Source organism: Haliotis rubra, unplaced genomic scaffold (genome assembly GCF_003918875.1).
Source record: "Haliotis rubra isolate DU_JTF1 unplaced genomic scaffold, ASM391887v1 Scf277, whole genome shotgun sequence".
Taxonomy (NCBI): domain Eukaryota; kingdom Metazoa; phylum Mollusca; class Gastropoda; order Lepetellida; family Haliotidae; genus Haliotis; species Haliotis rubra.
Window position 1 is genome coordinate 459053 of NW_025766858.1, and position 144179 is coordinate 603231.

Below are 144179 nucleotides of genomic sequence, written 5' to 3' on the forward strand. Positions count from 1 at the left end.
GCGTTGGCAACAGCATTGTATGTCGACCCCATCTGCACCATCTCAATGGCTCTTTCTCTCTCTTCAGCTGTTAATCGTGGCATATTTCTCGTGTATCATATGATCTTTTCTAGGCTCTCTTCATACCCTATAGAATCAATCTACATGTGAAATGGATGCAAATACTACTTGAATATTGCTGCGTTTTGGCGATTGATATTGCTATGTGTAAACAGAAAATGGACAAATGTTACTTTGCAAGTAAAAATGTTAACAAAGAATATTGTAGATGTTCCTAAACATTTTTTCACAACATCAAAGACACGTTTTACTTGTTTCCACTAATACCAATCAGCAGAAAATGTTTTAAAAGACTGAAATCATAGGAATGATTATTTTACAATTTTACACACTCTACAACAGTTGTTTCTTGTTTTAATAGTTGAAAAATGGGGACTTTAAATGGTTTATCTTTCTCCCAAAGCAGAATTATATTTCAACCTTTCTATGGACATCTAAATCACTGTTGGGTTTTTTCGGCATGGACGAAAATAGGACAATTTAACCCTTCTGAAAAAAGATGCATTGCACTTAAATTTGAATGCATCTGTGAATGTTTTTCGTGATATCAATAAAACTGTGTTGTTGAGCTTTCTTGTAAGCTAATCCCTTCTAACATATCTTTGATAGTTTTTAAGTAATTCATAAAGGTAGGAGGGTAACGTTTCTTTTGGCGTGTAGTGTATATATAGTTTATGACGTTAGGGTAACACTGACTGACTGAGTTTGGTTTTACGCCGCTTTTAGCAATATTCCAGCAACATCACGGCGGGGGACACAAGAAATGGGCTTCACACATTGTGCCCATGTGGGGATTCGAACCCCGGTCTTCGGCGTGACGAGCCAACGCTTTAACCATTAGACTACCCCACCGCCCCGTTAGGGTAACAAAGAGGATTCTTCCTTGTTTGTTGTTTATCGCCGGCTATATGGAAATTCAAAGTCTGAAATTTGCTGAAACATCTGGCTTAGTGAATTTTAGAATGTGATTTTACCTCATATATTTCATTATTATTCCCATTTGTTATGGGTGAAATAATAACCGCCAAGCGAGTGGTTCGCTGTGATAACCACCTGGAGGAAACCGATAGGTGGTTATCGAAGCGAATCACGAGCTTAAGGTTGTTATTTCACATATACCACAAGGTCAAAAACATTCTTATTCTAGTTGTAATATTATTAGCTGCAATGTGCAGATATAATAAAATAAAAAAAATGAATGGTATTGTATTTATTTATGGAAGATGTTTCCAATAAAACCATTGACGTAGAGGCATCGGGCTGTCAACCCCGATCTGCCAAGGGAAAAGTTCTTCTCGAGGTGCGATACCGGGAATAAGGTGAGGCGAAGCCGAGCCTTGTTCCCGGTATGGAACAGAGAGTTGGTCAGATAACAGACACGCACACGTTCAGGTGCAACGCAGCACAGCCAGGTGAGATGACCCTAGCTGGTCAGGCGCTGTTCCATCAGCCGTTTGTCATCCCCCGGTGTGAAGCGGGAAAATAGCACAGTATTACATGATGGTTTCTTACTAAACAACTCTTTCCTTGATCGATAATAAAACGTCCGATTTCAGACCCTGTTGGGTACAGAGGTTTCAGGACCACGTGTCTTACTTATGTTTTGTGCACTTACCCAATTTCGAGTTATTTAATCATTTGTGGTTCTCATTTGAACCCAAACGGACTATAAGTGTGCGAAATACGTTCCTGCACCAGAATCTCGTGCAAGTCGAGCTCTAAACAATCACGTGCAATGTAAAACCACGTGATTTAAACTGCCATTACAGCAAATGAATTGCGACAAGGAGATGCTCTTGGCTTCTCAGCGAGCTGCGACGATTATGTTCCAGGCCGGGGTGGATTTTGAAGCAAACTGGCCATCTGGTTAGTATCGTGCTCTACATAGCATTTGTCTATATCTGTATTTGTACTCAGAAAAGCTATACTCATTACCGCCTATCTAGCGGTTCCTTTTTCGAAAATATTAGGATATTTGTAGTCATATTAAGCAAGTTAAATTCACAGATTATGAAGTAATGTAAATTAAATTGAATTGCTTGTAATGTATTGATGTGTCTCATATGTAGATGACTACCTCGCGATCGTACCACTGTCCTATTCTTCTGATTAACGCTGAGGGAGCCTTCATAATTTGTGGGTGTGGGTGTGGGTGTGGGTGTGGGTGTGGGTGAGGGTTGGGGGTTATGGGGGTGCATGTAAAATGTGAATGCTCCCCCCTAAACTATATGGGAAAGACATCCTCCCGTAACACCCGTATTCTTTTTTAATCATTCTATGCCTAAGAATATAGGCCTATGTTTTTTATGAAAAGAAACCTACCCTAAACCCTAAACCCTAACCTAAACCCTACCCGTCGAAATAATCCTAATTGAATACATTTCAAGCGTGGGTTACGGGTTAAAAAGATAACACTTTATATATAAAGTGGCCACTCACCACCCCCCCCCACCCCCCCCCCCGCCTGCTTTTCATGTACAAAATTGCTGACCACGCCCACCCACCCCAACCCGTAGTGTATGTGTACAAAGATGACGCACGCACGCACGCACACGCACACGCACACACACACAAAACAAACCTCCCCAGAACAAAACAGGTGGGACCCCCAATAAAAATAAAATCATCACCACACACACACACACACACACACACACACACCTACTTTGGGAATTTATCCGATTGTTCAATAGTACCATTGATTTTATACAACTGTTGCAGGTGTACGGGCGTACAAGAGAGTAAATGAGAACCAATTAAGATGGTCAGCAGCATTCTCACCAGTAAGAAGGAACACAAGGCTTCAACTCCAGAAGGTATGTTTTCTTTCTCCCAGTGGAAACAAAATTTTAGGGAAAAATTTAAAACGTTCTCATTACTGACTCTTCTAATGAAATTTAACGTTATTGGTCAGGGGAAAATGCACTGCTCATAGGCCAGTGGCCCACCGACCGAACTGTCATTCCATTGGTCAAAAGTTTGTACTAACCCCAAGTGTATTGGTATTTGAGATTTTCATGAAAACTATACTCGATATTGATGAATGTAATTTGTTGATAAACGTCATGTTCACGTTCTAGGAATGTATCATCAAATTAATCAGTGTTGTAACTCAAATTATTCATTACAAAACTATCTGTTTCATTTTTCAGATGATTCAAGTGACCCTGAGGAGAATGGGAAGGGGGGAAGGAGATCTCGCCGGTTCCAATTTATTAACTGCAGTGTGCAGATATTGTAAAAAAAATACATCATTTTGAATGGTTCTGTATTTGTTTATTTATTGAAGATGTTTCCAACAAAAACATTGAGGTAGAGACATAGGGTTGTCAGACCCGATCTGCCAAGGGAAAAGTTCTTCTCAGGTGCGATACCGGGAAGAAGGTGAGGCGAAGCCGAGCCTTGTTCCCGGTATCGCACCGCGAGTTGGTCAGATAACCGCCCATGGGAGTTATATGGTAACCAACCTCTGGGGAAGGTTGGTTATCTGATACTCAACCCCCTGAGAGGTCGTTCACAAAAATTAATAACAACAGATATTGACCCGATAATCAACCCACGTGGTATATTTATTGAGAATATCATCAATGGCAGTGTTTGTTGTTGTATAACGTGAAACTCGGCAATATCCAAGCTAGTTGGCAACGGTCTGCAAATAATCGAGTGTGGGCGAGATAATCCAGCGATATCCAGCATACATCAAGCGCAATAGGTGTACCCATCATAGAGCAAATGAATGAATTATGCAACAGAACGACGTTAAAGACCACCAGCGTTCAGGTTGATCGCGAGTGACACCTGTTAGGTATGGGATACAGGCCTTCTCAGAATAACATGACTTCTTTCCAAGTTCCGTATGATACACGTAGTAGCTTCCACAGCGTCGTTTGTCCAATAGAAAGGACATCGCCTAAAAGCGGCAGGCTATCGACCATACGACCTATCAGACGTCAGGGTTTATCCCCAGGGCCCAGGTGTCAAACTCGACATTATGGCTCGCAGAATACGCCCGAGAGATCCTCCAGTGGACAATCTTGATGAACTGGACCTAGTACTAAAGTACTGTCGGAAATGCTAGAAAAATGCTTTTTAGCCTTAATATCTTTATAAAGGTGATAAATGTACTATGTTGTCAATATATCAACTCGCCTATTGTCTACCTAATTTTTATTTCAATCGATTTAACATTCCCATGCATTTAAAGGGCAGTTTACAGGAGATAGTCTTTACATTTATGCTAATAATACAGGTGGTGTAAAAATATGAATTAACGTTTTTCCTAAACAAATAAATATTCAATGTTTGTGTTACTTTACTTAATTATCGTTTCTTTATTGAAGAAATATAATTATAAATGTTAAGTCTTGATAAAAAAAGTTTCCCGTCATGCATGCACATCTTTATCACAGCGTCCACTATGGCCAACGATTTGCAGTCGATTGTTGCAAAGGTTTATAGGTATTTTCTGCTTAAAAAAGACAGGTAAACCTTTCATTAGTTTAGAAAAGGTTTATTACAGAACTTGTAGAGCTGTTGGCATGTCTTACCAACAAGTTTACAATATTGTAAACAAATCAGACAAGACAGGGACCGTCTTAAATGCAAAACCGGGACGTAAAACCATCCTTGACAACTTTGACAAGGGAGTGCTTAGACGGGCGGTCTACAAACTTTAAGAGAAGAAAAATATACATATTCTAAAGAAGCTACACCAGGGACTTCGTTAAATCTTTGGCCAATGTTCAAAACTAGATTAAACTGACCGAATTACATCCATATGTTTTTTAATGAAATATACTGTTGACATGCAAAACATTTATTAAAACGTTGCACATTTCTACAATCAATCGATAAGATAACCCAAGTGATTGGACTCTTTCCAATGTACAGTAATTCGTATGTTTATTTCAAAACAAACACACATACACAAATGATCCCTTACATAACCGATACGTATACTATACGTACACATATTCAACATTTTGGAGAAAACATCTATTGAGATGACCCCTCGCCCGAGCGTGTGCTCAGGTGTCAATTTCACCTGTCGATACCGTGGATGCTGATGACGTAACACAGGCAATTAATGTTTGTATCAAATAACGTCCCACTACCCCTTATTTTTCTAAGTTTTTGATATTTTCATCAGTAAAAACACATTTTAGGGCATGTCTCAAAGTTTATTCTCTCGGTCTACATTAGGTAGATGTTTCTTGAAGTGATATTTGTTATTTAAGTAACTGTAATACCTCTGAATTTTAAATATAAGTCAAAAAGCATTTTTCTAGCATTTCCGACAGTACTTTAGTACAGAGTCAAGAATAGAACGCATGGCTCAACGTCAAATTCAGCGTCTGGTACAGTCAATTGCAGTTGGTGGAGGTTACACCAGATATTGACAATGTGATCGGTTATTCTTACTAATGTGATTTCCTGAGGATTGTATGCAAACATCTTGGGAAATAACCTCACGTGTTAAAGTCACACGACCATCGGTATCAGCGTTACATAACGAGTCAATTAATCTTCCACGTTTGCTATCTTGAATAAAATACACCTTTAGATTTGCGACTAAATGATTCCTTGAGGATCAAATTATCCAGACAGTAAGTTTAACTGAGGTTTGGATCAGTTCCTTTGGTAACGTATTGACACTATTTTCCATGTGAATACATGACATTGTCTGAGACTCTTGTGTTGTCTTGAAAGAGACCCATCTTCGTTCTTGCATCCAGGCATTTAAAAGATGCAGGAATTCTGTTTCAAAATAAGTATCCAAAATTGAGCTTACTCCTGTTATGAATAATTCAAAGAGTGTCATATGAGTTGTTTGAGTTTCGCCAACATGTTCAATGACTTCGCTTTCAAAGGCCTTAGCTTCCAAAACCTTTTATAAAAGACTTGTAGGTGACAAGATCTATGGACAATGCGATTAATGACAAATACTCCTGAAGTTTCTCCTGTGGGATAATGGTTGCAAAGTTGAAAAATCAAACCAGTAAGGCAATTAAATTTTATTCCTCTCTTCTTCTGACGTGCAACACAATAAAGAACTTGTCCTCTCAGTAAGTACAATGACTAGTCAGAATCAGAAGTTCTTTCACATGGGTTTTTTCATTGACAATCTTATAGAACTTAAAGATTTCAGCCAGAGAAAGGATAAAAATCGTCGCAGAAACGCAACCAAGTACGAAATTTGCAAGAAGCATGACAAATTCGAGAAAAATTCAATGTTCAATTTAAAAAGTCCGAAAACCAGACGCTTATCATCTCCACTCAATGCTGTCTAAAGTAAAGCAGAAGTCAGAAATAACATCTATAATAAGGACGTCAGTGATTGTAATTGAGGGCGAGGTTGGGGAGAGATGGGGAAGAGAGATTGGTTGGTTTAAAATACAAATGTGTAACTGTTCACCAAACTTGGCACGTAGATAGGTCTTGCAATATAGTCACCGTCTTGGTTGAACTAATATCATTGTATCCCAATTTTGTAGATCGATGCTCATGCTGTTGATCACTGGATTGTCTGGTCACATTCTATTATTTACAGACTGCTGGCATATAACAGGAATATTGCTGAGTGGCATAAACCTAAGCTCACTCACTCACTGCTATAAACACGCCAAAACATTTGACATAGTCGTAACTGACATATTTATGAAGAGTATTGTGGGAGATATTGATGACTTCGTCTTCTTGTTATATATCATTTCGTCTCGTTTTGGTAACACATGTTGTTTGCATTTTAAATGTACCCGATTTAACAATGCTCTTGTCACAATTCCATTTCCCTACTTTGAAGAGGACCATAAGATCCCGTGTATTCACTTGTCTTTGCATGTGTTTGTGACCTGTGATACTACCTTTTCGCATGTGATGTCATCACTATTGGATTGTGATTTTTATTGTAATTCGTGCAATTAAATCTCACATTTGTTAAAAAAATGTGAATGCCTTGAAAATTGAACTGCCAACCCCCTTTAATGCTACGAATATAATAGAAACAAATTCTACGACAACATGATGTATCATAGTTCAAGCATTCAAATTATTCATAATTTGATTTTATACACATAGAATGACACATTGTTGACAGCGTATTACATTTATTTCGTATTTACAGGCACATGTTATGCGATCATCACAAACAATACAGCAACTGTTAAGACTAGAGAAACTCATTTTTAACATAAAGCAATGTAAGGCATGCATATTTGGTGTATTAAATGGCTGAATGGATTACGGTACAGATCCTTTGAATCAATGCTATTACCTGACAGTGATCATAAATCACTTCACATCTACGAATACATATGACCAGAGTACTATCACTACTGCTAAAATAATACCGATAGGTGTACGAATAATTCGCACTTTGATCGCAATGCGGAGTACTTTTGTGTTGCCAAGAAGCATAAAACAAAAGTGCCCCATCGCAACCTTAACGCGACCGATTCGCGCGTCGTTCGCAATCAAGAAACACACCTGCAACTGAGGCGAACGTGCAACGACGCGGTCGCGTTCAAGATGAAAGTTTATTTCAAAAAGTTGTGTATACCATTATTATTGGGTTCAACTGAAAAAGAGAAAATGAGTTCTCAATTTGAATGAATATCTGTTTTGAATGCAAGACTATTTACAATGGGACCAAAGCACTACTGTTCTTGAAGCAGACAATGTAAGCACAATTGTATGAGCACACACATGGAGAAAAAATGTAAACAAGTTAAAATGACAAATGTTTATTGAGCTCAATAAATTATCAACCATAAATACTTTGTACTTCATATAAGGAGTAAAAATAAAATATGCAATATATATTTCTCATTTCAAGCTTTTTTTTTGTAACTCAACACCACTAATAAAACACAAACAGTACATTTTCCTTTTCTCCGTCATTAAAACTTCATCAGGATGTTTGTTTCTGTTTTATTAACCATTGCTCAGCAATTTATCGCCAAATAACTTTCGGTTGGGAGTGACCACTTTAGTAATTAAAAATGGCAGCCATCAACACAAACGGAAGTGTTGCCATGGACACGTAAGCGGAAGTTGCACCACCTTCGGGCCTTTTGTCTCGATTGAAGTTGTCGACATGGCATATCTTGTCGACGGTGCTCTTCAGACTCTCTTTGCACACATCAGGGAGGAGATTGCACTCCAGCTCCGTCCTCAGGCCCAACACAGCTGGACTGCACGACTTGTGTTTCTTCATACCCCACGCGTCAAGGTCACAGCCAACGTGATCCACACGAATCCTGAAATTAGTGATCATGGGTAATGATGCATGATAAAGTGCACCTACTAATCTGGATTTATTGTTATTTGGTCATGTTAAACTATCACTATATGAAAATGAATTATTATTTGAACATGTACATATAAAGCATGATATATTAAGCTCTCTGAAAGTTTTTTGTAGTTTTATTCTTGCATATACTATACATATCATCTTTAAAGATCTTGTAAATTCACTCAACAAATCCCTGTTGTCAATATTTTTATACTTTAAATATGAAATATGTAACTTCTGGGAGAGGTCGTTCCTAAGTTGGATAACTTGTGCCCAATCCATTTCATTTTTGAATAAAATATGTATAAAATAAAGTACGTCTGCAATAAGTAACACGCAATATAATGTCTCAATGCATTACCTTCATTGCACCGAGTAGATGATGTGGTGGCTGGGTAGCCTTATGGTTAAAGCATTCGCTCGTCACGCCGAATTTAGTTATATCCCAGCTAACCCACACGGTTTTACAACGTTGTGGGAAGGTTGTAGATTGGTATCGTCATGACTCAACGATGTCACAACGTTAGTATTACGTCAATTTATAACGTTATGTCACAACGTAATAACAACGTTGCAAATTAACGTTGAGGAAACGTTATGCTTTGTGCTCCTCACAACGTTAAACCAACGTTTCTTATTACTTGGTGTCACGATAGTTTTCTGTAAAACGTTTTACTTTGAGATTCTTTCTTCGCTTTTCAGCTACAGCTTCAGAAAACACACGGTCCAAACAACATGCAAAATTGACGAAAAAACACTGAAGTTAAATTCTGCTTTCTGCTTTCTGCTTTCTAATATACTGTTCACTACTGGGAAAACTATTCAACTATTAACGTTAAATAGAACTTAAGACAACGTAAAATACGTTAACTATTAACGTTAAATAGAACGTTAAGACAACGTAAAATACGTTAACTATTAACGTTAAATAGAACGTTAAGACAACGAAAAATACGTTAACTATTAACGTTAAATAGAACGTTAAGACAACGTAAAATACGTTAACTATTAACGTTAAATAGAACGTTAAGACAACGAAAAATACGTTAACTATTAACGTTAAATAGAACGTTAAGACAACGTAAAATACGTTAACTATTAACGTTAAATAGAACGTTTAGACAACGAAAAATACGTTAACTATTAACGTTAAATAGCACGTTAAGACAACGTAAAATACGTTAACTATTAACGTTAAATAGAACGTTAAGACAACGTAAAATACGTTAACTATTAACGTTAAATAGAACGTTAAGACAACGAAAAATACGTTAGCATCAAATAACTTTAACATTGTGGCGACGTAAAAATGACGTATCACAACGTCAGGCCACAACGTTGTGACAACGTAAATGGGAGTCCACAAAATAAGGTTGTCACGACGAAAGTATTAACGTTGTGACAACGTAAATAATTGATAGCTGGGATTCCATATTGTACCAATGTGGGGAATAGAACCCGGGTCTTCGGCGTGACGAGCGAACGCTTTAACCAGTAGGCTACCCCGTCGCCCCATGTGTGCATGTACGTTCAGTGTGTGAAAGTGATTGTGTGCATTCGTAGGTACATTTGCACTTGTGTATGCAATTGTGTGCCTATTTGCATTTATATTTATTTATATATTTATGTTTATATTGTATGTGCATGTGCATGTAAACGACTTACTGGCAGAACCTGTCCATGAACTGCTGCTCATCTAGCCTCTCTTGCTGGGAGGCCACCATCAGCTGCACAGTGTCCTGGATCTGTGACTGCTGACATTGCAAAACTGAGTCTGTCTGCGCCGCAAAGCAATCGATACCGATAAGGTACACTGAAAAACAATACAGAGAACACTCAAATTAAGAACAGTGAGTGGGAGAGTATGGTTGTACGCCGCTTTCAGCAATATTCCAGCAACATCACGCCTTGGGACACCAGAAATGGGCTTCACACATTGTACCCTTCGGCGTGACGAGCGAACGCTTTAACCACTGGGCTACCCAACCGTCCCTATTAAGAACAGTAACTTGTCTTGTTGAAAATATTCTCGTTCACAACACTGAAATACGTGTGAACTCATTCCTTGTTGATTCATGCTAATAATACGTTATATTACGGTCAGCGTGCACACAGGCATACTAGTATATGAAATGTGAAAGAAGTACGCATCAAGACTAACATTTAGGTTTCATTGAATGAGTGTACATAGTTACTCTACTAACTCAAAAGGAATTTGATCTGATGACAGTGAATACCGGGTATTTTTTGCACAGTATGTTGATATTTAATTTTACCACTGGCAAATAATGGATTCCCGAGGGTTTGTAACGTGGCCAGTCAAGGATGCAAGGATATACTTACGGTCAGTATGTTTGCATAAAACCCCTACGCCTTTCTCCATGGAATCGATGTCCAGGCCAATAGCTCTCAGTACAATGGGCGACTCCGGACAGTCGTCTCGCCTCTGTTTCATACACTTGACGAGAGCGTCCTTGTTTCTGAAATGAGCCTCATGATAAAAATCTTCGTACCCTAAAACCTCTTTCAGTACTTTCAACCAAGATCAAATCTTGATATGCCAGCCGTTTTCATGTGGCGTCACCGGGTGGTCCAAACGTTTGTGAATTTACGTAAATTTGGTGTGCTGATCATGGGTTCAAATGTTCAAGCGAGCCCTAATTGGGATCCTTGTCAGCGCTATAACCGTGCTCGTAGGTTCTACAAGGTTTTGTTTTGCTTGTTTGTTGTTTAACGCCACTTTCACAATATTCCACAATATGGCGGCGGTGTGTAAATAATCGAGTCTGGACCAGACAATCCAGTGATCAACATCATGAACATCGATCTACACAATTTGGATACAATGGCATGTGTCAACCAAGTCAGAGAGCCTGACCACCCAATACCGTTAGTCGCCTCTCACGACAAGCATATGTTGCTGAAGACCAATTCTAACCCAGATCTTCATGGATAGTTTGTACGAGAGCCACCGGTGGAGCCGTCTACACTGATTATCCCCATTTGATATTAATTTATGGATGTATGCTCATGATAGAGTGGGAATCACATACGGAGTCTCACGTGAGATTTCTCATGATGATAGAAACGTGTTTGTCGCATTATTATGATTGTCATTATTGTCATAATTATTTTAGTAAATGTTTCCGAAAAAAAGTAAAATGTCTGTGATGTAAATAACCTTTGTATGTTTGTGGTTAGTCTCTGAAATAAGCAGAAACTCCATTATGTACCTTGAAGAATTTTCAGTCGCATGTAACAAAATTCCAAACAAGAAAATGATTGAATATTGATAACCCCTTCATCAAGAGACGCGTAAGTGACAGAATCACTGTATGTATTTTGACCTTGTAACTTGCATTTCTGGCAAGTTCCTGTATCCCTATAGAAGGAATACATGTTGGAAAACAATTGGACAATAATAGTTATCAATGTACTTCCGTTGTCATTACTCCCTGACACCTAGATTCAAGGACCCACTCCGTGGTGTAGTGGTTAGAGCGTCCGCCTGGAGAGCGGAAGGTCGCGGGTTCGATCCCCGACCGCGTCATTCCAAAAGACGTTAAAATATGGTACTTGTTGGTCCCTGCCTGGCGCTCGGCATCAATGGGTACAACAAGGACTGGTCGGCTCGGAGTCAGTATAATTTGTTTGAGTGGGGTATTCATGCTTCACTGCGGCATGGTATCTCAGTGGGCTAGCACTATAAAACCAGCTAGTACAAGCAGCCGCACATACACATACACACGCATGCACGTCGTCATATGAGCGAAACATTCTCAAGTACGACGTTAAACCCAATTTCGCCTCGCCTCACCTCACCTCACCTCACCTCACCTCACCTCACCTCACCTAGATTCAAGCTACAATCCAACTCAATCAGTCCTTACAACAGAAAGGTAGACTATGGATGGTGACACATTAAAATGTATCATCATCAGCACCATCATTAGAAGTAGAAGGAGTTACTCACTTGCAGAATGTCTCAGCTTGACTATCTGTCGTCCCGATAACCGCGCCACGCCCCATTGTGGAATTGGACAGGAATAAATCTGGGTCAAGGTTGGATTCACTGTAGCAGTTACGTAAGTCTGTAGTCAGCGTTTGACGACAAGCTGTCAAGAAACACATGAGACATACTGTGAATAAAATACATTTCGTAGTTTGCAGAATTGCTTCCATAGTTTGCAAAAATACTTCCAAAGTTTGCAGGAATACGTCCATAGTTTCAGAAATACTTCCAGAGTTTGCAAAAATACATCCGTAGTTTACAGAAATAATTCCACAGTTTGCAGGAATACTTCCACAGTTTGCAGAAATCCTTCCATAATTTGCAGAAATGTTTCCATTCACGTAAACTATTGTCCAAAAGAACTATTGCCGTGATATATGTGCATATATGGAATTAAGACAAGTTCACTGAAGATGTGAAATACAGTCAGTGAGTGTGTAAGGTTTTACACGGGGTTTTTTCCTTTCATTATTCCAGCTATTTCAGGTGGATGAGAGAGAGAGAGAGAGAGAGAGAGAGAGAGAGAGAGAGAGAGAGAGAGAGAGAGAGAGGAGAGAGAGAGAGAGAGAGAGAGAGAGAGAGAGAGAGAGAGAGAGAGAGAGAGAATCACATTTCTCATGATGATAGAAACGTGTTTGTCGCATTATTGTCATAATTATTTTAGTAAATGTTTCCGAAAAAAAGTAAAATGTCTGTGATGTAAATAACCTTTGTATGTTTGTGGTTAGTCTCTGAAATAAGCAGAAACTCCATTATGTACCTTGAAGAATTTTCAAAAGAACGTAACAAAATTCAAAACAACAAAATGATTGAATATTGATAGCAAAATCATCAAGAGACGCGTCAAGAGACGCGTAAGTGACAGAATCACTGTATGTATTTTGACCTTGTAACTTGCATTTCTGGCAAGTTCCTGTATCCCTAGAGAGAGAGAGAGAGAGAGAGAGAGAGAGAGAGAGAGAGAGAGAGAGAGAGAGAGAGAGAGAGAGAGAGAGAGAGAGAGAGAGAGAGAGAGAGAGAGAGAGAGAGAGAGAGAGAGAGAGAGAGAGAGAGAGAAGTATGGCACGTAGATAGGTCTTGAAGCACCCCTACCCCCCACCCTCCTTTGAAAATTCCTGGTTCCGCCTATGCGATGCATGCTGTGGTCGTCACAGTTCATCCAGCCATGATGCTACTTGTTCAGATGAATTCTGTAATGCAATGGTGAAGAACTAACAATGACATGGTACTTACGATGTGCACAGATTTGATCAAAAGATCCAAACAAAGCCCGGAACTGTCGGTCTATGAGGGGACGCTGGTCCTCGGTCTGGGTCTGACTGGGACTGCACATTGTTGAATTGATCAGCTCCCTCATGAACTCAATGCTGCACTTGACAAGGTCTTCTTCTCGACTGAAATTAATATCATCCATTCAGATTGTGCGACACAAGGGCTAGGCGTGAATGGTCGTCGGTGTTTTACACATTATTTCAATCAAACGTTTCATACTATCTGTGGCTTTGACTGAACTGCGAGCATTGAGCTCTCAACTCCAGATCTTCCTCAGTCTTTATCTGTTTTCTGTTCCAGATGTGTCTTTAATATAGACAGTCTGTTGTTTGTCTCCAACTTGCATCCCTAAGTACGCATTGACCTGACCATTCACAAGAACTGTCCAAAGTAAACTGACTAATCCTCCCTCTTCTACCTCAACTTTATAGAAGAAGAATGTTGCATTTGTTGAGCTCCAAGGACATGCCAAAGGACTCAACAAAGAGAATCTTGATTTATCAGTGTGGAATCTTCCTTGGCAAGATGTTGAAGGTCATCCGTGTAAAGGAGGTCAGTAAGAGGTGATGGGGATCTGTGCTGAGGACATCGGGGATAATAACCATCATCTTTGTTAAGAACAGATCTAAACGCATTTAGTGACTAACACAAACAGGAACTATAAATGCATTGTGAAGTACACCCGCTGTATCCTAAAGACAATTTAAACGGTTATGTTATTATGTTTGAACACAGTGGAACAGCTTCCGAACAGCCTCAAGACCTGATGCCGTATTACTTTTGGATATTTTAATTATTATCTCAGGCTAATCAAGTGTTATGAAACAACTATGGCGACCTCAATGTAACAAGAAAATTATTATTGTAATCGTCTAACCAAGGTGGCAAGTGGTTGCAGGTGCCGGCTGCGGACTACAACTGTTTCCTAAACCTTTCACTGAAATCCATGACGGTTCCTTTACCCGTGCTTTTTAATTGCATGTAAATTGTTTGACATCATTTGTGGAACAGTCCATTTTGTTTTACGATCTTTCCCTGTCCAGTCTATGTCCCATTCTGTTGAAATATTGACGAAACCAGGAATGTAATTTGGACTATTTTATGTATTTTTGTCCCATATTTTGTTTATATTTTTAAAATTGATTCTTAACTTTTGGCCTGAGGAAATTAGGTTCCAGCAATGTTCTGTCAATGATATAATTTTTCCTTATTTTATTCTTAACAGTTATAATGCTGAAGATGACCGTTATGGTGACTGTGTTGATAATGATGTAGTTCCTTGTACTCACCCACAAGCCTGTGTTTTAAATGTGTTTGGATCGGTGTTGTTAGGAGCTTGACCATTGGTTCTGTTAGTGACCAACCAGAGGAAGTTGTTCACGTCCATGTTGCTGTTTCCAACACAGGTGTACAACCGCTGCAGGAAGGTTTGCTGACACGTGGTCATTCCAGTGGACTGCGCAGTTGCCATGGAGATGAGTGTCATGACAACACAACCTAAGTGGCGATTATGAAATTAAGAAAGTTATGTTGGTGCATGATTATTTGAAACAAATGCAATATAAAATGATATTCACGTTGCAAGTCTTATCTCCTGCGAGGACTACTCAAGTGGTGGAAACACGTGACGGGACGCCATGTTTACAAATTCCGTTCCCGCGCTTCTGGGAATACGAGTGAGACTAGTGACCTCAGTGAAATATACTATATCTAAACCAACTTCTGTAGTAATGATAATGAACGTGACCTCATAATGTGATAATCCAACAACAACGTAAAATTATATTATATTGAGTTTTCTCAATCTAGTGGTTCCTCGGTTGTAAAGTGGAAAATACATTTCTAATTGTGCAAATATGTGTGTTAAGCAGATATTCTCTGAGTAAATAGATGTAAGATGTAATGCCATTCACATGTGAATATGCTGGCATTCACACGTGAGTAACATTAGTTGCATTTGGAAAAATGGTGCGTGCAAATTTATATGTTTTGAGTGGATGCATAAACTTGTAGCATTCATATGCAAGAAATAACAAAATGCAAATTAGAGAATAGCGCACTGTAAGGTTTTGGCGAAATGGTAGAAATGTCCTCGTTACCGATGACAACAGCCAGTCACAATATTCACATTTAAAGCAAGTGGGAAAGGTCAAGCAGGGCTCACCGGTTATAAGTTTTGCCAACATCTTGGTGTATCCTGGGGTATGTTGGTGTTCCTAACCCGAGTGAAAACACTGAACAAAAAGACTTTCATGTAAAGATTTTAACATGTTATACCATAGCCTGTGACGTCACTGAATGAAAACGGAGGCAACCAATCAGGGAAATGCATAACATGCCGTCACTGATACTGTGCGTGGATCGTGAGAGACGGTTGACAGGTGATGAGTGTAATTGATTACTTCTGGGTGCCGCGGATGACTTCAGGGATATCGACACTTTGTTGTGATAAGATCTGAATATGATAAGTTGTGTAACGTTGCTGGTTTTATAAATCACACTAATAAATGTATTTGAACGTTACATGAAATATATTTCAGACAATACTGGGGGCATCGAACTTAGCAACTCTATAATACAATGCATAACGTGAGCCATACAATACTCTGCAAAAAAAATATGGGGCCTTATAAGGTGTGAGTGAGTGGGTATGGTTTTACGCCGCTTTTAGCAATATTCCAGCAGTATCACGGTGGGGGACACCAGAAATGGGCTTCACACATCGTACCAATGTGGGGAATCGAACCCGGTCCTTCGGCGTGGCGAGCGGACGCTTTAACCAATAGGCTACCCCACCGCCCCCCATTGTAAGGAGCGATGTCATATTACTATATATTAACTATTGCTTTTCGTATTATTATTCCAACATATTTTTTTGCACATTCAGCATAAGCCATTCAACCCCAAAAGGTCACCCTTTGTAAAACACGACCAATTCCGTCCGAATACAGGTTTCAAACAATATCAGTTGGTAAAATATGACAATCTGCTTTTTGTGACCAAAACTTAAAAAAACCCACAATGACATAAAATTGAACAAATATACCAAAAATATCAAGCGTAGCATCTGAAAAGATGTTATGTGAAAACGACAATAGATTAGATTTGTTTTAATTTCCATGCCAGTTAATTTGCTCCGATTCATATAATGAAGTGTTTACGAAACATATAAATAAATCCCCACCCTTTACATTATATATTTCTAGATATTATAATAATAAAGAATTCAATTATTTCCGTTGCCTAACATATCTAACTTTTCATATGAGTACTCTGTGATAAAGGCAAATTGGCAATATAACGATCTCAACGTATTTCTAACACCTTGTTGTTTTCATGGTAGCTTTGGTGGTAAGTGTTTTAGTAAAGTAAGTCATATCGCCTACAGGTCACGGATGTACATGGAACGACACTCCTTGCTGTAGCCTGGGGATCGTCCACAGATTCTGGTACACATCTCAAAATTTCCCACGATACATTTAGGATCTAAGCTATAAATACGGAATCAAATCATCCTGGTCGAAGAGAGCTTGGCATGTTTGAATATATAATGACGTCTGTTTATAACTGTTCCATGGGTATTGGACACGGAATTACTGGAGAACCAGCTGAAAGATTCAGTTTTGGAACACACACTTGTGAATGAAAGATCCTTGTCTGGCGAACTTTGATGAGTCTTCTCAAAGTAAATGATCCCTGCTCATTTCTCATTTAGTCATCACGTTACGGTTCTGCGGGATCTCGCGAGATCGTATACGCGATCACCATTTACGTAGATCACTTCATCAGCAACACAATGGTGCCAGACTGATTCTAATAATATGTTTCTTATATTCTTCAGTGCATTAGCAACTATTTGCAATATGTATGAGATGTATGAAGATTTCAGTGGATCAGAGTAATTTACACTCACTATCAAGACTGACAGATACCGTCAGTATGACGTGAATTTGCATCAGCTCTTTTGAGAACCACCGTTGGCATTTAACTATGGAATTCTATATAATACCACTGGCTCCTTTAAATGTTTCCCATGTGTGTTGACACTAACTATACCACAACATAGAAAGGAAATTCAGACAGTATTTTAATGGTGTTATTTGCGAATAGCCTTTAACGGCCATGGCAATACCAGTTCATAGTTAACGAGATCTACCTAATTCGAGTGGTGATTGTTAATGTTACTTTTAGAAGTAAACAATATGAGCAAATGGCGTTTTAATTGTTCTATAATTGTCACTATTCCGAAAAGGTAGTCGAGTAGTCCTGTTCGATTCTCCATATGGGGACAATGTGTGACCTCAAGAAAGAATCGGTTTTGAATTAGTCTTCAACACATGCTCGTCGTTAAATGTTCCCTGACTGGGTTAATGCGAGTGAGCGCATACCATTCGTCTAGATCGATACTCATGATCATAATCACTTGATGTTCAGGTCCAGACTCGATCATTTACAGACCGTCGTCACAATGCTAGAATGTTGCTGGGAGCACTGAGTTCCGTTTAGGTTTACGCCGCTTTTAGCAATATTCCAGCAAAATCAGGACGTCGAACACCAGGAATGGGCTTCACACATTGTACCCATGTGGGGAAGCGAACGCTTAGCAAAGTTAAACAACAAACAAAAAAACGGGTGCGATATTGCGTGAACCGGTGTAAAACGCTCCACACTCACTCACTCAATATTATGACGGTGAGGATGACAGGAAAATGGATTCAGATCACAGGTAAAATAAAAAAAAATAGAAAATTTGTAAACTTGATCTGATACGTCACGGAGACCTTTAATGATCCAGTGATTTAACTGCAGCTAATGATCTCTACGATGGTTAAAGCAAATAGGGGGCGGTGGGGTAGTCTAGTGGTTAAAGCGTTGGCTCGTCACGCCGAAGACCCGGGTTCGAATCCCCACATGGGTACAATAAGTGAAGCCCATTTCTGGTGTCCCCCGCTGTGATATTGCTGGAATATTGCTAAAAGCGGCGTAAAACCAAACTCAGTCAGTCAGTCAGTTAAAGCAAATAGCGTTAACCCAACACAAGCAGGTCGTGTGAGTATAAAGGTTCGCAATCTGTCTTTAGACTTTCACTCCAAACTGTCAATATGGTCTAAACGCGTTGTGTATAGGCTATGAACATGAAATTAGGTGACAATTTAACCTTTCGTGTTTCTGAATTCTGTGTTAACTGAGGAACAGCGACGTCTTCAATGATAAGCGGCAAAACGCTTGGTGCTCTGACCCAGACCTCACGTGACACCCACAACGTAAATGCCCCAAGGTCATTGCGGTTTGGAGTGAAAAGAGAATGTGTGACACATCACCTGGTCAGTCCACGCTGACACTGATGGCCTCACGCCCATAATCTGTCTCCGTCCCTTGAAACAGGAAGTCAACACTTGCACACCTTCACTGATGGGACGTTCCTCTTCCTAGAGTGAGTGAGTGAGTGAGCATGGTTTTTCGCCTCCTTTAGCAATATTCCAGCAATATCACGGCGGGGGACACTAGAAGTGGGCTTCACATATTGGGAATTGAACCCGGGTCTTCGGTGTGACGAGCTAACGCTTTAACCACTAGGCTACCCCACCGCCCCAAGCCACGTGTGTCACAAACACCTGTAAAGGCACGTGTTCTCCTCAACATTAAAATCAAAGCAAACGCCAACCATTTTGGATTGTTATACGTATTACAAACCTTGCGGAAAGTGTAAACTATGACACCATATGTTCGCGAATATTCAGTTGATATTTACGGTATTCAGTTACTCCTTTTATGTGAAATTCATCTGAAGGTTGATATTATTTCACATTTCACATAGAATGCATTTAATTATACTTAATGCGTTTTTCTCCACTTGATGAAATGGCAGTAGCTGGTTTGGTAGTCATCGCAGTATTCGTATCACTGATAGGTTCAACTATATGAAATAAATGCCCAGTCAGCATATCAGGCAGACGTCATCATTTAACATAAGCTGCTACAGTTGACCTCTATACCTTTTTTTTATAAGTGAGGAATGCTTAAACATTCCGTACAATTTATCAATGTGACTTCACTCTCAGCTCCTTTTGGAAAATAAAATATGAACTGGACCAGCCTCTTACGCATTATGAGGATAAACTTGTTTATAACCATCTTGTTCTACCAAGTAAATTACGTAGACTTAAGACAATACAAAATGGATTGCCTTTGTATGTCGGTAACTGTATAAAAGAATAAAAGCCTCAAACCCTTTCCACATCTATAAGCTGATTCGTCTGTGTAAAATTCAGACTATATCATATATTCCGACTGATAAACTGATGTTATTTTATAATTCGAAGTGTCGAGACAAATAGGGAATATGTATTGTTTTTAAAACACATTTAATTTTCTTAGTTTTTGCTGAGAGTCGAAGTGAGACCCATACTAATGTTATTGCTGATTTTCTTCTGATTGACTTGAGTGAATAAGATAGAAGAGCTTATATTTGGAGAGTGAATGAGTGAGTGAGTAGGTGATCGTAAACCATCATCATCAGAACGATATGTGGTCAAGACGACTGCATCATCCTTTTCCCATTAGGTACAGAAGATCACGTAATATACATTTTTGTTGTTTCAGTCAATTTTCGGAAACACTACACTGTTTCTGATGTTTCCTTAGCTTATGGAGATGTGTGCATCAGTATCTACGAAAGTAATCATTTGTTTCGTTGAAACTACATGAATAAAAATTCACAATTCATTTATAAGCAAATATTTTTTTATTCAAAAATAGTTCAACACTAACGAAATCATATTTACATGTATTGCATATGCGCGGCATCAATTCAAATAGGATTTGGGAATGTACAGGAATATTTCGTTTTCTCGATTTACGAAAACAAGTGAAGTCTTGGGAGAGCAATGAGACATGAACCTATGTACAACAATGGAAAAGCCGATCCTGGATTGCAGTAAAATGTTGTGATAATGCCGAATAAAGGGAGAATTAAATTCTTCATGGCCGTCATACTCCACTTGTCTTTCAACGATGATCAACGATGATCAACGATGATCAACTTCATCAGATTTCGGGCCAGACTGGGTGGATTTTCTTGAACTTGAAATAATTTACTCGGTTGAGAAAATGGCGGCCATGATCAAGATGGCGAGGGTCGACCACGTGACCATTACGACTCCAGCGCTTGAGTACCGCTCACGTTCGTTAAGATGGAAGTTCATTGGGTTGCAGAGTCTCTGGTATTGTTGTGGGTGTGTCTGCATGCAGAGACTAGGGAGGATCTTGCACTCTAATTCGTTCCTCAGTCCAATGACGGCTTTATCACACCTGTCGTGCTGACGGCGGGCCCAGGCGCCCAACTCACAATCAACCTGCTGGAGACGAACGCTGGAAAAGGCAAACCATATTGTTAGTGTCTTCATCAATGGACCTACCAAATGATGGCTATCAGATGACAAAGTTTTCCCGATAAGGCCCGTGTAAATAAATGACCTTAGTTCAGAAATAATACAAAACTGCTTCGTCGTTGATTCTAGAAACAATACAAAACTGCTTCGTGAAGAGGATGATGTATAACATCATATCGAAGGCTAACTTCCTTGCTTTATTACAAAGTAATGTTATTTCACAGCATCTGAATTTACAAATGTGTCGTGTTTGTATTCAGAACACTTGACAAGGTTGCATTACCCCCTGCCCATTTGATATGAAAATTGGGACATGATAATCTGTTAACAAGCCAGTGAAATGGTCATTTGTTCGGGTGAATATTTTGGATATATACTACCGTGTCAGATTAATGTGGGCGTCAGATTAATTTCTTAGCCGTTTAGAAAAGAAACACAAGAGCACAGGAATACTGCTGCCAAATCTAAGAACATGATCGTTTAAGATCTTGGAGTCGAGCCCACGATCAGAGCATTCAGGAAGGCGTAAGGTGCACAACGCTGCACAGTGAATTACGATGCCTCTAAAGACTGTAACCCCAATTTAGTTAAAGGCTACGACTCTTAGAACCATATGATTCATAGAGGTACATCTGTGGACATGGACGCACCTGCAGGTCTGCAGCTTGAACTGTTGCTCAGCCATGGTCTGTTGCAGGAGCAGCTTCATGTTCTGCATCTTCATGTTTCCGTCCTGGAGACACATCTTCACCTCGGGGGTGGGGCTGGTGAAGCACCCGATGCCGGCCAGGTAAACTGAAAGGGAACGTTTCAGATGAATAATCCAGGAAAGTGAGTGATTGGGTGAATCGAACCCGGGTCTTCGGCGTTACCAGTGAATGCCTTAACCACTAGGTTACCCTACCACCCCTCAACATGAGAGGATGTGTGTGCAGTGTTTATGCTTTATGATTTAGAGACCATAATGACATACATGATACATGACTAGCACAGCTCACACAGTCCTTTCAGAGAAATCATTACCACTGCTTTGTCAAAGAAGCCGTAGACCGTTGTCAAGACATTTATGAGCTATTGGCATTTGAAATTGTCCTAAACTTGTTTGATACAATTTACCAGATCGGTCGAAGTTTGATTCATATATATATAATTACAGTTTGTTTTTTAAATGTTTTCACTGTGAGCAAAGTATCGAATGAGACAAAACTAATGTTACCTCTTGGTGCCTGGCAGAGCGTCTCAATTCCCTTCTCCATTGACAGGATGTCCATTCCTATTCTGTAGAATACGGTAGCGGCATCAGGGCACATCTGGGACTTCTGACGAATGCACTGCATCAGCATCTGTCGGTTGCTGCAAGATGAAGGAAAAGGTAAACGCATTGACGGTTTAACTACTGGCGGCTTTTTAAAATCCAAATCAGGATTTACAGTGATACTTTTTGCCAGAAAGCTTTTCGGCTGAGTTAAAAAGAGAATTTTCGACACTTAGTACGAGTAGGCCAGATAATTCTTCCCCGGAATAAAGATTTAATACTTTTTGGAACATCATGTTTTGTATTGAAAAGCATAAACTGACCTAATCCAATCAAAATGTGCAGTGATATGTGTATTGTACATACTTGCAAAATTTGAAGACTTGATCTTCATTTGTACCAATAACTGCTCCCTGCCCCCATGCACCATCAATGAAGGTCCTGGGGTCAAGGTTATTGTAACTGAAGCACTGACGGAGTTCATCCAGAAGGGTGTATCTACAGGCTGAAATGGATAAAATGTTTTTACATTTTAGTTAAAATTTCGAATGAAGATGAGTTCAATCATATATATATTTTTGATGCATTGAAATGTTTTGATTCATGTTGAATCGAGCTCATAAACATAAATAAGCCAGTTAAAACGGAACCGAGTTTGGCTTTGGAGTCTCAAGAGAAACAAATATTTGCAGTTACTTTTCATTGTTATGAAGGAAATTCTTCAATTACTGAGGGGAACAGACTTTTGAGAAAGGAGTTACAGTTTCAACACTGAACGTGTTTTAATGGTGATATAAAGTATTTTGTAAGACTCACGATGGGCACAAATCCTGTCGTATTCCCCAAAGATATTCTTAGCCTTGAGCATCAGCTGTTGTTTGTCCACGGCGTTCATACAGAGTGAACTGTTGACAAGTCTTGACGAAACCAACTGACCACACTGGTCAATCTGTAGACGGAGGCTGCGGGGAAAAAATATTGTTTAATGAGTGAGTGAGTGGTAAGATATGATACTCTGGCATTATTCCAGTCATATTACCGCAGGGAAAGAAAGAGACTCGAACTCGGATCACAAGCGTGACGAGTGAACGCGTTAACCACTACGCTACCCATCGCCCTGTTTGTTGCCAGTAACACTTAGATTGTCTTGCATTGCATTGTTACAGTGTTTTAGCCTTATTTGAGTGATTGTCTTCTGGAATTAGAATCCGTTTTATAGAATCAGGATAATGGAATATGGGACAATGATATTCCCCTTGACAGGTGTTACCAATTGGTGGGTTCCTATCAGTTTTATAAGGGGTACAACAGGATCTCATGTTGTTCACAATTTAAGCAAGGACAAATTTTATTGATGTTTTCCAGCACCGTGAATTCCAGACACGTTAGTACGGCCGACAACTGGGACGAACAATTCGTAGATACAATAGGCATTAAACTGTTACACAGGTTTGGTAATCCGAAGATTCCTTATTTGGACAATTATATTGGAATTGGTTCCGTGGAGAAACGGAGTTCCTGGACGACCGAGACATACGCGGGTTCTAACAGCAGATGAGGCATCGATACACGTAAGAGTGAGTGAGTTTTGTTTTACGCCGCTTTTAGCAATATTCCAGCAATATCACGGCGGGGACACCAGAAATGGGCTTCACACATTGTACCCATGTGGGGAATCGAACCCGGGCTTTCGGTGTGGGGAGCGGACGCTTTAACCATTAGGCTACCCCAACGCCCCAAATTGTAAGGAGCGATTTCATATTACTATATATTAACTATTGCTTTTCGTATTATTATTCCAGCATATTTTTTTCACACATTCAGGAATAGAACCCGGGTCTTCAGCGTGACGAGCGAACGCTTTAACCACTAGGCTACCCCACCTCCCGGCTACACGTAAGAGATAAGGTCAAAGCACACATACTTGCAGGCTCTGAGCTGGAATTGTTGGATCCCTTCTGGTGGCATCTGGCCGGTGGTGCCATTGCTGGTGATGTACGTCAGGTGGTTGAAGTTGATGGACCCGTTCTGGACACAACTCATCGCGCTGGCCAAGAAGGTTCTCTGGCATTGAGTGGCCTGTTGGTTTTGTTGGCCCCGGACTTGTGTCGTGACGGCCAGGAGAACCACGGCTGGAAGTGCAAGCGGGCAATTAGTCAGAGAATAGATGGGTTCGAATATTGATAAAAGTGGGTAAAAAGTGATAAAAGTGAGTGAACGAGTATTGTTGTTTCTATACATTAGAGCAACATGATGATTGAAAGTTCAAACATGGGAATACGTCTGGTATGTCGTTGTACCGTATTTAGCAATGTGAGTCAGTGAGTTTAGTGTTACGCCGCTTTTTGCAATATTCCAGCAATATCACGGCGGGGGACACCAGAAATGGGCTTCACACATTGAACCCATGCGGGGAATCCAACCCAGGTCTTCGGCATGAAGAGCGGACGCTTTAACTACTGGGTTACCCCAACGCCCCTATTTAGCAATGTACTAAGCAGGGAGTTGAAACGGTATTCCCACAGTGACACCAAACTAGGATGGTTATCTTCTACTACATTTTTTACCAAATATAGGTATTAAATTTGAAGAGCGTCCGAGTATTTTAAGAAATTTATCATACTCTTTCTTCCAAAGTGTGTTTGTAATGAAAATACACTTCACCAGTTTCAAGGTATGATATATGTAAGCATTAAAGGTTGATATAAAATATACAATCTAACATTGAAAGACTGTTTAGTAAAAGAGTTTTATCCTTATATATTCAAAACTCTTCTATGCACTAGATACTTTAAGACCTCGTGGTGCTTTATCACTCGTCCATGCTAGAAGACGAATAAAACTCAAGCAAGTCAATTTCACTCACCAAGTGCGAATCTGTAATCCATTTCACTGTTGTTGTACAAGAGACCACGAAGTTGGAATGGTCATGTTCAGGTCAAAGTGTATCTTATATACCCCAGTGTTAAATGTGCGGAATGTTAATCATGTGTGAGGTATTCCTATTGATCTATATGCATCATTAACGAAACAGACACGTGTGTCATCGGAACAGAATTAATCGGGTGAAATATGACTGTGTTAATTAATGACTGACGCGTGCTCATTACCACTAAATACTTTACCATGGATGTAGATAACACCAGGAGCGTGTCCATTACAGTCCGCCATTGTGACGCAACATTAAGTGTGTCCCTGTGTCCAGCGGCAATGTTTTGGGCAATGATCACTTCCATAAGAAAGAACGTGTGTTACTGTTTCTTTTGTTTTCATACTTTGAACGAAGTGTTTATTCTTAGAGTATTTTGATTCTACGTGTAGAGTGTTAAATATTATATAACATCAGATATATATTCTTTTCTCTTCGAAATTAAATATTTTTATTAAGATCGTCATCAGTTAATATGTTGATGTATCAGACTTTAAGACACAATGGTACTTATATGATGTGTTGTTATATAGCAAATGATATTATGATAATGTTTTCAACTCAAACATAACGAAATATGAGATTTTTACTATTCCCCATTAGAAATGTACAAAGCGACAAAACCCTGTCAACATCAGTAAGAAATCTCTGCTAAAAACAAAGTCAATTTTAAAAGGAATAAACTTTAAACTGATATATTTAATCCATGTCATCATTATTGCTCTAAAGCTTGCCAATTACTCACGATATAAATATAAAATCTAATAAGATACAAAATAGCGTCCAGACATTCATGCTGGTAAAACACAAATGTTTGATCAGATCAAATATCTGGACTCTATTTTTTATATATATCAGGCTTACGCACCCGAAGATATGATAGTTTTCATTTCATAGTTTTAATTATATATTCAAATATATAGGTATGTGCATATTTTGCTGGTCCAAATAACTGCTTCACGGGTTAGGTGGATGAGTGAGTGAGTTTAGTTTTACGCCGCTTTTAGCAATATTCCAGCGATATCACGGCGGGGGGACACCACAAATGGGCTTCACACATTGTACCCATGTGGGGAATCGAACCCGGATCTTCGACGTGACGAGCGGATGCTTTAACCACTGTTTTACCCCCCTGAGCTACCCCCTGCCCCCACGGGTGAAGTGAAATGTTGTACCAATACAAAAGAAACAACCTAACATTTGTGTGGAGGGTTATTAACCAAAATACAACCCTTGACATATCTGTGTAGTGCATCATTTCTAAACTATTTCAAATTGCAAATATTGATTTATAATGTGTCACAAGTGATGATTAATATTCAACGGGGCGGCAGGGTAGACCACAGGGGTACAATGTGTAAAGCCCATTTCTGGTGTCCCCCGCCACGATATTGCTGGAATATTGTTACTGTGCAAATAGGTATACAGTGTGTGAGTGAGTTTGGCTTTACGCTGCTTTCAGCATTATTGCAGGAATATCAAGAAACTGCACTAATGTGGGGAAATCGAACGCCGGCTTAGGGGTGACGAGAGACCATTTTACCCACTAGCCTATCTCAGTACCCCAGTCGGGATTCAGCTTTTGGAGAAATGAGGGTTGTGTTTTATGATTGCACGAAGCTATATGTGTTATGTTGTTGTGTTTTATTAGTGTAAAACATCAGCAGCAAAATTTCCAAATGTATAAATATGTTCTCTCCCAACCCATGTTCTCCCTTTGTTCATCCCTCCAATCCTTCTTCATACCCCTAAACCCCTCACCCTATATCTCCCAACCGTCCTCCAGAGGAAGAGAGGAAGAGAAGAAACAACACAGATGCACAAAACGAAGAACTAGCCAGCTACAACTAAACTAATCTGATTATTGTGATTATCATCTGTCTGATTAGTAACATAATATATATATATATATTCTTGTGGGTATTCCATTATAATGACAAAGGTAACAAGTAGGGGATTAGGTGTACATTCAACTGTGAACTTTGTTGTTATAAACTGCAGGTGTTTTTGCATGTCGGCGTTTTGGGAGGACACCCCTACCCCCTATCCCTACCCCTCAACGCCTACACCTGCTCTCCCCTCCCCAAGGGATCCGCGGTTGTGGGGGTTTCATGTTGCAGAATCTCCGAGTCAACTTTCCGAGTCAGCTATCGGAGTCAGGGCCCCGCTCTCCATAACGGTGTATGGTCACTGATGCTGTTAATGTAAGTTCTATTATACACAAGATAAGATTTTATCATAAGTCGTTGACTTCCTTTGTGGTATTGTCTAATGCGGCTTAATCACCCAGACACACACCAACCCGGGGGCAAGAGCATGAGGCTGTCACGCTCCCAGGGGGTGTCATGATCCAATTACAGGCACGTGACTATGATGTCCCCCAGGGGAACATTTTCAGAAGTTAGAAAAGTTTAGTCACGTCAAGAAAAGCGTGTGCATTCACTGATGCTGACGTGGCATAAGTCATTATAAAAGAGCTCTTCCAGTCAACAGTACATCAGTGGCGCCTCCAACCGGAATGGTTCCTAACTGCTCTCCTGAGGAACATTCAGATTCTGAACAAAATATGAAGTATCAAACTATTTTATACTACAAACAAAACATAAGGAAACACCCTAAAATTTGATAGTCGTATATAAACTGAAACGTGGTGAGGTCATTAATACTCTAAGGTAAATGCAACTTTTTTGTGTGCTTAATGGGCACTTTAAACGACATGTTGGAACATGCAGTGAAGCAACTGATTCAATATTCGTTGAGTTTGAGTGAAATGAAACATTGAAAAAAACAGCGAAAAACAAGGGTGCTGAAACACACCAGCACCATGTTTGATTCAAACGCCCAAACACAACAGCCTAGTGCATGTGGAGACAGACTTTCCATGCAGCTTGTGGCAACGTTTCCTTTAAAAGAAGCTTCAGGCAGTGTTGAAGCCTCACATTTTCTTCACCATGCCACAACGCAAACCGTTAAGCGCCCGCAACAGAAGCAGGACCATTGCATGGTTACAGGAGGTGAGGTGAGGTGAAATTGGGTTTAACGTCGTGCTTGAAAATATTTCGCTCATATGACGACGTGCATGGTTACAGGATGGTGAATCCATAAGAAGTGTTGCGCTCCGTCTTCAGGTGTCTCCTTCTGTCATTCACAGACTGAGGGACAGGTTCCAGGGCTCTGGTAGAGTAAAGGACAGACCTAGCTCTGGAATACCCAGAAAAGCACCAAGGGCAGATGACCGGTATGTTATGCTCCAAGCCCTTCGGAACCGTTTCACAACTGCCTGTGCCCAGTTGCCACAAGCTGCATGGGATGTCTGTCTTCCACATGCACTAGGCTGTTGTGTTTGGGCGTTAGAATCAAACATTTTAGCATATTATAACTATTATTTGGGATGGGGGAACGGGAGGAACTCTTGCCGAGATGTGTTTCATGGGGACTATCATTGATCTGTTTTGGACCTTACGCTTGCAGTGTTTTGCTAAATAACATTTTCATAACGTGTGTAATTATTTGTCAAATCGAATTTTCAAGTGAACACTTTTTAATTCAAATCTAACTTACTAATATATGGGTGAACATATATATTAAACTGCAAGAAGAACAAACCGTCGACTTACTTTTAATTCAATCGTATCAATCCCGTATCTATGAGTATGTAATTGAGTTTCATTTATTCTGTGTGCAGATGAAAAACATAATTCTGTCAAAATTGTTCAAAGGTTCATGTTGTGATTCGTCCTGTCCAACAAGCGCGGACACATAACATCTGTACATATAACGGTCACCTGACGAATGTCCAGTGCATGTAAATGTATATAGACATAACGGTCACATAAAGATATTGTTTATTTCTCAAATAGGTTTGCTGTTCTATTCAGATATTTATGATAGGAATGACGTTATAAAAAAAGCTTATTATTTATTTATATTGTGTATGTGATCTCACCGTGCAGTATAACTGAATTTTTGAAAAGCAATAAGGAAAAGCTTCATTGTATATTTGTAAAATTTAAAATTCATTTGATAATGTATACAAATTAGGATTGTGTGGAAAATTATTGAAGGATAAATGGAAATTACTTTCAGACGATAAACTAACTGGAAACGTAACTGTTCTTCATATACGGTTCAGTAAATATGAATGTTTTAATACAAACTTCAGTACATATTCATAAATATATCTCTTTAGTTCACGATCGTGATTCACAATTTGCACGTGCATGCTTATGCACGGCTCATATTTGGACGTTTGTGCGTTTGTTTGGTCCTTGGCACTCACACATTTGGGTTTTTTAAATAACAGAACACAATGATAGGTTAGATATCAGATGGTTTTTAAATTGTTTGGACATAAATATCGCTTATGAAGTGCCATGGCTTGTTGAAAGTCAACTTCTTTAAGCGGTGGGGATGCTGCAAACAGGGCTGACGCAAAATTAATATTATATCATAACACCCCCACCAACACCCCCCACACCCCCACCACAATATTATCACTTTAGAGACGTTATGTACAGCAGGGCAAACTCATGGCTTGCCAACCATATTCTGTTGGTACATCTACCGAATCTAAACAAATCTGTTGCAATAAGAGCTCGGACAATTTTTTGAGAAAAAATGTGTGGCTCCGAGGTCAGGCGATACGCCCGTTCGTTCGTCTAGGTCAGGCACTCATAGCTTGGTATATACAGCATCTGAGGTATACCGTTACTGGGACTGTATACTGTTAACAGATGAGCCCAGAGTTTCATGCTCTGATAGTCATGCATAGTGCTACAGGCGTCAAGGAGAACGTTTGAACGACGTTGCTTTATTCAACGTCAAGTTTCATTTGGCAGTGTACTCATATGGAGTGGCATCACAACTGGGAGAAGAACACGGCTCATTAGTGTTAATAGCAGTTTGTCGAACGCTAGCGGGCCGTCACCATTCCAGATTATGTTCTAGCCTTTGTGCAAAAGTAATGTCTCAATGCAACGTTGTTGCTGTAAACTGATCCCCCACATGTTGCTTGTGTTGCAACAGACGTTTTGCGGCAGCATGATGTTGCTGCAATACCATGATCGACTGTTTTTCGAGATCTCTTCCCCTATAAAACATGTCTGGGATGAGATGATTCGACACCAACGACAAGACCAGAACTCTGCCAGTAGCGATTGCTCTTGTTGACATGTATAATAGGCTGTGTCAACGGAAATGGTGGTCACACCTGAAATTGACGTTGTTGATTGAATTGTCCTACCATCCCCCTTTTAGTGCGACGACTGAAGATCCGGTTTAGAATTGGTCTTCAGCAACCCATTCTTGTCGAAAGCCGCTCGGGTGGTCAGGCTCGCTGACTTGGTTGGCAAATGGCATCGTATCCAAAGATCGATGCTCGTGCTGTTGAGCACTTGATTGTCTGGTCCAGACTCCGTGGTGTAGTGGTTAGAGCGTCCGCCCGGAGATCGGAAGGTCGCGGGTTCGATCCCCAACCGCGTCATACCAAAAGACGTTAAAATATGGTACTTGTTGGTCCCTGCCTGGCGCTCGGCATTAATGGGTACAACAAGGACTGGTCGGCTCGGAGTCAGTATAATGTGTCTGAGTAGGGTATTCATGCTTCACTGCGGCATGGTATCTCAGTGGGCTAGCACTATAAAACCAGCTTCAGTCTGGGCTAGTACAAGCAGCCGCACATACACATACACACGCATGCACGTCGTCATATGAGCGAAATATTGTCAAGCACGACTTTAAACCCAATTTCACCTCACCTCCAGACTCGGTTATTTACAGACCGCCACCATATTGGTGGAATATTGCTGGGAGCTGAGATTATCTGAAATGTTTGAATCATTAAAGGCTGTAACACATACAATACTTAAATCTTAACTTCTTGTCAAACAATATTTTGATAAATTATGCAGAAACCAAAGGTTCTAAATAATTCAGTTTAATTCAAATATGCCAAATGTGTTGAAATTCCAGTTTGTTTCATGGTATACCGATCAATGTGTTACACAAGGTCTCTAGGTTTTATTAAATAAATATGCAAACGCATAATATTATGGACGCAGGGCTATATGCTGAACATGTATTGACATAAGGGTCATCCGACGTATATGCAGAACATTTGCCACGTTTGTCAAGCCTATGTACAGAACATTATTGACATAAAAGTCATCTGACGTATGTAGAAAACATCATCAGATCACGTCCATCAGGCATATACAGAATAAATCTAACGTATACACAATACAGATATATAAAACATAAACAGAACATCCGTATAATATAACGGACATCCAGTGTAAATTCGGTATTAGACATATAAATTAACATGTAAAGATGAACGTTTTGTCGTTTATATTTCGGTAGACGGTTATTAGCATAAAGTTCAAGGTACATGCAGTAAATAGGAATAATCATATTTTCTCAAGTAGCAAAGAAGGATTTAATGCATTTTGTTGGCTATGTCCCTTGACGCATATGAGCAAAAAGTGCATATATCCTCAGGGTATTACAAGAACGTATATAGAATAACGCCCTAATCAATTAGCATTACAGCCAAATTAACGCTTAGATCATACTACCCCTTAAGGTAGGTGCATGCGTCACGAGACATACAGCTAATGCCTCTTTGACCTTTGACTTAGTTTCTGCATCCTTTGACACCCGCGAAAACAGGTGACATTGATTTACCACTTCGTCAGAAATAGTGAACTTAGGTCAAAGATGTCCAGTCTTGTATAATGAATACTATTTTTATAATTATGGGAACAACCTTGAAACTCGTTCATGTATTTGGACATGTGGATATGCACATGAGGATCAGTGCAGGTGTCACGTTGATGGCACGTATATGAAGTCGATGAAACACATTCGTATGATGAAAGAAAATGTGAAACTGTCAGGACAAGAAACCTTTCTTTTCATTTATGCTCAAGAACAATATAGAAATATCTATCTATATAAATTTGGCTTTTTATCTAATTGATTATGTTATTGTTGATATTACTATATAGAAACTAGTGGTAGTGTTTATGGGATCTTATTTACAGGAAGTATTTGTCACAATGTTGTTGTAACATTTCTCTAAGGAAAATATTTGTCTCGGTGTTATTCAATATTGGTAGTGCCTTGCAGCCATTTTGTCTCAGGATGTTACTCCATAATACCAATTTGTGTATTTGTGATATGTCTGTGTGGGAACTATGAATCATGATGTATTCTTGTGTGGCATTTCTCGAAACCAAGTAATTGGTATGATGTTTTTGTGATATTCCCCTGAAAGAACTATTTATCATGGTGGGGATTGTTGTTGTTGTTGTTTTGTGGCATTGTTCTAAAGTAACAACTTGGTATGGTGTTGTTGTGGTATGTCTGTGTGGGAACTAATTATCATGGTGTTTATTTGTGTGACATTGCTCTAAAGTAACAACTTCGTGTGGAGGTTTTGTGATAGTTCTCCGATGGTCCTGTTTGTCGTGGTTTAATAATGTTAACCTCTTCCAGTCCATATGTTTCGTCTCATGTAAAATATAACAGCAGATTTGCTTTTCTCCTATTAAGATAAAGAAAATACAAGAATATACCTAAAGAATATACACTGGAGTTTGTTCTAAGAAGATCCAAAAGAGCATCACCCGACTCTGTTGAATCAGGCAGATTATTTTACATAAATTCTTTTCATATTCGGCAAAGTCGTCGTCGACGGGTAAAGTGTTAGTGAGTTTAGCTTTACGTCGCAATATCCCAGCTATATGGCGGCGGTCAGCAATATTCCAGCTATTTGGCGGCGGTCTGTAATTAATCGAGTCTTGACCACACAATCCAGTGATCAACAGCATGAGCAGCGATCTACGCAATTGGGATACGATGACATGTGTCAACCAAGTCAGAGAGCCTGACCTCCCCCCGATCCCGTTAGTCGCCTCTTAAGACAAGCATGGGTTGCTGAAGATCAGTTCTAACCCGGATCTTCATGGGTTGCTGCAGACGGTTAAAAACAGGAGCAGACACTGTAGATGGAGATGTATATCTGTTTAATTTTCTTGCAGATTGTGAAAATATAAAATGAAAAACAAGCATGTTGAATAAGATACCATTTGAGTAGTATTATATCATATGTTTTACACAAACATAGCAGAGAAAATACTTCCCACCCAACAAAAATGATTAAATGTGCAATGAAACAAGTGTTAACTTTTTCCTCTCGACGTGTCCTGTAACTAATTTCAGCGAAAAGTAAAACACATGGACTTGTTTGTGTTGATAAAAAACATTCTTTTAGTTCACATATTATCATTTTACAAGACGAACACTCCCTTTAAAAAGAAAATTATCCTAGAACAAATCTGTAAATATTATGTTATTTTGTATTTCGATAATTACCATTGGGCGTTTCCGAAAATTCCGTAAGGACAGTAATTACAAATGAGGTCATAAACTGATACTGGTGTATAAAAAAATTGACAAAACTCTCCCTATTGCAACATAAAAATCTCATTTATAATGTTACGTTCCGACGGTATCATGAGCTTGCGTTATCCATATTGTCACCTAATGATGATGAGGATGTCACCGGTGTTCTGGCAAAGCTGACCGTGTCCTGTCTTTTTTTTAAAAAAACAATACAACAAAACAAACTGGTTTGGTCTTTTCTCGAACACCTGCTGTCGACACTGATTTCAGTAACCCACGTACTTTTGCCGCAATTTTGTTCTTTCCACTCAATGGAATCATTTTCGAAGGATAAAACAAGACTGGTTATTCTATGGCTTTAACGTATATATTAACAATAAATCATGAAAAAATAAATTGGGTTCTGAAGAAACATAAATGATACAGGGACTCTAACAAGGAGTGTCGTCTCTAGGCACAACACATGAATGTATGACTCTGCTACTCGAGCAGATGACACAGAAACCGTGGCCATTAGTACTCGCGAACTCTATTCCCACCTGAAATCCCATGCAGCGCAACGAAAAATTACGATGTTAGAAACTTTTTCGCTGATGTTTTTCTTTCTTTTTGACGGAATCCTGAAATCAACACAGTTTAAATATCGTTCATTTTCATTTTATACGTTCGTCTCTTCCCCTATTTTTATGGTTTAGCGAAAAGAGCAAAAATATTATATGTGATTTTGTTATAACATTAAAAACCTTTCCGTTTCTGTTTATTACATTACTCACCCCATCCGGGATTCAAACCTTGTAAAAAAGCATTGTGTATTCCCCTAAAGATCTTGTAATAATGATTAAACGTATATGCTTGTATACAAAGAAGGTGTGTCATCGGTAGTGATGAGACAAATGGATATACTCATAAAGCTTACCTTGAATTCAGTAAATATGTCTAATGAATCAGTGTAAATTTCAGTAAATATACATAATCCCTGACGGAATCAGTAAAACATCGGGAAAAATTCAGTAAATAAACATACAAATATATATATATATATATACATATTTACTAATTATACATAGTTACTGTAACATACACGCATACAACGAAAGTATATTGGTAGTAATAGTCAAATATATGTATACATATACAACTAAGATACATGTCTACTAATGGCCAAATATATGTACATACACATACAACGATAGTACATATCTGCTAATAGTCAAACATGGGTATACACATACAACAAAGTCCTTCTCTAGTAATAGTCAAACATATGTATACACATACAACGAAAAGTACACCTCAAGCAATGGTCAAACATATGTACACACACATACAAAGCAAATACATCTCTTGTAATAGGCAAACATGTGTAACACTGTATACACATACAACGAAAGTACATCTCTGGTAATAGTCAAACATGGGTATACACATACAACGAAAGTACATCTCAGGTAATAGTCAAACATGGGTATACACACACAACTAAAGTACAGTCAAACATGGGTATACACATACAACGAAAGTACATCTCTTGTAATAGTCAACCATGTTTATATATATACAACGAAAGTACATCTCTGGTAATAGTCAAACATGGGTATACACATACAACGAAAGTACATCTCTGGTAATAGTCAAACATGGGTATACACATACAACGAAAGTACATCTCTGGTAATAGTCAACATGTGTATACACATAAAACGAAAGTACATCTAAGTAGTAGTCAAAACTATTTACACACACATACAACGGAAAGTACATCTCAAGTAATGGTCAAACATATGTACACACACATACAACGGAAAGTACATCTCACGTAATGGTGAAACATATGTACACACACATACAACGGAAAGTACATCTCACGTAATGGTGAAACATATGTACACACACATACAACGAAAAGTACATCTCAAGTAATGGTGAAACATATGTACACACACATACAACGGAAAGTACATCTCACGTAATGGTCAAACATATGTACACACACATACAACGGAAAGTACATCTCAAGTAATGGTCAAACATATGTACACACACATACAACGAAAAGTACATCTCAAGTAATGGTCAAACATATGTACACACACATACAACGTATGTACATCTCTAGTAATGGTCAAACATATATGTATATGGGGGAAAGTCGGTACAGTCTACACGTTACCGACGGCAGTTGTCGTTACGGAGAGGTCGTAACGGTGTATATCACCATGCAACTTAACCCATTGATGGTTGCTAGTGCTGGTGTGGGGTTCCGTTTTGTGTGGTCACAAGTGGGATCTCATTACAGTACCTGATTTTCAAAGCATATGCAACAACATGTAGTATTTTCGTACTTCACATAAGAGAGGGGTTTGCTTGATTATGCTTATGTGTATATCAACAGGCTGAATAAAAAATACTTCCACATTTCTGATTTGTCAGTAATACAAAATCGTCTAAGCTTGCATGGTAACATTGTTGGAATCACCCATGTGCATTACGATCAGCTGATGATTAGGAAATCATCCGCTTCAGATAGTTCCTTTCACTGAGTTTTGCCCCCTCAGGACAGCTAAAATTTCTGGATCAAAATTCTTCGCTCTTGCAAATTTCTTTTTGGCATCTTTCATTTACACATCTTTGTGATTGTTCACAGCTGAGGATCTCAACCTTCGATCCACATACAATGCATTCATACTTTTTCAAAGCCTTTACATTGAAAGCCTCATATCCATTGAAGAAGCTGAATCGAAGATGAAATTCTACACGAACCCCAGCGTTAATGGGGCCTTCAAATTTGGTACGCAGTGGAACAAAGAACACTGAAACTGGAACATAGTTGTTGCCCAGATCAAGTTCGATAAACCCTGCTACTTTGTTCTTGTTTGGCGGACGGATAGTACCCCGACATACACAGAGAGAACGCCTTGCATTTGATAATTTCATAACCTCTCCTTCAGAGTTACCAGCATAAATTTTGTTGGAAATCAAACATTTGATTCCTCTTCCATTGTTTCCCAACCACTCTCGGGGATATCGAGACCTTGTTACCCAACGTCCATATTTCCGCAGTTCCTCTTTCAAATTCTGGGCCTCAGACAGGCATTCGGGGTTGCCATTCCCCATTTCTGAGCCAAATCCAATAATGCTTGTGAGAACAAAGAGATAAAACTTTGACATAGGGGTACTGAGCATTGAATGCCACTTTCTGACCTGACTGAGGACAGTTTCTAGACTGTAGACCTCAGAAAGGCTCTCATGTCTGATTACATGAAGCCATTCCTGAAAATCAATCTCAAGAGTCCTCTTGTCTTCCACGCCTCTGTAGAATGCATCTTCAAAGATCTCTTGAAGGGAAGCAACAATTTCTTTAATATCTGCTTCGCATCGAATGCTGTCAAAATGGGCATGTCCACCATGTTTTAACTTCTTAGCAGCAATTTTGAACCTTTTACTGCTAATAGTATCAGGTAAGTTTAATGCTTCTAATCCTTGACCATATTTTCCAAGCAAATTTTGATGCCACGTTACAGCATTACTGAAAGAGCTGTCAATGTCAGCAGGGTCTGCAACTGTCGAACATTCTCTGATTAGGTCATCAATGGCTGTGACACTTTTCTCTATGAAGATGGCTATTTGGGAACCATTTTCTGATTCTTTTTCTTCAGCAATGAAATCAACTATGTTTTTGTAACCACTATTCTGACATACAAAGTCACACATGTGTAGCCTGACATTAATCTCCCCGACATATCCAAAACTATCTTCATGCCCAGGTGGCTTTGCCTCTCTGCATTTGACAAACAGATTACAAGCTAACTCTGCTAGTTGCAATATATCTGAAGCAATCTCATCAAAGCTCATGCTTGAAGAATGCTTGCTTTTGAATCTGTTTACCTTCTGTACATATATCATGCCATACATGTGATAAATTTGGGAAAGTGTAATTGTCAATCTTTCATTTTGTTCTTCTGGGATTTTTCCTTCCATTTTTTTCTCACAAAGTTTCAAAGCTGTTTCGAAGGCACATATTGCTTCATCCTCTTCATTTGACCTAAACATAGCATAAAATCGTCCCAAGTGTGCATGGAAATTTGGTTCGTTGGGAAATGCTTTGCACAGCTTTTGCAACACCTGAAGTCGTTCCGTGTATGGCGGTTTAGATGTCATGTCCACCAGCAATTTTGCCAATGGAGGACGTTTCTTGGACTGCGTTTCACTTTCCCCCATGCCTTTGCTGTCTCGGGAGATAAAGGTTTGCACAAGCATATTCATTACTGCCTGCGGGGATGCAGCTGATTTCCCTTTTTTTAGGCTTGCATCATCAATGAAGGAGACTGCCAACCAGCGCAAATTGTTACATGCCTTTGGGGAAAGTGACTCACTCCGATCGCTTCTGCTGGCATGTCCCCTTGTAAGCAGTTGCTCTAATATCTCTTTTGCAATGATGAAGTGGCATGCCCTCATCCCATTTGATTTGCCTTTCGTCGCATCAATGACAACGAACTGTCTTACTTCAAATGGAAAATCGTCAATAGACACAACATAGTTGGCTGGCTTTCCAAGCATACGAGAAAAGAACTGGCATGGAATTGAGGTTTGTCCATAGTAATAGACAAGGGAAATGTACCCCAACAATTTTTGCCATGGAAGAAGTTCGTTTGAGGTGTTCTTGTCCAAACGGAGATATCCATCCACATAGGACCGAATGCCATTAAACTCATGCAGATATGCAGTGAGTCCAAACTCGTATAACTGATGCTCAAACCCTTTCTTCACATCCTTGCTTAGTGATTTAAGTGCATCAACTTTCTGTTCATCTTTGCAAAAACTTCCAAATTTTGTGGCAAGATTTCTTGCTTCTCTTTTGCTGACATGTCCCTGAAGCCAGAAATCCATAGATGTATTTGGTTTTTCAGACATGCTGTATGGATATCTCTTCACATAGAGCACAACCAGACAAATCTGCCGAACACTTTGCCTCAGATAGCGTACGTTGTGCTCATCCTCGCCATCAATCAGTGCGATGATAGGTAGGTGTGTTCTTTCGTACAGATACTCAAGGCGGCTTACTATGTCCCCAACAGATGCACCCAAGTGGAAGTGTATTTGTACACAAGGTGATATATCCCGTAATTCCCATAGAACACGTTGTGCCAAAGTCGATCCACCTGATCCAGGTGCATGATGAAGAGTATAGAGTCCAGATTTAAATGACAGGACCAAGCTTTTGATTTTCTCAACGATTTGATCCATTGCATCTCTTTCAACATCCAAGTATTCTGACCCACAAAGAAACCTGGTGGCCCATTTAAGTGTTCCACCTTTAAAGAAAACATGCGCTTCTTCCTCAATGACTTCAACGTCTGATGAAGAGTCCTCGAGAATCTTCAAGTAGATTACGTCTATGTATTCATGTAGCCATGCAAACCCTTGCTTGTCAACTGTACTTCCACTATCATTTGCAGTTGGTATTTTCAACAAGTCATAGTTTCTCTTTGAACTGGCACTTTTGTGAATATGATCAAATATACCAAGAAAGAGATTCAGTGCTGATATATTGATAACAGTTAAGTTTTCTTCAACTTGACCACACATGTGTATAAAATCATTTTGGGATCTCGAGTCGCTTAAACAACCATCTCTGCAGACGATGATTTGTATACCATGTTGTATGTTTTCATCTAACTTGCAAACAATGTAGTCAAGGTACTTAGAAATGTTCTCATTCCAAATCACTACAACCTTCAGGACTGTTGTGTCTTGGACAAAACTGGATATGTCTTCAGCAAGAGTTGTAACATAAGAATTCACTTGTTTGAACCAATCCCGGTATCCCTTTTCAAATCTTGTTTCTGGAATTTCTCGGTAACCGCGAACAAAATACCAAGTTGCTGCCATTTCAGATATCCTCACATGTTCTTTCCAGCTGCAGATATGCAAGGATCGTGCAGTTTTAAGCGGTTCCTCTACCCTTCCAAGTAGACCTTGATCTCGACTGTTTTCATCCAAGTCAAATACCAATATCCATGGGATTGCTGTAAGAACTTCAGCTGATTTAGAAAGAGCGTCGCCAGGCAGATCCCCTGTCATCAGAACAAAGTGACCTTTTTTGAAATTGTCTACCACTTTCATGAATGATTCAAAAGCTGACTGTGTATGCTCTACCTGCTGTGTGTCTACTGATTGTACAAATGGAGAAGAGGGTACGAGCATTTCATGACCTTTAGTTTCAATTGGTTTCACTGAAACCCTTTCTGTTCTCTTGCTTCCTTGTTTAGGTGGACCTGCCAGAATACTTGCATATGATTTTCTTTGTGATCCTATTTTATTTCCAGGTTTCCTTTTGGTTTCAGAAGGTACACGTTTTGCCTTACTTCCCTTTCCCTTCTTCCTCTCAACAACTGTCCAATCATCATCTGTTTTCTCTTCACTTGTGTCATCAGAGCTAGGTACCGAAGACGCAGCTGGTTCGAGTGTCTTTGTGCTTCTCTGTTGAATAGTTTCTTCTCCTTCATTTTCAGACACACTTGATTGTTGTTGTCCTTTAATCACTTTGGTGTTGACGGTGAGAGGGACCGACTGTACGAACCAATTCGATTCTTTCAAAGTTAGAATGAACTTCTCAGGTTTAAGTTTCAGGAATGGCAGTAAATTCAAACCTGCGATTTCCTTGAATCTCCGTTTACGTCCAACATTTCCATAAAGTTTATTAAAGGAGTCTTCCAGCTTTTGCAGACCAACCGGCGGTGCATCTGCACTATGGGTTGGGTTGAGGATGCTATTCAACATTGCCACAACTACCTGATCAGTTGTGAATCCGTGAGTGTCTGCCTCTGAAGTGAACAAATAAAACTGTCACCAATATTACCTGACCTTAAAACAAGTCAAACATGATGTTTTGTGAATTGTGTTCTGGCATAATGTGAGGCGTGTTAACAGGGCAGAATTATTACCCTTCAAGATGCAGGCATCCCTATGGGCACCAATTATGCCCTCCTTGCGGGTCTGTTTTTTAATGCATATGAATCAGAATTTCTGTTTGGGTTGATTTAATATCGTTCACTAACTATCAAATAGCCAGTTGCCTTCAACTGATTTGAACTTGCCTGAATTTGAAATTAAAGGGAGACAAGTGACACTGCCTCAACTGTTTCATATTTAGATCAGAGATTCAGATTGACAAAATAATCTCCACAGACAAAGGGATGATTTCAACTTTCCCTTGTCAAATTGCCTTTCATGTCACAATTACTGGATTGTCTGGTTCAGACTAGTGTTGGGAATTGGTTGAAATCTCACAATTGATGATTGGTTCAATACCAACGACCAATCATCGAAAAAAATTGGTTAGCGTCATTTTCAGATTTTCCTATTCAGGTTAGTATAAGTATAAAGAAAAAAACATTTGGTTCTCTGTTGTTGTTTTTAGAAACTGCACAAAATACATTTTCAGATTTCACATCCAGTGTAAAATGATTCAGTTCCAGTGTAACATTAACTTCCCAGATTCTTCAAGAAAAATTCAGTCATGACTTTACAGAAAGTGAAGTGAGTTTTCTTAGACATGTTTTCAGGCCCTGACAACGTCCTAGATATGTTCCATCATCAGAGTATTTCAAACTCTATTACAGCAGCTCCAAAATCGTTTGTGTTTGATTTATGAGAAAATGTGATCATTTGCTTGGTCGTTTGGCCACTGCGACACTCTTCATTTATTTCAATTAATCGGACCACCACTGGTTCGAGACTCGATCTGTTTACCAAAAACATCACACTGCTGTAATACTGCTGCAACAAATATATATTCATGATATAGTCACATTTGTACAATGGACTCTGGCTTTTGGCCCCAGTTGCGCAGATCGATGCTAATGCTGTTGATCACTGGATTGTCTGGTCCAAATTCGATTATTTACAGACCACCGCCATATAGCTGGAATATTGCTGAGTGCGGCGTAAAACTAAACTCACTCACTCACTCCTGCTTTTGGCAGAGATTTCTTGTGAATGTGGAAAGGGTTTTGTCGCTTCTATCTCTATTATAAGCAACATTCTTTGAGTGATATATGTATATAAAGGTATATTTACCGAGTGGTTTCTCTAGCAGCTGAACGCCATCGTCAAATACGCCAACCTGCTGATTCCGATTTCCAATTTGAACCCCGGAGCAGTCATTCAAGTAATACTGGTGGACGATCGTGTACTTCTGGCCTGTTAATGAAGCATTCATAAAATCTTAATATAAAAGGTAACTATAAATTCAATAAAAAATACATGGAAAATTATATCGCAGCAACACCCACATTTTTTCAAAGTATCAAATTTATTACCATTGGCCATAGCAAGGGAAATTATTCAAACCTCAATTTCACTGACGCTCTAGGAAATGTATACGACAAAAAAACGCCTAACAATCTGAACGACAGAATATTCAGAAAAGCAAACGTGGCAACGATTTGACTCATTTTGTAGTGCTTTTACCAATGGTCATATGACAGTAACAATGCAGTAGAGTTGCGCAATATAACAAGTTTTCCGATATTTACAAGTTCAGACATGAAATTATGCATTCGTGACTAACTCGTCTTATTCCGGGACAAGCCGAATAGTGACTCGTGCCCCTCTGGAAGGATTTCATATTGGCGCATGAACATCATAACTACTTGAAACAGGAACGATAACTCTATTCTTTGTTTGATTCCAATGGTACTTATATCACCGAAGTAATCATACATTGTATTGCTGTTTATGTTTTTAAAGAACTAAACCTTTTTGATACAACTAAAAGAAGGAGAAAAACGTATTTGTTACAGACTTATTCTGACGTAATTATTACCAGATTTTCACCTTATGTTTCCAATTATATTTCTAAATAGGGTTTGATAATCACTATTGGGATTTGTTTTATTAAATATGTAAATAACATTTATTAAAGCTACATTAAATCCCAAAGCAGAAACTCAAAAATGACTTTAAAATATTTCTCAAACTGAACATTCGTGTAACCTTGCTGTCATACCCCAAGTGGAATTTTGAATGAATTCGCTGAAAAATATATGAATGACCAAAAAAAAGAGTCAGACTAAAATATTCCCAAAGATGTGAAATATATGCCCAATGTTAAAGATTAAAGTTGATTACTTACGTGCAGAAATACATGTGTAATATTATTGTTTTGAAACTCGTAGCGATTTATAATTACATTTCCTAAAATTGTTTGAAGCGCACGTACAATCTCCATAGCAAGCCCGCAAGATCGTCAGAAATACCCTCAGTTGGAAACATGAGAGCCGTAATGTCAACAAACGCACGTGCGTGTATTTGAATCTCTCACCGTCAATCGCATGATTCTTATCGAAAACTTCATACCAGGCAGCGAAAATCCTGTTAGCTAAATTCTTTGTACTTTCAATATAACGATATATATTTTTCATGAATTTTTAAACAATGACATAATGCCATAAACGATTTAAGTACTCGGGATTATTTTTACCAAAGCACCGCAGTCATTTACGCGCGTTCTGATTGGTTTGTCGTATTTTCGCACATAACAAGTATCGAGTGGGGGACGAGTCTTCTTGGAGGTTACGGAAAGGGTCGAGTGGTGACGAATGGAAATCGATACGTATTGCGATACGCTGATCGAAAACCGGCATTTCGACATGCATTCGGAAAACTTCGTAACACTCGACATCTTCGGATATGTCTGTGTTTCACACCGGGAGTCAAGTTAAGTTCGGTTTGAAGTTGTGTTCTTAAGTTTTGTTCAAGTGTTTCGCAGTGTTTTGTATCTGAATGTTTTAAATGTTTTACTCATTAATGACCAATGATGTGATATATCCTGATCAGGTCAAGTTGCTGTCTTGAGAGTGAAGAAACTAGGTCAAACTAGTTACCACTGTGTTGGTGTTACTTTATCCTTTGTTTGCCAGTAAGTTCTTTTCCTTGTTTCATGTGTGCTTGATATTATTTACTTTGTCATGATTAAAGGTTTTATTTAAAGCTTAACGAAATCATGCATAGTGATTTTGCTGTGTTTAAAGCTTTCGAAATCAAGCATTAACTCGATTATAAGTATTTTTTCGTTCAAAACAATTCTAGCAATATATTGCAATACATATCGCAATATTTGCTTTCGCATCGCAATATATTGCAGTATGAAAATACTCTGCAATACCCACCCTACAAGGCAGTGCGTTCAATTTCAAGAATCTGGCACACAACCCTCCAGAAATCCCGTTAGTATCAATAACTGACCACAATGTCGCTATCTGCTGTAACCTCTCCCAACTGCAATAACATTCCTGACCTTCTTGGCGTAAGAAATCACCAAAGGTAAGTGCACAATGTGGCCCTGGCTTTGTCGTCCACGAGTTGTCTTTGTGTTCAGAGGGTGGTCATCGAAATGTTGTTCAAGAACCCTGGGCAGGATGTCATTGATGTACCGTTTATCACATCACCTTATCACATCAACCAAATGATACTTGCGCCTAGATTTTCCGTTGTACATATGCAGAATTTCTGTGAAGCCAAACACGAGAGCTTGGCTCATGAACAAAACGAAATCGACTTGCGTCCGAGGACCAGTGGCCCTTTCTCAATGGCCTCAAATTCCACTGACGTCGAGCTTGAAACCAAACAATTCGTGCTGCTTTTTATGTAGGGATTACAACGGACGTCTGGTCGTTTTCTTCAGCAACCCATGCTTGTCGTAAGACCGGGATTGGATTGACACGTGTCATCGTATCCCAATTGCATAGATCGATGCTCATGCTCTCAATCACTGGATTGTCCTGTCCATAATTGTTTATATAGAGACCGGAGTCATATAGCTGGAAGATTGGTGAGCATGGCGTTAAACAACAAGCAAAATACAAGTTGTCTTTATGGAAGTAGGGGCGGAGGGGTAGCCAAGTGTTTGAAGTTTTCTCATCGATTCTCCACATGGGTACAATGTGAAACCCATTTATGGTGTCCCCGCCGTGATATTGCAGGAATATTGCTAAAAACGTCGTAAAACTAAATCTCATCCACTCCGCTAACTCACTCACTTGTCATGGATATGTATTGCAAATTGCCTTATGCAATACTAAATAAATACATTTTGTTGACCTGTATATGAAGCACACTTTTCCCGGCAGTATTTATCCATAAATGTTACTGTGATGGTTTTTTACGTATCACAATAAAGACATTGAAAAACTAAGACAGTTTTAGTGTTCACGTGTATACCTTTATCTGCTGTACTATTGTCAGTTTGCTTCCGTCTTCTTTCCCGGATGACGCCATATTGGTGTCCCGCGTCACCAGTTGCTACAATCGTAAGAATCCTGAAACACAACACGGACAACATGCAAAGAAAATGCCACCAAATATCATTGGTATGACATATATCACGTTACCTTGAAATCAGTTTTCTAGAATACATTTAAGGTATGAAGTTGTGTATTTAAAATGATCAGGAAGCAGTCATGGTTCATTCTCAGCCCCTTAGAAACATACAACTACAGTTTCTTTGTCAGGTGTTGGAAGGTTAAATGCCACGTTGATATCTCGCCTGACTGAATTCACACATTTAGTATCATAATGCCTTCACACTTCAGTGGTGTACACAAGTACAACTGCAAACATTTCTGCTCTTACTATTGTAAGTGCTGCTGTTGCAATCTGCTACTGGTAGTGGTCGTGGTGGTGGTATGATGGTGGTGGTGTGGTTGTCGTGATAGTGATAGCAGTAGTGGTAGTGATAGTGATAGTGGTGGTAGATGTAGTGGTAATGATAGTGGAAATGGCGGTGGTAGTGGGTAGTGATAATGGTAGTGGTAGTGGTGGTAGTGATAGTGCTAGTGATAATGGTAGTGGTAGTAGAAGTGGTGGTAGTGGTAGTAATAGTGGTGGTAGTGATAGTGGTGGTGGTGGTGATAGTATTGATAGTGGTGGTAGTGATATTGATGAGTGGTTGCTGTGGTATTGATAGTGGTGGTAGTGGTAGTGATAGTGGTGGCTGTGGTAATTGGTAATGATAGTGTGGTAGTGGTAGAGTGGTGGTAGTGATAGTGGTGGTTGTGGTGAGGTGGTAGTGATAGTGGTTGTAGTGGTGGTAGCGTTAGTGGTAGTGGTGGTGATGTGTGATAGTGGTGGTAGTGGTGATGGTGATGGTGTGGTAGTGATGGTAGTGGTAGTGGTAGTGGTGGTGGTGGTAATAGTGGTGGTAGTGGTGTGGTGGTAATGGTAGTGGTGGTGGCGGCGGCGGTAGTAAGTGTGATAGATCGCGGAAGTGATAGTGGTGGTGGGAGCGCTAGCGCTAGTGGTAGTGGGGCGCTAGCGATAGTGGTAGTGGGAGTGCTAGCGATAGTGGTGAGTGGGAGTGCTAGCGATAGTGGTGGTGGGAGACTTGGACCAGACATAAGGTTAGTTTTTTCTTTCAAAGTAAAGCAGACTGCAGTGTATGCCGAGATTGCAGGCGGGTCCATAAAGGGGAGATAACTGTCATTGTGGAAGGAATGCGCATTCCGTCACACACTCTTCCAGCGTGCACTGTAACAATGCCATCACAAAGCTCCACAAAACTGTTAACGAGAAAGTCATTGATATTACAGCTTTTTTGGTTCATTGGCTACATGGTAGTATTGCTGCATGTACAATTAAACAAAACACCAAGCTGTTACAGTTTGTTGTGTTAAACGGTTGTCACGGAACATGTGCATTACGATACTAAAGATTGTGAAATATTGTGTATGGTCGAGATTCAATTACATGGAAATAATTTCAACAAATTTGACACAGAAATCTTGAGCAAGCGGGATCTATTTAATTTGATGTTACATAACATAACATAATTTGTTCAAAATAAAATTCTGACATGTCAGCGAGATTTCTACGTGTCAACATAATTATTAGTATTTTACAGTATAAATTACCATCAATGACCATTCTCGGCATTACATTATCATATTCTATTACAGGTATAAAGTACATACCTTAATCTACAATCTCAACTACAGATGAACATTTCAAACCAGGAAGCAAGTTGCACACCGATGCACCCAGACCGCCAATTTGTCGTTCACTGATAAGCTATTAATAAACACATATGTCATGGATTTTCCAAGTAAGCTGCTCTAAAGAAACTTTCTGTATCAAGTGGATTAAAACCTGTTCTATCTGGTCTAGCTCCACACAAACACATTGATTTACTGAATACAGAACATAAACGGAATACATTGTATTGGAATTAAAGTGTTACCTATGGAAACACATATATGTAATCATAGGCTTTTACATAATACAGAGAGAAACACACACACACACACACACACACACACACACAGAACACCCCACACACACACACCCACACACACACACACGTGTATTCGCTCAGGGATTCAGGATGAAACCAGACCCCAAGCTTTAAGAGTCGATGGCCTGCCATATTGAGTCGAATCAATTTCACGTAAATAATGTCATCTTTTTAATTTGACATAGTCGACGCGAGCAGCGTGATCTATTAAATCGGTGACATAAATGAACTATTCAGTGTTATGCAAAAGAATTTGTTCAAGGTAACATTCTGACATGTCATCGAGATTCCTACGTGTCAGCATAATTATTCGTATTTTACAGTAAAAATTACCATTAATAATCATTCTCTCCACTGAAATGGATGAATATTTCCACCCAGGAAGCGAGTAGCATTACAGGTGCACCCGCCATTTGTCAATCACTGATAAACTATTAATAGGCACAAATGTCCTGGGTTTTCCAATTATATTTAGCTCGCTCGTGGATTCCGGAAGAAACACGGATGGGGCATTATTTATTCTATCACAAAATGTTTTATATCGTACATAAACTTTTGTGATAGAATAATAATAATCATTAATAATCATTCTCTCCACTGAATTATCATATTGAATTACAGGTATAAAATACATGTACCTTTACTCACACAATACACAGGTGAGGTGGGAGGTGAAATTGGGTTAAACGTCGTGCTTGAGAATATTTCGCTCATATGACGATGCATGAATACACAATTCAATGTATGTGTATGTGCGGCCAAAGAGACTATATAAGGTGTTGTAGAGCATCCCTGGTGCGGCTGCATTGGCTTGTACTAGCCCAGACTTAAGATGGTTTTATAGTAGCCCACTGAGATACCATGCCGAAGTGAAGCATGAATACCCCACTCAGACACACTATTTACATGCACTCCGAGCCGACCAGTCCTTGTTGTACCCATTAATGCCGAGCGCCAGGCAGGGACCAACAAAGTACCATATTTTAACGTCTTTTGGTATGACGCGGTCGGGGATCGAATCAGCGACCTTCCGCTCTTAAGTTGGTTTTACAGTGCTAGCCCACTGAGATACCATGCCGCAGTGAAGCATGAATACCCCACTCAGACACATTATACTGACTCCGAGCCGACCAGTCCTTGTTGTACCCAATAATGCCGAGCGCCAGGCAGGGACCAACAAGTACCATATTTTAACGTCTTTTGGTATGACGCGGTCGGGGATCGAACCCGCGACCTTCCGCTCTCCGGGCGGACGCTCTAACCACTACGCCACGAAAGCGGTCCCACAATACACAGAGTTAGGTCTTTCTTCATGTGCTACTTCTAAATTATGTTCAGGGCGCTGTTTCGTTAGTAATCAATGCTTAAACATGTCACCACTCACCAATCATATGAAATATATTTCTGATACTTGGGGTATTTTTGCTCAAAGTTACGTCTCCGATATTTATCGATAATCAATCGATATTAAGATCTCTATGATCTACATCGATAGCAAGCCCTAATTACAAATAGGCAGACCCGTGAAGATCTGGGGTAGAATAGGTCTTCAGCAACCCATGCTTGCCTCAAAAGGCGACTATGCTTGTCGTAAGAGGCGACTAACGGGATCGGGTGGTCAGGCTCGCTGACTTGGTTGACACATGTCATCGGTTCCCAAATTGCGCAGATCGATGCTCATGCTGTGGATCACTAGATTGTCTGGTCCAGACTCGATTATTTACAAACCGCCGCCATATAGCTGGAATATTGCTGGAGTGTGGCGTAAAACTAAACTCACTCACTCACTACAAGTAGGCAAAAGCGTAACTATCATGTTATGCACCTGGAAAACATGCAGACCGCGCTTGCCTAATATTTTGATCTAAAATGCCATTTGAAAATGTCCGATCCAGCATTTGCTGACTTAAGAAGAAGAAGAAGCGAAGATGGTTTCGGTTATAAAATGAAATACTTCTTTTGCAACAAAAGAAACCAAACCTGATGATCTAATAACGGATTAATTTAACTGTTCCATGGCAATAGGTTTTGGACTGCTCTTCCAGATGCTCACTTTAATCATTAATCCAGTACGTGTGGCGGTATCCTGGAAACGAAGTCAATGTAACATCGGCCAAAGATACAAGGCAGTTAAGGACATATGAAAACAATAATTATAAAAGCTGCGGTTTATTTTCAGGTAAATAGTTTTGAGCAATTCGTTGCAGATTTATTTGTACGTCTTTCTTTAGTGTAGTGTAGATTTAGTGTTTGTAGATTTAGGTTATAATGTTTGACAGACATCAGTTTTCAGAGATTTTGAGAGGCATTTAGAAGTTGGTGTATATATTAGACAAGCGCATTGATGGCAGCTTCTTGTCTATTGTATAACACAACGTTCCTGGGCTACTTCTTGTCCCTTTTCAATCAACTGAAGATGGGGCAAGAAGTAGTCCAGAAAAATAAGAAGTTGCCACACATATACTTGTCTTATAAATCAGTTTTCAGGTGAATCACACGCCATGGACATCGTCGTCGTTCAGTGTAAATGTTTTGCGATGAAATACCTGTCTACTCCACCGAGCTTCATTCATAGCCCACATCCCAGACAGTTTTAATCGATCTGATTCCTTAAGAAATCCACATTAGACGGAGATTCCGTCATTGTTATGAGTGAGTGAGTTTAGTTTTACGCCGCACTCAGCAATATTCCAGCTATATGGCGGCGGTCTGTAAACAATCGAGTCTAGACCAGACAATCGAGTGATCAACGGCAGGAACATCGATCTGCGCAATTGGGAACCGATGACACGTGTCAACCAAGCCAGCGAGTCTGACCACCCGATCCCAACTTAGCAACTCCCTCTCCCAATTGTTTTCTCCTCTCACAGAATTTGTATTTAGATTAATAGTGTAAAAGGTAAAACAACCATGCAACACGAAAACAAAAATTAGATTACAATTAACACTGGGAATATTATGATGAAAATACATGCATTTCACTTCTGAGCGTGGCAACAGTTCACAATTACATGACACACAGCCACATTTTGCGGTAGCACTTAAGTGTCCGTCGAATGTTTTAGATAGTAACAGAACAGAAGAAAACCACAACTTGTAAAACGAAAAAAAATCAGATTACTATAAGTGAGTGAGTGAGTTTAGTTTTACGCTGCAGATTACTATACTCAGCAGCATAAAAACGTCAGTACGAATTCAAAATTAGATAGCAGACATAATAAGCGGATTAAAACATGTTTGTGTACAATATCTTGACACATCAATAAATAACTCAGCACATTTCCAAGACATTACGTGAACGTTTGTAGTTCATTCAGACTCTTGACTGCAGTATCTAGTGTGACCACCACGAGCGGCAATAACTGCAGCATGGAGTGCACCAATCTATTGATGAAGGTCATTGGCACCTTGAACCACACTCTGAGAAAGGCCTGGCGCAATAAATCGGCTGTGTTCGGCCTTGGTATGACATTATTCAGTCTCCTCTGAATTTCATCCCAAAGATGTTCAATTGGGTTTAAATCAGGACTAAGGGCTGGCCACTGCATAATGTTGACACCGTTCTGCTGTAGGAAGTCCCGTGTAGCTCTGGCAGTATGGGCCCGGGCGTTATCATGCTGGAAAATGTTGTTCCTGTGACGTGCGAAATGTGGTATGACGTGGGGTCTGAGAGCTTGGTCGATGTAGCGCACCGCTGTGATGCCGCCTCCTCTCCCTGGACCAAGGTTCTGGAACACCACAGGACCCACTCTCTGGTTCAGGCCTATTCCGCCCCATACCATGATGCTTGCACCTCCCCATGAGTCTCTTTCCAAAACACATTGGTCTGAGTAACGCTGGTAACGTCGTCGCCATATTCTTGTTCTGCCATTTGCAGTTGATACGCAGTACCGACTCTCATCTGTGAACAGAACAGTTCTCCATTGCGTGTATCGCCAGTTTTGGTGTTGTACGGCAAACTGTAGACGTTCACGCCGATGACGAGGGGTGAGGATAGGTCCACGGTAAGGCCTACGGCAATGGAGGTTCCTGCTGTAAAGACGTCGGCGTACTGTATCAGTGACGAGATCGAGTTTCCATTCATTACCATTTTAAGTCCAAGGTCCAAAAGGGTTATAATATTAATAAAAGGGATTAATATATTACATGTTTTTTAAAAACAGAACATGTCAGAGCACAAAAATACAAAAGCAAGCAATTCGTTGTTCTCTTTACAAAGTTACAATTTATGATACAGGTCAACTTCCCTACAGGTAGTTAACAATGAGGATGTCCGCTCACGCGGGAAAATAGATCTTTTAGATTTCTCGCATCATAATGTGAATCCCTTTGCAGTCGAAAAGTCCACACAGTCAAGTAGAATATGCTTGATGGTGAACATTTCATCGCAAGAGACACACATGGGAGGTCCTATTTTTCCGTTTTCAGCAGATAGTCATGAGTAAACCGACTGTGGACAATACGACATCGTCGTAAAATCACCTCATCACGTCTTGACTGACAACCCAAGTAGGTATAACCAATTGTTGGTTTCCATGAAGTTTATTTTCCTGCATGAGGTCCTTTTTGTATAGTCCCGAATATAGCTTTTGATAGTGGGTCTGAAATCACTGTATAGGATCAGCAGTGGAGTTAAGGGTTTGTCAAGAGCTGTTTTAGCTTCAGCATCGGCCTTTGTGTTACCTGCTATGCCGACATGACCAGGCAACCGGCAGAGGACGATGTCGCATTGGCCAGTGGAAAGATCATTGTAAAGTTCCAAGATGTTCAGGATGATAGGGTGACTTGAAGTAACATTTTGAAGTGCTTGAAGGCAAGACAATGAATCTGTAAAAATGATGAAGTTTTTGGAATGGTTCTGTTGTTTAATATAGGTCAAAGCTGTGAAGATAGCTTTGGCCTCAGCAGTGAAAATGGAACTATTGTCAGGAATTCTAGAGGAGACAGTCTTGGATCCAATGACTGTAGCACTGGCAACTTGGCCATCATCCTTGGATCCGTCTGTGAAAATGGATCTATGGGTGTTATACTTGGAGCGTAACTGGTTGTATTCCTGTTGGAACACCAAAGGATTTGTTTCTGACTTTTTGAGTTTGGTGAGGGTAAGATCCACCTGTGGTTTCACCATCTGCCACGGTGGCGAAGACAGAAGCCGGAAAGGTGCTATGATATTGAGATCAATTTTAGCTGCAGATATGTGTGGTTGAATTCTGATTCCAAGTGGTTGGACCAGGCTTGACATTTTAGGAAACAGGTTTTGTAGAGAGGGTTAAAACACAATTGTATGCTGGATTGGACTCATTTGAACGCAATTTTGTGATATACTGCAGTGAAAGTTTAATGCGGCGTTGTTCAAGGGAGGGTTCGTTAGCCTCCGCATATAGACTATCTACCGGAGAGTTCCTAAAGGCTCCCAGGCAGAGCCTCAGGCCTTCGTGGTGGATAGAGTCTATTTTTCTAAATTGCTTTTGCAGGCTCCACCATAGACAGTGAAGCCGTAATCTAGTTTAGAGCGCACCAAAGATCTGTACAAGTGAAGTAGGGTAGTCTGATCCCTCCCCACTCTGTATTTGAAACGACTTTTAGCAAGTCAAGATCTAGAGCCTTCAAACACTTTGTCTTCAAATATTTTATGTGTGGTAAGAATGTCAAGTGGCGGTCGAATATGAGTCCCAGGAATTTGGCCTCTTCTACTACCTTGATAGGGGTACCATCTAAGGATAGGTCTGGATCCTTGTGTGGTTTGTATTTACGACAAAAGTGAATACAATTTGTTTTGGATTTTGAAAACTGAAAGCCATTTTCGTTGGACCATTTTGGATTTTGTTAAGGCAGAGTTGAAGCTGCCTTTCTATTGCGTGCATGTCCTTACCACGACATGAAATATTGAATTCATCCACGAAAAGGGACCCATCAACACAGCTGTTCAAAACGTTAGCGAGGCTGTTAATTTTGATGCTAAAAAGTGTGACAGACAGGATGCTGCCTTGAGGGACGCCCTGATTTGGATGGAAATAATCAGACAATGTGGAACCCACCCGTACTTGAAATTGTCTGTTGCTTAAAACGGAGATATGAACTGAGGTAATCTGCCCCTCAATCCAAATTCATGTAAATCTTTTAAGATACCATGTTTCCACGTTGTATCATATGCTTTTCCAAGTCGAAAAAGATAGATACAGTATGTTGTTTGTTGACAATGGAATTTTTGATAAATGATTCCAGATGGTCAATGGTCAATGGTACTTTGGTTCTTTCGGAAGTCACTAAGGGGTCACTAAGGAGGTTATTGGCCTCCAAGTACCAGATTAATCGGTCTTCCGTGTGTTCCCACCTGTCTGGCGTGATGATGCCTACATGAAGGAGTCGGTACATGCTGTCGCACAACATGGCGGTCTTGTCGTCTTGTGGTCACCCTTGGTCTGCCAGGACGGGGGCGCTCGTTTGTGGTGTTGGTGGCCCGGAAACGTTGCTGCAGTCTGTAGATGGTCCGAACGTGACCTGAAAGTGATTGGCAACGGCTTGTGCAGTGTGGCCAGCTTCAAGTCTTCCTAGCGCCTGGCTCCTCTGAGCTGTCGTGAGAAGGGGCATCCTGCTGACGTTGTAATGTGAATGTTTCAACCAGGTTTGGGGCATTCGTCACCACTCGCCCCTTTCCGTAAACTCCAAGAAGACGCGTCCCCTCTCGATGCTTGTTATGTGCGAAAATACGACAAACCAATCAAAACGCGCGTAAATGAAAGCGGTGCTTTGATAAAAATAATCATGAAAAATATATATCGTCATATTGAAAGTACAAAGAACGTAGCTAATAGGATTTTGCTGCCTATTATAAAGTTTTTTAATACGAATTATGCGATTGACGGTGAGAGATTCAAATACACGCACGTGCGTTTGTTGAAATAACTGCTCTCATGGGTCCAACTAAGTGTATTTCTGACGATCTTGCGGGCTTGTTATGGAGATTGTACGTGCGCTTCGACCAATTTTAGGAAATGTAATTATAATCGCTACGAGTTTCAAAACAATAATATCGTATTTGTATGTAACTAAGCAACCTTAATCTTTAACATTGGGCTTATAGTTCATAGCTCTGGGGATATTATAGTCTGAGTGTTTTTGGGTCATTCATATTTTTTCAGCGAATCCATTTGAAATTCCAACCAGAGGTGTGGACAGCAAAGTTACATGAATGTTCAGTCTGAGAAATATTTTAAAGTCATTTTTTGAGTATCTGCTTTTGGATTTAATGTAGCTGAAATTTTGTGTGTGTATATTCAATAAAACAATTCCCATTTGTGATGATTAAACCCTATTAAGAAAATTAACATAATTGGAAATATAAGGTGAACCGCTGGTAATAATAACATTAGAATATGTCTTTAACAAATATGTTTTCTCTTTCTTTTAGTTGTATCAAAAAAGTTTAATTCTATAAAATAAATAAGTAAAAAAGCCCCAAAACAACAACCTAGCAATGTACATGTGCTTCCGTTATATTAAAAACATTAGAATCAAACAGTGTTAGAGTTATCGTTCTTGTTTAAAGTAGTTCTGCTGATGTTCATGCGCCAATATGAAATCCTTCCAGAGGGGCACGAGTCGCTATTCGGCTTGTCCCGGAATAACACGAGTGCGTCACGCTATTCGGCTTGTCCCGGAATAACACGAGTGCGTCACGAATGGGTTCGGGGGTGTATTTTATAGGGCTGGTACTTGGGAACTGCACGTGCAGCATGAGCTGCATGAAAACATGGAGAACACCGTACCATCTCCGAGATCAGGTTGCGTTTTCGAGACCATTTCCTGGGTTCAATTCTGTGTTTGGGAAGGAATGTCTTTGCTCAGGTAAAGTTGGAGATGTTGTCAAAAATATACAATCAAAACATAAAATGAGTTTACATTTATCCGTTTCTGCGAAGGAAAATTCCAAACTGACGTTTCTTTGCTGCTTAGTATATTAACGCAGAACAGTTGCTATTATGATGAAAATGAATTTATTTCCGTTTTGAGCTTCTACAGTTCATTTCCATAACTTTGATTTTAGGATAATAGATAAACAGTAAAATAATGTGAACATATTGTTGCATATTACAGTATCACTCAGGTGTCTGTGTATGGAAGGCGTTTCAGGTCGAAACCTGCTTTCACACGTTTACGAAAAGTGACTACCAGATTACGAACACTGATGGTTGGAAACACTGAAGTATTGCCGGTTTGAATGCTAAGAGAAACAGGGTGGATATTTCTTAGTTGCTGTCTTGAACCCAGGATCAAGTACTCTGTTTTCTTCATTGACTTTCCAGTAATTGAACTCATCCAGCGCCGTATGTCGTCAGTGCAATGCTTTCAATCTTGTAAGGTTGAGGGAGAGGTCAGTTATTTTGAATGAGATATAAAGCTGGTTGTCATCAGCATACAGATGAAATGCCATTGAGTGTTTTCTTTATAATGTCTCCTATGGTCAAAATGTACACAGAGCAAAGAAGGAGGAAAAACCGCACCCTAATGCACACCCCACTATTTGCCTGCTTGTCACAGAGTACATATTGAATTTTCTCCCACAGTGAACAATCAGAGAGATATGATTTGATCCACTGAAGTGCAGTGAATGAGTGAGTGAGTATATTTATTCGCCACCTTTTGCAATATTCCCGCCATTACCGACAGGGGACAATAGAAATAGGATTCACACATTGTATAATATATGGAATCCGACCACGACTAACCCATCGCGCCGATTGATTGGTGGATTAATTAATGGATAGAAATTAATTGATGATGAATAGGTGGATCAATGATGGATATATATATGGACGGATGGATGAATACTGAATGAAAAAATGGATGATGATAAAAATGAATGGATGATGAATGTGAATGAATGAATGAATGAATGGATGGGATGATGAATGGCTGAATGAATGAATGAATGGATGGATAAATGAATATATGAACTTATGGCTAAATGAAAGGATGGATGGATGCTTTCTTAAGAAATATGCCTGGATACACAGTATAAAACGCTCGGTAACTCACATTGTGTTTTCAAGCCTAAGCGTTCGATTTTCTTCTGATTGATATTTCAACACATGCGTGTGAACGATACAATATAGTGTCAGAAAAGTGTTTGATTTCTGTGTAAACCAATGAAACCGCATGCATTGTATTCAAACTTCCCATCTTCGATCTGCAGATCCTTCTTATCGAATGTGAATATTTGAAGTGGGCAACCTGTTGCCGCCAGTCTGGAGCAGCAGTCACAAGCCGTGACTTGAGGCTCTGTATGGGGGAGGAAACATGTCGGCTCGGACAGTGTTGCTTGAACATAGATACACACATAGTAATGATTGGGGGTATCTATAATGCATACCTATTTAGGTATCAGTAGATATCTATTATATGTATTACATGTACTCATTTAGGTATCAATAGATAATTCCGCCTTTTTATTCCAAATATGGGCTTGTATTACATGTACTCAGTTTGACGAGACCACTAGGCTACCCCGACCCCGAATCTTCTTCTTTCTGCATTATAAAAAACAGTAGAGTGAGTCTGGGTTTTACGCCGTTTTCCTTTCCTTTTTGACACGTGGGCAATATTCCAAGCAACATTACATCCGGACAGGATGAGTGTAGATGATTTATTCAAAATCAGTTTCAGCCAATGTAGGCAGACAGGGCTAGAACTATGAAGGCACCTATCCAGTCAGATATATGTTAATGAAGTTTCCTCTGAGTTATGTACCCTTGTGTTGAACGAAAATGTTCAGAAAACAGAAACGCCACACTGCTGGAATATAAATGATAATCGACCGAGGAGCAGTTGTGCAGTCATGTACATTTTATTCTGGTGTTTATATGAGCCGAATCACAACTACAGGTAAATATACACACCATCTTTTTAATGTATAAATGGGCTGTGGGGTAGCCTAGTTGTTGCACGTCTCACCGAAGACCGGGTTCGATTCCCTTCATAGGTGCAATGTGTGAAGCCCATTTCTGGCGTCCCCCGCCGTGATATTGCGGGGATATTGCTAAACGCGACGCAAAGCTTAACCCACTCACTCACTAACTAAATGCATGACACACAAAATACCCAATTAGGAATGGAGCACACATCTGTTAAGACCCTCACATTATTTTACATTTGTCGTTTATCATCACGAACGTGAGTCCACCGAGCCACCTCACCCTGGGACATCTGCAAAATGCACGTGGAAGCATGTGCAGTCATAGTGCTCACCCTCTTGGCCCGAGGGGGGTCCGACGTTGCTGATGATGCGTTTGCAAACCAAGACTGCCGCGTCGATGCGTTTCCAACACAATCGGACTTCAGCCCGGACGCGTACCAAGGGCATTGGTACACGGTGGCAATCAACCGTTACTGGATGGAAATTCCCTTCCTGACAAGCAGGTTCCCTCCCACAGACGTCCAGGCTGTCTACACTCTGGACGACGACGGCAACATCGGCATACAAACAGGTGAGGAAGACTGACTGTCGTGTTCAGAGGCGTGCATGTACCTAGCCTTGCAAAAGCTGTTGTGTATTATATCGTGTGACTCGTGTTAGGGTGTTAATACAGTGGTACTAGCAGTGGTAGTTGAAGCCCTGTAAGTCGTGGTCGCTATAGTAGGAGAATATGATAGTCTTTATAGTAGTTGCAGCTGCGAGAATAGTAGTACTACTAGTAGTAGTAGTAGTAGTGGTGGTACTAGTAGATGTCGTAGTAGTAGTTTTAGTAGCAGTAGTATTGGTAGTGGTAGTAGTTGTAGAAGTCGTAGTATCAGTAGTAGTTTTAGTAGTAGTAGAAGTAGTAGTAGTAGTAGTAGTAGTAGTAGTAGCAGTAGTAGAAGTAGTAGTAGTAGTAGTAGTAGTAGTAGCAGTAGTAGTAGTAGCAGTAGCAGAAGTAGTAGTAGTGGTAGTAGTAGTTGCAGTAGTAGTAGTAGTATAGTAGTAGTAGTAGTAGTAGTAGTAGTTTGCGGACCTCGTCTATGAATGTCTCGCTTGTATCCCACTAAATTCAGGGTAATGCCGCAGGCTGCAGTGTTGTGGTCTCTACATATTCTCCGGAAAGTTCTTGGTCGGTTCGATTACTCAGCTCGTCCTGGTAAAAGTCCCATTCGCTGTCTGGGCTACGTGTAAGAGGGTAAATGATTATCCGAACCCTCTCTGCTGCAATCATCTATTTTAATCTGTTAAACACGGGATTAGTGCTAGTAGTAGTAGTAGTAGTAGTAGTAATAGTAGTAGTAGGTGGAGGAGGCGATATAGTAGTTGTAGTAGTAGTAGGTGGTGGAGGCGGTGTAGTAGTAGTATAGTAGCAGTAGTGAGGTGGGGTGAAATTGGGTTTTACGTCGTGCTTGAGAATATGTCGCTCATATGACGACGTGCATGCATGTGTATATGTCTGTGCGGTTGCTTGTACTAGCCCAGACTTAAGCTGGTTTTATAGTGCTAGCCCACTGAAATACCATGACGCAGTTAAGCATGAATACCCCACTCAGACATATTATACTGACTCCGAGCCGACCAGTCCTTGTTGTACCCATTAATGCCGAGCGCCAGGCAGGGACCAACAAGTACCATATTTTAACGTCTTTTGGTATGACGCGGTCGGGGATCGAACCCGCGACATTCCGCTCTCCGGGCGGACGCTCTAACTACTACACCACGGTGGCGGTGTAGTATAGTAGTAGCGGTAGGAGGAGCAGCAGCAGCAGCACAAGAAGCAGCAGACACAGCCTAGCCCTGATAGTAGAAGTACCAATGACTGAATGTCTTGTGTTTTACTGTTTATTGGACAACAATAGGTTTTTTATCAAATTCGTACCGGAAGAAGCCCGTATCCCTTGAAATGGGTCATATTATTAGCTCATAGTCACAGTCACAGGGGTAATTCCATGAGGAGCTCAAAGGTTTATTTGGACCTCAAACGTTTATTTGGCTCTTAGCGCAGACACCATGTTCTGTTAGGGTGTGGCCCAGTTGGTCTAGAAGTGTAAAGGTTTGTTGATAGTTAAATATCACTGAAAATCTTGATTTGGGCGCAAATTTAATTGGCTCGTTATTTTGGTGGTACCGTTGTGTTTTGGTTATAAATACGGTCGAAAGCAAATTCAAATTTCAAATAGCTTTCACTTCATATCTATAGCACATTGTATGGTTTAGAAAAGGGGGTCACGTACACCCACCCACACCCACACCCTGCCCCAATGCATGATGATTGGTAATTACTGTTGAGTGAGTTTAGTTTTACGCCACTTTTAGCAATACTCCAGCAATATCACGTCGAGGGATACCAGAAATGGGCTTCACACATTGTCCCAATGTGGAAAAAAGAACCCGAGTCTTCAGCGTGACAAGCGAACGCTTTTTATTTTTTTTATAGGCTACCCCACCTCAGGATATATATACATATGGGATTTTTTACAGGCAGTTCGGGTGTCCTCGGATTTGGATGTTCGGGCATAAACGGACTGGCTGTAGCTCCGAACAAGGATTTCCCACAGAAGAACATTGTGACATTTCCTGGGACTCTGTTTGGGTGGTTCGTCGGCGCCAAACCTTACTGGGTTCTCCGCACAGACTACACAGGATTCGCTGTGGTGTATGCGTGTTGGGTAAAGTTGGACGACGGGACGTGCAAACCGGGTAAGGAGTTTGTGTGGACTCTGAACCGGAAACCGGAAGGACACACTCCCGAACAATGGCAGCAGATCAACGCCGTCATTAGAGACGTGTGTATTGACCCGCTGACGATGAAATCAATCGAACAGACTGGAAAATGTAATGTTCAACATAAGAACTTGCCCAAGGACGAAATCTAGTTTTGATAAAAGCAAGGGCCTGCTAGATTGACAGTGATTATTGCTAAGCCATGTGAGTCCAGGGCCCCGTTCCTCAAAGCGATCGTAGCGCTAAGGTGATCGTAACTCCCATACTTTAACATAGACTTACGACTGTCGTAGCGCTACGATCGCTTTGAGGAAAGGGGCCCAGGAACGTCCCTTTCGGAATATTTTATAAGCTATGTCAAAAACATATGAGGTAATGTTATTTGTGGAGACAGGATAATTATTTTCTTTGACTTTTGTGATGGGGAGGGTCTGAGGGGGGACAGCTGACGTCCGGATAAACGAGATATTTTTTATTTTAACATTTTGTCCACTGGCAAGTGTTTAGTAGGAAACACTGTCTAATGTATTGACAGAGGGGGCTGGGGGGTAGCTGTACTCTGTTCTCGACCTAGTACAACGTAACAGAAGATAGATAGATAGACATACATAGATGTATAGATAGATGTTGAGATAGTTGTTTATTTGAGTACGTGAGTGTTTGTGTGTGAGTGTTTTTGTGTGTGTGCGTGCGTGCGTACGTGCGTTCGTGTGTGTGTCACCACTGTACCTGAAAGGTAAAACGTTTCATTGGAATCACTTCACCAACGACGATTATTTCTGTTGACCGTGTGTGCATTTATCATGACAATTCACTGCGAATATACTCCATTTAGTCGACATTTATTTCAGATACATTTTGCATTATTTTGTAGAAACGCGCTTTTGCTGTTGTTTCAAATAAAAACATGCTAGAATAGAGCAGGGCTTGGTTTTTTGTTTGCTTTACTTTCGTTGATCCCGTTCGTCGGCTCTTTCGACAAACAAAGTCGCCTCTTAAGATTAGCATCGGTAGCTGAAGACCAATTCTAACTCAAATCGTCACGGGTTCATACACAGCCAACTATGGTGTAAACAGGGTATTAGCAGGAAACAAGTGTTATTGACATATCATAAATGAATGCACAGTAAAGAAGTGAACTGTTTTGTAGTTGCTGTCCTTTGTGCCAGCAAATGGTATACTGATATTCTATGTATGCATTTATCGGTATATCGTGCCTCACTATATTGTTATTTTATGTACGCTTCATCCCATTTGTTTCGTTTTTTTCATAGGATTGTCTGGTTCAGACGCGATTATTTACAGATCGCCGCTATATGGCTGGAATATTGCTGATTGCGGCGTTATTAAACAACAAACAAACCGTGAGGTTATTAAAGGATATTGCAAGATATTATTCTCTTTGTAATTTAAACGATATTGGAGCTGAATTTCACTTGCTGTTTATTTGCCCTATCTTGGTCCTAGAAAGGAAAAATATAAATCAACTATTACTGTGCACGCGGAGACCCAAACATGCACAAAATGAACCATCTTTTTCACTGTAATAAACTATGAACAATTAGGAAATTAGCAATAGTTTGCAAAAGAATAATGTTTCATTTAATATAAGTAACTCAGAAAAAAGATAAACAATAACGCATGAGTGTAACATTGTTTATTTAACTGATTAAATGCATGTACAAACGTAGTTTACTCTTGCAACCAAGTGATATGTATGCGTCACCATTTTGTGTATCATACATGTATGTAATATAAGTTGTACCTAATGATGTGCTTCATTGGGTATACCAGTTTCAGAGTGTGTATGGCAGATTGACGTATGGGTAACTGTTGACGGATACAGTGAGTGAGTTACGTTTTACGCCGCACTCAGCGATATTCCAGCTATATAGCGACGATCTGTAAACAATCGAGTCTGGACCAGACAATCCAGTGATCAACGGCATGAGCATCGCAATTGGGATACGATTACATATCTCAACCAAGTCAGCGAGCTTGGCCACTCAATCCCGTTACTCGCCTCTTGCGACAAGCATGGGTTACTGAAGATCAATTCTAACCCGGATATTCACGGGTTTAGTAATCAGGACAAAGCCACATGCAGAACCAGCTGGATCAAAGATCAGGGTCCCGTTTCACAAAGCTCTCGTTAGCCTAAGATCTCGTAACACTTTCTCGTAGCATTCGTACTTCCTATACTGTAACATTGACTTACGACAGTCGTAGCGCTACGAGAGCTTGTGAAACGGGGCCCAGATATATATTAATTTGGTACATCGTTTTCTTTTTACCATCACCAATGTTGGACAGAACAAGTAACATATTTATGAACGAAGAAAATGGCGTAGGCGTAAGACATCGCACAAAAAGCAATAACAGCCAATAAAATCAAAATAATTGAAGCATTTTGTAAAAGTCAAATTCATAGTTCAACACTATACGATATTAAATGAATAATGCTGCTAATGTTAAGATCTGGTATCTTTGTAGACTGGTTCCTGGATCTTCCAGTTCGTACCGCTTCTCTGCCTTCCCAATCTGTCGCAGGAACGACCGGGAACCAGTCTACCCAGTTTTCTCCATTGCATCCACCACTTTCTGCAACTTCCGGAATTCCATGTGCCACTGATTCCTTCTTCTGTACCTATCAATCACGTAACTACATGTTTCGTTATACTTTTTATAACTCCACTCCTCGGGGCGAGCGATGTTACAAATTTCTTCCCGTTTTTCTCCACACTGTTCTATGAATGCCCGGTACTCGCAAACTGTCGTCTGGTCCACCGTAGAGGACGCGAGAAAACCTCGAATATTCAGTTCAAGCCTCTGCCACCCGGCCCCTGCCTTGTTGTAGTCCCTCATCTTCCGTTTTAAACTCGGTAGGAGGTATTCTGCCGCCTGTGAATAGGCAACAGCGGCGGCAGAAGCACAGAGCAGTCCCACCATTCCCAGTTTTGTGACCTTTGACCCCAAACTCGTCATGGCCTGGGCGGCGGGGATGACCTTGGAGGCGGGCAAGGTAATGATTCCTGCGGCGATGCTTGAAAAGACGGACACGCGGAACTGGAGGTTGTCATAGTGACTGGACAACTCGTAGTTCATGATTGCCGAGTTCATGCAGCGGAACTCCATTTCTTTCAAGATGCGGATGCACTTCTTTTTAGCGGTCTTGTCATCCTGCTTGTACTGGATTTCCTCAAGGTCGTTGTTATCACTGAAACAGGAATATCACAGTTCCACGTATTCGCTCTATGTGTTTAAGTGAGTGAGTGAGTTTAGTTTTATGCCGCACTCAGCAATAGTCGAGCTATTTGGCGTCGGTGTGTAAATATTCGAGTCTGGACCAGACAATCCAGTGATCAACAACATGGGCATCGATCTACGCAATTGGGATACGATGACATCTGTCAACCAAGTCTGCGAGCCTGACGATCCGATCCCGTTAGTCGCCTCTTACAAGCATGGGAGTGAGTGAGTGAGTTGGGTTTTACGCTGCTTTTAGCAATATTCCAGCAAGATCAAGGCGGGGGACACCAGAAATGAGCTTCACACAATGTACCCATGTGGGGAATCGAACCCGAACCTTCGAACGCTTTAACGACTGTTCTACCTAATTAATCAACAACAAGCATGGGTTACGGAAGATCAATTCTAACCCAGATCTTCACGGGTTTTTAAAGAGGTCGCCTTCCGCCTTATCAATTTCCGCTGGCATGTCCCCCTGTGGGACTTGAGTGTGTGATTATGGGACTGTATTGAGAAGATATCTATTTTCGCATTGATATGATATGATATTTTCGGAATTGAATAGAATTTCTTTGGCTATTCTGTGTATACTGTAGTGAAGCTACCGACGTTTCAGTTTGTTCTCGCGTTTGCATTACTTCTCTTGACGAAATCTATGACAGATAGCGGATCTATCACCCGAGATGAAGCCCTATATCGAAAAGTAGCCTTCCTAAAGCCCTCTTAGATATTTGTCCATTGAGTCTGAAGTCCCATTCGTTGTGACATTCAGCACAAGGTCTTCCAAAGATCAATACAGAGGGTGACACTGCTTAAACAAGTCACACAAACATAAACCCAACCCAACTACTTTCAGAACCTATACCTAAACTTCTAACTATACTATCCACATAAAGAAACTGTGCATTGTCAAAATATTATCCCAGTTGATAAGTACGATAACAATGTCAAAGGTACATATAAACTTTAATGGAGGGATCATGAGACCATAACAAGTGGAAGAATTTCAATTGAAAAGTCAATCACAATGACGTCACGATTCCACAAGCGGGACAGGGGTCAAACGACCACAAGCTCAATAACGGGTATGTCCACCATCGGCATTGAGAACAGCAGTGCATCGACGACGCATAGAGAGCCTATCAAACGTGCAAGGAAGGCTTGTGGGATGTCACGCCAAATTCTCTCAAGTTCTGTTGCAAGGTCAAGGACGTTATCTGGCGGATGAGGAAGACGTATTTGGGACAGCTGAGTTCAGATATACTCTGAAAGACCCGCGAGCCCTATCAAACAACACAATGTGACTGCTGATCACCGGGATCCATATCCATAATTTAAAACTCCAGACATCCCGTCCGTCCGTCTGTCTGGTGGTCAGTCAGTATTCACTGCCTCATTGCAGACAATTCATCATACATACCAGAAAGCAAAGGCAGTGTATCCTGTCAGACTCGCCACGTGCATGGAGAGCCATCAGCGCCTGGAACTCTTGACCAAACACAGTCAATGATATTATCATTCTCTTCCCACAGAGGTTACTTCTAATACGTCCATATTTCCCGGTTCTGGTAAAAATCCCCTAGCGGCAAAAGGTCGCAACACGAATTATCTCCCTTCTTTCTATCCAATCAGAACACGTGTTACATCGACTGAGATCCAACTTGACTAATACAAGCAAACGTGGGGCCACAAATATCCCTCCTCTGCCGGGGACTGATGTTGATGTGACACACAAGACATTTAATGGCTAGCGTGTCCGTTGTCTGTTTGTCAACGAGGGCGATGAAGATCCGCCAATGATCCGCCGTTACATGACTGGGTTCTGTCTAGAAGAAACGTTTGTGCATCGCGCAGGAGAAGACGTCTAGTTTTCCCGAAGCATACGGAAATTGCCGAGGCCTTGCGAATGATCACTTTTGAAACAACGTCGCTGATTGCACAACCAAATCTGATTGCAACCAATCACGAATCCTGAACAGTCGCACCATGAAAGGGCCGTATTAGAACAGAGGTTCGTAGGAAGATATGACAAGTAACCTCTGTGGGAAGAGAATGTGATATTATATACGAAAACACAAACTTATCATTGGAAATAGATGGAACTGTTTTGGATTCCATCTCAAATAAGCATTAATCGAAATGAAAAACGAGACACAATGTGGAAGCTAGCTCAAGACAAGGCGGAGATGTGCTTTTCCCTTCAGCAAAGAGATAGAAAACAAAACCAAAGTCTCCGTGGACATAAATGACAAGCCAAATGGTTACGCCAGTAAGATTGGCAAATGCATATGGCGATGCACAATTCATCGCCATTCCAAATACTGCCATACTCGTACACAAAGGGAAGGTGAAGTAAACATATCACGCCGGTCACAAAAACACTATGACAAGGTATGCCCATACTGGAATCAACCTCAATCCTCTGCACACATGTTGGTTGAATGTCAACCCAGTGAGCCAGCCAGGGCTCAGTTATAATAGTGAGTGAGTATGGTTTTAAGCCGCGTTTAGCAATATTCCAGCAATATCGCGGTGGAGGATACAAGAAACTAAAAATGTAAAGTACCAGCTCCAATTGAATAAAAACAATGTAAGCATTTGCTCATTTTTTATATGAGAGAGTAAGTTTTTACGCCGCTTTTAGTAATATTCCAGAAATCAGCCTAAGTAAACTTAAGCTCAAGATTATTCGTTACACTGCTATGCCGAGTCTAACAAAACCTTGTGGAAGGTCGCGTCAGCTGACCTTTTCAATGGACCAATCAGAACACAGCTTACCAAATCGCGAAAGTTGACATTCGCACATACCTTTTGAACTTTAACCTCGAAAAAGTTTTGTACCCGAACGATTCCGAATGCTATTACGATTGCTTCCGAGTGATGCACATGGAGCGCGCCACAAGAGTGAGTTAACAGTTGCTGAGAATAGCGTTTTGTCAGTATTCAAGGATGTCAGCTTGCGGAAATATTAGCTAATGATAGCCATGTCAACAGAAACCCAAAAGCTTATATTCTGCAGGTCATATATCTGTGTTCAATGCGGGTTTCATTTGTTATGAGATTAGTGTTGGCGACCGGGGAAGAGAAAATCAATTTTGTAAGTCCCGCAAACCCTAAATAGTAGCCGTTGTCTGATTGGTTAAATCCGATCGGCCGTCTCGCGTTTGATTGGATGGTCATAGGTTGACGCGACATTCCACAAGGTTTAGTTATACTCAGCATAGCAGTGTAACGAATAATACTGAGCCTAAGTTTACTTAGACTGACTAAAAATGGGCTCCACACATTGCACCCATGTGATGAATCGAATCCGGGTCTTCGGCGTGACGATCGAACGCTTTATATTATCCACTAGGCTACCCCATCGCCCCTTCTCATTTACGAGTGAGTGAGTATGGTTTTACGCCGTTTTTAGCAATATTCCGGTAATATCACGGCGGGGTGCTCATTTACGAACCGAGGTAGCAACAATATTAAATAATACGAAATATTTATCGATCCGGGGGGAAAATACACTGAGCATACGTCTACTGATAAAATAGGAACTACTGTTTGATCCGTTCTCTGTCGTATAGATCTGTTAAAAACGAGATGCATTAGCGAAGGACAAAAAAATCTGTTTCTAAATGATTCGATTCTGAATTGTTCGCGAAGTATTCGAACGTATAAACAGAGCACAGAGAAATTATATTAGTTTATAAAAAATAGATATGACATTATATCAGTGTGAGTATAGAAATGTTATCAATACAAACGCAGAAATTGTATGAATACTAAAACTCCCAAAAGATATGTGCGCCCCACTGCGAGGCAGGTCAGCAGAAATAAATAGGGCGGAAATCGACCTCTTGAACACAACAACAACAACATCTGCTAGGGAAAAAGCATTACCGGGGCATCCGAGAATACTGACACAGTACACATGTTGTTGGACGAACATCTTGTCTCTGGTAGTTAAATAATTTGCAGAAAAGAAGTTCCAAAATTATATTTACAATGAGCCCAGGGACTTGCCTGAAACTGTAAGAATCTAGACTTGCCACATATTCTAGACTTGCATGTACTGCATATCTTTTTCAGGATCTGTATGAAAGACTTATTTTAACCTCTGATGGGGTCTACTCCCATTTGTGAGAACTCCCAATTGTGAGACTCCCAGTTATGAGACAGTGGAGTAGGTAACTAACACAGAAAACACACCATACTCCCCTTCCTGATAGAATGGATTAACCCTAGCTAATTACTGATTTGCTATGTAACTGAATCTTTTGGAGGTAACTTAATGAAACTTTATAAGATAAATTGATTAACATATTCCGGTAAATGTCCTTAAAAAATACACTTTTTGTGTAGGTAACTTCATGATGTTGCTCTTGTCGATATCAGCGTGAAAACGCCCTACACCATTTTCTCACTTGAAAAGAATTAATATCAATGTATTTTACACTACCCGTTATAACCTGGATACCATTTTGAACGGAAACAAGAATTTACATCTTGTGTAAACCAGCAGAAAATAGTTGAATCCGTCCACGATTACATCATCAAGACACAAATTTTCTCAGGAAAATGCTTAAATTAACTCAACAACCTTGAATCACATCCTCCATTTCATTTTATGTTGCATGGGAACTATGCCTCCTGTGGGTACTCTTCAACAACTGGGCTGATCCAGCTTTAATTGTGGGGATGGGGAAGCACCACCTGTGTGCACTGAACCATTAATTAATGTGTCTCACAACTGGGAGTTCTCACAAATGGGAGGACACCTCTGATGGATACAGACAAGCCAAAGGGAATGTACATAAACATGTGTCACCAATGTCTTAATGTAGGGCGTCGGAGTAGCCTATTGGTTAAAGCGTTCGCTCGTCACGCCGAAGACCCGGCATCGATTCCCCACATGGGTACAATGTGTGAAGCCGATTTCTGGTGTCCCCCGCCGTGATATTGCTGGAATATTGCTAAAACCAAAAACCAATAGCATGCACTGGTCACGCACTGTGACCCCACTGCTTTACAATACATGTTCATGTGTAAACAGTACCTTTAAACTGAATAGAATATTTTGCAAAATCTAGTTTAGAACAGTTGACTGAAGAAAGTGGCTACATTTACACTAGTGAGTCTAAACATTTGATGGGTAGTGTATTATGCAGAAAAGATTGTCAGCACGCATTTTGTCAAACCATATTCATTCATTCACACACTGTCTGAATATAAGGTCGCGGTTTGTATGCACATGCAGTTCCATGAATAGTCTGTCTCACAGTCCCTGAACCACATTAATTTCCCTACTGCCAAGCCCTCTCTGCAGTGCTAAAGCCCTAAATAAAGCAAGTCTAGATTTCCTCAGGTTCAGGATCTCTGGTCTCCCTGGGGCTCCTTTTCAATTTAAATGGGCTTGTTTGTTACTATCAAAATTATATATATTCAGAGACTAAGCCTTAGTCTAGTCCATGAACAGCAAGCCATGACGTGGGGTTTTTTTTTCGTTTTCCAAATGTGTAACATAAACTACCGGGCAAAACAAAGTACACATTGAAAACTGGATTTCACCTACCAATTACAAACACTACTTCGTTGAAACAGTCGATGAAACACCGCAAACTCAGGTCAATGATACGCTGATGCCGAATAAATACAAATGTTCATTGAACAGCTATGTTCTTGTTTGTTTCCACTTTCAAAAGTGGACCTGCGAAGATCCGGGTAAGGATTGGTCTTCAGTCACCCATGCTTGTCGTATAAGAAGCGACTAACGGGATCGGGTGGTCAGACTCGCTGACTTGGTTGAGACATGTCATCGTATCCCAATTGCGTAGATCAAAGACGTATATACGTCTTTGCGTAGATCGATGCTCATAATGTTGATCACTGGAGTGTCTGGCTCAGCCTCGATTATTTACAGACCGCTGGAATATTGCTGGAATATTGCTGGAATATTGCTGAGTGGGTTGTTAAACAACAAACAATCAAGCAATCAAACGTGGGTGGGTTGTTTGACGTGACTCATGATAAAACAGAACACGAGTACAGATAACATACTTTTCTTATCAGTCGAATGCGTAACGTCAAGAGATTCAAATAAGGGTGTACATCCGTCTTGGTATAATAAAAGAAATATCTACCGGACTGTTTTGTCAAAGCTAAAACACTGAAATGTCATAGGTACCTGTTGTATCACAGGGGATACATATTACCGTATCACCCCAATCGCCCTTATAATGTTCGCGTCTTGGTACAGACAGTCCGGTTATTTACAAACGGCGAGTTAGGCCAGTGATGCGGTAGCTGATGTCGTTGTAACTGTTGTCGTATCGACGGTGGTGTTTACCTTACCTGTTTGACATGCTGGTAGCGTCCCTTGTACACAGGAATTCTGTAATTCAGGTTTCCGAGATGCCCCGACCTACAACAGCGGGCCTGTGGTGTACTGGCTGTGTAGATTCAATGATTTACAACCCTTATGAAGTGCTTCCTCGTTTTCAATTCGAGAGATATGGAATACTGTTAGGGACATTCTCGGGCTTAGCGAAAAGGTTGATGATATCAAGACATATATCTACGTATATCTTACTTCCTCGCACCTTTTGACATAGTGTTTAGCTTGTTTCCAAACGTATGGAGCTCGACAGTCTTCCACAGGTCGCGTTGTCGCGTAGTCGCGTAGGCGAATATGCAGCTTGCAGTGCATGTCGTGTTGACAAATGTATCTTATCCTCAGACAAGGAGTGGCATACAAAAGAAGCTGTATAACGAGGTGATGTGACTAGGTTTGCAAGGACACTACGTAGACCGTTCTGAATCATTGTTTGGAAACAAAATCCAACAACCCTGAGCTTACTCGGTTCTTCTTGGCTTTTTCCGCAAGAGAAGTTTCTGCTCCAGCGCCCATATAGTAGGTGTACTATAATTACATGACATGACATTCCTCTTCTGAAATAAGAGTAGACGTGTCCAATGCAAGTCTTTTGGTGTTCTTTACATACTGTTTTGCGTCAGCATGAATATATATTACTACAAGTGAGGTGCACGGCAATGTAGCCTGATACAACAAAGTTACCGGTCTCCGGTTAACTTCGATTACAGCACGTGGAGGATAAATATGCAAATGTACCTAGTTTTTCATGTGTCAGGATATTATATCAGGGAAACATTTTAATCACATTTTTTCTTGTGAGAGTGGGCACACTACAAAAAGAAACAGATTAAAACACGTCTTCACCTTAAAGTCTGACATAAGAGCGCGGTGGGTTACCCTCATGGTTTAAGCGTTCGTTCGTCACGGCGAAGGCCCAGGTTCGATTCGACAAAGGTACAATGGAGTGCCCCGCCGTGATATTGCTGCAATATTGCTTAAAGTGGCGTAAACCTGAATTCATTCACTCACTCGCTCGCTCACATGAGACCATTGCAAGCAGTCTCTGACAATAGGAATATAATCCTCAGAAAAGGATCTTTTAATATACTACTAAGCCGCCTTTCCCGTCAGGTGAGACCACATGAGTTGACCGGATACAGTATATTGATTTTGTTCCAGCAGGAATATTGTCTGTCCATTAACCTGAATGGTTCTTGTAAGTCTAGACTTGCACAAGTCTCTAAGGTAATAATTTCAATGAAAATTTCTTTAAAAAAATATAGATTACATCTGCAGACTGTCATCCTTGTGCTGTCCGCTTATCAAGATTTGCCTCCTTAAAGGCTGGAATTACTGTTCATCCATGGCCTTAGCATTCAGTGCAGCCTTGGAGGATGGATATTGTAAGTACTGCGTTCCAATGTGTGGTGTGTGTCTATGTGTACCACAACTGTAAACAGTCAGTGATTTACACATACAGACACAGGAAGACAGGTAGGCAGGCAGACACGCACGCACGCACGCGCACGCACATATAACCTGACTACGACCTGACAAAGCCCAAGCAACAGCCGGACAGGAGACCGGAAAACAACACACCCATATCAACATACAAACATTTATAAAACTATGCTTCTAAAAAACACAAAAGGAGAGCAGATAGTTTGTACTTTGTGTTTTAGATAACTAAACTAATGCATTTCACATTAGGTCTTTGAATGGCATTAAGAAGGAAGTAAGGATATACGCCGAAACGTTGGTCATAGGTGGATCCAGATTGGGGGAAGGGGTGCAACCCAATCCTCTCTTCCCCCTCCCCCTCCCTTGTCCTGGAAGGTTTTAGATGTCCACTGGAACTCGCGCGAAACGGGTGAAAAAAACCACTATGCACCCCATCTCCCTTTCTCAAAACGCTGTATCCACCCCTGTTCCCCATAATAATCCGCCGGGGGGCGCCAGTGGTTAAAGCGTCACGCAGAAGACCCGGGTATTGGGTACAATGGTTGGGTGTCCCCGCCGCGATGTTGGGGAATATTGCTAAAAGCGGCGTAAAACCAAACTCAGTCAGTAATAATCCGCCATTTAGCTAAAGTATTGCTGGGTGCGGCGCAGAGCAACAAATCCTCATAATAAATAAGTTGGCATCCACTGTCTTCCTTATATTGATATAAACGTTAACTGTTTAGCTCCACTCATTCGGATGTTTCGCCTCGTGCGTGGTTTGCCCAATCAACACATCAACTGTACTACACCCAGTGTGGCAGGGTTTTGTATCAATCTTCAGCAGGTAGATTTGTAAGTCAACAGACAGTAGGCAATTTCATCATAACTCATATCTCAAAAAGAACATTAACGGACAACACCATTATGGCATGGAAACTCAAATCACTTTTGTACCACTTTGAACGATGTGATTTATGGCCTTTATATACAAAAGAAACCCTTCTTCTCCATGAGGGCATAATTTTTTATGTGTTTCGCGTAGCCACCAAATTCTGAACATCGGTCGGTCGAGAGAAAAACAAAACAAAACAAAAAACACAATAAAGACATTATCTGAATAATGTTCTTGATTCACATCTGTTGTAATTCTTATTACAATTTATCGCGTTCTTTCGACTTGTGGCTGCTACTGATTAAGAGATAACCATTTTATATGACGAGGCGGTACGGTTTTTTTGTTTTAGATTTTTTTTTTCTTTGTGTGTGGGGGGGTGGGGGTAGGGATGGGGCGTCATTAAAATTAGAAGGGTGGGTCAGGCGATGAGAAACACAGGAAATAAAAAAATGCTGTCCTTAAGGCAATTTCAGTGCCGCATCATATGCTACTCAAAATAAATAGAGAACACCCGATATTTGCAGCAGACTTATCCTACTCAGGACAAGTGAAGAACATCCGATATTTCCAGACGGTACATTGCAATACCTAGGAGCGATGTCTATTAAACATTGCCTTCTGAAAGAATCGTTTGTTCCTTAACTTCTTCTGAGTACTATATGTGTTCAGATATAACCTGGGGGCGGTGGGGTAGCCTAGTGGTTAAAGCGTTGGCTCGTCACGCTGAAGACCCGGGGTTCGATTCCCAACATGGCTATAATGTGCATGTGAAGCCCATTTCTGGTGTCCCCCGTCGTGATATTGCTGGAATATTGCTAAAAGCGGCGTAAAACTAAACTCAGTCAGTCAGTCAGTCAGATATAGCCTGATTTATTTGGAAATTATTGTCACGACTCTTCACGCGTTGGCGTGATGGTCATATTAAATTTCCAATTTCGCTTAAATCTGTGGATATTCTTAAATCATGCAAATGGACTTGTGAGAAACTTTCTACATTTCTTGAATGAAATTGGAAATGTCACTGGAAACAGAGGAGAAGCACTTTCCACCCCCTATCTCCATACCACATGTTAATGTTCCGCCTCTGAATCATAACACGTGATTTATTATGCTTGTTTTATGCATTATGACACACATGGAGCACGTGACACATACCGCTCCAAGATTGACTGATTGATTGTTGTTGTTTTACACCGCACTCAGCAATATTCCAGCTATATGGCTGTCGATCTGTAAATAATCGAGTCGGGACCAGACAATCCAGTGATAAACAGAATGAGCATCGATCTACGCAACTGGGATACGATGACATGTGCGACCAAGTCGCCTTTTAGGCTTTTACGACAAGCATGAGTTACTGAAGACCAATTCTAACCCAGATCTTCGCGAGTCACCAATCCAAGAAGGGGTTATGCCTTTTATACGCTAGAAACGATCAGTCTCTTCTTTGAAGGTAAAGCGATGTCCCCGCTCGACCACCATAGTTTACACAACAGCAATTCAACCTTTGATTTAGCAGATTAGAATATAGCTCCCTTACATACTCGCTGTACCCCGAAATTACAACGACACAATGAAGTGTTGCCACTGCTCACTGCGCACGAACCTTCATTTGATATTAACTTAACTTGTTGTTCAGACTTAATGTTCCTTAAATCATTCACTTATTTCTTCTTCTTCAGTTCCAAAGGGGCGTTGTTCGATTTATGTGAGCGACTAGATTTAGTTACATGTCTTGTGGTTGCATACAGATGGTTGCATAGGCTGGTTGGCTGGTTGGCTGGTTTGTTGTTTAACGCCGCACTCAGTTATATTCCAACTTTATGGTGCAGGTCTGTAAATAATCGAGTCTGGACCAGTCAATCCAGTGATCAACAGCATGAGCATCGATCTGCGCAATTGGGAACCGATGACATGTGTCAACCAAGTCAGCGAGCCTGACCACCCGATCCCGTCAGTCGCCTCTTACGACAAGCATGGGTTACTGAAGATCAATATTCTAACCCGGATCTTCACAGTCCAGACACATAATGAACTGTCCGCAAACGACGGTAGCCGTTGTTGAATGGTTTGCATTGACAACCTTCACTTGATGAAGGATTAGCTCTGAAACGCCGTATAAAGAATAAAGAAGTTGTTATCCACAAAGAAAGAAGTTGTTGTGTATTCGTTATTCACATTTTATATTTTTGCTCTTCCAAACCAACCCCACGTCCAAATAACTTCCTTCTTATCCCAATATGATGATACATTTAGCGAGTCTAAACAGCCATGCTAAAAACAAATGTTTCTGATTTTGTTTTTAAACACTAAACATGTAATTGTAAAAAGGGAAACAATACAAAAACCTAAACATACATCGACATATGCTCATGGAAACAAATAAGGGAACACATGAAAGTACAAGTGTTCCTTTATTCTTTTCCAGGTTTCTTCAGAGAATTACATTGCACTGTGGGGCGGTGGGGTAGCCTAGTGGTTAAAGCGTTGGCTCGTCACGCCAAAGACCGGGCTCGAATCCCCACACGGGTACAATGTGTGAAGCCCATGTCTGGTGTCCCCCGCCGTGATGTTGCTGGAATATTGCTAACAGCGGAGTAAAACCAAACTCAGTCAGTCAGTATATTGCACTGTGAGTGAAATTTTGGAAATAAATAAAGGAACACTTGTACTTTCATGTGTACAGTACAATGTCAGATTTATTGCATACACTGGTCTTTTGAGAACCATCAGGGAATCTTTAACAAAACATTGTACTGAACCACAAAAGAAATGTCGCACTGATATGGGTTTCTTAAAGTACACACTTTAATTAACTCTAATTAACAATCCTACCATTAAGATACCCCAAAGTCAGTATCGTGTGTGGCCTCTATGGGCATCGATGAAATCGTTGCATCGTCTGTACATGGAATGAATTAACCGGTCGATGAAGGCCATAGGCTATTGGGTCTATACTCTGCGAAATGCCTGATCGAGTCCAGCCGCAGCTGTCGGCCTTGGTTGGAGGCCATTCAGTCTTCTCTGAATCTCGTCCCAAAGGTGTTCTAATCGACTTAAATTCGGACTGAGTGCAGGCTATTGTATTGTTTGGATGCCATGTTGTCTTAAGAAGTCCAGTGTTGCTCTGGCAGTGTGGGCACGACCGTTGTCTTGCTGGAAGATGTGATTTATGTAACGTCCAAAATGTGCTACAACGTGGGGTCTTATGATTTAATCAATATAGCGAACAGCTGTCATGTCATTTCCTCATTCTGGACCAAGCTTCTGGAACACCACGGTGTCAACTAACTGTTCAGACCGATTGCACCCCACACTATGATGCTTGGACCACCCCACGAGTCTCTTTCCACAATACACTCATTGGAAAACATTTCACCACGCCCTCGCCATACTCTCACTCTGCCATCGACTCTCGAAACACAATATCGGCTTTCATGAGATAACAGCACAGTTCTCCATTGTGGACAACCTCAATTTCGATGCTGAGTTGCTCATTTTTGTCTGTTTTGGCGGTGATGAGCGGTGAGGACAGGACTACGATATGATCTGTGACAGCAGAGGTTTCTTCCGCGCAAACGTCGACGCACTGTATCGGCACTGATGGGTCTGTTTTGAGTCAGAAATGGTCTGGCGTGCTGTTTCCGTCGCTCTGGAGAAACGATCCTGCAGATGGTTGCGCACAGCCTGTCATTCTTGACGTTGTGATGTAACTGAAGGTCGCCCACTGCGTTGACGGTCTTACATGCTCTTAGTGACCTGATACCACTCCTGCTGTCCTAACATGAACATTAAAATGACTGGCTACCCTCCGTGCAGTCTGGACAACTTGCAATCGTCCCACGACTTGGTTCCTCTGATCTCTCGTAAGACGTGGCATGGTGGTTGTGTCAAAACAAAAATGATTTCTGGCGAGCTTGGGACTCGCTTTCATTGGTAGGGTTGTCACGACATGCACGTGCATTTTCATTTTCACGAATGTCATACGGAACCTTTTACCATGTCTGCCTTTTTCGGTGCGTTTGGTCGATACGCGTTTTCATCAGAAAACAAACTGATGTTGGTAATAACTGTAAATTTGGATTGAAACACATGTAAAGAAAACGGTACAAACATAATAAAAACACCACCTTGCCATAACAAAATTTTGCATTTAGTTTTGCAAAGCGACGTTTCTTTTGTGGTCCAGTATATATATATATGTAAAAAAATGTTTAAAACTTATGTTTCTCTCTCAACTGATTATTTTTACATAAGTATGCATCATGATCAAATTTACATGAAGATGTAAATAGTTTATGACTGGATGATAACATACTTATTATTTTTGTCGGATTTGATTTTAGCCACGGACAGAGAAAAGTCTCACTACCATAACAACCTAGAATCTAGAAACGTGAAATTGAAACTTGTCGTGAGCTCAGGCCCTGTTTTTTTCTGTGGATCTACACTGTTAAATGTTGTTAGAAAGTTCAACTGGCAGGATTTCATTTTCTTTCAATAAGTTATAGGCACTTGAGAAGTAATTACCAAATTACCACCAGATAATATCAGCCATCAAATTAATTTTTCGTTTCGCTTCGGTTTGAACTTTCTAAATGAGTGCTCATTCCACAAAATTATAAATGAATGATAGACTGGTATATCTGTCCATCATCCATTTTTAACCATCAAATGTATATTTTCCTCAAATAATTATGGAGAAGCTTGACTGTCTTATCGCTTTTATCTTATGAAATAGAATTTTAAAATAAAATCCTTAAGGTTCAATAAAACGTAATAACTGCTCCCATATATTTACTTCCGGTTCAAGTTTGATCGCGTTATCCAAATTAAAGGGAAAACTTTTTAAAATGCGTTGAATCAACGCAACTTTTTTTCAAAGAGACGTTCGTCATCTATTGTAAGTAAGTTGTTTTCATTATCTTAAAAAGACAACTTCATGTGTATCCAACACAGCCGATTAGAAGTTGTCACGACAGCGAAGTGGCAGTGAATCAACAGGCTGGGCTGGTGAAGTTGTGTTGTCAATATTGTCAATAAACACAACACTGCTAAGCTAGGTCCGTATTTAACATTGTTATCGTATCACAGTTAAATCCAATTTTTGGTGAGACCTTTTGCTTCGAAATAACCCATTATGTTGACACCTCAACATTCACGTGAAAACAGACAGCTTGAAATACAGATCGATGCAACGATGGGATTGGGTGTCCCGCTGTAAAACATGACAAACTCATTGAACTGTATGAGTTTTTAATATTGACGAAAATATTTTGGTGTTCTATCGGTTAAAATAGCTTTCAATTACTTGGTCGTTCAGAGCTTTTGATTAATGATAATAATAATCATAATAATAATGGCCATTTATATAGTGCCTGCTTCCCCACACCTGTGCATGCTCGTCAAAGCACTAACAGTAACACATTGTTACACTGGAAAACCAAAGCTGCGTGTTAGGAGCTAGAAGGTTATAGTCACATGACTTATCCCACCGGGCACCCATTTTTCTGCTGGGTGAACAGAGGCAATTTTTAACAAACTGACTTGCTTAAGATGAGACCACATGTATCTCATGCACTTTGTTGTGGGGCAGGACTGAAGTCCAAGAAGCTCTCAGGAGTCAAACTGCTAAACACAATCAGCAATCAAAGGACTCTCCTCGCCAAATGTTGCTTATCTTCAACAGATTTGTGACCTGATTATTCTTTGGTTATTTCAATTAACTAGAATTTGAACACCCCTCAATGAGCAAGGAAGCATTCCAATTTGCAGACATAGCAAGTTAGAAACAGGCCTTTCAACATGTTCAAACAATATATCATGCTCAGCTGCTGTGTCAGGGTTTATGATAACCAACAAAATAAGACTGAGTAATGATTACTTTTATCATGTTAACAATATTAACAAGTGTTCAAAATTTATCATCATAAATGTAAAATGGACGTTGGCATAAGCATTATGTTAAAAGCTGAAATTTTGGAGGTCCCCCGAATTCAGTTACTTCAGGAGTAAATCAAAAGGACTTCACGACTCAAATAGTGTTCACTTTTCACATTATTAACTACTTGGATACAATGTCTCAAATTGGGACTTCTGACTCACATTCGTGCTTAGTTTTGACGCTTGGCAAAAAATATCTCGAATTCAGACATATTATTTTCATAAATACAATGTCTAGATATTCCTGTCATGACATCATGCAGGAACAATATAGTCCCCATTTACTCTGATATTATCAACCTCCTCACAACCCAAATGTTTGAGGTTATATGTATGGCCCCTGCAGTCAAATACACTGGAGAAGCAAAGATGTACTGTACTTTACTGTACTGTACTGTACTGTACTACAAAACAATAAACAGAAAAGGCAACATTGATTGAGGATACCATGTACCCAGACATTATTTTCTCTGTGCTGCTCTTTTCACAGACTTAAGATCATTGCCCAAGCTGGACATTTATGTTGTAATCTCTAGTTTTTCTTTTCGCCAGATGGCAAAATGCACAAGCTTTTTGCTCAAGTCCTTAACCAGAAGGATTTGTCAAAAGCAGGGGAGCTCTTCTCCTTGGAGGATAAGGACATAGAAGCAGACCTCTCTGATATTATCGACCGCATACATGATATCGCTGATACTACCGACTATGACAGTAACGACAATGATCAGAGTGTGGTGGAGATCTGCATCACCAGAATCACTACAGCCATCAGGTAAGCCAGTATAACCATCGAATATTACTAAATTATTAGCATGATTACACAGGTCTGCAATACATTATTTGAACACTTTCATTTTTTATGTGATATGTTACCATGGTTACATGAAAAATTAAATGGTCTGAAAGCATATGAATAAAAACTGAAACTGTTCAACAACCAGCTTATGCAAATTGTTTTGTGTTTTCATGGCTACTGTCACCTAAACATGCTAATGCTAATGTGATGACACAATGGTGATGTAGCTGTTTTCAAAATTTCATTTGATCATGGTGTTTTACAAAGCCTAAGTCAATCACTTAACTGTTTGTTTCTCCTATTAAAACAGAGAGACGTCTAGCATAGAGAAGCATGTCAAGTCCCTGGTGCGTCTCCTGGAGATGTGTCATACACACAACCTCATCCCAGCCAAGAAGGAAGAAGACCCTCCCCATGTCAAGATAGCCTCCGATGTCATGAGTTGTCTCTTCATGGTAGGAGTAGTTCTGTGCTATGGTGGAAGTTAGGCATGAAGGTCAGGGTGACCTGTGGTAAACTGAAAGATGTAGGGGATCTCGCTGGGGGCAAATTTGTGATGTATTCAGATAACCCCAAATGTAAAATTGAGTCCAATAAGTTCTGACAACAAACAGAAAAAATTACAATTGAGTTTAATTTGTTCTGATAACTACCCCAAATATACAACTCAGTCTGATAGGTTCTGATAACTACCCCATATATACAACTCAGTCTGATAGATTCTGATAACTACCCCAAATATACAACTCAGTCTGATAGATTCTGATAACTACCCCAAATATACAACTCAGTCTGATAGGTTCTGATAACTACCCCAAATATACAACTCAGTCTGATAGATTCTGATAACTACCCCAAATATACAACTCAGTCTGATAGGTTCTGATAACTACCCCAAATATACAACTCAGTCTGATAGGTTCTGATAACTACCCCAAATATACAACTCAGTCTGATAGGTTCTGATAACTACCCCAAATATACAACTCAGTCTGATAGATTCTGATAACTACCCCAAATATACAACTCAGTCTGATAGGTTCTGATAACTACCCCAAATATACAACTCAGTCTGATAGATTCTGATAACTACCCCAAATATACAACTCAGTCTGATAGGTTCTGATAACTACCCCAAATATGCAACTCAGTCTGATAGATTCTGATAACTTCCCCAAATATACAACTCAGTCTGATAGGTTCTGATAACTACCCCAAATATACAACTCAGTCTGATAGATTCTGATAACTACCCCAAATATACAACTCAGTCTGATAGGTTCTGATAACTACCCCAAATATACAACTCAGTCTGATAGGTTCTGATAACTACCCCAAATATACAACTCAGTCTGATAGGTTCTGATAACAACCCAAATATACAACTCAGTCGGATAGGTTCTGATAACTACCTCAAATATACAACTCAGTCGGATAGGTTCTGATAACTACCCCAAATATACAACTCAGTCGGATAGGTTCTGATAACTACCCCAAATATACAACTCAGTCGGATAGGTTCTGATAACAACCCAAATATACAACTCAGTCGGATAGGTTCTGATAACTACCCCAAATATACAACTCAGTCTGATAGGTTCTGATAACAACCCAAATATACAACTCAGTCTGATAGGTTCTGATAACTACCCCAAATATACAACTCAGTCTGATAGGTTCTGATAACTACCCCAGATATACAACTCAGTCTGATAGGTTCTGATAACTACCCCAAATATACAACTCAGTCTGATAGGTTCTGATACCAACCCAAATGGAGACTGATATCCTCTCATAACCCGGATTTGGACATGGTGACCAGGGGTGGAAATAACCCATTGCCCGACGTCCGAGTCCAGTGCATTTTTCTGTCGGGCAAGCAAATTTGTATATCACACTGTACCAGTGTCCAGTTGACTTTCCAATGTTAATTATGTTATATAACAAGTTTTATGGATAACAACTTCTTTATTTTGGTGAGTGCGACGTTTCGATACAGATTCTTGTACCGTTGTCAAGCAAGAGTGATACATGAAGTGTAGGAGCTGCATATATATACTGTATATAACAATGAAACAACATAATAGACAAAGGAAACAACATAATTGCCATGATTGGCTAAGCAGTAAGCTGATGAAGCCAGTAAGTACATAAAGGATAGTGAATGGAAGCCAGAGATGTAGTTACAATGAGATGTTTATACAATGGATGCGATGTTTATACAATAGACTGGGCTTGGTGGAGGAGTGGATCATAAGCAGATGGAATGAAGTATCCTTGGTCACGGTTGATGGTAGGCTTGTGGCGTTTGATGTGAATGGCTTCTGTGAGCTTGCGTTTAGTGAAGTCCGTTTGGTTGTTGGCGAGAATGGTGATGTCGGACCACTCTATTTGATGATTGGGGTTGGCTTTGATGTGGTCAGAGATAGCTGATTTGGTGTCGGAATTAGCAACAGAGGTGCGATGTTCTCTCTCCATCGATTTGTGACCACTTTCCAACTCTTACCATTGATGTCTGTTTCAGCACTACAGCAAGGAGAGTGTGATGATTCTAGCTATCCCAGCTGTCGTCCAGTTCCTCGACTGTGAGAATAAAGACCTCTCACGGAATGTGTCCAGCTATCTCTCCCTTGCCACAATCGACAATGCTGACCTCTTGGCCAAACACATGGCTCTCATCGTTGCCAGTGTTCTGCAGGGTAGGTAAATGAAGTGTCTTACTGAGTAGCCATAGTGTCATACTTGATAGCTGCACTGTCGAGTGGGGTATGTGTAGTGTCCGGTGGTGAGGTAGCTGTAGTGTCGTTGGTGGTGTTCTGCAGGGTAGGTAGCTGCAGTGTCTTACTGAGTAGCCATAGTGTCATACTTGATAGCTTCACTGTTGAGTGGGGTATGTGTAGTGTCCGGTGGTGAGGTAGCTGCAGTGTCTTACTGAGTAGCCATAGTGTCATACTTGATAGCTGCAGTGTCCAGTGAGGTGTCCTCAGGGGTAGGTAGCTGTAGTGTCATGAATGATAGCTGCAGTGTCCAGTTGAGTGCAGTGTCCAGTGGAGTGTCCTGATGGATAGGTAGCTGAAGTGTCCAGTTGATAGCTGCAGTGTCCAGTGGGGTGTCCTGAGGGGTAGGTAGCTGTAGTGTCCTGCATAATAGTGTGCAGTGGGGTGTCCAGTCTTGACTGATGGATAGGTAGCTGTAGTGTCAAAGCTTGATATCTGCAGTGTCCAGTGGGGTGTCCTGAGGGGTAGGTAGCTGTAGTGTCAGCATGATAGCTGCAGTGTGCAGTAGTGTGTCCTGAGGGGTAGGTAGCTGTAGTGTCATGCTTGGTAGCTGCAGTGTCCAGTGGGGTGTCCTGAGGGGTAGGTTAGCTGTAGTGTAAAGCTTGATATCTGCAGTGTCCAGTGGGGTGTCCTGAGGGGTAGGTAGCTGTAGTGTTGTGCTTGATAGCTGCAGTGTCCAGTGGGGTGTCCTGAGGGGTAGTCAGCTGTAGTGTCCTGCTTGATAGCTGCAGTGTCCAGTGGGGTGTCCTGAGGGGTAGGTAGCTGTAGTGTCCTGCTTGATAGCTGCAGTGTCCAGTGGGGTGTCCTGAGGGGTAGGTAGCTGTAGTGTCCTGCTTGATAGCTGCAGTGTCCAGTGGGGTGTCCTGAGGGTAGGTAGCTGTAGTGTCCTGCTTGATAGCTGCAGTGTCCAGTGGGGTGTCCTGAGGGGTAGGTAGCTGTAGTGTCAGCTTGATAGCTGCAGTGTCCAGTGGGGTGTCCTGAGGGGTAGGTAGCTGTAGTGTCCTGCTTGATAGCTGCAGTGTCCAGTGGGGTGTCCTGAGGGGTAGGTAGCTGTAGTGTCATGCTTGATAGCTGCAGTGTCCAGTGGGGTGTCCTGAGGGGTAGGTAGCTGTAGTGTGAGCATGATAGCTGCAGTGTCCAGTGGGGTAGGAAGGCTAGACTGCAAGTGTCCAAGTGGGGGTGCCGGAGTCAGCTGAAGTGTCCTGCATAACCCAGTGAGGGGCTGTCCCTGAGTGGCAAGGAACGGTATCCAGTCCTGAGGGGTAGAAGGAGCTGTAATGTTTCCATGGAACCCTGAGGGTGGAAAAGGTAGCTGAGTGTCCTGCTTGAACCCTGTGAGGTGTGCAGTGCTGTGTCCTGAGGGGTAGAGTAGCCTGTCATGTGGTAGGTAGTGTGCAGTGGTGGAAACGAAGTGCGTGGCTGAAGGAAACCCAGTGCCCAGTGGAACGGAAGGAGTGCAGAACTGTAGTGTAGGTGCTTGATAGGAGTGTCCTGGAGTGGCCTCAGGAAGAAGCCTTCCAGTGTCATGCAGGAAGGCTGTAGTATCCAAATGGAGGACCCATCCAGGCCCCATGTACAGTGGCCCTGGTGGCCCACTGGGGTGTCCTCAGGGGCAACCCAACTGCAAGTGTCACCCAGTGGAGGGGTAGGAAGTGTCCCCAGTGACCAGTGGGGTGTCCTGAAGGTAGGAGCAGGCCAAGTGCATGACACTGTAGTGTCCAGTGGGACGACCCAGGAAGTGTCCCCATTGTGTCAGTGGGGTGTCTTGAGGGTGGAAGTAACCCAGTAATGGCCCCTGAGGGGTAGAAAGTGTCCCAGTGTCCAGTGGGGTGTCCTGGTAGGTAAGGCCAGTGAACCCCAGTCTTGGTGTCCTGAGGGGTAGGTAACGGATGGCTGTAGTGCCCAGTGAGAGATTGTCCGGTAGCTGTAGTGTCTTTCTTGATGACTATAGTGGCCCCGAGAGGCAGGTAGCTGTAGTGTCATGCTTGATAACTGTAATTGTCAGTGAGGTGTCCAGTGGCCAGGTAACAACCGATGGCTGTGAGGTGTCCACGGAGGATAGTGGCAGTGGGTGTCCTGAGGGTAGGAAATAGCTGTAGGTCCAGTGGGGTGTCTTGAGGGGGTGTAGCTGTAGTGTCCCCTGATAGCTGCAGTGTCCAGGTCCTAGGGGTAACCCAGCTGCAGTGTCAGGAAACCAGTGGTTAAAACATTAGTTGATCCCACCCTGTTTTAGATTCCCCATGGGTACAATGGGTGAAGCCCATGCCAGTGCACCATGGTGCTGGAATATTGGTGACGTGAAGCCAACGCTTTAACCATTAGGCTACCCCACCGCCCCTCACGTTGTGGAATATTTCCTGGGTTTATGCTCTGTGAACAACTAAACAGCTAGTAAATACTCCTATCCTAACCAATTATTGTTGACCCCAGTGGTAGATATTGAAATATTTCATTGGAATATGAAGTAGGAACTCTGTATATGATGACTCATGTGCTGAATTTTGAGGACCAAATAAAGCAGTCTGTAGAAATGATTGTACTCTTCAGTGTCTATAATATGCTTTCTCTTTTATTCTTAGCTTTTAGAGGAACATGTTCTCAAATTCTGTGAGCTGTTCCCAAGCAACATGTTGGGAGCTGTGTTGATGATCATGTTTGTTGACATGGCAACTGACAACCCGAATACATTTGTTGACCATCGTGCAAAGCTGGAGGATGTCGCAGATCAGCAGCCGATACTGGTGCCACAGGTTGCCCAGATCATGGGCGCCCTCGGCACTGTCAGTCAGGTCAGTTGTGGGGAATATGAAGGAATAGACAATTCTGGTGCCACAGATGACCCAGATCATGGGCGCAATCTGCACCTTCAGTAAGGTCAGTTGTGGGGAATATGAAGGAATAGACAATTCTGGTGCCACAGATGACCCAGATCATGGGTGCCCTCAGCACCGTTAGTCAGGTCAATCTGGGGAATATGAAGGAATAGACAATATTGGTGCCACGGATGACCCAGATCATGGGCGCCATCTGCACCTTCAGTTAGGTCAGTTGTGGGGAATATCAAGCAGTAGAAGATACTGGTGCCACAGGTTGCCCAGATCCTGGGTGCCCTCGGCACCGTCAGTCGGGTCAGTAGTGGAATGTATCCAGCAATAGATAATACTGGTGCCACAGATGACCCAGATCATGGGTGACATCGGCACCGTCAGTCAGGTCAGTAGTGGGGAATATGAAGCAGTAGTCAATACTGGTGCCACAGGTTGCCCAGATCATGGGTGCCATCGACACTGTTATCAGTGATACGCAAATTACTTCTATAGATTATGACATTGTTAGCATGAATTGTTATTTTTCTTCCACATCTGGATAATAAAATTTGCTGCAGACTTGGTTCTGAATATTGATCTCTAGGCAGGTCTAGATTGACTTCTGGCAGAACTACATAGCATGTCACTCTGTAGGGATATTTGTTGTCATTAAAAAAGTATGCCCATTTCTGCATCAGAGGTCTTATTATCAACCATATGAAATCTGACTTTGGTCTTCTGTTTTATGTCCAGACAGAGGCCAAGAAGTCGATGAACTATCTCGTGAGTAGGTTAACGACAACAGAGCCAGCCCTATTACCCACAATCCTCCAGGAGATACGAGGTATTGGAATGAACCACAACACCCTCTTGGCGGACAACGTGGAAGAAATTGGAAAACTGGCATCCAGTGGCTCCAGAGCGGTTCGACTGTTTGTTCAACAAATAAAAGAAGATCTCAAGAAATAGTAGGTGTTCTTTATCTTTGTTTGATGATATTTTATTGCCTTTCTTTCATTTTTTGATTTAATGATGAAATTAATTTTGAGATGAAGTAAAACTTGCAAAGTCAGGTTTGGACAATAGTTGTTGAAGGATGCTACTCAAATGAAAATAAAAAGCTGAATTCTTCCTTATAACATTTTTATCCCCCCAGCATGTAATGCGGGGGGATATAGTCAAAGCCACGTCCGTCCACCTTGGCCGTCCATAGTCATTTTGTTTCCGGAGCATAACTCAAATACCGTTCAATATTTTTCACCCAAAATTGGTAGATATATCAAACAGAACCAAAAGTGGTGCCTTTTGCTATTTACAGATTTTGGTCATTTTTAATTTTCATGGTTTCCATGGAAATGTTTTGGACTTATCTCAAAAGGGGGGGGGGTGGGTTTCGTTTGCGGAGCACAACTTGAAAACCATTCAATATCTTTCAACAGAACTTAACAGATATCTGAGACAGATCCTGAAGTGGTGCCATTTGGTATTTGTCATTTTTAACTTACCTTACCATAGGTCTTATGCATATTACCTCAAGCTCCGCTTAAAAGAGATCAGACAGTCGTTGATTCACCATTCTCTAGAATGGTTGCCTCAAGTATCAACGAGTGTACAGGAACGGAAGTGACATGGTCTCCACTCCCGAGCAAAGCGCGGTCTATCCAAAAATCACTTTTACTTCAAGTGTACTGCGTGTCAGACGTTTTTTTATTTCTGTGTGTTTACGTATTATTTACGTTTCACATTTTTCGTGTGTTACAGCCTTTGTGTGCATGACCCGGCAGTTTTGCTGTATCTGCAAGGTGCAGAAGTCTGCCAAGGATCCCCACCCTTGGTGCCCAGACTGCGCTACTGTTGCCTGTTCTCTGCTGAGCGCTGTCATTTTTGTACTCCGTTGTCCGCAGCCGATTTTAAGGCTTATACTGCCGCCAAGAAGAAACAGTTATCGCAACCCAAGAGGAAGATGTCTTCACCTGATTCTTCTTTGGGGTCCCGATCTTCTCCTCCCGCCCCCAGCCGTGCCGATTCGTCCTACTTCAGTAGGCGGGAGATTGGGGATCTTCTGGAGTCCTACTCCTAGGAGATCCGTTTGTGACCAACATTCTCAAGACCGGTTACAAGCTGCCAATCGTCGTGTCGCCGCCAGACAAACAGTTACTGCTAGCAGACAACATTCAGACTCTGTTAGACAAAGAAGCTATAGAGACAGTGCTAGACCCCCAACAGCCCCCGGGGTTCTACTCACCCATCTTCCTGGTTCCCAAGAAAGACTCAGTGAAAATGCGCATGATTCACAACATGGCAGTTTTCAACCACCTTTACCTTTCGGGGCTGCCTCACTTCCGGATGGTGTCCCTGGAACAGCTTCGTGCCAAGCTTGCGCCCAGGGTCTGGCTGGCCAGCCTCAACCTCCAGGATGCCTACCTGCATGTGCCCATTTACCATCATCACAGGAAGAACCTGAGGTTTATTTTCAAAGTGTCCCACTACCAATGGAAAGTGCTTCTGTTTGGAATTTCCATGTCCCCATGGCTTTTTACTTGGATTACCTCGCCGATCACCCGGTTCCTCCATCTCAGGGGCATAGATTTCGACCCTTATATAGACGACTGTATCATGAACCGCCTCGACCTCAGTTGCTTCGCAAACAGATGAACTTTTCCATTCGTCTCCTTGAGCAACTGGGGTGGATTATCAACACCGACAAGTCCCACCTGGAGCCGTCCCAGAAACTGATGTTCATAGGAGGCTTGTTCCTGACACACTGCGACCTTGTCAGGATTCCACAGAATCGCTGAAGGAAAATTGTCAGTTTCGCCTGCCGAGGTCTGTCCCAACCTCTCACGCTCAGGGAGTGGCAGTCCCTCTTAGGTCTCCTCACCTCAGCCCAGAAGTTGATGCTCAGAGGTCGTCTGATGCTCCGGCCGTTACAGCGCTTCCTCTTGCCTTACATCAGGGAGACGACCTCCAGTCGAGGTTCCTTCTGGCTCTGCATCTCCACGCTTACCTCCGCTGGTGGACTGTAGTGTCGAACATCTGCGTAGGAGTCTCCTTGACAGAGTTTGTTCACGATCACAAACTTTACGTAGACGCCTCTCTTCAGGGCTGTGGTCCGATGCCGAGCTAGGCTGGCATATCAACAACTTGCAGCTCCAAGCAGTCATTCTAGCGGTTCAACACTGGACGCCTCTGCTGCAGAACACCAGGCTCTTGATAGCATCGGACAATTCTACGGTGGTGTGGTTGATTCGCAACCAGGGAGCGACCAGGTCCAAGCAGTTGTTGGAGCAGACCTTCCTGTTGGCCAGTCTCCTGGACAACAATGGCATCAGAGCCAGAGCCCGGCACATCCCAGGGTGCAAGAACGTCCTAGCAGACGCTCTCTCAAGGCCAGGCAATCCGTCGCCAGCAGAGTGGATGCTACATCCAGAAGCTTTCAACTTTCTATGTCACAGTCACGGCTGTCCTCTGATCGATCTGTTTGCGACTCGGTTCAACAAACAGCTTCCGTTGTACGTGTCTCCAATTCCATATCCGGCGGCATGGGCAGTCGACGCCATGTCCTTGTCGTGGGAGGGTCTGGATGCATACACCAATAAGGAGCAATCAATCAACATATTGGCAGTTATTCCTTTGAAGGAAGGACATTGTTTTACACAGTCCCTTTACGAAAGGGTGTATTCAGTATAGATAAGTAAATCTACATGCATAAAAACTACCTTTTGACAAATCCGCTGTGCAAGATAAAAGTAATTAATCAATCAGCGTGTTATCGGTTAATCCTTTGATTGATGTTTGTTTTTGTAACTCAGCTGATAATTCCTCTTGCATAACATGTAATACATTTGTCACGTCAGACCTTAATTTGTAATGTTGAGTATTTACTCCAGACACGAGAAATGCCAAATGGGAACCTTTGTCAGGTAATCTGAGTGGTGTTACCACTTTATACCTGTTGTAAATTCATTAACTGACCATGAAGTGAATGATGACAAATATCATTATAACAGGTTTATTCCACCAAACACAGGTTACAGAATCAGTGCCCCTTTAACAAAAAATCTCCAATTTGTTTGAAACTACTTTGATTGTGTTACTTCCCTTTGTTACATCATGTGAGAGTTATCTCCCTTTCCTTCCAGCAATGGTGAGAAGGAGATGAAATCAGTGTCAAGCCAGACAGAAGGAACTATCACAATCATCACCGTGGGCAACCCTCCGAATGCAACCCATCCTAGCGGCACAGTGTCCGTCAAGACAACTACGCTGCCGTCCAGCAACATGGCGAGTCAGCAATCCTTGGCAAAGTCATCCAGGTGAGCAACAGGGGGGGGGTTTCAAATGATTCAGGAATCCTGCTTTGTCAATGTCATTGCCGTCATAACTACTTTCAGTGAATCATATTCATGACAATTGATGCAGTATTTGTATCAATCTTAACAAATGTGAACCCGTGAAGGTCCGGGTTAGAATTGATCTTCAGCAACCCACGCTTGTCGTAAGAGGCTACTAATGGGAACGGTGGTCAGGCTCACTGACTGGGTTGACACATGTCATCGGTTCCCAATTGAAGTAGATCGATGTTCATGATCTTGATCCCTGGATTGTGTGGTAAAGACTCGATTATTTACAGACTGCCGCAATATAGCTGGAATATTGCTGAGTGTGGCATAAAGCTAAACTTACTCACTCACCCTTTTCCTTCGAATAGTACATGGAAACTTGAGTCCCTTTGCTCCCTGAAGCAACTCACTTAACAAATGTGATCACTATATCTGATCCAATACCCCAGAAGATCAGACAACAACTTCACTGAAGGTGAGTGAGTTTAGTTTTACGCCGCACTCAGCAATATTCACTGATGGTCACATCAGGTGAACACTGAATGAACTTTGACTGGCCAGTGTGGTTATTGATATCAGCTTTATTTCCTCGGATCTGGAATTTCTGATTTTTAACAAACGAAAACCCATTCAGAATACAAATATTCAGTCAGTGGTGTTCCCTTTAGGTTGTAGAAGCCGTAGCTCTCTAAAACAGCAGGCTGTACCACATACCCACAACAACAAACCTTTCACTTACATGAAGAATTCTGATCGCTGCTCATGCTGTTGATCCATGGATTGTCTGGTCCAAACTCGATTATTCACAGACTGCTACCATATAGCTGGAATATTGCTGAGTGCGGCGTAAAATTAAACTCACTCACTCACTCACTGTCCATGTTTCCAGGGCCAGCAGTTCCAACATGGCTGTTGGGAGTGACCGTGCAGGGAGCCCTACGTCCACTCTTGTATCTGAAAGACTGTCCGCCAACAGCGCCTCCACACTGACCGGACAGAACCAATCTGTGAGTGTCTTGTCTTTTTATACACACCCAGTCTCATTCAAATCAGAATTTTGACTCTGATTTGAAACCCCTCTGAGATTTGATACCTTTCTGTGTGCCAGAATTGATCTGAAAATCTGCCAATATCAGCCATTCAGCATGGAGGCTTATACATTCTCATTGCATTTGAGTAGCATTTGACTTCGCTTTCTTGAAACAAACAGAAACAGTAAGTTCCAAATGGAAAAAATAAAGGCCACATTATGTTGTGGATATTTTACTCCCTAATAAAGTAGATTTTAAGGAGGTTTTCTGTATACCCTGCATGTATATACCTCAGTCTTTACTGGAATCATTTTATGAACATTTACAATTCTAACCTTGTTTTCAATTATCATGAAATGCCTAATTAGACACAGAAAAGATACATTCATAAATACTGATCTAGGCTTCTGGTATTTGTGAACCAAAAATTAATATGCTTTTGCAGTGTTATACATTGCTGATAATGATGTTGAAGTTTGGCCCTTTTAGTATTCCCATGGCTCACAAAAAAACAAGTATCATGAGCCAACAGCTCTTGAAGAAAAAACAAAATTTAACGGCCTGCAACATGATATACAATTATTAGGCCAAACCAATTTTGTTTCGTGTTTTACGGATCCACCGGTCATATTTTTTCAAGAATAAGAAAAAATAGAAATCAATTTTCCCCGCTCAAAAAGAAAATCCTTATGTTTGCCCCATATACACTTCATAAAATGCCAAAAGTAAAATAATTTTATTATTTAGAAGGAATATTATTTTGATTTTTTTATTATTATTTTTTCCTGCTTTAAGGTTTTCTGAGGACAAAAATCTGTAAAGCAAGAAATAAAATTGGTCTGGCCTTATTTATTATTATAATTTCAGGCATGGAGTAGTATCAGGATACTTGATTATGTTTTGTACAGGACAGTGCTACGGGTGAAACAGTATGCCGCGGTATTAGTAGAACCTCGGTATACCACAATACGTACCATGCCGTGGTAAGAGCATACCGTTTCACCCCTAGATAGTGGTCTTGTTACACAAGTTGAAGGATGATATCGTTGTTTCAGTTTGAACCTACACATGATGGTGTGCAGCATTTCTGTGAAAAACACCTGAGTAAAATCAAGAACTTCATTAGCAGCCTGAAAGCCAGAATTCCCCTGCCAACAAAGTGCAGTGTTGTCAGTAAGTGTGGAGGATGTCCGATATCCCCCTTGAAACTTTAAATGAATTAGGTTACAGATACATTCTCAAAACAGTGTGTATACTTTTGAATAGGAAATAAACGAACCTTAGTATTACAGAAGCTCACCTGTCCAAGGGATTTTAAAGATATTTTGCCTTATCCTGACTCATGCTAAATGCTTGTCTCCCTTTCCCATTTCCTTCGATTGTAAGAGGCGTCTAACGGCATCGGATGGTCAGGCTCGCTGGCTTGGTTGACACATGTCATCGGTTCCCATTTGTGCAGATCGATGCTTATGTTGTTGATCACTGGATTGTCTGGTCCAGACTCGATTATTAACAGACCGCCACCATATAGCTGGAATATTGCTGAGTGCAGCGTAAAACTAAACCCACTCAGTCACTCACCCTTTTCCTTGGAAGGGTATATGGAAACTTGAATCCCTTTTTCCCTGAAGCAACCGTAAAATCACTCACCGAGTTGGGTTGCCTCCCTTCACCTTTCCCGCCACTGCGTTCCACGTGACCAACACAGAGGCATGCCCTTGTCACTCTCTCCTGAATTCCAGCCCGCACTCCAACCTACAGGGAGATAAAAATTACATGTTTTTCGGTGTTATGAGAGCGGTTTGGGGCCAACTAGTTAAAGCACGAATGCCAGTGTTTCAGTTCTCTTCCCAATGTGTATATTGTGTACCAGCAGACACAGTATATGACAGGAACATTGCCAATTGTGGTGTTAAGCCATAACCATTCTCTCTATTTTGAATACAAGTGGGTAGATCTTGAATTTCTTGCTTTAAGCATGTTATGAGTCAGCTCCTACATTCTTTGTCAAATACTGAAGTTATGACTTTTCAGATCTGTGTATTTTCTGGGATGTTGATCATCTTTTGTAAACAATGTCCAAATGGTATTTTTCTAATTTGGTAAGGACAAATTAGGGCTGGGACGATACACTGTCACAATATGATACGTATCACGATATTTTACCTGCGATACGATATGTATCACGATGCATACACCTTGAAAGAATGACACAGTATTAAGATTTATAATGATTTATTTAAAAGGTATTTGTGTATAACAAAAACACTATTGTAATAAACAAACAAGTAACTCTATCATACTTGCTTTTTTTTTATCTAAATAAGTACTTTGACATGTTTAAGATAATACTCTTTTGAAAAAAAGTCTGTATCGTTTTGTATCGATACACCAGTCGACGATACGATAGCCGTATCAAACTTAAATGTATCGTGATGTATCGGTGAATCGTCCCAGCCCAAAAGGACATTGGGGAAGTTTGTAGTGAAAGTTGATAATATCATGCAAGTTTCTGAAATCTATTTGTCTGTGACTGCATGGTGTTTATTATGTATCCAGATGGTCGGCGGCGGTACCTGCGTCTCCACTTCCAGTGCTGTAGTCAGTCGGAACAGTGCCTCTATTTCAACAGCTACTTCACCCTCAACACACGCCTGCCCAAAACATGGATACACCTCATGTTTTTATCTGTACAGGTAAGTTCATGACCTGTATCCAATTTTGCAATAACTTCTTAAAGAATATTGCTATAGGGCTGTTCGAAAAACAAACAAATGTCAGCAAGCCAGTATTTTTTATGTCATGGCATCATAATGTTAAAGGTAAATTAATTACTGGGTCTGATGGTATTTTGGGTTTCCAGTTAGGTTTCAAGGTGTCCAGTTGATAGATGCTGGTTTCACGCACACAACTATGTCATGCATAAAAGTTCTTTGTAACTTGTTAACTCGTAGTGGTATCCATAAGAAAGAGGTGAAAGTGCCATGATCAGAGACCGATCATAATTTATGGCTAGTGTGGGTGATGATGTGGGGTTTTTTTTGGTTTTGGGGTTGTTGTTTTATTGGGGTGGGGTGGGGTGGGGTGGGGGTTGTTTGATTTTGTACATGGCGTGTGTGTGTGTGTGTGTGTGTGTGTGTGTGTGTGTCAGTGTGTCAGTGTGTCAGTGTCACTTTGTACTTAAATACCAGGGGGTCAGTCACATTCTACATCAAAAATCATCATCATCCCCCTAGCCATAAATTATCAACGCTCCCTTATCATAACAGGTCATTCATTGAATCAGGTGGTTGGTGAGGTTTGCTGATGTTGTTGATGCATGTCATGGTAGCCCTATTGTTCAGATCAATGCATATAATGTCAGTTGCTGGACTGATCTGCTTCTGACTCAGATTCATGCAAACTTGTGTTGGAAATTGGTTAAAATCTCACAACTAATGATTGGTTCATTACAACCGATCAGTCAGCGAAAATAATTGGTTAGGGCCATTTATCAAAACCTCCTGGTTATGTTTGTTAATGCACAAAAAATATTGAAAAAATATGTAGTTCTTTCGTGGGGGGGTGCAAATTTCACAAAATGCATTTACAAATTTCACATCTACGGATGACTATTATATGGATATTTATATAGCGATATAATCCATCCCACATGCATGCTCAAAGCGCTTCTTTGTTTTTACCTCAATCAATTGGATGTCAATTCAGCAGCACATCATATTATCAATCTCAACTAACTGGGGAGCACACAACTCTTGCTGCCACTAGGCGCACCGACTTAATGCAACTTTCTCATCCTTTCAAGGTACCCAATCACAGCTTGGTGGACCGGGACACTTAGTCACAGTACTTTGTCCAAGTTTACTGCATGTTGTGTAATGTACACTAAGGGTTGTGACAACACTGAAAGAGTCTGCACACAAAGTTGACTCCAAGGTTATTGCACCTGGTCACAGGTGGGCTCGATGCCCGCACCACCAAGCTCGCATGGATTACTAGCCTGGCGCCTTAGACATAAATTTCATGACAAGGAACGAGCTTGTAGTGCTTATGAAATGTAACAGACAAAACCAAACTTGTGAAATTTTTTGTAAATGCTAACAAGTGTTCCAAAATTGTTTGTGTTTGATTACGAGAAAACATGAACGATTGTACAGTTGTTTAGTCATTGCGACCAATCTTTGATTATTTCAATTAATTGGACCACCACTAATACAAACCACAGTGATAAAGACAGAATATTAAGTCAACATTCTTCAATGGATTGTTGTGTTAATGATGAAAATTTCAAGTGTGCATCATATGGGGTGGTGGGTAGCCTAGCGGTTGAGGCGTTTGCTCATCCCGCCATGGAACTGGGTTTGATTCCCCACATGGGCTCAATGCATGAAGCCCATTTCTGGTCCCCAGGGTGATATTGCCCGGAATATTACTAAAAGTGGCACAAACTAAACTCACCCACTGCCACATCGTACTAACGGGATCAGGTGGTCAGGCCCGCTGACTTGGTTGACACATGTCATCATGTCCCAATTGCGAGGCTCATGCTGTTAATCACTGGATTGTCTGGTCCAGACTCGATTATTTACAGACCGCTGCCATATAGCTGGAATATTGCTGAGTGCGGGCGTAAAACTAAACTCACTGCCACATCATACTTTTAACCTCCCTTCCCATTAGAACTTGTTTTTGATATTTATGTCAATACAGACTGACCAGTGAGTAATGTAGCAGATTTTGATTTGTCATGTCTTATTGCCAGCCTCCATGTGTATATGTACCTTAGGCACAGTCGTCGTCAGCTCTGAGTCAGCGAGACACCAACGTGAGCGACCTGAAGCGCTGCTGGGATGCACTGAAGGGGGAGCGGGGCAACAGCAGCTTCCTGACACTCATGACCTCCACCTTCCCTGCACAGAAGGTGAGCTACAGAACAACATTGTTATATGAAACTGACAGTGTTTACAGTGTAATGGACTGATCTGGCACCCCCCTCTGGATCCATCACTGATGATCAAATAAAGTTGATGAGATGAACATGGTATCATGATCAAATAAAGTTTATGGGATAAACATGGTATCATGATCAAATATGTTGAGATAAACATGGTAACATGATCAAATAATGTTGAAATAAACATGGTATATTGATCAAATAATGTTGAGATAAACATGGTATCATGATCAACTAATGTATCATGATCAAATAATGTTGATGAGATAAACATGGTATCATGATCTAATAAAGTTGATGAGAAAAAACAAACAAATCAGGTCATATAGATGGTCCACCACCAGAATGCACATGTGCACGTGGACACACATGTACATGCACACGAATGCATGCACACATCCACAAAAAATCATTGGTAATCTTTAAACTGTATGACTGACAATTTGGATCATTACTTCATTCTCTGTAATTCTAATTAGAATTTCCATGTGTTTTTCAATGTTGTTTAGGATCAAGATACACTGCTACACGAACTCCACGATGAGCGTTACTCCGATGTGTTTGAGTTGAGCGTAAGCCAAGAGAACTGGGCGTGCTTCATGTGCAACCATCCAGAGAAAGTGTCAGGCTTACTACAGGATGGTCTTCCTGTCATAGCGGTAAGTCATGTTTGCTCTCCTACCCAGTGTCCCAGCCAGCAATGTACTACCTTCCAGAAGACAGACAGATGTACCCGTGAAGGTCCTGGTTAGAATGAACCTTCAGTAACCCATGCTTGTCGTAAGAGGCGACTTATGGGATTTGGTGATCAGGCTCACTTGCTTGGTTGAAACATGTCATCGGTTCCCAATTGCGCAGATCGATGCTCATGCTGTTGATCACTGGATTGTCTGGTCCAGACTTGATTATTTAAAGACCGCCGCCATATAGCTGGAATATTGCCGAGTGTGGCGTAAAACTAAACTCACTCACTCACTCAGACAGATGTGACAATGATCACATCTTATATATTCATAAAACAGTTACTGTGTGATCCACTTCAGACCCTGTGTGGTTTCTGGATTAGAATCAGTCTCCAGAAGAGTTTGATTGAATGTCATTGTGACCTGATGTCATGGATCCATTGTTCATGTTATCAGTCACTGGATTGTTTACCCAATGCTGTCCTACAGCTTAGTGGTGGTCAGATTAATTGAAATAATTGAAGATTGGTCAAACGACCAAGCAATCGATCATGCTTTCTCATAATCAAACACAAACAATTTTGTAACACTTGTTTACATTGACAACATTTTCCACAAGGTTGGTTTTGTATGTGTCACTAAATTTACATTTCATAAGAACTACAAGCTCGTTTCAAGTCATGATTGAATTTATCTTAAAAACTCCAGGAACTTTATGTTCCTAAAATACTAATCCTTTAAAGATGTGAAATTTGTAATTGCATTTTGTGCAAAATGCAAAAAATAACCAACTACTTTTGTGCATTAACAAACATAACAGGAAAAATTGATAAATGACGCTAACCAATTATTTTCAATGATTGATCGGTTGCAATGAACCAATCATCAATTATGAGATTTTAACCAATTCCCAACACTACTACAGCTGTAATATTGCTGAGTGGTGCGTTTCACAACAAACAAACATAGTAACAAACAAACATCCTTTTCAATTCTTAAAAGTGTGCAAATTTCGAATGAGTTTAACAAGAAATAGATGAATTCCCTTAAAAAGAATCATGAAATAAAAAAAAAATTACTTTCATTTTGTTAAGTCCTTTGTACGACAGTGGTTGTATGTTTCCAGGTAGGGAAGTTTACAATATAGTCTTTGTGATGCTGTTGCTGTGCAAAGATTGATTCTCCTGTCATAGCAGTATGTCATGTTGTCGAAAGATGTCCATATTATGACAGCAAACAATCTATAAATCACACTGAAAGACCTTCAGTTCCTTTGGCCCAGACTGCTATGATTTCAGTAGTGTGTTTGTTTGGAACCAGAAAAGTCAGTCCATGTGATATGTTGTGGCAGTTGTGTTCAGCTGGTTTAATGCTAAGACATTTTTGTGCTAGGTGGATGCATTGAAATGTCTTCTGTTATATCTAAAACTCAGATGTTGTAAATGAATTAGAAATTCTAAAACCTTTGTCAGGGTCAGCTGAAAGAGAAGAAGGGTCGCTGGAAGTTCCTGAAACGCTGGAAGACACGCTACTTTACCCTCTCCGGTGGCAACTTCACCTACAGCAAGAGTGATTCAGTGAGTAACACTTACAGTGTAATGTGTATTGTAGAAATAACAGGCCATTGTCATTTAAACACTGGATTGTCTGGTCCCATCCTCGATAATCTCCAGGGTATACGTTCCGATAAATCTCCACTATACCCTGGATGCATCTACGGCTTGGCCCCATGATTTTATTACCTCCCTTGGCTGGCTTTTTATCCAAACAGGTGTCTATGCTGGGAAGTTGAGCGTAGCAATCACAACTCACTTTCGCTTCTTTTATCTAGCCGATTAAACTTGGCGACTCTGAAAGAGGTAGAAAGAGTTCTTGCATATATTTTTTAAGCTTTCAGACCTGTCAATTTGTGTGTATGATTTCCCCCCAAATCAGAGTCGCACTGCGAACAAACCTTTGCTGCTGCGACCGCTATCTTTGTTGACACTGGCAAGCTTGGTTGTAACGGCAACTTAGCTGATTGGCTATTGTGAGAATGCAGAGCCAGCAAAGGGAGGTAATAAAATTATCGGGCTAAGCCATAGATGCATCCAGGGTACTTGTGGAGATTTATCGTAATGTATACCCTGGAGATTATTGAGGATGGTCTGGTCCAGACTCTATTATTTACAGGTTGCCATCGCATAGATGGAATATGGCTGAATGTGGTATTACGCCAAACACAGGCATGCACACATGTACGCACACACGCCATGGTCAAGCTTTTGATTTCTCCATTCCACATGAAGCCCTACATATTTCAGGTTTTGGGTTGTGAAAGTGATTAAAGTCAAAGGTCAAATCTAAATGTTTTGTACATGATGCAAAGTACAGATTAAATTTTTCTGCATTTGTTTAAATGTTTTGGATGTTTTTTCAATTGTTCATCTGTATTTTCTTACAGTGTAAAGAGATGTTACCTGTGAGCAAGATTCAGAGCGTGAAAGCAGTCCGGAAAGGAATCCGGGACATTCCTCGTGCATTTGAGATCTTCACTGCAGATCAGACCTATGTGTTCAAGGCCAAAGGGCAGCAGAATGTGGAACAGTGGGTGCAGTGTCTCCACATCGCCGTGGCCCGGACTCAGAATAAGGACATTCGACCACGTTCTGTCATGAGTGATACAAAGCTGTAGGAGCGTTGTGGTCCAGAATATGAAGATAATCAACTGAATCGCCATCATGCCCTAATATGTAGATGCCTTCTCGTTGTGATTTATGATGTAGTTCATATGTAAATTATTTTGATGACATCTGAGAGCTGCTGGGCCATGTTTCTCAAGGTGATGTTGAGACTGTGATTGTCCATTGCTTTTCTTCAGACCTGGGACCTCTTTATATACTGATCCTGTTTTTATTGCTATGCTTTAACATAAACTTACAACAGTCTGTGACTATCTTTTCCTCTACACTCTACACTCGACAATCTTTTCATCCATATTTTAAAATAAACTTACAGTAGTCATGGCAATATGACCATCAACACTTTGTAAGGATGGGAAAGCCGCAATAACTCGGTGCGCCTAGTGGCAGCAAGAATTGTATGATCCACAGGGAGTTGAGATTGATAATAAGATGTGCCGTTGAGATTGACATCCAATTATTGAGGAAAAAAATACCAGCGCCTTGAGAATGCACTAGTGCGTGGAAATGTGCGCTATATAAATATCCCATACTACTTTAATGTAAACTTACATCAGTCATAGCTTTGTGTTGGGCTTACACAAACACATTGACACATGTCTTTATAATGAAATGGATCCATCTCATTGTAATTTAAGGTTTGTTATGGTTCATGATATCTTGTTTGGAAAGATATGTTGGTGATCAAATCTTAGCATTGAGGGAGGTAACCCAAGTGCAAGCCACTCATGGGGAAATGTTTTCCCACCTTGTGGTGGAACATGGAAAATGTATGCTTTCTTTTTCTGGTTGTTTGAATATTGTAAACAGGGTACACAGTGGCTCCTGAGCATATGACACTTCTCTTCAGTCACTCCCCACTTGATGTTTTATAAGTTTGGTGAAATGTGTTTAGGTAAATGGGTAGGGTGAAATGGGGTTACATGAAATGTGTTTAGGTAAAATTGAGTTTGGTTAATTTGGAAATGTTAAGTTAAATTGGGTTCAGGTGAAATTGGGTTCAGGTGAAGTCGGGTTTGGTGAAATGGGTTTAGGGAAAATTGAGTGTGGTGAATTGAGAAATTGGTTCAGGTAAAATAGGGGTTAAGTGATATTGGGTTCAGGTGAAATGGGTAAGATGAAATAGGGTTTGGTGAAATGGGTTTAGGTGAAATGGGGTAAGGTAAAATTGGGTCAGGTGAAATGGTCTTTGGTAAAATGGGTTTGGGTGAAATGTGTTTAGGTGAAAAGGGGTTTGGTAAAATGGTGTTAGTTAAAATGGGGTTTGGTGAAATGGGATTAGGTGAAATGAGGTTTGGTGAAATGGGGTTTTAAAACGAGCCCTGGAGTCTTAACCAACCTTACTTTCCTTCCCCACATACGTCAAGCACAAGGTATGGTAAAACAAATATCATCTTTCACCATCATGGCCATCGTGACCCTGTGGTTTGCCTGAACACTGCTGTGTTATAATATCAACATGAAAAGCACTGACATACATGCAAGCTTACTAGCTCACTAAACTCAAATTTGTATCATACATGAATGTATGGCAGTGTAATCCCAGTATTTATTACTATTGAAAAGTAATGAATAGTTTGTAAAGAACTGATTAGAAGTACAAATGAAGTGTTTAAGTACTTGTATCTGTGAGGAGTTGTATGTGAGATATTATCTGTATATTATCAGTATAAGCATGTAGAGGTAACCCATTTAGTAGAACTGTCTCAACTGACTGATGGTAGTCCCAGATTCTAGTGTTTCTGATAAGTCTGCATTCTTTTCCTGATTTCGAAACAAAATCAGTAAGAAAACTTGTCACAGGCATTTGAAAAGTGGCACCTTCTTATTTCTAAGAAAAATCACATTGCTCCATGGCAAGCAGAATTTATATTATCCCTCAAAGAAAAATTGCTTTGCTAATGACAACTGAAAGGGCTGGAGGTACAGAGAAAGCAACAAGTCCAGTAAGCAGTTTGGGCAACTTTTCAGAGACTGTCATCCAGTGATGCTTTTGTGGATGCACCTGTCAAGAGGGTTGGTTTTGTTTGCCAATTCCTGTTTATTACACTTAAGTTAAATCTTTGAAGGGCATTTAGACGAGGAGTGCATAAGAAAAGCTAGATTTTATTATGCGTAACTTGAAAAGGTTTCCTGGTAGTTCAGTTTGTCCTAAAGCATTTGGTTTCCATGGTAATCATGGTTTTAAAGCTGAGTACTATCAGAAGTTATCAACTTAAGACAACTTTTCTTTATTTTTTCGTGAATATTGATGTAGACTTTGTACAAGGGTATATTGTGGATTGTATACATGGTGTATATTGCTCCATAGGATAATGTTAGTAGTCTTTTCTAGATAATTCTTTTTATGAGTATTTTCATATGACTGCACCAAAGGTATGTTAACTTACGATTCTTATTTAATCCTGACTTATATTGGGTTAGTGGCAAGAACATACAAAGAGATCCTGTATGTAGAGATTTGTATGTAGATTTCTGTATGTTAAAGATCTTGTGAGTAGAGGTTTCTGTACAGAGCCTCAGAGGAAATCGTGTGTAGAGATCCTGTATTTGACTCTCTTGTGTGAAGAGATCTTGAAGGTAGAGATCTGTATGTTACAGATCTTGTAAGTAGAGATTATATGTTTAGAGATCCTGTATGTTAGCAATATTATTTTTATGGAGATCCTGTGTGAAGAGATCCTGCATGCAGAGATCCTGTGTGAAGAGATCCTGCATGCAGAGATCCTATGTACAGGAATCCTTTATATTTTGCTACATTTGGAGATGCTGCATTTAGATATCCTGTATGCAGAAATGCTGTGTACAGAGATCCTTTCTGTTTTGCTACATGTAGAGATCCTGCATTTAGATATCCTGCAAGCAGAGATCATACGTACAGAGACCCTTTATGTTTTGCAACAAGTGGAGATCCTGCATTTAAATATTCTGTTTGCAGAAATCCTATGTACAGAGATCCTTAATGTTTTGCTACATGTGGAGATCCTGCATTTTGATTTCCTGCAAGCAGAGATCCTATGTGCAGAGATCCTTTATGTTTTGCAACAAGTGGGGATCCTGTGTTACAGATCCTGTATGACATAACCTGAAGAGCTAAATACTTGATAATTGTTGATATTGTGAGACGGAGATCTACTATAATCAAGAACAATTTGACTATTTGAATCATTTGATGGTTTGGGGTATAGATTAGTCGATATTGTAGAAACACAAGTACAAAATATACCAGAATCCATTGTCGCAATGTGTATATGTTTCGCATGACATTCTCATTCTTAGATTTCACACTAATCCTGCTGATTTGCTGTCTCGTATTTCAGTGGAAGGGTCACGTTTCAAATGTCCAATCTTGCTATAAAAATAGGTTTTAGTTGAGTAATTTACTAAAATTATTTTTATATTATCAATTCTAGACACTGTTGGGTGGGGGATTTTGTGTTAAAAATTTGAATTTGAAAATGGAATGAAGCCTTTGGCTTGAGAGATATTTTTGTTGTTGAGTACGATCTTTTCATAAAACGGACACTGGTTCTATACCCAGTTTCCTGTGGCCTGAGTAGATTGTCATTGAGTAGAATGTGAATTGTTTAATAAGGTGCATATAACAGGGTGTTTCTGTATCTGTAGAGAATACATCCTCTATGTTACAGAGGTTGAACAAAATCAAGTCAGTAAAATTCTCCGTGCAGAACTGTTCAACAGGGTCATTCACAGTAGAACCTGTGTGGAGCTTCTTGTGTTCTAATTTCATGATGGTTGTTTCAGATCATTGACACAGTTCAAACTTTGAATCTCGGTGTATATTTTATGTTCTCTGGTTGTGAATCTTCTGTTAATGTTGTTAATTTTTTGTTTTCTTTTATTCTAACTCGTGAGGTTAATAGGGCAGTTGTGAATATGTTACAGCCCTTATTGAAGATATATTGTGTCAGTTCACATGCTTGTGTTAACTGTCCTCACTTAGGGCTGATAATGGTTATTACATGGAACTCGTTATGAATATGTAACTGAACATTTGATTGGATGATTGAACCAGAAGGCTTTAGTGCAGGTAAATTGTGACTTTTCGCTTATTAATAGGGACCAGACAACTTTTCGGTCGGAGCAAGACCTGGCCTTCTGTCTCCTGCTTGTTCTGACCCATGAAGATCGGAGTTAGAATATATCTTCATCAACCCGTGCTTTTCTTTAATATGAGGTGACTAACAGGATCGGGTGGTCAGGCTTTTCTTATCGATGCTCATGATGGAGATCACTGGATTGTCTGGTCCAGACTCAATTATTTACAGACCGCCAGCATTTACCTGGAATAGTGCTGTGCAGCATTGAAAAATAAAGAAACAAAACAACCTCTAGCACATGAAGAAATTAAGAGAATAACTTTTCAATATTAGGTTGTCAGTTGCATGATTTAAAAATGGCCAAAAAGGTAGGACCTCCCTGGAAATTGATTTATTAAATTTGCCATGGACATAACAGGTTAGACTTGACCTGTAAAGATCCGGGTTAGAATTGATCTTCAGTAACTCAAGCTTGTCATAAGAGGCGACTACAGGATCGGATGGGAAGGTTTGCTGACTTGGTTGACACGTATCCCAGTTGCGTAGATCAATGCTCATGCTGTTGATCACCAGATTGTCTCTTCCAGATTTGATTATTTACAGACGGCCAGCATTGACCTGGAATATTGCTGAGTGCGGCATAAAACTAAACTCACTCACTCCAGGTTAGACTTATGCTGGTCGTGAAAGGCCGAATTGATTGGGTGGTCAGACAAGGTGATTGTTCATTTTGGCCATTGTTTCCTGAAAATGCTCACAGGGGATCATGTCTGTACAGATCCTGTATCTGACACTCTTGTGTGAAGAAATCTTGTATGTAGAGATCTGCATGCTAAGTGGATCCTGTGTGTATGGATCATTCATGCACAGATCCTTTATGGGAGATCCTGCATGCAGAGATCCTTTGTTTTGCTACAGGTGGAGATCCTTTATGCAGAGATCCTTTATGTTTTGCTACAAGTAAAGATCCTGTGTGTAGAGATCCTGCATGCAGAAATCCTTTGTTTTGCTACAAGTAGACAACCTATGTGCAGAGATCCTTTATGTTTTGCATCAAGTAGAGATCCTTTCGGCAGAGATCCTTTGTTCTTTGGTCAGCAAAGTCCATTTCCTTGCCAAAAGGCTTCTGGTTCAGGAATGATGGAATGATATCTTGAACTTTATTTTACATACATGATTCCATTTACTGCCTTTACATCAGCTTTGTGCTTGTGCAGATTGTGTGATAACATATTGATTTATTTTTTCTTGACTTGCGCTCAAATCTTTGTCAGGTCTTGTGACATATCACCATGGTAACATTATCACTGTATATCATGTATTTGTGTACATTTCGTTTGTTGTTGCCATGGGTTCATACGTGAGATGAAATCAGAAATCACCTTGGTAACATTAGCATTTATGTCATGTATTTGTGTACATTTCGTTTGTTGTTGCCATGGATTCATATGTGAGATGAAATCAGAAATCACCATGGTAACATTATCATTTATATCATGTATTTGTGTACATTTCATTTGTTGTTGCCATGGATACACAGGTGAGATGAAATCAGATATCGGTGGTAATCTGAACTTTCTTTCCTGCATCAATAATGACTTCATCGAGTGAATGGGAAATTGTTTTGATCGTTTTTACTCTTTTGTCCTTGAAAGTCATACACGAAGCTGTATATTTCAATTAATAATATACAGGTCAAGGTCATGTTTAAGCCATGTGTGTCATGGATAAATGCTGAACAACTCAACTGATACAACATAGTTGGACAATATAAACACTTCCCTCCAATAGTAAACCGATCTATTTTTATCCTGTGTATAGAGCTTACAAGTTATTTTTACTGGTATATTCTACATATTTTGTACAATACAAAACCTTTTGCTTGTAGCTGTTAAGGTTCTATTTTACGATGTTTACAACACATTAACCTGAAATGTTTGGAAGGGCTGACAGGCTATGATTGACTGAATGATTGCTAGTATATATAATGAGATGTAAGTATAGAAACGGTGCCTTGTGTCGTAATGCCCTCCAGAATAAATGAATAAATGTTGCTTTACGCTGCTTCAGCTATTTTCCAACTCTTCACAGCGTTGTGAATATTACAAAGACTTACAGTAAAACCTTGTCAACTTGACATTGCAGTTTATTTTAAAGCCGGACTCAGGTATTGACGGGACGGTGTGGTAGCCTTGTGGTTTAAGCGTTCGCTCATCACGTCAAACACTCGGATTTGATTCCCCACATGGGTTCAATGTTCAAGCCCATTTCTGGTGTCCCCTGCCATGATATTGCTGGAATATTGCTAAGAGCGGGGTAAATGCAAACTCACTCACTCTGTCATTGTATTCCCAAAGGGGGATTTGAAACATTGAAGAATCAATGTATTATGTACTCAGATTTGAAATGTTTTATCTCATCTTAAAATTAGAATTTTCAAAATTTATATCTGAAGTCATGCACTTTCTTTTCTTCATTCGACAGTGGAGTGAATTAATATTTCAGTCACGTGAAATAACACGTCTCGATGGAATTACTGTCATTCTGCCTGATTGACGTTTTTCTGACACTATGGAGTGCACGTCTTGTAACCTGAAAGTGTTGATGGGTTTTGTTTGCTAAAGGATGAATATCCATTTTGTCAGGTCAGTTCATGTGATAAACATGTTGTAAAAAAGCCAGAAATATCTCTTAAAACATCTCAAAGGGACATGGATTTGGAAAGAAAAAGTTATCTTAAAACTAATTATCTTCTATATATTACCAACAGAAGTATGGAATTAATGCAGTCTAAGTAAACTTAGGCTCAGTATTATTCGTTACACTGCTATACTGAGTCTAACAAAACCTAGTAGAAGGTCTCGTCAGCTAACCTTTGAGCGACCTATGACCATCCAGTCCAGTCAAACGCGAGCTGTCCAAACAGATTTAACCAATCAGACAACGACAACTTGTTAGGGTTACAAAACTTTTGGGGATTTTCTCTTCCCTGGTCGCTGACACTGATCTATCAACAAACGAAAATCCGCATGAAATACAGATATTTGACCTGCAATATATACGCTTATGGGTTTCTAATGACATGGTTACTATTTGCTTATATTTCGCAAGATGTCATCCTTGAATATTGACAAAAACGCTATTTTCAGCGACCTTCTACTAGGTTTTGTGAAACTCAGTATAGCAGTGTAACGAAAAATACTGAGCCCAAGTTTACTTAGACTGGAATAAATGGAAATTATTTTCAATTATTCTCACTCAGCACTTCAGTAACCTGGCATTTGTTCAAGTTTCATTTCTTCCTGTTCATGCCAGGGCTCTGTCCTAAAAAGTTTAACTTAAAATTTACTCAGGAAAGATGAACAGTTATTCCATGAAGCTGAACATGGTATGTTTAATGCACTGATGTTTGGACTATGATCCTGTTGGCAAGGTTTTACTGTAACTGCCAGATTTGAATTTTATTTTCAGTGCAGATATTTACCCTGCTGATTGCATCTCTGTGATCGATAACTTTTGAAATGTTTTATGTCATGTTTAAAGTACGGTCTTCACCCGATCTATGCAGAGATTTTACTTACATGATTTATCCACAGCAATATGTTCCGCTCGTCTATGCAGTGTCGATAATCGATGTGATGACCTGTCCATCACCCAATAAGTTCTTACATCATCTAGGATGGGTGTGCATTGTGTGTGTGTTAACCACTGTGTTTGTGCATGTGTGTGTGTGTGTGTGTGTGTGTGTGTGTGTGTGATGTACATGGGGATTTCTTGGAGTAAACAGAATCAGAAACTGCCTCACACTGTGTGATATTAGAAGCAAACCATTGTCAGAGGATACAGTGACAGTAGTTTGAGGTATTTAAAAGAAGGGGTGTCATGATACACCTACCTCATGTATCGTTGTATCACAATACTTGACTGACGGCCCGTGAAGATCCGGGTTACAATTGATCTTCAGTAACCCATGCTTGTCACAAGAGGCGACTAACGGGGATTGGGCGGTCAGGCTCGCTGACTTGGTTGACACATCTCATTGTATCCCAATTGCATAGATCGATCTCATGCTGTTGATCACTGGATTGTCTGGTCAAGGATCTGAATGTGTGAATGTTCTCAATAGTCAGTGAGAAAAATGGCAACCTTGACATTGTGAATTCACACAAGTTTTGGGTCCATGGATGAGGATGTTGGAGCAGTGACTTTGGTTACTTCATGGCAAGGTTGTGTCCTTGATTATCCAGGATAATCTATTACCATTGTATAATGATTATCATACTTGACCCATTCACCATCACAGCTCCATTTTGAGTCTGTGCTGCAGCACTCATGCAGCACTAAGATAGTTATCCAGTCAAATATACTTCTTTCACAAGTGAAACCCAGCACTATTATCAATACTTGAATTTTACCAAAATGTCTTTTAGCTTACCAATTTCCTTCCCGCCTCTACACTCAATGCTGAGTTAAATTATGTGCTGTGTTAATGGAGTTTTTGACAAAGCTGTGGTAGCGAATGGGTACAGTGTAAATTATATGATTGAATGGAGATTAACCATCCTGGATAACTGATGATGGATTACACGTAGCTTAAAGGATGAGGACCCCTATTTCGACATAGATTCTAATGTCGTTGTCAAGCAAGTGACATCGGGCTGGCTAGCTGTAAAATTAGACCGTCCGGCAGAAATCTAGCCCATCTCGGGGTGGTCGGACGGGCCTTATTTCATACACTGTGTATATCCATAAAAATAATCCTCATCCTTCATCTACCCAGCTTCTAGAATGCCAATCAAAGAAGTTACACATAGCTTGCCTTAGGTTTCCGAAACGTGCATTCTATATTGAGATGGCATATTTGAGTGGAACATGTTTCATTTGTTAGTTACATTTAGTTGTGTATATTACAGGGTGTTGCCCCCTGCCATTGCTGTGTACTTGTTCACTGTAGATAAGTTGTCACAAACCTCGTACCTGTAGTGTCTTACAACGATGAAACCCTCCATCTTTCTATACAATCATGTTAAAGTGAAGTATCCTCCTGTCCTGGTACTTATGAACTTGAATGAGTTATCATGATTAATATTTTATAGTTGTGTACAATGAAACCTTGTTAATCTGGACCCTGCTATTCTAGAAACTCATCATTGACTCATGAATTAGAGCATTGTAATCAGGAAAAAAAATCTGAGGAATCAATACAGTCCAGATTTTCAAGTGTCCAGATTAAAAGCTGTAGTATTTATGGACAAGGTTTTGGGAATGTCTGATGCATGTATTGGAGAATTACTCAATTCCAGTGACTCATGAATTAGGACATTGTAATCGGGGAAAAAATCAGAGGAAGCAATACAGTCCAGATTATCCAGTGTCCAGATTAAAAGCTGTAGTATTTATGAAGACGAGACAGTGTCCATTATTTAACTTGTAGTCAACGAACAAAAAGGCGAAATATTTCCTAGCAGGTTCTTACAAAAATGGAAAGAATTTGTTTTTCAAACATCAGCTTTGGGTTTCACCCTTATGAGTTTTGTTGAATGTAACAGGTGGTGGGGTAGTCCAGTGGTTAAAGCATTTGCTCGTCATGCTGAAGACACTGGTTCAATTCCAGTTCAATGTGTGAAGCCCATTTCTGGTGTTCCCCGCCGTAATATTGCTGGAATAGATTCACTCACTCTTGAATGCAAACTGCAGTGTTCAATTGAAATAATATGCATATTTCAGCATTGAACTTTTTAAATAATTTCTAGGACACATCAACAAATACACATTGTAATAGTAAGGGTTGTCACCTTTCACATGTCAGCACTTCCTGCTTTGATGTACAGGGGTTTGGCCAATGAAAGTTATTGACTTGGATTTCAGCATTTTAGTCTTGAGCACTTGTGACATTTTTAACCATGTCAAAGGTATAAGTAACTGTAATGTCACATCATAGTGAAGGCATTATCAGTAGCAGTTTTATAATCTGACGTTCTCCGAGCGTTGTCATAGATGGCGTTCCCTGCTGTTATCACAGCCAAACACTATAAGTAGTGATTCTGTTGGAACCAATATTTTATTGACAAAGATTCTGCTGGAACCAATGTTGTGTTGTTTGACATTGATTCTGTTGGAATTCTGGTGTCCAGTGCCATGATATTGCTGGAATATTTCTAAAAGCGGCGCGTAAAACCCAACTCAATCACTCACTCACTACCATAACTTTGTATTAAGTTACTTTTGAAATAAATGGTGTGATAAATACCCGTTCAGATCATGGTCAGATGAAACTTCTCTGTGGGATTACCCATTAGAAACATGAATACCATCACTTCATAACTGAGTTTAGAGTATTTATCAGAATAGAAGAGAGATTAATACCCTGGATTACCCTGATGGTGTGGTTCTGTCAGAATCGGCTACTGTGAAAGTACTACCATTACATTTGTTTACTTCATAAATTCCACATTTACTTGTTAACTGTTGATCATGTTTACATCCGGAACTTTTTATATATTCTACTTGTGATATATGAAAAATCATATCTGATATCTTGGTGATATCAACATTATTCTATGTGTTAATAAAATATGGAAAAAGCAATACTGTGTAATTTGTTCAGCAACCAAATGACTGAGAACTTTGTTCAGATTTGACTTTTAGCTTAATACTGGCGATGATGTCAACTGGGGTTTGGTGTTCAGTCACACTTGAGATTATTGATCTCAAAAAGCAACGTGTCTTGGCCCACTTGCACAGAGCAATCTTAGAGCTACAATTATTGTAAATCTTTAAGATCGCGATCTAAGGCTTTGGCAACAATCATCATCCACTTGCATAAAGCAATCGTAGGCTTAGATCATTTTAAGCTACAATCGAAACATACAATTGGTCTGGTCCAATATGAAGTAGCTACAACAAAGTCTGTGACAAAATTGCGTTCAAATCCCTGTCTGTTTCACTCAAGTAATCAGATTATTGTTGTTTTTTTAATTTGTTAAAACTGCATGATTTGCCTCGACACTACACTTCAACAACACGGACACTGCACCACTGATTTAATGTGAGAAACATCATTATTTGAGGTAGTGAACCACATAACTATCGAGTCGATATCATAAAGTACTATTCCCGCCCAATTCAATGTTGAAAGAAGTGTGACAGCATACCTTTTTTGATAATCAAGGAAATGATAATAGCAAAAGGTGTCTGCATGCGGTTAACAATGGCTGGGACATGATCGTGAGAACCAAGAGATATGAACGCCATCTTGTCACAGACTACAACGATCTTAGCTTCTTAAGTCTGGTCTAATCGTGGGTTTGTCGTGCTTGGCCCATGAGATGCCCTGCCGGGGTTGGACATCAATACACCACTTGGTCTCAGTGCACCAATTTTCAGTTAACTATTCCTTGTTTTGTACCATCAGGGAGAATAGAATCCCTGGTACCATTAATGCAGAGGGAGAGGCAGGGCAACAACAAGTACCATCTGTCAACATTTCTTGGATGACATTTCGGCATTTCATTCTCTTGGTTCTCGTGATCTCATATTACACACACCTGTTTTTCATAGGCAAGAGTGATTACCTGGGCAACGATTGGCTCATTCTAACAGGCCAATCACGATCAGGGTTACAAACAAGCTCCTCCAAGAAGATTCGGCTTGTCCCGGAATAACACGAGTTGGTCATGAATGCTATTTTATGTTAGTGACATTGACATGACCACCATGCAGTCCCTTTGAGATTGGGTGAAATTCAATATTGATGGTGTGACTAACACTAAACAAAGTCAAACATCCTTTGATGTCAAGGATGCATTCATGTCCAATAAATCTTGCCGTGGATTCGGAATTTTCTTATGCAACACGACTTATCTCCCTCAGCCGTTTCAATGTTCTTTATCTCGACATATGATTGGTTGGTAAAATATTGACCAAGGGCACGGCACTTCGCGAAACCTTACGTTGTTAAGTACTTCAATTCCAGTGACAACGTTTCATTCCTTTTCGAATGGTCTCATGGGTTGACAGTAAGGAACCTGTAATCTTTGCAGGAGTAACAAATCTCCGATCCAACCATCCCCAAATAAGCCAACTTTTACGACTGTCAACAGCTGTGACAGCCACGCATGGTTGTACACTTGGTCCACACCAGTAAAGTCATATTTGGCGGTAGCTCAATTTGGAACCAGAACTGGTTCTTGAATATAGGTTTGTCAACAGATATCTGGTACCGGAAGTAAGCTGGGCCCTGTCTCGCATATCGCATGTTTGCGCGCGCATGGGGAGCCGGGAACCTGTGACTCGCGAGACTTACAGGTCCTATCGCGAGAACCAAGGGAATGGATCCGATCCATGGGTTAGTTGAGGTTAATCTGGAGATATAGAGTATGATGAAACTTTCTGCCTCCTAAACGCAAGTCAGACCGAAAATGAGCCATCTCAGAGAACATCATTAGCTTGTCTAAATCTCCCCAACAGACAGTTGACTCAAATGCAAGGAACACACAATGTCATGGCACGTATCTTTTTTTCCATGCTGATGTATCAACAGTTTCTTCCTTCTTCCTGACCAGTGAAGATACGGGTTAGAATTGGTCTTCAGCATCGCATTGCCTGTTGTAAGAGGCGACTACCTGGATCGGGTGGTCAGGCTCGTCATGACATCGTATCCCAGTTGCACAGTTCGATGCTAGCACTGTTTGTCACTAGATTGTCTGGTCCAGACTCGATTATTTACAGGCCGCCGCCATATAGCTGGAGTCTTGGTGCTGAGTGCCACGTAAAACTAAACTCACTCACTCCTTCTCATACTCGGCCCTTGTAAAGACATAAAACCTGGTACGTTTGTTTCATGAACTTGAACATCCTTCATTACACCGAGAATAACGGAAAAACACTTGAATTACGTGAAGGTTAATGCACTGTAAACAAAGGAAATTCACTATTTGCAAATGCGCAGGATCCCGGATCAATCCAGTTGTTTTGTCGAGTTGTTTTGTTATTTTGTCGAGTGTCGGTTTATTTGATCTTGGCACAAATATTGAGGACATACTGGGGTGAACTTTCCACACACAAAAAGTCAGTGAATGTAACATTCAAACAAGAATTTCCGATTTTTTCATCCAAGTCTGTCTTGGATTTTTCCGCGTTTCCAATCTCCTACCCGCGCTAAGTTTTGATTCCGGCGTAGAATACAAAGTTTTCTTACCTCTGCTTCCTCGCCGTAAAAATTTATTCTCACCCATGCAAAACCAGGGCGGTGGGGTAGCCTAGTGGTTAAAGCGTTCGCTTGTCAGGCCGAAGACCCGGATTCGATTTCCCACATGGATACAATGTGTGAAGCCCATTTCTGCTGTCCCCCGCCGTGACATTGCTGGTATATTGCTAAAAGCAGCGTAAAACTAAACTCACTCACTTTTTACAAAACCAAGTCAGCTTGACACTTCTTTATATACGTTAATAACAAATTGTTTCCGATGCAAAGCGACGCGATGCACAATATAAATTCATTGAAATTGATCAAAACTGGGAATGTTTTAAAATACGTTATGGAAAACAGCATATTTCTACTTTCTTTCGCCCTTTTTCGCTTGGCGAGTCTGGAGATGCAAAACACATTGCCTGGCCTTATAGCATAATCATGTAATTTCCTAATGCGAAAAAGTATGGACATGTCATTTCTTGTTGATATTTTGTACATCCTGTCGTTTCTGGTGTCATGGTAACAACTCTCAGGGCGGTCCATTGCAGGTGTATGTGTGTTTATCATCCAATACTGGTTTCCAGAGGATATATGACTTGTAGAAGATCATGCGATATCTCCAAGGAGATATCCAAGGAGATATCGTTTCGGTAAGTTTTGAGCCGACTGGTCAATATTTTCGGACTACTTTCATAAACAAAGATAGCCACCGCAGTTGAGTTATTTGTGTTCATGATCTGTTCTAGCGACATAAAAGTTTACTTCAAATGCCACCAAGAAAAGGTGAAACGCATGTATAGCAGAATTTAAAGTAATACATTTTAGCAATTCTTTTTTACGTGCTTTTTTTTTTGACGTGATGATGTCGTTCCCTCTTCCATCACTCGTGGTCGCTTGGATGTATTCATACGCAAGTCTTCAAATGAACATGTGGCGTTTCGTTTTTAATTTCTCTTGAACGATAAATTAAGTATGATATTGGATGATAATAGAATCTTTTGATATCAAATATATCACCACTCGTTGAATCAATAAAAGTGAGAAACTCCGAGGCTTGCCGAATTTATCAACTCGTGGTGATATATTTGATATGAAAAGAAACTCGGGTGAGATTTTCTATATATGGTACTTTTACTTTGATCAGATCAAAATGTCCAAACTGAGGTGTAAATATATACTGAACCGCATAAAAAACGCAAGTTTTTCAAAATGAATAAATATTCGACAGAACATTGTTAAATGTTATAGTGTTACTACACATTGGTTACCTTTGTTGTGAAAAAACAGTTTGTTAGTGGTCAGGTTCTGTTTGTGATTTCTCTTGGATATTGCACATCGCCAAAACGCAGCAATTGAATTGGCCGTAGGATGTGGTTGCAGAAGTTTTTCATGAAAATCATGATGCGCATTATGTCAGGGACACAAAGGGGTATAAAAATGCCCTCAAATCAGTTTGAAATCTCTCCCGACAAACGCCCACAAAGAATGCCAAGGTAAACGAGGCAACAGAGGGAACAAGCCATCGGCCGTCTTGAAGCTGGACAGAGTGTTGCAGATGTTGCCAATGCATTCCATGTGCACATAACGTCTTCAGGAACGTTTGCAGCTACACAGACCACGGCTGACCGCCAACGTCCTGGACGTCCGAGAATCACAACACCACGGCAAGATCGACACATTCAACGTTCGCACATCGGGGATCGATTCTTATCTGCCAACGAGACTGCCCGACAGACTATTGGATGTCACAACGGAGCAATAAGCGGAGACACAGTTCGGCGCAGACTCAGAGCAGTCCACCTCCGTTGTCGTCGTCCAGCTCGACGTGCTATCCTCACACCGAGACATCGTCAGAATCGTCTGCAGTGGGCTACGTTGCATCGAAACTGGCGTCAACAACAGTGGAGATTGGTATTGTTCTCTGATGAAAGTCGGTTTTGCATTTATCCTGCTGACGGTCGAGTTCAAATATGGCGAAGACGACTTGAACGCTTTGCTGTCGAATGTGTAATGGAAGATGATGCATGGGGAGGTCCGAGCGTTATGGTATGGGCAGTGATTGGCCTGAATCAGAGATTAGGGCCAGTATTCTTCCAGAATATTGAGCCAGATCGGGGAAATGGAGTCACTGTCCAACGTAATATCGACCAGATCCTCCGACCCCAGGTTGTGCCATTTTGCGTCCGACACAAGCAACACATTTTCCAGCAAGATTATGCCAGGCCCCACACTGCTAGAGTCAGTCAGGCATTTTTCCAGCAGCATAACATCCGACTACTGCCATGGCCTGCTGTCAGTCCCGATTTAAACCCGATCGAACATTTTTGGGACGAGCTGCAGAGACGACTGAATGAAGTCCGACCACGTCCGACAACTGCAGCAGAACTCCAGCAGCCATCATCCGGACATTTGCGGCAATCCCTAGGGCCTTTGTCAACCATCTGATTCACTCCATGTTCAGGCGGTGCACAGCTGTAGTGAATGCACGAGGTGGACATACGCTACTGACTTGTTGGATCAACTTCGATTTTGTCTTCAAGCAAAGTAAACCAACAATGTTTCCATGCATTGACTGACATGTCCCGATCATCATGCAATAAGTGTTGATTGTTATTATGTACCTGTTTTCATGCATTATCTGTCAAAAGTAAAGTTTTTCTAAATCTGGATTTTGACTTGCGTTTCTTTTGCGGTTCAGTATATGATATCAGTATATTCGGTATCAGTTAGCAGTTGAAATTGATTTCATTGGGTGCCAGGGATAGAGGAATGAACAGACCCCGGCACAGCGATGACTAACATAACTGGCTTGGCGCATGGAACTCTGGGTAGGAGAGTGAGGAATGAAGTCGAATAGTTTTAGGAAGCTGACATCTGATTGGCTGATCATGAAGTGCCCTCGCCCCCATTTAGAATGGGTGGTCAAAGTTGAATCACTTGATTTTACATTACATTAAAGTATTTCATTCTGTTCATTCCAAGTCGATTCATCATTACGGAAAAAAACAACAATATCTTGGGAGAAAAAACATATTTAAATATATGTTTGCTGTCAATTCAGTCAAGGTCGGCGAGTAACAAATGGTGTTATGTAACATGTCATACGAAACGCGTGCAAATCGTGATGAGTGGCTGAATGCGATAAGCTTGATCTGCACATGCGCACCTCCCCTGAAGGAAGCACATGTGGTTTAGTGATCAGTCGAAGAGGAACAAAGAAGGTGACAGACATTGTTTAGTAGAAGACATCTTTAACACAGCACAGCGTTTCACAGCAAAATTAATTTGGACGATGTTGGTAGTTTGTTGTATGCTTAAGTTATATACGTCTTGGGTGAGAATATCGACACCATTAATTAATGAATTACGAAAAGAATTGTCAAACAACGTAACGTTTATGTATATTTCCCTGTTATTTGCCCATGTAAACTTTGTGATTTGGATTATATACTATCCATCAAAGTTTAGACTCACTTAAAGCATTGACTATATGTATGTATGAATTTCTCCACTAATTTGGGGAACCAACTGCAGATGAATTGCACGAGGATCATGCATCAAATTGCTGAAAAGCATGCATGTCGTGCATGTGAACAGCTGCGTTTTGGTGTAAAGTTTATTTAGAATCATTTATTGATTGAGTGATCTTTTCAATGTTACGAATTTGCTTTACAATACATATCATGTTCATATGTATGGAATATTTTGCAAAATCTAGTTTTGAACAGTTGACTCAAGGAAGTGCCTACAATTACATTAGTGAGTGTAAACTTTTGATGCGTAGTATAGAACGACATATTCTTTGAAATTTTAGAATGATTGTTTGGACTCGGGTAGAATGCCCTCGACACTCCATTGCCAGCCGTACAAGGCAGCAACAATTGATCGGAAGATCAGGCCCTGAGACTCGGCTGCTAGTTTCCCAGTGGTTAAAGCGTTCGCTCGTCACGCAGAGGACCTGGACTCGATTCCAAACATGGGGATATTGTATGAAGCCTAATTCTGGTGTCCCCCCGCCGTAATATTGCTGGAATATTGATAAAAGCGGCGTAAAACCAAACACGCTCCATGGGCGGAAGTCTTTCCACCCAGTCACTGAACTGCACTTTACAGCAGACAAAATTGCAGGAATATTGCTGACTGTGGCGTAAATCACCAAGAATTCATATGTACAATTTGTGTAATGTATATTTGACAATTTGTATAATGTATGTTTTATGTCTGTAGTTGTGTCACTGTACCCGTGTCAGTCTTTCTGCCATGGTATGTTCCGCTTAGTGTAATCATGGAATAGCATGGTGTTTTTCATTAGGGACCGTTTCTAATTCACGACTGGAGGTTTTTTTTAGAAACTCCCCCATTCCCCAAAAAATCTGTACAAAGTGACACCCCCTGCATGTCATGTTCAAAACCAATGCGCCCCCCAAATAAATAAATAAATAATAATAATAAATTTAAATAAATAAAACAATTATTTTATAATAATAAATAAAATTGATGACCCACCGACCTCCCCCAGAACAAAGTGGATTGGGTCAAAACTCTCGTCCTCCTTCTCCTCTCCACACACACACACACACACTTAAATCATCACACCCCAAGCAAAGGATAATTACTGTTTGCAAAGGCGCAGCTACCAGTCTCCCTCAACTCAAGGGCCACCTGATTCTGCAATAGTTAAACCATGGGAAATATATCGGAAAGAATTCAGATTAGACATGAATGTTTTGGTGATAGTGTCTGTATAATTGTGAATGGCGTCATCATAATGGTCAAATTATACTCTTTAAAAAGTAGGGAACTTCATTTTTAATTTACGTTTGAAAAATAGGAAGATACATGTATATCGATGTTCATATAATATTAATGAATGTTTTGAGAGTGCATCACCACTTGCACTTCCTTATGACCATAGTTGTTTGTACAGTAATAGCTCTTGAAAGATGCTTGGTGTATGATGTGAAATTTGCATGTGTACGATTTTCATTTTGAAACAAAAAACCGTCAAGAAACAAACACTAACAACTGTGTGATGCAAGATGATTGTCCAAATTAATGGTCTACAGTGATTTATCAACCTTCTTGGAAACCGCCAAAATCAAGGACATCCCATGCACGTGTAGGGGCGACTGCGTTGTGCACGTGCATCCAATGCGTTGTTTTGAGGTGGTGATAAAGAGAAATGGTGGTGCGTTCATAAGATGTCTTTGAAAAGTGTAACGCTTATAAATCTTATCCAGATTGAAAGTTCAGGTTCCACTACTGTTTGTGAAGAGTATATAAATTGTTGCATGTTTCTATATGGGAATGCAGTACACAATATTGAAATCAAAACCAGATACAAAAATGCTATGTAGAATTTTATGTATTCCATCGGGTGTTTGGGATTGTCTGACATAAGAGGGCGGTGGGGTAGCCTCGTTGTTAAAGCGTTCGCTCGTCACGCCGAAGACCCCCGGGTTCGATTCCCCACATGGGTACAATGATTGAAGCCCATGTCTGGAGGAATAGATTGTACATGTATTAACGTTATTTTTAAAATACGAATATTCTGTTTAACATTTTTTTTAAAAGTGTTGGGTTTTTTTCACATTTATAAGTTCGGCCTAACTAGTCTCAATGGTAGGGAGATAGAAAACGACTTTACTGAGGAGAGATCAGTGCAGAAATGAGCAATGCGGGGGTTTTCCAAGGGCAAAGCCACATTTGGAACAGACCATGGCTTTATGGAAATTAGTGTGCGATGATATTGTATTACAAAGGGCACTTTTTAAAGCAGACATAGAAAATGATGACTTTAATACTGAAATGATTACGGATGTAGCTACCATCACTATCAACACAAACAGGTAGGAGGGGTGTCGCAGACGGTGGTTGGGGTCGGGCTGGGGGATAAAGTTATCAGCTAAGATAAAAATCCTTTAGGGGAAACAAACTGGCTAAATAAACGGCATGTCATAACAAATTACAAATAATATCCAGTTCTGTCGGTCTGCGGGTGGTCATGAGACATTTAATACGATGGCTGATGTAAGCTTTTCTATGGGTATCATGCTCTTTTACGTATTTCAACATAAAGAAAGACACGTAAGATGCTGATCAATATATTCAACACACATGAAAAAGCATAAAATATTTTTGAGATTACCCCTTGTGCCTCTGGGCAGCACGTGCATGTCATGCCAGGTGAGTCGACGGTCCGTCGTCATACCTAGCCGAGCGACCTAATTGCCATCTATTGTTTTCAGTAGCTATTCGTTTTGCCCGATTTTACGAGAAAACATGCTTTTCTAGATATCCTATTACGCATCCTACTGACCGACCAGTTAGGTTATTTCGACAGCCTGAAAGCAGTTTTTTCTATTTCCGACAGTGCTTTAGTTCATATTTTTGGTTCGTATCAGGTTTATAAACTTTTTCGCAGCGTTTGTTTTGTTTCTATCTCAATGGTCTCGCCGTCGCATAACATGATACATTTCTGGTGCCCTCTGCCGTGATGTTGCTGGAATATTGCTAAAAGCGGCGTAAAACCAAACTCAGTCATTCATTATCTACTATATTGTAAATGGTGGTTTCGGTAAAAATTTGAAAGTGTCAAGCCAGATTATTATATAGACTCTGCGTTGTGTCCATGCTGACTTGGTTGATCGGTCCTCATGAGCAGTACATTTTATACTCGAATCATCTTTAAATTTAATTTAAACTGGTTCTTGATTGTCCTGCACCATTAAAAAAGGTAGGGGATATTGGATTTACAAGAAATGTTTCATCTGTATGCGGCCTAAAACTAAACTCACTCCACAAACTGCTGCTACTACAGAATTCCAAATAAAGTACAGATAACTGACCCGACTGAACTATTTCGTTTAGTAAGACTTGTTTTGGATGTTCCCCGTCTTCTCTTCCCCCTTCCGTGGTGTCAGAATTCCTTCATTTCAGGTGTAAATTGTCTCTCGGCTGATGTGCGATATTTGGAGTGTGTTGCTTCTGATATTTCTGTTTATGTCCGGAATGCATATTATCAACATAAAAAGACAAGTTGAGAGACTAAACATTTATTATCGCAAGTTGACATTGCTGGACATTTTTTCTTCGACACCATTCGACCTCTTTCATGGTTGCTGTCTCTCAAGCGCTCCTCCCTGCATAACGTCATCATGTCGCACAAAGGCTCAATATCTGAAACAGACAAAGGGGGTAGCAGCGGTTATGTTTCTTACGGCGTTTGGGGCATTTTAATGTTTACAGGACCATCGTTTTACTCTACAAGTATTGTAAGTGTGATCTTTAGCCCGGCACGACACCCCTGTTACAAGGTGGAAAGAGTTGGCTAAATGGCTAGAAGGATATACTTTGGTCCTCTTTCCACACATTATTTCTGTAGACTTACAGAATGTGTAACAATAATATATGTAAACATCTGAAGGGAAATAAAAACAAATACAAAGAAAAAAGAAGACTTGTTCATCGGGGACATCACCTACACAGACCACGTGTCCGAACTGCTCAAACTTTCCTAAACATTGACAGTTGAAGTAAAGAAAATGTATATGAAGTATAGACTTGAATATTATATTTTTATATGTGACCAAATTGAGTGTCGATGCTAAGTTACTTTGTCTCGTGTTCTGAAATAGAAAATGCCTCGACAATATACTGGTTTTTTTATCTCCTAACAACCACCGCGATGCATGTGTCGGTATTTCGTTGTTGGCTTGGCTTGGAAACGTACTTATCTGCCCTTGATTTGCATCACGTGACAGGATATTGGGGGCAGATAGGGACATTGCATTCTACGGGAAACCTAGTTATCTGCCCTTGATTTGCCTCACGTGACAGGATGTTCGCATTGGAGAGATATTTATTAATTAGATTCTACCGGAAACGTACTTATCTGCCCTTGATTTGCATCACGTGACAGTATGTTGGGGAGAGGAAGGGACATTGCATTCTATCGGAAACCTAGTTATCTGCCCTTGATTTGCCTCACCTGACCGGATGTTCGCATTGGAGAGATATTTATTAATTAGATTCTACCGGAAACGTACTTATCTGCCCTTGATTTGCATCACGTGACAGTATGTTGGGGAGAGGAAGGGACATTGCATTCTATCGGAAACCTAGTTATCTGCCCTTGATTTGCCTCACCTGACAGGATGTTCGCATTGGAGAGATATTTATTAATTAGATTGTACCGGAAACCCACTTATCTAACCTTGATTTGCGTCACGTCACAGGATGTTTCCGTTTAGGATGGGGAGAGGTAGGGACATTGCATTCTACCGGAAGCGTAGTTATCTGCCCTTGATTTCCCTCACGTGACAGGATGTTTCCGTTTGGGATTGGGGAGAGGTAGGGAAAGCGGATTTTACCGGAAACACTTATCTGCCCTTGATTTCCATCACATGACCGGATGTTCGCATTGGAGAGATATTTATTAATTAGATTGTACCGGAAACCCACTTATCTAACCTTGATTTGCGTCACGTCACAGGATGTTTCCGTTTAGGATGGGGAGAGGTAGGGACATTGCATTCTACCGGAAGCGTAGTTATCTGCCCTTGATTTCCCTCACGTGACAGGATGTTTCCGTTTGGGATTGGGGAGAGGTAGGGAAAGCGGATTTCACCGTAAACACACTTATCTGCCCTTGATTTGCATCACGTGACAGGACGTTTCCGTTTGGGTTGCGGGAGAGGTTGGGACATTGCATTCTACCGGAAGCGTACTTATCTGCCCTTGATTTGCCTCACGTGACAGGATGTTTCCGTTTGGGATTGGGGAGAGGTAGGGACATTGCATTCTACCGGAAGCGTAGTTATCGGCCCTTGATTTCCCTCACGTGACAGGATGTTTCCGTTTTGGATTGGGGAGAGGTAGGGACATTGCATTCTACCGGAAACCTAGTTATCTGCCCTTGATTTGCCTCACGTGACAGGATGTTTCCGTTTGGGATTGGGGAGAGGTAGGGGCATTGCATTCTACCGTAAACCTAGTTATCTGCCCTTGATTTGCCTCACATTACAGGATTTTTCCGTTTGGGATTGGGGAGAGGTAGGGACATTGCATTCTACCGGAAACCTAGTTATCGCCCTTGATTTGCCTCACGTGACAGGATGTTTCCGTTTGGGATTGGGGAGAGGTAGGGAAAGCGGAATATACCGGAAACACTTTTCTACCCTTGATTTGCATCACGTGACAGTATGTTGGGGAGAGGTAGGGACATTGCATTCTACCGGAAACATACGTATCTGCCCTTGATTTGCCTCACGTGACAGGATGTTTCCGTTTGGGATTGGGGAGAGGTAGGGAAAGCGGAATATACCGGAAACACTTTTCTACCCTTGATTTGCATCACGTGACAGTATGTTGGGGAGAGGTAGGGACATTGCATTCTACCGGAAACATACGTATCTGCCATTGATTTGCCTCACGTGACAGGATGTTTCCGTTTGGGATTGGGGAGAGGTAGGGAAAGCGGAATATACCGGAAACACTTTTCTACCCTTGATTTGCATCACGTGACAGTATGTTGGGGAGAGGTAGGGACATTGCATTCTACCGGAAATGTAGTTATCTGCCCTTGATTTGCCCCACGTGACAGGATGTTTCCGATTGGGATGGGGAGAGGTAGGGAAAGCGGATTTTACCGGAAACACTTTTCTGCCCTTGATTTGCATCACGTGACAGTATGTTGGGGAGAGGTAGGGACATTGCATTCTACCGGAAACGTAATTATCTGCCATTGATTTGCCTCACCTGACCGGATGTTCGCATTGGAGAGATATTTATTAATTAGATTGTACCGGAAACACTTATCTGCCCTTGAGTTGCATCACGTGACAATATTTTGGGGAGACGTAGGGACATTGCATTCTACCCGAAACATACTACTCTGTCCTTGATTTTGCCTCACGTGACAGGATGTTTCCGTTTGGGATTGGGGAGAGGTAGGGACATTGCATTCTACCGGATGCGTAGTTATCTGCCCTTGATTTGCCTCACGTGACAGGATGTTTCCGTTTGGGTTGCGGGAGAGGTAGGGACATTGCATTCTACCGGAAACCTAGTTATCTGCCCTTGATTTGCCTCACGTGACAGGATGTTTCCGTTTGGGATGGGGAGAGGTAGGGAAAGTGGATTTTACCGGAAACGTACTTATCTGCCCTGGATTTCCCTCACATGACCGGATGTTTGCATTGGAGAGATATTTATTAATTAGATTGTACCGGAAACGTACTTATCTGCCCTTGATTTGCATCACGTTACAAGATGTTTCCGTTTAGGATGGGGAGAGGTAGGGAAAGCGGATTTCACCGGAAACACACTTATCTGCCCTTGATTTGCCTCACGTGACAGGATGTTTCCGTTTGGGATTGGGGAGAGGTAGGGACATTGCATTCTACCGGAAACCTAGTTATCTGCCCTTGATTTGCCTCACGTGACAGGATGTTTCCGTTTGGGATGGGGAGAGGTAGGGAAAGTGGATTTTACCGGAAACGTAGTTATCTGCCCTTGATTTGCCTCACGTGACAGGATGTTTCCGTTAGGGATTGGGGAGAGGAAGGGACATTACATTCTGCCGGAAACGTAGTTATCTGCCCTTGATCTGCCTCACGTGACAGGATGTTTCCGTTAGGGATTGGGGAGAGGTAGGGACATTGCATTCTACCGGAAACATACTGATGTACCCTTTATTAGCATCACGTGACAGGATGTTGCCCTTTGGAGTCGGGGAGAGGTAGGGACATTGCATTTTAGGCCAGAAACACTTATCTGCCTGTGATTTGCATCACATGACCGGATGTTCGCATTGGAGAGATATTTATCAATTAGATTGTACCGGAAACGTACTTATCTGCCCTTGATTTGCGTCACGTGACAGGATGTTTCCGTTTGGGATGGGGAGAGGTAGGGAAAGCTGATTTCACCGGAAACACACTTATCTGCCCTTCATTTGCATCACGTGACAGTATGTTGGGGAGAGGTAGGGACATTGCATTCTACCGGAAACATACTTATCTGTCCTTGGTATTGCACTACGTTACAGGACGTTTCCGTTTGGGTTGCGGGAGAGGTTGGGACATTGCATTCTACAGGAAACCTAGTTATCTGCCCTTGATTTGCCTCACGTGACAGGATGTTTCCGTTTGGGATTGGGGAGAGGTAGGGACATTGCATTCTACAATAAAACATACTTATCTGCCCTTGATTTTGCATCACGTGACAGGATGTTTCCGTTTGGGATTGGGGAGAGGTAGGGACATTGCATTCTACCGGAAATGTAGTTATCGGCCCTTGAATTGCCTCACGTGACAGGATGTTTCCGTTTGGGATTGGTGAGGTAGGGAACGTTATATTCTACCGGAAACCTAGTTATCTCCCCTTGATTTGCCTCACGTGACAGGATGTTTCCGTTTGGGATGGGGAGAGGTAGGGAAAGCGGATTTTACCGGAAACACTTATCTGCCCTAGATTTGCATCACGTGACAGTATGTTGGGGAGAGGTAGGGACATTGCATTCTACCGGAAACGTAGTTATCTGCCATTGATTTGCCTCACCTGACCGGATGTTCGCATTGGAGAGATATTTATTAATTAGATTGTACCGGAAACACTTATCTGCCCTTGAGTTGCATTACGTGACAATATTTTGGGGAGAGGTAGAGACATTGCATTCTACCCGAAACATACTACTCTGTCCTTGATTTTGCATCACGTGACAGGATGTTTCCGTTTGGGATTGGGGAGAGGTAGGGACATTGCATTCTACCAGAAGCGTAGTTATCTGCCCTTGATTTGCCTCACGCGACAGGATGTTTCCGTTTGGGATTGGGGAGAGGTAGGGACATTGCATTCTACCGGAAACCTAGTTATCTGCCCTTGATTTGCCTCACGTGACAGAATGTTTCCGTTTGGGATGGGGGAGAGGTAGAGACATTGCATTCTACCGGAAACCTAGTTATCTTCCCTTGATTTGCCTCACGTGACAGGATGTTTCCGTTTGGGATTGGGGAGAGGTAGGGACATTGCATTCTACCGGAAACCTAGTTATCTGCCCTTGATTTGCCTCACGTGACAGGATGTTCGCATTGGAGAGATATTTATTAATTAGATTGTACCGGAAACACTTATCTGCCCTTGAGTTGCATTACGTGACAATATTTTGGGGAGAGGTAGGGACATTGCATTCTACCCGAAACATACTACTCTGTCCTTGATTTTGCCTCACGTGACAGGATGTTTCCGTTTGGGATTGGGGAGAGGTAGGGACATTGCATTCTACCGGATGCGTAGTTATCTGCCCTTGATTTGCCTCACGTGACAGGATGTTTCCGTTTGGGATTGGGGAGAGGTAGGGACATTGCATTCTACCGGAAACCTAGTTATCTGCCCTTGATTTGCCTCACGTGACAGGATGTTTCCGTTTGGGATGGGGAGAGGTAGGGAAAGTGGATTTTACCGGAAACGTACTTATCTGCCCTGGATTTCCCTCACATGACCGGATGTTTGCATTGGAGAGATATTTATTAATTAGATTGTACCGGAAACGTACTTATCTGCCCTTGATTTGCATCACGTTACAAGATGTTTCCGTTTAGGATGGGGAGAGGTAGGGAAAGCGGATTTCACCGGAAACACACTTATCTGCCCTTGATTTGCATCACGTGACAGGATGTTGGGGAGAGGTAGGGACATTGCATTCTACCGGAAACATACTTATCTGTCCTTGGTTTTCCATCACGTGACAGGACGTTTCCGTTTGGGTTGCGGGAGAGGTTGGGACATTGCATTCTACCGGAAACGTACTTATGTGCCCTTGATTTGCCTCACGTGACAGGATGTTTCCGTTTGGGATTGGGGAGAGGTAGGGACATTGCATTCTACCGGAAGCGTAGTTATCTGCCCTTGATTTGCCTCACGTGACAGGATGTTTCCGTTTGGGATTGGGGAGAGGTAGGGACATTGCATTCTACTGGAAACCTAGTTATCTGCCCTTGATTTGCCTCACGTGACAGGATGTTGCCCTTTGGAGTCGGGGAGAGGTAGGGACATTGCATTTTAGGCCAGAAACACTTATCTGCCTGTGATTTGCATCACATGACCGGATGTTCGCATTGGAGAGATATTTATTAATTCGATTGTACCGGAAACGTACTTATCTGACCTTGATTTGCGTCACGTGACAGGATGTTTCCGTTTGGGATGGGGAGAGGTAGGGAAAGCGGATTTCACCGGAAACACACTTATCTGCCCTTCATTTGCATCACGTGACAGTATGTTGCGGAGAGGTAGGGACATTGCATTCTACCGGAAACATACTTATCTGTCCTTGGTTTTGCATCACGTGACAGGACGTTTCCGTTTGGGTTGCGGGAGAGGTTGGGACATTGCATTCTACCGGAAACGTAGTTATCTGCCCTTCATTTGCCTCACGTGACAGGATGTTTCCGTTTGGGTTGCGGGAGAGGTAGGGACATTGCATTCTACAGTAAAACATACTTATCTGCCCTTGATTTTGCATCACGTGACAGGATGTTTCCGTTTGGGATTGGGGAGAGGTAGGGACATTGCATTCTACCAGAAGCGTAGTTATCTGCCCTTGATTTGCCTCACGCGACAGGATGTTTCCGTTTGGGATTGGGGAGGTAGGGAACGTTATATTCTACCGGAAACCTAGTTATCTCCCCTTGATTTGCCTCACGTGACAGGATGTTTCCGTTTGGGATGGGGAGAGGTAGGGAGAGCGGATTTTACCGGAAACACTTATCTGCCCTTGATTTGCATCACGTGACAATATTTTGGGGAGAGGTAGGGACATTGCATTCTACCGGATGCGTAGTTATCTGCCCTTGATTTGCCTCACGTGACAGGATGTTTCCGTTTGGGATTGGGGAGAGGTAGGGACATTGCATTCTACCGGAAACCTAGTTATCTGCCCTTGATTTGCCTCACGTGACAGGATGTTTCCGTTTGGGATGGGGAGAGGTAGGGAAAGTGGATTTTACCGGAAACGTACTTATCTGCCCTGGATTTCCCTCACATGACCGGATGTTTGCATTGGAGAGATATTTATTAATTAGATTGTACCGGAAACATACTTATCTGCCCTTGATTTGCATCACGTTACAAGATGTTTCCGTTTAGGATGGGGAGAGGTAGGGAAAGCGGATTTCACCGGAAACACACTTATCTGCCCTTGATTTGCATCACGTGACAGGATGTTGGGGAGAGGTAGGGACATTGCATTCTACCGGAAACATACTTATCTGTCCTTGGTTTTCCATCACGTGACAGGACGTTTCCGTTTGGGTTGCGGGAGAGGTTGGGACATTGCATTCTACCGGAAACGTACTTATGTGCCCTTGATTTGCCTCACGTGACAGGATGTTTCCGTTTGGGATTGGGGAGAGGTAGGGACATTGCATTCTACCGGAAGCGTAGTTATCTGCCCTTGATTTGCCTCACGTGACAGGATGTTTCCGTTTGGGATTGGGGAGAGGTAGGGGCATTGCATTCTACCGGAAACATACTTATCTGTCCTTGGTTTTCCATCACGTGACAGGATGTTTCCGTTTGGGATTGGGGAGAGGTAGGGGCATTGCATTCTACCGGAAACCTAGTTATCTGCCCTTGATTTGCCTCACGTGACAGGATGTTTCCGTTTGGGATTGGGGAGAGGTAGAGACATTGCATTCTACCGGAAACCTAGTTATCTGCCCTTGATTTGCCTCACGTGACAGGATGTTTCCGTTAGGGATTGGGGAGAGGTAGGGACGTTACATTCTGCCGGAAACGTAGTTATCTGCCCTTGATCTGCCTCACGTGACAGGATGTTTCCGTTTGGGATTGGGGAGAGGTAGGGACATTGCATTCTACCGGAAACATACTGATGTCCCCTTTATTAGCATCACGTGACAGGATGTTGCCCTTTGGAGTCGGGGAGAGGTAGGGACATTGCATTTTAGGCCAGAAACACTTTTCTGCCTGTGATTTGCATCACATGACCGGATGTTCGCATTGGAGAGATATTTATTAATTCGATTGTACCGGAAACGTACTTTTCTGACCTTGATTTGCGTCACGTGACAGGATGTTTCCGTTTGGGATGGGGAGAGGTAGGGAAAGCGGATTTCACCGGAAACACACTTATCTGCCCTTCATTTGCATCACGTGACAGTATGTTGGGGAGAGGTAGGGACATTGCATTCTACCGGAAACGTACTTATCTGTCCTTGGTTTTGCATCACGTGACAGGACGTTTCCGTTTGGGTTGTGGGAGAGGTTGGGACAATGCATTCTACCGGAAACGTAGTTATCTGCCCTTCATTTGCCTCACGTGACAGGATGTTTCCGTTTTGGATTGGGGAGAGGTAGGGACATTGCATTCTACAGTAAAACATACTTATCTGCCCTTGATTTTGCATCACGTGACAGGATGTTTCCGTTTGGGATTGGGGAGAGGTAGGGACATTGCATTCTACCAGAAGCGTAGTTATCTGCCCTTGATTTGCCTCACGCCACAGGATGTTTCCGTTTGGGATTGGGGAGAGGTAGGGACATTGCACTCTACAGTAAAACATACTTATCTGCCCTTGATTTTACATCACGTGACAGGATGTTTCCGTTTGGGATGGGGAGGGGTAGGGAAAGCGGATTTTACCGGAAACACTTATCTGCCCTTGATTTGCATCACGTGACAGTATGTTGGGGAGAGGTAGGGACATTGCATTCTACCGGAAACGTAGTTATCTGCCATTGATTTGCCTCACCTGACCGGATGTTCGCATTGGAGAGATATTTATTAATTAGATTGTACCGGAAACACTTATCTGCCCTTGAGTTGCATTACGTGACAATATTTTGGGGAGAGGTAGGGACATTGCATTCTACCGGATGCGTAGTTATCTGCCCTTGATTTGCCTCACGTGACAGGATGTTTCCGTTTGGGATTGAGGAGAGGTAGGGACATTGCATTCTACCGGAAACGTAGTTATCTGCCCTTGATTTGCCTCACGTGACAGGATGTTTCCGTTTGGGATGGGAGAGGTAGGGAAAGTGGATTTTACCGGAAACGTACTTATCTGCCCTGGATTTGCCTCACATGACCGGATGTTTGCATTGGAGAGATATTTATTAATTAGATTGTACCGGAAACATACTTATCTGCCCTTGATTTGCATCACGTTACAAGATGTTTCCGTTTAGGATGGGGAGAGGTAGGGAAAGCGGATTTCACCGAAACACACTTATCTGCCCTTGATTTGCATCACGTGACAGGATGTTGGGAGAGGTAGGGACATTGCATTCTACCGGAAACATACTTATCTGTCCTTGGTTTTCCATCACGTGACAGGACGTTTCCGTTTGGGTTGCGGGAGAGGTTGGGACATTGCATTCTACCGGAAACGTACTTATCTGCCCTTGATTTGCCTCACGTGACAGGATGTTTCCGTTTGGGATTGGGGAGAGGTAGGGACATTGCATTCTACCGGAAACGTAGTTATCTGCCCTTGATTTGCCTCACGTGACAGGATGTTTCCGTTTGGGATTGGGGAGAGGTAGGGGCATTGCATTCTACCGGAAACATACTTATCTGTCCTTGGTTTTCCATCACGTGACAGGACGTTTCCGTTTGGGTTGGGCTTAGGGGAGAGGTTGGGACATTGCATTCTACCGGAAACGTACTTCTTATCTGCCCTTGATTTGCCTCACGTGACAGGATGTTTCCGTTTGGGATTGGGGAGAGGTAGGGACATTGCATTCTACCGGAAACCTAGTTATCTGCCCTTGATTTGCCTCACGTGACAGGATGTTTCCGTTTGGGATTGGGGAGAGGTAGGGACATTGCATTCTACCGGAAACCTAGTTATCTGCCCTTGATTTGCCTCACGTGACAGGATGTTTCCGTTTGGGATTGGGGAGAGGTAGGGACATTGCATTCTACCGGAAACCTAGTTATCTGCCCTTGATTTGCCTCACGTGACAGGATGTTTCCGTTTGGGATTGGGGAGAGGTAGGGACATTGCATTCTACCGGAAACATACTGATGTCCCCTTTATTAGCATCACGTGACAGGATGTTGCCCTTTGGAGTCGGGGAGAGGTAGGGACATTGCATTTTAGGCCAGAAACACTTATCTGCCTGTGATTTGCATCACATGACCGGATGTTCGCATTGGAGAGATATTTATTAATTCGATTGTACCGGAAACGTACTTTTCTGACCTTGATTTGCGTCACGTGACAGGATGTTTCCGTTTGGGATGGGGAGAGGTAGGGAAAGCGGATTTCACCGGAAACACACTTATCTGCCCTTCATTTGCATCACGTGACAGTATGTTGGGGAGAGGTAGGGACATTGCATTCTACCGGAAACGTACTTATCTGTCCTTGGTTTTGCATCACGTGACAGGACGTTTCCGTTTGGGTTGCGGGAGAGGTTGGGACATTGCATTCTACAGGAAACCTAGTTATCTGCCCTTCATTTGCCTCACGTGACAGGATGTTTCCGTTTTGGATTGGGGAGAGGTAGGGACATTGCATTCTACAGTAAAACATACTTATCTGCCCTTGATTTTGCATCACGTGACAGGATGTTTCCGTTTGGGATTGGGGAGAGGTAGGGACATTGCATTCTACCAGAAGCGTAGTTATCTGCCCTTGATTTGCCTCACGCCACAGGATGTTTCCGTTTGGGATTGGGGAGAGGTAGGGACATTGCATTCTACAGTAAAACATACTTATCTGCCCTTGATTTTACATCACGTGACAGGATGTTTCCGTTTGGGATGGGGAGAGGTAGGGAAAGCGGATTTTACCGGAAACACTTATCTGCCCTTGATTTGCATCACGTGACAGTATGTTGGGGAGAGGTAGGGACATTGCATTCTACCGGAAACGTAGTTATCTGCCATTGATTTGCCTCACCTGACCGGATGTTCGCATTGGAGAGATATTTATTAATTAGATTGTACCGGAAACACTTATCTGCCCTTGAGTTGCATTACGTGACAATATTTTGGGGAGAGGTAGGGACATTGCATTCTACCGGATGCGTAGTTATCTGCCCTTGATTTGCCTCACGTGACAGGATGTTTTCGTTTGGGATTGGGGAGAGGTAGGGACATTGCATTCTACCGGAAACCTAGTTATCTGCCCTTGATTTGCCTCACGTGACAGGATGTTTCCGTTTGGGATGGGGAGAGGTAGGGAAAGTGGATTTTACCGGAAACGTACTTATCTGCCCTGGATTTCCCTCACATGACCGGATGTTTGCATTGGAGAGATATTTATTAATTAGATTGTACCGGAAACATACTTATCTGCCCTTGATTTGCATCACGTTACAAGATGTTTCCGTTTAGGATGGGGAGAGGTAGGGAAAGCGGATTTCACCGGAAACACACTTAACTGCCCTTGATTTGCATCACGTGACAGGATGTTGGGGAGAGGTAGGGACATTGCATTCTACCGGAAACATACTTATCTGTCCTTGGTTTTCCATCACGTGACAGGACGTTTCCGTTTGGGTTGCGGGAGAGGTTGGGACATTGCATTCTACCGGAAACGTACTTATGTGCCCTTGATTTGCCTCACGTGACAGGATGTTTCCGTTTGGGATTGGGGAGAGGTAGGGACATTGCATTCTACCGGAAACGTAGTTATCTGCCCTTGATTTGCCTCACGTGACAGGATGTTTCCGTTTGGGATTGGGGAGAGGTAGGGGCATTGCATTCTACCGGAAACATACTTATCTGTCCTTGGTTTTCCATCACGTGACAGGACGTTTCCGTTTGGGTTGCGGGAGAGGTTGGGACATTGCATTCTACCGGAAACGTACTTATGTGCCCTTGATTTGCCTCACGTGACAGGATGTTTCCGTTTGGGATTGGGGAGAGGTAGGGACATTGCATTCTACCGGAAACCTAGTTATCTGCCCTTGATTTGCCTGACGTGACAGGATGTTTCCGTTTGGGATTGGGGAGAGGTAGGGGCATTGCATTCTACCGGAAACCTAGTTATCTGCCCTTGATTTGCCTCACGTGACAGGATGTTTGCGTTAGGGATTGGGGAGAGGTAGGGACGTTACATTCTGCCGGAAACGTAGTTATCTGCCCTTGATCTGCCTCACGTGACAGGATGTTTCCGTTTGGGATTGAGAGAGGTAGGGACATTGCATTCTACCGGAAACATACTGATGTCCCCTTTATTAGCATCACGTGACAGGATGTTGCCCTTTGGAGTCGGGGAGAGGTAGGGACATTGCATTTTAGGCCAGAAACACTTACCTGCCTGTGATTTGCATCACATGACCGGATGTTCGCATTGGAGAGATATTTATTAATTCGATTGTACCGGAAACGTACTTTTCTGACCTTGATTTGCGTCACGTGACAGGATGTTTCCGTTTGGGATGGGGAGAGGTAGGGAAAGCGGATTTCACCGGAAACACACTTATCTGCCCTTCATTTGCATCACGTGACAGTATGTTGGGGAGAGGTAGGGACATTGCATTCTACCGGAAACATACTTATCTGTCCTTGGTTTTGCATCACGTGACAGGACGTTTCCGTTTGGGTTGCGGGAGAGGTTGGGACATTGCATTCTACCGGAAACGTAGTTATCTGCCCTTCATTTGCCTCACGTGACAGGATGTTTCCGTTTGGGATTGGGGAGAGGTAGGGACATTGCATTCTACAGTAAAACATACTTATCTGCCCTTGATTTTGCATCACGTGACAGGATGTTTCCGTTTGGGATTGGGGAGAGGTAGAGACATTGCATTCTACCGGAAGCGTAGTTATCTGCCCTTGATTTGCCTCACGTGACAGGATGTTTCCGTTTGGGATTGGGGAGAGGTAGGGACATTGCATTCTACCGGAAACCTAGTTATCTGCCCTTGATTTGCCTCACGTGACAGGATGTTTCCGTTAGGGATTGGGGAGAGGTAGGGACGTTACATTCTGCCGGAAACGTAGTTATCTGCCCTTGATTTGCCTCACGTGACAGGATGTTTCCGTTTGGGATTGGGGAGAGGTAGAGACATTGCATTCTACCAGAAGCGTAGTTATCTGCCCTTGATTTGCCTCACGCGACAGGATGTTTCCGTTTGGGATTGGGGAGAGGTAGGGACATTGCATTCTACCGGAAACCTAGTTATCTGCCCTTGATTTGCCTCACGTGACAGGATGTTTCCGTTTGGGATGGGGGAGAGGTAGAGACATTGCATTCTACCGGAAACCTAGTTATCTGCCCTTGATTTGCCTCACGTGACAGGATGTTTCCGTTTGGGATTGGGGAGAGGTAGGGACATTGCATTCTACCGGAAACCTAGTTATCTGCCCTTGATTTGCCTCACGTGACAGGATGTTTCCGTTTGGGATTGGGGAGAGGTAGGGACATTGCATTCTACCGGAAACCTAGTTATCTGCCCTTGATTTGCCTCACGTGACAGGATGTTTCCGTTTGGGATGGGAGAGGTAGGGACATTGCATTCTACCGGAAACCTAGTTATCTGCCCTTGATTTGCCTCACGTGACAGGATGTTTCCGTTTGGGATTGGGGAGAGGTAGGGACATTACATTCTACCGGAAACGTAGTTATCTGCCCTTGATTTGCCTCACGTGACAGGATGTTTCCGTTTGGGATTGGGGAGAGGTAGGGACGTTACATTCTACCGGAAACGTAGTTATCTGCCCTTGATTTGCCTCACGTGACAGGATTTTTCCGTTTGGGATTGGGGAGAGGTAGGGACATTGCATTCTACCTGAAACATACTTATATTCCCCTTTATTAGCATCACGTGACAGGATGTTGCGCTTTGGAGTCGGGGAGAGGTCAGGACATTGCATTTTAGGCCAGAAACACTTATCTGCCTGTGATTTGCATCACATGACCGGATGTTCGCATTGGAGAGATATTTATTAATTCGATTGTACCGGAAACGTACTTATCTGACCTTGATTTGCGTCACGTGACAGGATGTTTCCGTTTGGGACGGGGAGAGGAAGGGAAAGTGGATTTTACCGGAAACGTACTTATCTGCCCTTGATTTGCATCACGTGACAGGATGTGTCTGTTTGGGAAGGAGAAAGGTTTTAACATTACATTCTACCACACACGTACTTATATGTTCATGCCCTTGATTTGCATCATGTTAGTGGATGTTGGGGACAGGTAGGGATATTGCATTCCACCAGAAACACTTATCTACCTTTGATTCGCATCACATGACCGGATGTTCGCATTGGAGAAATATCTATTAATTAGATTGTACCGGAAACGTACTTATCTGCCCTTGATTTGCATCACGTGACAGGATGTTGGGGAGAGGTAGGAACATTGCATTCTACCGAAAACGTACCTATCTGCTCTTGATTTGCATCACGTGACCAGATGTTCGCTTTGGAGAGAGATTAATTCGATTCTACCGGAAAAATACTTGTGTAATTATAATAATTTGAGAGCGATTTTTACCAAACTGGTTTGACAAACGCTGTCAAATAAAGGCAGAAGATTAATGACGACTGGAAACATTATTAAGATATCAAATACAAATATAACGAGATATTTCCGCACATTAAGTCAAGAAAACTTTCTTTTGAATCCCCATGTTATTCTCATTGTTTTTTTGTCCGGAAGTGGATCTCAGAACAATTTTGTTGGTCAAAAATGGAAATATACTCAGTAGCAAAAAAACGTCAGTACGAATTCAAAATTAGATAGGCACTGTAATCAAACGTTTCTTTTGCTGCTTAGTATACTTCAACCCTACGCTGATGACCTTTGCATCTTTGATGTTATTGGCTATCAGCCGAAAGGATATTTTAATATATTGGGACCAGCAATCAACATGGATAAGATGCAAGTAATATTGTTTCATCTTATTAAAACTATTTAGGCATTCTATTCCATCTCGACTATCATGGAACGTACAAAGAAAAATATACAACATGATGCGTTTAAATATCTGATTTCCAAATAAAAACAATATTATAGTGAGATTGATAAGGGACCGCTCATAATTTATGGCATGTGCAATGTGACTAACTCAACTGTAAAAGGATATTTTTGAATGCCTAAACACAACGAGTATCATATCACCGTGTTGTTCAATTACTATGTGTTGTACGTGAGTCATACACAATAATGTTGTAATTAAATGATTAAATTCATACTCCATTGAAACAATGTTGTTTATTTTCTTGCCTCTATATATAAATATTTATGCAACATACCTTAATCCCCGTCCAAACTATTCACCTGTGTGAAATAATGTCCCCGACCATGTCTTTTCTTCCATTGCCGCTCCATGACTGATCAAACCACGTGTTCGCCTTTAGGAAAAGCACGTGCAAATCAAACTTTTCGCATTCCGCCACTCTTCACGACTTCCACGTGTTTTGTATGACCATGACACCTTACATAGCGTCTTTGTTGCTTGTTGAAGCTGACTAAATTGATTACGTAAATACATTACACATGTGTTTTCAGGATGTCTTCCAAACCTAATCTGATGTACTTTTTTTTTTGCAGTAAGAGTATTTACCCAATAAAGGCTGAATTTGATATACAGGGTTTAAATTAATGAATCGACTCAAATACAGTGACTGCTGACTGCTGAATTCTTTTCCGCAAGTGCACTCTTTTTTGTCTATTTATCGAAACCGAAACGAGGCTGAAATTATGACTAATCTTGATTGAAATAATCAGACACGGTTGATTCCACTCGGTCTTGAAATTGTCTGGTGATTAAAAAATGAGGTAATCTGCCTCTTAATCCAAATTGATGCATATCTTTTAAAATACCATGTCAATGGTAGCCTACTTCTGGATTTGCTTTAACCACATTTGATGTTGATAGGGAGGTTATTGGTGTCCAAGTACCAAATTAAGCGTTTGTTGTGTGTTTACAGCTGCAGCTGTTTACTGGTGTAGGACGGTAATCTGATGGCTCAGTATGATCCGGACAGGTTTTGTCATAGGTATGAGTGAGTATTGTTTTACGCCGCTTTTAACAATATTCCAGCAATATCACGGCGGGAGACACCAGAAATGGGCTTCACACATCGTACCCATGTGGGGAATCGAACTCGGGTCTTCGGCATGACGAGCGATCACTTTAACCACAAGGCTACCCCACGCCCTTCATATATATGATGTTAGTTTATTTGTTGATAATGGCATGGTAATGAGGCCCTCTTCAGGTAGACCCAGTTATGGTTATATACATTAAACAGAAATCATGTGCAGATACTTATCTATCGGTCCATATAAATACAATGTATGCACTTTTGGGCATCGCCTGTCTGAGGCTCTGTGATTTTCCGATTTTACGTGCGCTTCCGACATAATGCTATTCCGCACTCGCTCTTGTGGCAAGACGTTTCCACTTTTATTAAGAAATTCAGATATCGCCAATTCAGTTCAAGATATATTCAATTTAATTCAATATATTTTTAAAACAATTTAAGATAACAGTAATTTTTCAACACATTATCTTTATTTGAGATATCTTTAATTCATTTCAAGATATATTTTATTCAGTTCAAGATATCAGCAATTCTTTCCAAGATGTCAATAATATGCTTCATCATATCCTAAATTCATTTGACGATATCATGAATTTTATAGCAGGTATCTATGATTATCTTTAATCGATATTTATTCAATTCAATTCAAGATGTCACTATTTTCATTCAAGATATCATTAAAACAATTTAAAGTATCAGTATACTGTAAAAACGGCTTGCCAACGCCCTGCAGTTCTCACATTCGTCACCATTCGCCCCTTTCCGTAACCTCCAAGAAGCGCTTGTCCCGGAATTAGACGGAGTTGGTCACGAATACAGTTCTAAGTGAGTCTTTTTGGTGCATGGTTGTATATGGAGTACGGATTGCTTATTATGGGAGATATATGGGAGGCATATTGTGAGCATTCTAATTTTGCTTTTTTAATTATGCACGGTAGCTTGTTTGGTCTCATGTTATATAATATTAGGCGGTGCATATATTCCTCCTCAAAGTTCCGTACGAGTTTGATTATCAATGCGATAACATATTTGATTTGGACATAGTACTGTCAATCAAACATGAAATAACAGGATATTGATTATTATTTGTGGAGCCTTTGATGCAAATACAGGAGAGGAGGAAGGTTGTTATTGTTTATGATATGAATGATAGGTCTGTACCAGATCTTTTGAAAAATGTTTTTGATTCTTTACTCGTGTCAAAAGGTTTTGTTGCAAATGCATTTGGTAGAAAGTTGATAAACCTTTGTATGGGCAGTCTCTCGTACAGACCCTGAAGGAAAGCCCACACAAGTCTAGAAAATGTGGCAAGTCTAGATCTCCTCAGCTTTAGGAAAATGAAGAAAGTCTCAGGGCTCCTTTTCATTATATATATATTTTTTTTACTATGAACTTTTTTCAGTAAAATATGTTCATTTCAGAGACTAGTTGTTAGTCTAGGGCAATAACATGCATATTGTGAACGGAAGATGAGATAATGACAGAACTAGGGAAGATTTTACGTACGCTTCACGCAACGCGTGCAGTAGCATTGATTATTTCATTTTGTCATCTACTACATGCCTATGGTCATTCGTCACCACTCGCCCCTTTCCGTAACCTCTTGTCCCGGAATAACACGAGTGGGTCGCGAATGGCCTATGTTGTGATAGTTTATAAAAGTATGTTTTTCTCACATTGGTGTTGCAGCTCGATTATGGGTACCGATGTTCAGTTACCCCAGAATGACACTTATAAATCATCAGAAAAAAATGGAACCATGTTTTTTTGTGAATCCATATGCAAAACTGATTACAATTATCAGTGGCTCAAAAAATTAACACGCACTTTCCACGGAATGCATATTTGTTACATAAGCCCCGGCACTAATCGTCTTTATTTGAACTAATTTCAAACTTTTCGGTTGAAAACCGTAATGAATCAGATTATTTCCCATTGCTTTTGGAGGTGTCTAGAGATGCACAGGTACACTTCCATTACTGATTTACAGTTGCCGGGTTTTAAGTACCTGGAAGGAGTCAATTCATTGTCATAGTCTAAACCATTTACAACGTTTATCGTACAAGGTGAAATAGCACAAGCAGTACATTTTATGAATGACATTTTTCTACAGTCTGATTGTATGAAAAAGAAAACACAGATTATGACGCATTCCCAACCAAAGTGGTTTGTTAATGATTGCAGAGTGGCTAAGAAATTTAAGAATTCTTGTCTGCATACATTTCGTAATAGCAGCAATGAGGAAGGTCTTGCTAATTATATCCAAAGTACAAACATGTTCAAGAGGCTTTGCAAGGACAAGAAGCAAATGAAGGAACAAGAAAATCTATACAGACTAATTGATACTCTCTCCCATAGCACAGAATTTTGGAAAACCGTTAAATCCATTTTATATTCCAGGAAGTCAACAGTTAGCCTAATATGGCTCGGAAACTGGAAACTTCAATTTTGAAAAATGTTTCAATGAGTTAGACAGTACACACGTCGTAGATAGCGTCGTTTTTTAACTCCGAATTGAAGATATCTCTGGTGCTATTTCAAATGGATCTATAACAGAACATGAGATAAGAAGCGGTATTAGAAATAGAAATGACCCTAATAACTATCGGGGATATCCCTTATGAGTATATAATTTTGGGAAATTTTTCACTTCAGTTATGTGTGAAAGACTTACCCTTTGGGTTAGTGTATATGATAAAGTAGTTGAATCAGAAGCTGGCTTTAGGGAGGGATTTCCACAATAGATAATGAATGTATTTTATACGCTGTTGTCAAAACATGCATAGGAAAGAAAGAGGGTAGAATGTATGCAGCATTTATTGACTTTAAAGGCGTTTGATACGGTGAAACGTCCAAAAATTATGGGAAGTATTGAAAAGAATTGGGGTGAGAGGCAAGGTGTTACAAATTATAATGAATATATATTCTATCGTCCCCGGGGCTTAAATTCGTGAAATGCTTGTAACTGAAGAAAAAGATTCTAAGACACGATAAATGGAATGAACTTTACAATAAACGGAACAATAAACAATCATTACAAAACGCAAAGTTATAAACTTCTGAAACGTTCAGTTATTAAAAATGCCCTTTAGTTGCTTGCGTCAGAGTAATGAATATATTGCGTCTGAGTGAGTGAGTATGGTTTAACGCCGCTTTTAGCAATATTCCAGCAATATCATGGCAGGGACACCAGAAATGGGCTTCACACATTGTACCCATGTGGGGAATCGAACCCGGGTCTTCGGCGTGACGAGCCAACGCTTTAACCACTAGGCTACACCACCGCCCCTGCTTGCGTCAGAAGCAACAGAGTGTATTCTGAGTTGTTGTATTGTCCCGTTGGACTAAACAGGGTTGCGTTATGAGTCCATTTATGTTCTCTTTATATATAAACCAGTTTGCTTTAAAAACTGAACATTCTTAATGTTACGGTATACTATTCTCTGACATCGTCAAACTTTATTTGTTGCATTCGTGACCCACTCGTGTTATTCCGGACAAGCCGAATAGCGCATCTGGAGTTTACGGAAGGGGCGAGTGGTGACGAATGTATTTGTTGTTGTTTGCTGACGATATGGTTTTGTTTTCGAATCTTGAGCGAGAGTTACAAAAGCAATTAGATATTTTGTCTGAATTTTCAACCGAATACGGTCTAAGAAAAGCAAGATTTATGGATGTCAACTTCTTTATTGTGAATAACACGGCGTTTCGGAGTAAACATACATTCCGAAACGTCGTGTTATTCACAATAAAGAAGTTGACATCCATAAATCCTGCTTTTAGATGCCTTCCACTTCTAAATGCCCTTCAAAGATTCGAATATGGGCTCACGGTGTATTTGAAAAATCTAAAATAATGGTTTTAGCTAAAAGAGAAAAATGGTTTAATAAAGGTATACAGTTAGAAACTTAGGTGTTCGCTATATTATGCTATGGGTGTGAAATCTGGGGTCATACTAAGCTTGACAACATTGAAAGAATCTATATTTTGGCTTGCAAGAACTTTTCGCAAGTGAGCAAGAAAACTAATTCCCATGCTGTTGTTGGTGAGTGTGGCCGTTACACTATATAAACTCATCCTTTAAAAGATATATTAAATAATGGTTGAAATTAACAACAATGTAGGCAATGTCTTATGTTCTAACGGCTTCATGTTCGGTGAATAAGGGTGTTGAAAATAAAGATGTATTTTTATACCAATTTTCACAAAGGATAAGATACGTATTTATCTCAGAATGGTCCCGATCCACAAAGCGTTCGTAGCGCTACGACATTCGTTAGCCAATGGTAACTATAGAGTTACGACAGGTCATAAAGTTACGAACGCTTTGTGAATCGGGGCCCAGGGCTTAGATTTTCGTAGCTATCTTAGCGCTAAGATTGTCGTAAGTTAATGTTAATGTATGGCACTTACGACTATCTTAGCGCTAAGAGAGCTTCGAAAATCTAGGCCCAGTGCCCTTATATATATTCTCGAAACGTTCGCAGCCTTAAGAATTCTTATCTTTGACCGTAGCCAATGTGTCAAGAATGGGTTTAAGAAGTTCGTAGGGCTGCGAACGTTTCGAGAACACCTAGCCAGGACTCGAATCGTCATCAAAACTTTCTACCTTTCAAAACAATTTTTGAACCAGAGAGATATTTGAAAGCTGTGACTATTCCAAAATTCAAGCGTATACTGGCTAATTTTAGATGTGGTGTATCACCACTGGAAAATGAAAGGGGAAGGACATTAGGTGTCTGTAGAGAGGAAATATATTGTAAGCTTTGTGAAGATGGAAGTGTTTCATTTCGTGTTCTTGTGTAAAGCATTTATAGATTTGAGACAAACTTATATCTAGGACTGAGACGGGTAACCTGGATACCCGGGTACCATGTATCAATACCCGGACCGTTATGATCTTGTGACTAATAGATTAAACAATGTGATATGTTATTCTTTCATGATTAAAAGGTTGTACTGTCTTTGAAGATTTAGACATGATTTACAGTCACTTCTTTTGAATATAATACATGGTTAAGATATTGAAGAACTCGAAATTGTAGCCTCCGAGCTGAAGAACATATCGTCATTTCTTTCAAATTTGATGTTAGGGTAGTCTCCTGGTTAGGGGGGGGGGTACCCGGGTAGAAAATTTGTACCCGTCCCAGCCCTACTTATATCCCCAAAACATATTTCATATTTTCATACTGTTCATGGCCACTAACAATGATGATATAATTCAGAACACAGCTTAGTATATTTATCATGCTTAGAACATCTTGTTAATATGACTGGTATTGCCTGCACACCGTTATGTACACATATTTTCCTCATGTAATTTGTTGATATGGGCAGGTGGCCTAAAGCGATACTACATGATGATGATGACTACATGGTTGTGAAGTTGAATCATGGATCATCCCAATCATGTTTTCTGGTTTGCAGGCACCATACCCATGCTGGTGTCACTTCCAGTGTTCCTCCCACAATAAGCTGACAGGCAATATCAGTACAAGGTCTCTTTAAAAGTACAAATGGAACAGATGAGTCTTCAAGAGGGACTTAAATTGTTCCAACGACTGGGCATCTTTGAGAATGTCTGGCAGTGAGTTCCATTTAGTGGCAGCTGCAACACTAAAAGACTTGTAACCAAAGGACTTTTTCTTCCATGCTGGCATCATGAGTCTCTGTTGATTCTCAGACCTGAGAAAACATGACGGCACATGTACATGCATACAAGGTTACAGGTATGATGGGGCCAGATTGTGAAAGCACTGACATGCCAGGGTGAGGATTTTATAGTCCACACTCTCCCCAACTGGGAGCAAATGTAACGCCATGGTGTTATGTGCATCTTGATACATGTTGAAACAAATTTGTATGCTAGTCAGCAGAATTACAAACGTATCACAACAACCTCTAATAACTGGATGAAACCAGTGGGTTATATTACGAGCACCATCCCACAAGATCAGGATGTGATGACACAAATCCATCAAGCACCTGCCACCAGGTCAGTTCTTGTCATCTCTTACAATCAGCATTTTTATCACAGATGCATTTTAAGCCTTTTTAGCAGATATTAGAAATCTGGCAAAGAGGTCTTAAAGAAACATGTAACACATGCTATATTTGGGATTACACTTTCTCAGTAAAGTACAGATTCTAGTACTTTTGTTGGGTTGAGTCCTGGAAAGGAATCCCTCAAGTCAGCCAGCACACAAAGTCAGCCATCTAACCCACTCAGCTACTGCAGGTTCCACTATCTAAATGGCATTGACCGCCTCAGTGGTGCAGTCGTTAGAGCGTCCGCCAGGAGAGCCCTAGGTCGCAGGTTCAATCCCCGGCCACGTCATACCAATAGACATTAAAATATGGTACTTGTTGGTCCCCGTCTGACGCTCGACATTAATGGGTACAACAAGGACTGGTCGTCTCGGAGTCAGTATAAGGTGTCTGAGTGAGGTCTTCATGCTTCACTGCGGCATGGTATCTCAGTGAGCTAGCACTATAAACCCGGCTTAAGTCTGGGTTAGTACAAGCAGCCGCACATACATGTTGCCATATGAGTGAAATATTCTTAAGTACGACATTTAACCCCATTTCACCTCACCTTAATGGCAATGTGTATTCATGTCTTGAAGAAATAATAAAAAGGTGTCTTGGGACCGACTCTACCCTGAAATAAAAAAGTGAGTGAATCTTGATTGATCCCTTATTCACACATCTAATTTACTTGAATTTGAGTTGAAAAACAACAGATCTTGTATGTATTATTCATTTTTTATTCATGATATATTTTGATTTTTTCAAAATACACTTTTTTTCCACAATCTTCTCTCACATATTAACATATTATTCCAAATATATATATTTATATGTATTTATATGATATTTACAACTTAAACAACCAAAATATACACAGATTAACCTTGGGATGAACTGAGAGACGTCAGTAAGCTCTTCGTCACCACTCTCCTGTGGGACAGCATTAATATTGTAAACAAACATACACAACAATGACAACACACACAGCTTGCATGTCAGTCCTCACAGGTCCTCACAGCCTCCTCCAGACTACAGGGACGTACCAGTACAATATCACAATAATTCCATACATATTTCTCTCATTTAATATAAAGATGAAGGGATTGGCTTATTACCTGCTTCTATTTTCAGTCTTGAAGGATAAATTACATAACACCCTGTTCAGAAAAACTGTGAGTGAGTGAGTATGGTCTAATGCCGCTTTTAGCAATATTTCAGCAATATCACAGCGGGGGACACCAGAAATAGGCTTCACACATTATTATTATTATTATTAATGAATTTGTGAATGAATGTTTATGTACTGTACTATCAGAACACCCCGCCATGTATAGAAATATGAATATTCATTCACCTGATGAAGAGACAAGAAGTAGCCATGAAACATTGTGAATGTATAAAAACCAGATGTTACCCTTTAAACACTGTCACATTTATACCTAACTGCTAAATGCCCATAAACGTCTTTGAACGCTTTGACTAAAAGGCTAAAAATTGGAATCCAAACTTTTGAAACTTTGGATCACCAGATAATAGTAAACTGAACTGGGGGGAAGAAATCATTTAAAAAACTACTTCCTGTGCATAAATTAAGCAAAGTAAACCACACAAAAAAGTAATACAAATGAAGGGTATTTCATTACACTTCAGTTGCAAAATAAATAAATGAAGATTGAATGGTGTCAAAAAATCCAATGCCAAAAATATCTATGGAACCAATGTCTATCTATTGATATGGTAGAAGTGGTGCGACTAAAATCGTGTGCTTGGATGTCATTGGATACGAATGTTGGTGACCCTGTCGGCCATTAGAATACAGAAGTATGGATGTGTTAAATAGGTTAACTTACGAATGTTATTTTTCACAACCAAACGACAGACAAGCACTATGATGGCGTTAACAGAGGTTTAGATTTTGTATCATATGTTAGGTATATATTTCATTTATCATGAGAAACTGATAAACACAAAATAACATACAGAGGTATCTATATTCTCCAACAAGGACTGATCATTTTAACATTGAAATGAAGTAGGGTCACTGAATAAGTTTGTGGTTTGGGAAAAAATTATATTAGCATCAAAGAACTGGCTTCAGCCATTGAAGGGCATCAAAACTGTGTGTTTCACTTTGACCCACCCACTTTGAAATTGAATCAAATTTTGAATTTCAAGTTAGTTTGAAATAAGATGATTAAGGGTCACAAGAGAGAGAGTTCATGACAGCTGCATGGAACATTTCTGCAATATCATTGCATGGAACACAATAGCCGTTTAGATTTTATTAGTTGGTTCACAGAATGTTTGGCTGGAGAGTAATTGTAGGTGGTCAATAATTCTATATTTTTCAAATTCAAGAGAGTGAGTGAATGAGTATGCTTTTACGCAGTTTTTATCAATATTTCAGCAATATTACCAAGGGAACCACCACAAATTTTTAATTCAAGATTAACACTGTAACTAATGAATGAAAATCAAAATATTTTAAAAGATATGGTTGTTGTTTTTCATTTCACCACAACAAGTCATTGCACATCAATTTTTGCAAATCCCCCAAAACGCCTCACATATTTTGAAGGTGAGAAACCGAATCATGGCTTTAAGTGAGTGAGTGAGTGTGACTTTGCACCACTTGTAGCAATATTCCAGCAATATCATGGCGGGGGACACCAGAAATGGGCTTCACACATTGTACCCATGTGGGGAATCGAACCCCAGTCTTCGGGGTGACAAGCAAACACTTTATCCACTAGGCTACCACACCGCCCCCATGGCTTTTTAGTGTGAACTCCCAAACTTGATCAAATGTTGATTGATGTCGATAGTAGGTAGGAATTGGACTTTAAATTCATGAATGAAGAAAGACTCCATAACAGGAAAGATTAAATAACCAGTCCCTGTCAGAATACATGGGTGAACAAATACAAGGAACTCAACACACACAAATTATTTAAAACAATGGAATGTTTACTTTGATTACACACTGCTATACTTCCACATCACAATACATGACATCTAAATGCATTGCTAAGGCCAACATGTATCAGTTTTTAGCATTGAGCATGTGGTATACTTAAAGCAGTATGTGTGAAATATATGAGAGATCTTCCAATAGATTGCGGTATATTTCATTTTCAAGTCCAATATCTAAAATGAACTAACTGTATTTTCAAATACAGCTCAATAAACAATTGGAAACAAACTAATTTTGCCAATAGAATGACTTAAAATGACATCAGAATTTAAAAATTCATGAAAGCCAGTTGAAACACTTAACTAAAACTTTTGTTCATATTCTCAACATTAGCTGAAAGTTGATTGTTGAACAGTGACAGTTTGAAAACTGCTCTTAAATGTATTTACATTAATCACTTGTCAAATGAAATCATATGTGATGAAAAAATAACCCAACAGCAAAAGAGTTGAAGAAATGTCCCCCCAGAGTGCGGATGCCAATATAACTAAATCAATTACAATATTCAACTCTGAAAGAGATGTCACAAACTTAATTTCATATTGTTTATGTCTGAATTAACAAATAAAATCAGTGAAAAAACACGCCATGATACAAATTCATTTAAACTGTCTTTCAAGGCTAATTAACCATTTAATTTTTATGCTTCAAGGTGAACCTCACGAGACTGATTTCATCAAATTTTCACTAGTCTAATCACAACTTATTTGTGCACATGGGGATGATACTGCTATTGGATAAGTATCGATGTTACAATAGACTGGGAAGTGTATATATTTGAGACATTAAGAATAACAATGTGGTCTAATGTATATATACAAAGACTTCCTTATAAAGGAATATAGATTATACACTGATTCCCCAAACAGTTATTACATTAGTGAATGTTAACTTGCTGAAAATGCACTTATAATTTGGGGCTGTGATGATACAAGGTTGTATATGATATAAGTGTTGAGTACACACAAAACGTTCAATGTTAGACGTATTTTAAGGCTACAAAATATCTGGGTGAGTGAGTATGCTTTAATGCCGGTTTTAGCAATATTCCAGCAATATCACCGGGGACACCAGAAATGGGCATCACACAGTGTACCCATGTGGGGAATTGAACCCGGGTCTTCGACGTGAAGAGCGGATGGTTTAACCGGTACGCTACCCCACCACCCCAAAATATCTGGGCAATAATTAGGTCAAATAAAATGGATATAGATAATTTGTTCATTTCATTGAACTCATACTTTATTGGAAATGAAAAAATGTTTCCTGTACAGATAACACCGAATAGGTTGGTAGATTAGTGAACAAAATGGTTAAGAATGGTTTGTAATC

General features: G+C 40.9%; 5 protein-coding genes and 1 long non-coding RNA gene across 11 annotated transcripts in view; 2 read left to right on the forward strand and 4 right to left on the reverse strand.

The window, feature by feature from the left end:
- Nucleotides 1–35197: 35197 nt before the first annotated feature.
- On the reverse strand, nt 35198–46868 carry LOC124280955. The gene is made up of 4 exons (XM_046716959.1): nt 46590–46868; nt 44842–44939; nt 41698–41820; nt 35198–40442 (listed from the first exon to the last, which is right to left on the reverse strand). Exon 4 carries the CDS (start codon nt 40396–40398, stop codon nt 36193–36195), a length of 4206 nt encoding a protein of 1401 aa, XP_046572915.1. The 5' UTR covers nt 40399–40442; nt 41698–41820; nt 44842–44939; nt 46590–46868; the 3' UTR covers nt 35198–36192.
- A 10214-nt stretch (nt 46869–57082) lies between these two features.
- On the forward strand, nt 57083–60511 carry LOC124280956 (purpurin-like). Its single transcript, XM_046716961.1, has 3 exons — nt 57083–57396; nt 59349–59805; nt 59916–60511. The coding sequence occupies exons 1-2, from the start codon at nt 57123–57125 to the stop codon at nt 59741–59743; spliced, it is 669 nt and encodes a 222-aa protein (XP_046572917.1). The 5' UTR covers nt 57083–57122; the 3' UTR covers nt 59744–59805; nt 59916–60511.
- Nucleotides 60512–61549: 1038 nt separating this feature from the next.
- On the reverse strand, nt 61550–69561 carry LOC124280957. The gene is made up of 2 exons (XM_046716962.1): nt 69183–69561; nt 61550–62808 (listed from the first exon to the last, which is right to left on the reverse strand). Exons 1-2 carry the CDS (start codon nt 69191–69193, stop codon nt 62160–62162), a joined length of 660 nt encoding a protein of 219 aa, XP_046572918.1. The 5' UTR covers nt 69194–69561; the 3' UTR covers nt 61550–62159.
- A 6782-nt stretch (nt 69562–76343) lies between these two features.
- On the forward strand, nt 76344–98133 carry LOC124280982 (ventricular zone-expressed PH domain-containing protein homolog 1-like). The gene is made up of 15 exons (XM_046716991.1): nt 76344–76449; nt 78038–78254; nt 78589–78733; nt 80803–80977; nt 82540–82739; nt 83635–83844; nt 84616–84830; nt 88005–88178; nt 89095–89212; nt 90292–90409; nt 91796–91932; nt 94023–94157; nt 94700–94849; nt 96346–96450; nt 97317–98133. The coding sequence occupies exons 2-15, from the start codon at nt 78046–78048 to the stop codon at nt 97545–97547; spliced, it is 2322 nt and encodes a 773-aa protein (XP_046572947.1). The 5' UTR covers nt 76344–76449; nt 78038–78045; the 3' UTR covers nt 97548–98133.
- Nucleotides 98134–117847: 19714 nt separating this feature from the next.
- Nucleotides 117848–133435, reverse strand: LOC124280978. The gene is made up of 2 exons (XR_006899808.1): nt 133049–133435; nt 117848–117987 (listed from the first exon to the last, which is right to left on the reverse strand). It is a non-coding gene; the product is annotated as an uncharacterized LOC124280978 (long non-coding RNA).
- A 7161-nt stretch (nt 133436–140596) lies between these two features.
- LOC124280958 (D-glucuronyl C5-epimerase-like) overlaps nt 140597–144179 on the reverse strand; it is a 339439-nt gene continuing 335856 nt past the window's right edge. For all 6 annotated transcript variants that reach the window (XM_046716964.1, XM_046716963.1, XM_046716965.1 and 3 more), the window contains one exon: nt 140597–144179. This exon is cut by the window's right edge and continues 2911 nt beyond it. The gene's annotated coding sequence lies outside the window, so the exon portion shown is untranslated.

Excerpts from the sequence above, each read along its gene's own strand:
- LOC124280982 (XM_046716991.1), top strand. The coding sequence starts at position 78,046 with ATGCACAAGCTTTTTGCTCAAGTCCTTAACCAGAAGGATTTGTCAAAA. Across the intron at positions 78,734-80,802 it reads TCATGAGTTGTCTCTTCATG|CACTACAGCAAGGAGAGTGT; the intron begins GTAGGAGTAGTT and ends TGTCTGTTTCAG. Across the intron at positions 94,158-94,699 it reads CCACCTTCCCTGCACAGAAG|GATCAAGATACACTGCTACA; the intron begins GTGAGCTACAGA and ends AATGTTGTTTAG.
- LOC124280955 (XM_046716959.1), bottom strand. The coding sequence starts at position 40,398 with ATGTTGAATAGCATCCTCAACCCAACCCATAGTGCAGATGCACCGCCG.
- LOC124280956 (XM_046716961.1), top strand. The coding sequence starts at position 57,123 with ATGCACGTGGAAGCATGTGCAGTCATAGTGCTCACCCTCTTGGCCCGA. Across the intron at positions 57,397-59,348 it reads CAACATCGGCATACAAACAG|GCAGTTCGGGTGTCCTCGGA; the intron begins GTGAGGAAGACT and ends GATTTTTTACAG.